Source organism: Poeciliopsis prolifica, unplaced genomic scaffold (genome assembly GCF_027474105.1).
Source record: "Poeciliopsis prolifica strain line A6 unplaced genomic scaffold, Auburn_PproV2 SCAFFOLD007, whole genome shotgun sequence".
In the NCBI taxonomy this organism is placed as follows: Eukaryota; Metazoa; Chordata; class Actinopteri; order Cyprinodontiformes; family Poeciliidae; genus Poeciliopsis; species Poeciliopsis prolifica.
In genome coordinates this window covers 2,178,021-2,311,321 of record NW_026562382.1, presented here as the reverse complement: position 1 = coordinate 2,311,321, position 133,301 = coordinate 2,178,021, and the positions used below count along the sequence as shown (strand labels likewise).

At 41.0% G+C, this 133,301-nt stretch overlaps 6 protein-coding genes and 1 long non-coding RNA gene across 7 annotated transcripts; 4 read left to right on the top strand and 3 right to left on the bottom strand.

The window, feature by feature from the left end:
* Nucleotides 1-753: 753 nt before the first annotated feature.
* Nucleotides 754-9,311, top strand: LOC129361487 (uncharacterized). Its single transcript, XR_008606149.1, has 3 exons — nucleotides 754-939; nucleotides 3,084-4,681; nucleotides 4,997-9,311. It is a non-coding gene; the product is annotated as an uncharacterized LOC129361487 (long non-coding RNA).
* Nucleotides 9,312-9,420: 109 nt separating this feature from the next.
* arl5a (ADP-ribosylation factor-like 5A) lies at nucleotides 9,421-17,569 on the top strand. Its single transcript, XM_055032362.1, has 6 exons — nucleotides 9,421-9,772; nucleotides 13,492-13,552; nucleotides 13,689-13,836; nucleotides 15,422-15,505; nucleotides 16,680-16,831; nucleotides 16,913-17,569. The coding sequence occupies exons 1-6, from the start codon at nucleotides 9,727-9,729 to the stop codon at nucleotides 16,959-16,961; spliced, it is 540 nt and encodes a 179-aa protein (XP_054888337.1). The 5' UTR covers nucleotides 9,421-9,726; the 3' UTR covers nucleotides 16,962-17,569.
* A 4,890-nt stretch (nucleotides 17,570-22,459) lies between these two features.
* Nucleotides 22,460-86,638, top strand: LOC129361096 (nebulin-like). Its single transcript, XM_055031755.1, is given in 140 exon segments — nucleotides 22,460-22,548; nucleotides 23,272-23,320; nucleotides 23,567-23,652; nucleotides 26,159-26,209; nucleotides 27,669-27,776; nucleotides 27,884-27,991; nucleotides 28,076-28,180; nucleotides 28,269-28,373; nucleotides 28,474-28,578; nucleotides 29,204-29,308; nucleotides 29,990-30,094; nucleotides 30,178-30,285; nucleotides 31,400-31,516; nucleotides 31,798-31,899; nucleotides 31,981-32,088; nucleotides 32,163-32,267; nucleotides 32,359-32,457; nucleotides 33,599-33,703; nucleotides 33,782-33,889; nucleotides 33,990-34,103; nucleotides 34,200-34,397; nucleotides 34,499-34,606; nucleotides 34,710-34,808; nucleotides 34,905-35,009; nucleotides 35,970-36,077; nucleotides 36,183-36,494; nucleotides 36,597-36,803; nucleotides 36,902-37,006; nucleotides 37,095-37,202; nucleotides 37,289-37,600; nucleotides 37,701-37,907; nucleotides 37,995-38,099; nucleotides 38,237-38,344; nucleotides 38,439-38,750; nucleotides 38,841-39,047; nucleotides 39,149-39,253; nucleotides 39,344-39,451; nucleotides 39,544-39,855; nucleotides 39,974-40,180; nucleotides 40,299-40,403; nucleotides 40,498-40,605; nucleotides 40,705-41,016; nucleotides 41,098-41,304; nucleotides 41,400-41,504; nucleotides 41,602-41,709; nucleotides 41,803-42,114; nucleotides 42,208-42,411; nucleotides 42,770-42,874; nucleotides 42,985-43,092; nucleotides 43,215-43,292; nucleotides 43,294-43,527; nucleotides 43,604-43,807; nucleotides 43,921-44,025; nucleotides 44,157-44,264; nucleotides 44,350-44,661; nucleotides 44,775-44,978; nucleotides 45,101-45,205; nucleotides 45,298-45,405; nucleotides 45,540-45,851; nucleotides 45,935-46,138; nucleotides 46,228-46,332; nucleotides 46,936-47,043; nucleotides 47,145-47,456; nucleotides 47,541-47,744; nucleotides 47,837-47,941; nucleotides 48,016-48,123; nucleotides 48,217-48,528; nucleotides 48,978-49,181; nucleotides 49,307-49,411; nucleotides 49,543-49,650; nucleotides 49,745-50,056; nucleotides 50,149-50,352; nucleotides 50,449-50,553; nucleotides 50,665-50,772; nucleotides 50,858-51,169; nucleotides 51,254-51,358; nucleotides 51,468-51,566; nucleotides 51,691-51,792; nucleotides 51,888-51,995; nucleotides 52,844-53,155; nucleotides 53,241-53,345; nucleotides 53,438-53,542; nucleotides 53,644-53,748; nucleotides 53,845-53,952; nucleotides 54,044-54,154; nucleotides 54,496-54,693; nucleotides 54,858-54,962; nucleotides 55,063-55,167; nucleotides 55,267-55,371; nucleotides 55,471-55,578; nucleotides 55,674-55,787; nucleotides 55,918-56,115; nucleotides 56,234-56,338; nucleotides 56,439-56,543; nucleotides 57,107-57,214; nucleotides 57,293-57,400; nucleotides 57,495-57,602; nucleotides 57,689-57,793; nucleotides 57,886-57,990; nucleotides 58,080-58,178; nucleotides 58,287-58,391; nucleotides 58,693-58,797; nucleotides 58,892-58,996; nucleotides 59,106-59,210; nucleotides 59,315-59,419; nucleotides 59,508-59,612; nucleotides 59,699-59,803; nucleotides 59,900-60,004; nucleotides 60,605-60,706; nucleotides 62,611-62,712; nucleotides 62,804-62,911; nucleotides 63,606-63,710; nucleotides 63,802-63,906; nucleotides 64,000-64,104; nucleotides 64,192-64,296; nucleotides 64,416-64,526; nucleotides 64,614-64,724; nucleotides 64,831-64,932; nucleotides 65,721-65,825; nucleotides 67,790-67,903; nucleotides 68,730-68,834; nucleotides 69,874-69,978; nucleotides 71,266-71,370; nucleotides 72,927-73,037; nucleotides 74,231-74,341; nucleotides 74,936-75,049; nucleotides 76,209-76,313; nucleotides 76,398-76,502; nucleotides 76,735-76,839; nucleotides 77,284-77,376; nucleotides 78,510-78,602; nucleotides 78,909-79,001; nucleotides 79,665-79,757; nucleotides 80,903-80,995; nucleotides 81,394-81,501; nucleotides 82,244-82,430; nucleotides 83,921-84,013; nucleotides 84,968-85,108; nucleotides 85,204-85,307; nucleotides 85,816-86,638. Coding segments are annotated over 138 exon segments (18,906 nt in total). The 5' UTR covers nucleotides 22,460-22,548; nucleotides 23,272-23,320; nucleotides 23,567-23,586; the 3' UTR covers nucleotides 85,990-86,638.
* A 2,335-nt stretch (nucleotides 86,639-88,973) lies between these two features.
* LOC129361097 (TBC1 domain family member 8) lies at nucleotides 88,974-110,117 on the bottom strand. The gene is made up of 20 exons (XM_055031757.1): nucleotides 109,755-110,117; nucleotides 103,256-103,366; nucleotides 103,047-103,165; nucleotides 102,742-102,970; nucleotides 102,004-102,244; nucleotides 100,109-100,316; nucleotides 97,584-97,781; nucleotides 95,325-95,474; nucleotides 95,065-95,215; nucleotides 93,766-93,980; nucleotides 93,505-93,622; nucleotides 92,582-92,867; nucleotides 92,323-92,464; nucleotides 91,621-91,719; nucleotides 91,462-91,530; nucleotides 91,107-91,377; nucleotides 90,959-91,024; nucleotides 90,793-90,879; nucleotides 90,586-90,701; nucleotides 88,974-89,687 (listed from the first exon to the last, which is right to left on the bottom strand). The coding sequence occupies exons 1-20, from the start codon at nucleotides 109,879-109,881 to the stop codon at nucleotides 89,340-89,342; spliced, it is 3,351 nt and encodes a 1,116-aa protein (XP_054887732.1). The 5' UTR covers nucleotides 109,882-110,117; the 3' UTR covers nucleotides 88,974-89,339.
* Nucleotides 110,118-112,906: 2,789 nt separating this feature from the next.
* Nucleotides 112,907-116,070, top strand: pdcl3 (phosducin-like 3). Its single transcript, XM_055031759.1, has 6 exons — nucleotides 112,907-113,012; nucleotides 113,410-113,527; nucleotides 113,676-113,766; nucleotides 113,938-114,081; nucleotides 115,018-115,226; nucleotides 115,579-116,070. The coding sequence occupies exons 1-6, from the start codon at nucleotides 113,007-113,009 to the stop codon at nucleotides 115,725-115,727; spliced, it is 717 nt and encodes a 238-aa protein (XP_054887734.1). The 5' UTR covers nucleotides 112,907-113,006; the 3' UTR covers nucleotides 115,728-116,070.
* A 117-nt stretch (nucleotides 116,071-116,187) lies between these two features.
* Nucleotides 116,188-122,744, bottom strand: nms (neuromedin S). Its single transcript, XM_055031760.1, has 7 exons — nucleotides 122,586-122,744; nucleotides 120,587-120,633; nucleotides 120,307-120,363; nucleotides 117,691-117,717; nucleotides 117,554-117,607; nucleotides 117,088-117,160; nucleotides 116,188-116,380 (listed from the first exon to the last, which is right to left on the bottom strand). The coding sequence occupies exons 1-7, from the start codon at nucleotides 122,656-122,658 to the stop codon at nucleotides 116,301-116,303; spliced, it is 411 nt and encodes a 136-aa protein (XP_054887735.1). The 5' UTR covers nucleotides 122,659-122,744; the 3' UTR covers nucleotides 116,188-116,300.
* Nucleotides 122,745-123,608: 864 nt separating this feature from the next.
* LOC129361098 (cytosolic sulfotransferase 1-like) lies at nucleotides 123,609-132,352 on the bottom strand. Its single transcript, XM_055031758.1, has 8 exons — nucleotides 132,213-132,352; nucleotides 127,483-127,618; nucleotides 127,264-127,392; nucleotides 127,079-127,179; nucleotides 126,575-126,701; nucleotides 126,383-126,480; nucleotides 126,122-126,296; nucleotides 123,609-126,038 (listed from the first exon to the last, which is right to left on the bottom strand). The coding sequence occupies exons 1-8, from the start codon at nucleotides 132,303-132,305 to the stop codon at nucleotides 125,926-125,928; spliced, it is 972 nt and encodes a 323-aa protein (XP_054887733.1). The 5' UTR covers nucleotides 132,306-132,352; the 3' UTR covers nucleotides 123,609-125,925.
* Between the last annotated feature and the right edge of the window lie 949 nt (nucleotides 132,353-133,301).

Here is a 133,301-nt window from a genome sequence, read left to right as displayed (position 1 = left end):
ACGTGTTTAAAATAACAAACCTGACACCAACCATAAACACATGAGGATTTAAGTCCTTCAGGAAACCACTTATTTCTTGGTTTATAAAAGGAAATGGGAAACTTGAGTGGAAAAGTGTTGCAGCCGAATGCTGCAATGTTTCTGGACTAACTAGAAATGTTTAATTTGCTGCCTTTATTGATGACGAATAAATATTTGGCTCTTTGAAACCGATAAGATCAATATGGTCTTTTACTGTGAGTGAATATTGGCTGCTGCAAATTCTGAATTATTGGTAATATTTTTACCATTAACATGTCATTCACTTTCACTCAAACAGTACTTCAGGAAAGACACCTTCAAAAAATACTCTAGTTTGTAAATTGTTTTGCTGTGAAAAATGAAAAAAAAATAAGGACATTAAAATATTCTGTCAAGTACAGAGTATGCAGTACAACTGAACACATCATATATCAGTAGAATTTTTTAAAAAAAGAAGCAAAATCAATTAAGCAATTCATCAATAAAGTTTTACAAATAAAAAGGGTTGTGTTTTAGTGTACAGCACTACAGTATTTGTACCAAAAAAAAGCATTTAAAATGTTTTCAAGATTCAAAACATTTGTTTTACTGAAACAAAACTTTGCCACTGGTGGGACTCGAACTCGCGACTCCGGGATCGACCTCCATGTTTTCTCCCCCCCAGCAGATTGTTGTTCCCCAGCTGCGGCGCCGCCAGCAGCCAGCGCATGCGCATTGCCTCTTTGTTGTGGCGTGGACTCAGCGCTGTCTACCTTCATGTGGAGAAAGAAGCTGCTGCTGCTGCGCTCTTCGACTCCCCTCTCCTCCTCATCCGTCCTCTCCGGATCGGGTCTTTCGTGCTAGGGATTCGCTTTCCTGGAGTCTCGGTCCTCCATGTACGATAACCTCTACCGTCATGGCTTCGAAGACTCGGAGGCGGTAAGTGGACTGGGTGTCAGGGGGGACGATCTGCTGCACAGAAGCCGAAACATAAAGCTCTCATGTTGTCGCTGAGTGGTTTGGACCTGGCAGAAACAGGAGGATGAGACTGAAAGGGGAACAGAGGCTGCATCTTTCTTTGGGAATGGGAGGCAGCAGGGTGTGTTTATCTGTGCCAGTTTTCCCACTTTGTGCTTTCAACCGAATGACAGCTTCTCCTCCCATCTGTGTTTTCAAGTCAACGCTGAAATTTCTAACATTTGGTAAATTTGGTTTGACTCTAGCATTCCTTTTGATCCAAAGACAGAAGCATAGCTATCGATTTTTAAAAGTACAAAAAGGCAAATGTGGGATATGGGTTACACTTATGTCTGAGAGTGGCAGGAAGAAGCTTCCAAAGGAAAGGATGAGGGAATCCCGCCGAGGCTCAGACTCCTTCTGTAATCCCACCTGCAGAGGGAGCGTGGCCCATTCTCACCCAGTACATACTGTACCTGTTCCTTAGAGACATTTTATATACAGCCACACTTCTCATTTACTTTGGACTGTATTTGATGTCATGTTTAAGCCAAAAATCAAAAGGTACCAAGATTTCTGGAGCTGCCAACCCCAACGTGTTGGTTGCAGTGATGTGGAGGTAATTATTGAAGTATGCTTAAGGTGCTGCCTTATATATTCCAGTCCAGGAGGCTAAAGGCAGGATTTGGTGCTGTTAAGTACATTTCTTGGGAAATAAAACTTTTCTTGTGCCTCTGCGAGGAGGCAGGGAAGCAACAACAGCTAACGAACAGGAAAAGAGGGGAAGAATCCAGAGTTCCTAGTGAAGAGTTCATGTTGGACTTTACGACTTACAGCCACAAACCTTAATGCATTTTAGAACCTCATCCTCATGGCTTGTTTAAGGTTGTTTTTGCTTTTCTCTGGTCACCCTCTCTGTCCTCAAATGGATTGATGCGTCTCTTACATGAGTCTCGGAAACAGGACTAATACAAAACAATACTAAACATCTAACACTCAACTAGAACTCTGGTTCTAGTTGATCTGAGAAGAAGCTTAAAGTGTAAAATTTATGTATTTATTTCGTTAGCTTTCTATGATGTTACAATGTGACTCTCTCATCAGAAACATACCTGAAGTGTTGCTTTGATTCTTTCATGCATGTTGGAGAAATCCTTGAGTTTGGTTTGTTAGTGTTTCTGGTGCCTGAAGTCTTTCTCTCACAAAGCAGCGCCTGCTTCCCAAAGCTCCTCCTCGGAGCTGCAGTCCCTTACAAATCCCTCACTCTGCTCCTTCAGACTAGCGGCAGCAGCAATTAGCAAACACCTTCTGAAACGCCACACCTGCTCAGCTTAAGCACTGCTTCTCAGTTCAGCGCTCCTAAAAAAACGGCATAATGGAGGAGCATTGTTGTGATGACATGTTGACGGCAGAGTGTCAGAAAGAACGTGAGCTTCTTGAAGAGACACAAGCCAGTTTTTGTAAGCGGTCAAATTGCAAAGTAAAATGTCTTTTATGTAGTGTTTGATATGTTCGGCATTTTCATAATAACTGAAGGTAACATAAGTACCTTATTGTGGTATAAAATGGTGCTATGTGCTGGAAATTACATGATACCGCCCCTTTAAGAAGGTGAATCTGAGAACGTCTGTCCAGTGATGGTCTCTGCGTAATTGGAGCGCACACAGAAGTAACTTTTAAAAATCTATTTATACCCTCACAGTTGTTCTATAAAGGAAGAAATTTTTTCCCTTGATGGATCTGATTTCATGTTCTGGGGGAAAAACTTTCTGAATCTTTCAGTCCAGACGATTTATCATCTACTATCCGTCTTCTTTAGATCCCACAGGACAAATAACACAAACCAGTCATGAAAAACATCAGCAGTCCAAACACATTCACACTCCCACTCACTGCTCTGTCTCTGCGCTCATTTCATTAACTGGTTCTTGTCGGGTCAGGCGTCTATTTGCAGTCGAACGCTTTTGATTCAGTCACAGCTGCAAAATACTTACCTTCTCTAGGCTGATCTATATCACTCCCATAGCGCTACTACGCTGGTTTTCTATTGAGATTATTATTATTTTTTGCCTTTCACTGCTTCCAGTTACAGGTGGGTGTCCTTTCTTTCCCTGCTTGCTCTGCAGGGCTCGGCTGATTCCTACAGCATGTTCCAAATTATTATGCAAATTGGATTAAAGTTTGGCAAAGATTATTATTTTTTTCTTTCTCAATTAAACTCATGGATGATATTGTGTCTCAGGGCTCTTTGGATCACTGAAATCAATCTCAGATCAATCCGAGACAACTAGTTTGTCTGGTGAGCTCAATTCAAGGAGAACTACTTAAGGCTGTTCCACATTATTCAGCAGGCCACAGGTTTCAAGCAACATGGGCAAGAGAAAGGATCTCTCTGCTGCCGAAAAGCGTCAGATAGTGCAATGCCTCGGGCAAGGTATGAAAACACTGGACGTGTCGCGAAGACTTAAGCGCGATCATCGCACCGTGAAGAGGTTTGTGGCCGACTCGGAGCACAGACGGGCTCGCGCAGACAAAGGCAGGATGAGGAAGGTCTCTGCCAGGCAAGTTCGCCGGATTAAGAAAGCAGCTGCCAGAATGCCCTCGCAAAGCAGCAAGCAGTTATTTGAAGCTGCTGGTGCCTCCGGAGTCCCGCGGACCTCGAGGTGTCGGATCCTCGAAAGGCTCGCGGTGGTGCGTAAGCCTGCGATTCGTCCCCTGACCAGCGCTCACAAGCAAGGGCGTAAATCCCGTCTCGTTATCGGGGCGGACCGCAAACAGGAAGGTCCCTTAAGACCAATTTTGGGGGCGTCGGCAAAGTCAGAGTGAAATGTGACGCAAAACGTGGTTCAGAAGGTTTTGAAATCACATTGAAGTTGCAGGACTAAAAATGACTAGTAATGCACATCAAATGTGTTTTTCTGAGTAACGCAACCTGTTGAGAAGTAAAGCTAAAATTCAAATGTTGCTTCAATACGAGTTTTGTTCAGTCTGACTGATCTAATCTCTTCTGCACCTTCAGAAAACTTTTAAGGTTCGAAATTAAAATGCTTAGAGAAACTGCTCTGAATAAAATTCCTCATAAACATTGATGTATTGTAATGGCTCCCAATACAAGTTATGGGCTATTTAAATTACATTAAATATCTGGGGAATATCATAACTTAAATGTAACATTTAAAGCACCAGGTTTTATATAGGAAAATATTCCGATTTTATTTTGTGGTTTTAAAGGCTCTACAATGAAGACGGTGAGAAATAAAGGCAGAACTTTTAGTTTTTTCTATCTGTTCTCGGCTCCCACGCACAGAGCCGGGTCCACTTCCTCAGCCCCTCCCTCCGGTTTCAAACTCTTCCAATTAACTAAAAGTCAAAGAGCTAATCATGAATGAGACATATGCTGCCTTTCACAAAAAAGCTTAATTTAGTAGATAAACAGTGGATTTTGAGTTTTTTTATTTTTGTTTTTGAAGGATATACTGTTATCATTGGGAGGTTTGTCCAGTAAAATTCAATTTATACTCGTAACAGGAGATGACTTTTATTACACGGGCTGGTTTGCATCGACCATTTAGGAAAATCAGGGGAAAACATCATTTGCATAATAATTTGGAACATGGTGCACACAAGCCGACCGTCTGACTCAGATGTGTCCCTGGAGGAGGAGAAGGAGGGCGGCCGGCAGGAGAGGGAGCAGCAGGCCACCGTTCAGCTCGAGAGGGCAAAGGTCAGTTTCACTGGGGATTTTTACAGACTTTTGCAGTTTCAGAAGAAGAGATGGAGAACGTGTCCCCTCTATGCCTTCAGTTTATGTAAAATTCTAATTTAAAATGTTTTGGATGAATTCAATTATTTTCAGTCCTATTTTAATTCAATAAAAAAATAAATGTGTTCCTGCCAAATCGGTTTCAGTCAAACCAAACAAGTCCAAACAATAGCGGTTATTACAAACTGATTTATTTCTGTGTTAAATGAGCTTCCTGGCTTTGGAATGAGAACAAAATTGGACGATAATTAACTTTTATTTCCTTTCACGTCACAGAGTAAAGCAGTGACATTTGCGGTGAGAACCAACGTCGGCTACTGCGGAGCGCTGGAAGAGGACGTTCCTGTCCCGGGCACCGCCGATGGAGGAGGACGACCAAGACCTCTACCAAGACTCTTACAAGCCTCACCACAATCGCGGATCCCCCAGAGGCTACAGCCAGGACTCTTCCAGGCAGAGGCTGTGAGCCGATACTTAGGCGTGTCGCGATAAACGATAAATCAATTAATCGCACGATAAATTAAAACTATCGACCTCATTTCAATTATCGGCTATATAATTTCTTCCTGCCTTTTTCTCTTACTGTGATGATCAAAGAACACCTGAGGTTATGAATGCTTGTGCTTCAGAACACCAGTTCATATCCAACCAACTCTTCAAAACTCAGCACTGTTTCAGCACACGAATTTTCACGATGGCGGAAATGCTAGTCGGCTTGTGTCTTCCTCTTGGTTTTGGAATCGGTTATGTTGTTACAACCGGAATGAGGAAATTGTGTGATCAACTATTTCATGGAAGAGAAGATGAAAAAGGTACCTCTCAGGAAAAGAACACTCCATCTGGGTACGATGTTTTTTGACGATTTTTTCTTCAACCCATCCTCGACTGTGAAGCAAGTTGAGGATGTGACCTTGCTTCACAGGTTATGATGATTTTGATTCTTTTCTTTTTGATCCTTCTTAGCTAACGACTTTTTTTATTCATTTTTTTTCTGATCTGTCCTCGACAGAGAAGCAAACCTCCCCACCTGGGGAGGTTTGCAGTAGTGATGAATTTGATCCTCTTCGTTTCGATCCTTCCCCGTCTGGGGAAGTTTGCTCGTCTGGAAACATTGTCATCGATTCTCTTTCTTTCAATCCTTCCCCTGCTGGGGAAGTTTTCCCTGAAGCATCGACTGTCAAGACAGAAGATGCAAGCTTGGTTCTACAGAAGACGACATCTGGTGACAGTATCGATGAAGAAAATACAATTTCATCACAAAATCTTTCTACAACAACGGATATCTTTCTTGAGGAAAGAGAAAATGTATTTTTTGTCCTAAAACGCAACATATGGGAGCCATTGGTGTCAATATTATTTTATTTATGTTTATTTGGCATTCCCTATCTTATTGTCTATCATGGTGGTTTTTTCTTTGGTCTTTTTCTTTTTATTTGTTGTGTCCTTTGTTTTTATGTCAAGGTCTTTGTGAATGAAGGTGTTACATTTTCTAATTATACACAAAATGTTTTTTATATTCTTAAACACTACATATGGAAGCCATTGTTTTTAATATTATTTTATTTGGGTATATTTGGCACTCCCTGACTTATTGTATACTATGATGTTTTTTCTTTTGTCTTTTTCTTTTTTCTGTCCTTTGTTATAATATGTTTCTTTGTGGATGAATTAATTACATTTTCTAAATTAACAGAAAATAAGTTTTATCACCAAAAAGCTATATTTGGGAACCACTGTTGTTAATATTACTTTGTTTGCGCTCATATAGCACTCTTTGGGCTATTTTGTACTATGGTGTTGTTTTCTTTTTTGCTACTTTTTTTTAGTTTTATCTCAAGAAAGTATCACTTACATAGTCCTAGGCATCTACATCACAAAATCAACTCCAACATTTGGAAGAAGGTGCACAAGTAGACCATTGCCTTATAACAGTCAAATCAAAAATGCAACTACATTCCTTGAGAAAGATTATAAGGTAAGGAGTAAAGGAGAGTGTAAGAGAAGAAGTAGAGAAAACAAAACAAAAAAAACCTAATAAAGTTAGAAATGTAAACTGTCTGTATACTAGATTGCCCTTCAGTAATCATCAGAGAAGATGGGCACATAGACTGCCTGATGCATTAGTTTACACTACACCACTTTTTGCCCCCAACGTCAATCTTAGAACATCCAACGTTCTAAGATTGTCGCTTGTGATGTGTGTTACAGTGGATCATCGTTGCCACTCCCATCTAAATCAGAGGTCTTCCCCAACTGGGAGCATTAACACAGCCTGTGGATTGTGACCGGTAGCCAATCAGAAAGCACGGATTCCCCTCCTTGCTTTCTGAGGGGAAACACGGAGGAGAATCCCAAACAGCTGACACGGCGCCAGCTGACATCGGAGATGATTATTGGAAACAACATGAATGTTCATTCAACATTTTGTGCAAAGAAAATATAAATAGAAACAAGGGGAGGAGTTGGAGTGAAATTTCTACCGCCGTTGATAAACCCAGTAACTTTTCAGCTGTTCTCTGTTAACGTGACCTAAATAGGTTACAATGATTTTCTTCAGTCAGGACTGATACTCGTCTGAACACAACCGCTGAGGCGTCATGATGAATCAGTCATGTGAACTGGAACTATCTCTTATGTATGTGTAGAGCCTCATGTCCCCTTTTGACCTTGGTTGTCGTTGCCAAATGGACATCTATAAGCTAATATAAATATAAAACTACTGCCTTTGCTATGACGTGAATACGAGGGTGGACCTGTAGCACAAGAACTATGTTTTAAACGAAGGGTGGAAGTGTAGCGTTTTGTTGTCTTACCCGTCTGGATAATTTTGGGTGTATTACTTCATATACAGTGCCTTTCAAGAGTATTCACATGGTGGTGGCGGTATATACCTGTGGTGATACAGGACTGGGGGAAAAAGAGAACTATTGCAGTATGCAGAAGGTGTGCTAGGTGTCTAGTGTTAAAATGGTCCTGTCAAAGTCTGCGTCTAAATCCAGCTGAGATTTTTTCCATGTAATCTCACTGAGCTTCAACAGCCAAAAATGTCAGCCTCCTGATCTTGTACATTCATCTTACACATTATAAGCTGCAATCAAAACTGAAATGTAAACACATGTATCATTCTGCTTTCCTTTCCAATGATCTGGTACTTTATGTTGGGTTTCCACACAGCATCTACTTGTAAAGCTTTAAAGAGTGAGACGGTAACATGAATGCTTTTGTAAGGCACTGTAGCTGTCGTGGAATGATGTGCATTTAGTTTGTTTTATTTTGTGTCTGAGCTTAGTAAGGCATGATTATGAAAATACAAGAGTGGATTTTTAGTTTGTGACACACTGAGGGCTTCCATGTGTAAATATTGTCAAAAATGACAGGAGGGAAACCTAAAACTCAACTTTTTGTAAATCTGATGACATTCCATTGGTTTGATTCAAGGGACTGCATATAACTCAGATCAAGATTTCTTTTTTTAAAGGTTTTATAATAATTGTAAAATGTTCACCGGGCAGAAGCTGATCCTGACCGTCTTCTTTGTTTTCAGGTGAAACTTTTTACATTATTTTAACTTCCATTAGAAATTCTTGGATAAAAATGGAAAACTAAAGAATAAAGGAAGGACTTTTCTAGACCCATTAGACTCTAATGGTGCTCGATACAGATCGCGATCTACCGGTCACAGCCGCTGGAGTTTCTGAACGTTCAATAAACGACAGACTTGGACTAATTACCTCGTTCGTTTGCAGTAAACGTCACAACAAACGTCATATAGGACACATATATTTGATTAAATTTTAACAAACAAATGGCTTCTACCACAATAATTGTGTCAAATTACATTAATTATATCCCAAGTTCAGAAGATTTGCCTTTACCTCTGCAGAGCTCTTTTCTTCCTCCTGTCAGTCTGCAGTTTCGCATAGTGACGTCATCAAACCAAATTTCAGATAATACCATAACTGACTGACACCTGCTGGCCTCAGGTTTGCAACCAGCTTCTGACTGAGAAACCAGTAACCTGCTCCCAGTGAGGAAGAAACTGCATTAGGTTTTCTATCATTTCTGATATAACTGATGTACAGTATATTTGCATAGAAAATTAGTCAATAGGGTTTAATTTATAATTTGTATGTCTTCATGCCATGAGGTAGATCTCAGACGGCTGGTGAGAGAAAAAGTAGATCTTGGTCTCAAAAAGTTTGAGCGACCCTGCATTAGAGCTTTTGCTGGCCAGTGCTAACAGTTACATGTAACTATCTTTATTATTAATTTCACTTCTGTTCGATTGCTGCTTTTTGCTAAATGTTGTGGGTTTTCTGGCATTTATTTATTTAAATGTGCACCTCCAATAAACATGGAAAAAACTGAGCATAATCTTACAGTGATACACTCTTCTACCCTGTACTATGACATGCAACAGTTATTTTAATTCAATGGGTCATAAATGAGTGTTGTTTTTATTGTTGTTATTTCCAGACAACAAAATCTTTAGCACCAACATAAAAATATGAAAACTAGTGAGAGAGATTAGAATGTATGTGCGAATTGTCATTTTACAACTGTATTGAAATAAACTGCACTGTTGTATGGATGGTAGTTTTTTTTAAATTATATTATATTATATTAATCTTATATTATATTATATCAGTATTTTATATTACTGGGAGTGATAGTGCGCATGCGCCAACTTGACAGCTCAGCGCACTTTACAACACAACAGCCAGCTGATATCAACCACTTAGCCACACTGGTTGCCACTTTTGTCTCGGTTCTCTCGTTCCTAGCCGTCATATTTCCATATCATGTCTTCTGGAAAGGAACTTCTGAAGTAATATCAGGCGATGCCAGCATGGAGGTTGTAGTTGAACGCTTTTGCAGCTGTTTTGTCGGCGTAGTTACCAGGCTGGCTAGCTAAGTCAAGTTGATAGCAATACATATCAATGCTAGCTAGCTAAGCGGCAGCCGATATTTCCAAAGCTGGCACCGAGCAAACTTCACCGTTAGCCATGGGGATACTCTTCACGAAGCTGTGGAGGCTTTTCAATCACCAAGGTAAGAGACCCCGGTGGGGAGAGGATGTGAAGCCGTGGAAGCTAATTGGCCTCTGTGGTAGTGGAAGGCCCACTGGTCCGATCCCACACAGCAACCAGGGAGCCAGCTCTGCGTGCGTGACAGTGTGGAAATGTTTCTGTCGTGACCATAAAAGTGTCCGTGTGCGGGAAAATCACCCTCATTTAGAGCCGCTGCTTTGCTTTTATTTGTTGAGTAGCAGCGTTCCCCACTAGCTCAGTGTTTATTAGCTGGTCGCTGGATTATTTATGCCCGCAGCCTTTGGAAGCGGAGGGAAGTGAAACCAAGTCTTCAGAGCTCGGATCGGTAAACAGGTCTTTAAGACAGACCCGGTAACGTGAGCCGATGGCACAGGCGCTATGAGGGCAGAAACAGAGCAGTCCACAGTGGACACCAGTAATCACCTGGTCCACAGTGGACACCAGTAATCACCTGGTCCACAGTGGACACCACCTGGTCCACAGTGGACACCAGTAATCACCTGGTCCACAGTGGACACCAGTAATCACCTGGTCCACAGTGGACACCAGTAATCACCTGGTCCACAGTGGACACCAGTAATCACCTGGTCCACAGTGGACACCAGTAATCACCTGGTGCAGATCAATGGGTGAATCACATTGACTTTACTCTGCCACTGTTCGCTCATCACCTTATCACTATGATGTTATTAACGCAGATTACTATTTATCTACTGTTTTTGACCCTCTCTGTCCTGCCATTCTCAGAACACGTTAGTTAGAAGCTAACTCTGTTGAATGCATTAGTTTATGTCAACTAAAATGCCGTTGCTTTATAATCTCTTAGCTTTTCTGTATTTTGTGCAGATCAGGGTCTATTTAAATCTTTCATTGCTGAATTTGTGTTGCCTGCAGCCCTTAAATGTTTGCTCTACAATGACTGCCCCTGCCTTAGTACCAGATATCATCGTATCTGGTTTAAAGGGACTGAAATTAATTTCGACTAAGCTTAATAAAAACATCCTGGCGAAAATGTGTCTTTACATTGTATTAACAGTGTTTATGAAGTTTGCCATGTGGTATTTGGTTAGTTCGAACAATTAAAGATTTGAGTCAGTAAAAAAACAACAGGAAGGGGAGTGTTTTTTGAAATTAAAATATCTTTTCAAGTCTGTGTGAGTACGGAAAAGGAGTTTGAAAATGTTATAGCTTCATCATTTCTACAGTTAACTTCACATCCTCCCCATGTAGCCCACATATAAAGATATCGACAGTTTCTTTGCACAAACGGTTTGCAAGCAGCTGAATTTCACACCTGCGTGACCTTTCTTACTCTTTGCTGTCTCTGTTTCAGTTGCACTTTTGCTGGCACTTTTGCAGTGAGCTGCACGCACAACCTCGTCTGAGCCAAACGCCTTTTGTTGATCAAAGTTACAGGTTTTCTGAAATAAGCTTCCCCATAGAGTTGTTTTTCAAGCCTCTGTAGCTTCATTTTTCTGAGTGACTGTAAAGGGGGCGTAAATGGGTCTTTGTATTAACCCTCTCCAGGCAGATGTTGCAGATTTGCAACAGCTAAATGCTACTTAGCTAGTCTTTGCAAGTAATTTGAGCCTGAGAGGGTTAAAACATCCAGTGCTGATTTACTTGAACTGAAATTATATTCGGCAACCTGTATTAATTACATTGGCAGCAAATGAGATGCTGTTAGCTTGACAAGTGATGCTTCGTTTCTTTTACAAAGAGATGTAAAAAGGCATGAGGATCGCATTTGAACAAGGAGGCTGAACAAATCAGATTTAGTGAAATTTAGCTCATTTTTACTGTGGCAAGTAGAGTTTGCATCTTGATATGACTGCATCAAATGGAAACTTAAGATGACAAGTGAGTCGTTTTAATTTTGTGAGTTCACGAAACAGATTTATGTCGTAGTTTTTAGACTTTTTCATACCTGAATTAGTAAAAGCAGTAGAGGTAAAACTTTTTGAATCGGTATTAGTTCGCTTAGAAAACAATATCAGGGCTAATCCCAGTGTATTACAAGCCTGGTGGCCCACCAGGCTATAATTGTCTCCCCACCAGGCTAAGTTTATTTTAAATAGGTTTTTAATATATATATACACCGCAGTGACAAACTGCTTAAGCTAGGCTTATAATTGATGCATTGAACTGTGCCAACGCTGCTCCTGCCTATTTCCAAATTATGATGCCTGCTCATACACCTTCATATTTTTGTAACTTAAGTTTTTCATTCTAGTTGAAACCCTGAATGTCATCCTGCATAAACTTTCCACTCATACAAACAGTTTAAACATGTCTTTATATTCTGCTTGTAAAGACTTAGGTCCCTGCAAAACTTCCATTGCGTCCGATAGCAAACATTTAGCTGCAGGTCCTTTAAGTTAGTGAGTCTTAGTGAATCAGGTAGTTTGTCCAGGACGTCCAACAGAAGTTCGACTGTAGTGTGTTCTTTAAAAATCTTCTAAATCATAAAAAAAGATCAGTCATACAATCTGTTGAGACAGCTGTCAAAGTAACATCTGAATGAATGAGAGAACCATTGTAGCGCCATTGAACATTGCCTAAACATTATAATTTCATTTTGACTTGCTCACAAAGGTTGTGTTCAGCAGAGTAAATCTGTCAATCTTCATGGAGCCAATTTGATTGAATCAGGGTCTCTTAAAGGTTAAAAACAAACAGACATTTTAGAAACGCACAGAAAAATGACCAAATCAAGAAAAAGGACAGATAGAACAAAAAATTATTGCAAATGCAAGAAAGCTGAAAGTGTGAATTTAACCACCTAAGTTGGTGAGCTGTGGAAACACCGTTGAGTAGATCAGCAAGGAAATGTGTAGATATTACTTGGAATGGAAATTCAATCAAATTACCTATAATCCACTGTAGTAAAATGCTCCTGAAAATGTACTTTTTTTTTTTTACAGGTTTCACTGTTGCCTTTTTAAGTTCAATTCTGTGTTGATGTACTAAAAATACCCAAATATCAAGAGAAGATCACAGAAATCTATACCACCTGCTTTTGAATGTGACTTAATCAGCCTAATAGTTCAGAGATATCACTGCACACTTTCTTCAGAAAGTGAAGAAAGTGAACATCATAGTTTAATGGGGACTTTTATCTTTTCTGGTCACGTTCCAGTTTCTCCTCAATTGACAGTCAAGAACAAAACCGACTGGTTTTTGTTCCTCTTTCTTTGTCTTGTCACAGGATCTAAATGTAGGAACTTTTTTTATCATTATTGTTATTTATGCCATAAGAGATGTTACTTAATCGACGGAGACATCTTTCCGTTTCCAATTCTTGTTTCTCTTTTTGTTTTTTAGCTAGAAACTTGTTCTTTGGACCTTTCACCATAATTGCACCTGTGTGTGTGGGTGTGTGTGTGTGTGTGTGTGTGTGTGTGTGTGTGTGTGTGTGTGTGTGTGTGTGTGTGTGTGTGTGTGTGTGTGTGTGTGTGTGTGTGTGTGAGCAGTTTTGCTCTGATTGATCTGACTTTGAAAAGAGTTTGCAGTTTTCAAAACCTCAGCCTCCCGGTGACAAAACTAGTTATTCCTAAAACCTCATGCAGGAAACGGAAGTATGCTTCCACGTCAGAAAACACAGCGTGCATTCGCTGAGTTTATGTAAGAGACACGCGGCCAATGCCAAGCCACTAAACCCACATTATGAATTCATGGTTGTTTGCACATTCTTTGATATGTTGCCTTTCTGCTTTTCAGAGCACAAAGTCATTATTGTTGGCCTGGACAATGCAGGCAAGACTACCATTCTTTACCAGTTGTAAGTAGCCCCATAAACTACAATGAAAGTCACTAAATATGCATGCTTTTTCTCAGTAAACACAAAGCTTATTTGTTGAAATGTGACAGTTTGGTATTCGTGTTCAATAACTGTTATTCTTTCGGTCATACTGCAGCTCTATGAACGAGGTGGTGCACACTTCTCCTACAATTGGAAGCAACGTGGAGGAAATTGTGGTCAACAACACCCATTTTCTGATGTGGGACATCGGAGGCCAGGAATCTCTGAGGTCGTCCTGGAATACATACTACACCAACACGGAGGTGGTTGTTGTTCCCAGCTGCTTTCATCTCACTGCTATTACATAATTTTAATATGACATTAATGTGAAGTTTTTGTTTATTACCTTTCAGATAATAAACAAAAAGATCTGGAAACTGCATTTTGTATCTCCTTAACTTTTCTAAACTCCACCTGAACTCTGTATGTGCACTGCAATTATACAAATCTTACCAAGTAATTTTCATCTAGTTTCTAGTGCAAATATCTTAGTACACTTGAAATAAGACTAACTAAAAAGTAAGTTTTCAGTATTAATATTGATAAAAAAGTAATAGTTCCAAATTTTATTATTACAAGTGAAATAATCTGCCAATAACACAAGTACTTTTAAGTAATTATGTATTTTAAATAAGCCTCTATATCTTGCTGGAAAATTACTTGTGATAACAGTTTCTGACATCAGGTGAATAATGTAAATGCATGTCAAGTCAGCTGAGAGAAAATATGTCCTGAAAGATCAATACTGCCCAGATTCCACACACCTGAATCACGTGAATGTTTCTTCCGCTGTGATCTGCAGAGCTATGCAGCAAGTAAACTTTCTAGGGATGCAATCGGCTGTGTCAAAGCGAGGAGACATGCAAGTACCGAATTTGGTTCTCAATGTGTCCTTCAGTACAACGACAACCCGCCGCTTCTTTTTGCACAAACAAAATTTAAAAGTAATCCATAAATCTAGATTTCCACTGCAAGTTGAGAAAAAGCTTTCCCGAAGAAATACTTCCACAAATTAATGGAAAACAATAATCTAAAAAAATCTGTGTATTTACATTTTCTGCATTAAGTTTCTGCGGCAGAAACTTAAATTGCTAACAATTCTTCTTTCTGTCTGACATCTTTATATCTGTGCTTTAATCTGGACTTGCAGCAGTTAAACTAGAAAACCTTACCTTTTTCTTTCTTTCTTTCTTTTTTTTTTACAAACAAAATGTATGAAAAATTTCTAAAGTAACCTGTCTGTGCTGTAGATTAGTACAGATTTAGTGTGCTCTCCAAGACAGGAACATCAAAAAAGTAGCTCTCGGTCAGACGGGAGAGTTAGACCCTAACATGTATATCCTGTTGTAAACATCATGTATTCAAATGTGGAAAACGTCATGAAGAGTGCTGGAAATTTCATTTTGAAAACACCATCTGGACTTTAAAGGCAGCTTTTTATGTAATATTGTAGAAACCATGATTACGAGGTATTATTTGGATTCTCCAACGTCCAAATTAAAATTTATCTTATGCATAAACATTAACAAGATGACACATTTTATTTTTAGACTATTTTTGAGACACCCAGATTATGTACTGTGAACTCGACTGAGCAGGACAGAACATACCCTGCGTTTACAAAATCTACAATTAAAAAAAAAATAGTTGAAATAACAGTGAGAATACTTTTTATTTGTGGAAAGGATGCGTGTGTGGGTTTCTCACACCAACTTCTAAATAACTGCGAATGTCTGTGGTTGATAAGTATAGTGAGAGTGTGACTGATTATGTGGCGTCTCTGTTCTTGACAATGTAAGCTGGTGAGTTGTGTTATTAACAGACTGTTTGTCTCTCCTTTATGTCCAGTTTGTCATTGTTGTGGTTGACAGCACAGACAGAGAGAGAATCTCTGTGACCAAAGAAGAGCTCTACAGGATGCTAGCACACGAAGTGAGTAATATTCATGTACGTTTATAAATCAGTAGGCTTAGATGTGTTTCCACTGAAGATGCTTCATGCACACACACACGTGGGTGTGTGAAATCAATGATTTCATTGTTAACGCCTTATATGATTCCATCACCTTTGTTATTGTGAGCTTATGTTACGTGATGCAGCCACCGTGGGTGGGAAAAACATTCACCGATGTATTTATTTTTTTGTTCCTAATCTTTGATTGAAGCTTTTGTAGCAGTTCCAGTTTTCTTTATAATTTGAGCCAACTCACTGTTGGTGATTCACACACAGCAGATCTGATCTGGTTGCAGAGTGAGAACCGTCTCATCAGCTCAAGTCTTTGCAGTCTGTTATTGTACTTCATAAAGCACCAAAGATGATGTTCTTCTGTGTTACTTTTATATGTTGTCATGTTTTTGTTTTTGTTTAAATTTTTTGCTGACTCTTTTTAGTTATTTTCTTACTTTAATTTCTGAATATCTTGTTTAGAAGGGCATAAAATGCTTGCCTTAGGAACATAAGTTTAGTTGTTTGAAAGCTTGAAGAAATACTTTCTTGCAACGTTTTCGGGCTTTTACTGCCTACAACTGAGGTACAGTTGAAAGTATCGGTGTCGGCCCGATAACGAAAACTGGACCAATTATTTATTTCCATCTTGTTCCCGATTGAATAATGTAATGTAGGGAGTGAAGGCACTTTTACAGTGTTCACAAAGTATAGGGAAATGCATATGGCATTGGTAAATATCAATTATCGGCCATAATAGCTGTATTAATATCTGACATCAGTCCAAATTTTCATCTTGTGGAGTTTGAGCTCCTGTGTTCAAATTGAAATGTTTAAGTCTTTAATTTATGTTTTATGTATGTGCATGCACCTTGTGATTAGTTTTAATTTAGCTTTATTTGTGCTTATAAATACAAATTTGGTTAAAAAGCTTCTTACACGTCTTGTGTTTGGTATTGGAACTAAATAGCGAAACACAAAGTAAGGAAGTTACTTTGTGGTTTCAACATCTGAAAGTTGTTTAATTTGTGCTTTGCTAGAAAGACAACATAAGAACACGATTCCTTTCTACTAGTTTTGAATTATTGAGGCATGTTTGTTCTTTAGCTTTTGGGTGATTTAAAGAAAAAAAGAGTGAGACATCATTCCTTTACTTTCACAGGATCTACGAAAAGCAGGTCTGTTGATATTTGCGAACAAGCAAGACGTGAAAGGCTGCATGACTGTGGCTGAAATCTCCCAGAGCCTCCAACTTACCTCCGTCAAAGACCACCAGTGGCACATCCAGGCCTGTTGCGCCCTCACAGGGGAGGGGTGAGAACAACATCATCTGCACTCTGTAAAAATATCTGTTGCTGTGCTTCCAAGGTTATCCTAACACTTGTTTGTCTCCAGGTTGTGTCAAGGTCTTGAGTGGATGATGTCGCGGCTCCGTGTGAGATGATGACGACCCTGGTGAATTTGTTGACTAGTGTGCCCGTTCTATTATTTTTATTTTTTTCTGCCTCCAGACTAAAGGATGCGGCGAGGTCGGTCGGTGGGACGGCCTTCTCCTCAAACTCATTTGCTTTGAAGCTGACATGGACAGACAGCTGGCGGGATCTTGTACTTTTTCCTGTAATAATTTATTTGCCTAAAGACATTCAACTCGGATCAAGGAAAGAAACTTTTTTTTTTTTTTTTTCCAGAGGGACACAGAGAAACAGAATATTTAAGGTGAAATTTCTGCACGGTTTTTCTTCTCAGAAACAAACAAAAAAGTCAACAAAGTGTTTGACTTGCAGCTGTTCGTGGACTTCTTCTTCTTTTTCGGCTGTGTGTGAGTCTAGCCCACAGTGGCCTTGCAGTATTTCCAAACTGGCTGTGGTGGTTTTCATTGCCCCCCCTGTGTGTTACAGTCCAGTATTCTCCTTTAACTTGGTGCCTGCAGCAAACTGTTCAAGTGATGATGGTCAACGGTGACTGAAATATGCTTGATTGAGGGTAAAACTATATGCCCTCTTACCTTCAGTCCCTATAAAAATTCACTAAAATAAAGTGTTTTTATCTCTTTGGGTGAACTTTTTTTTGTTTTTGTTTTTTTTAGGCCAAACTGTTTCTTAAGACTTAAGATTTTTTCACATCTAATCTTGCTGTATTAATTGCGGGTTTATGCTTTTCTTTTAAAGTCCTTTAAGGGGCAGACTGTGTCGCCTGAGCTCATGTTTCCTGACTCTTTTTAGGGAGTGATGAGGAACCAGAGAAGTAGAGTGGAGTGAGCCGTGCATGAGGAGGAGAAGGAGAGATCAGGTCAGAATGAGAACACACAACAAGGGATGAAGAGATTAGCATTAGCTTTGAAATGCACTAATAAACTACCGGACATGAAAAACGTATCGATTGGACAGTACCTCTGGTCAAGACATCGAAGAAATTCAACTTTTATTTCATTAAAATCTCATTAAGATTTAAAAAAAAATTTCAACCTGTGATTTGTTTCCTTTTTTTTAACCATATAATTGGTAACATATTGTTGCACAATTATTAGACTTATTTTTAGGCTAAATCTGACTGTATAAACTTCTACTACTAATTGGATGTGAGGTGTGTTTGTGTGGATCACTATCCTAAATTGAGGTGTGAAAAATTATCAGACAATTTGTCAGCTGTAGGTTTAAAGACGAGGGAAAAATGTGAAACCGCTTAGCATTTGCCAAAATATTAGTGTATTAGCATAAGGTTTGGTTACAAATAGTCACCAGTGTTGAGAAAAATCAAATGAGAACATAATGTCATATATCAGAACTTCAACCTGCCTGGACTGAACAGAAGTACAAGATATTCAGCACTTGGAGACATAGCCAGGGTAAGGATGACTGAAAACACCAAGATTAGTTTCAAGAAAGCCTGAAAATTGATGTTTTAATCATCAATTTAAAAGCAACAGAATCAAGTTGCTCATCTCTTGGTTCTGTCAAGAGAGAGGATGGGTTGGACCTGTAGCTCAAGCTGAAGCAGGTAAAAAAAAGCACAACCTTCCTAATAACTGTGCACACCGTCTAATGCACATGTGTCAAACTCAAGGAACAAGGGCCAAATCTGGCCCGCCGTAGCTTTTCATGTGGCCATCCAGACAGTACAGCGATAAGTTCCTCTGGTTTTTCACAGATCCTCAAAATTTGCACAAAATCAACAAATCCCCACCTTTTTTCTGATTTTACTGCAAATATTTCACAAAATTGGTTAAAAACAGACTTGAAGTGACTGCTGCCTCAGCCTTACTTGATGTCAAGTTGTAAAAAGTCACATGTAACATTATGCATTAGCTCAAATATATAAATTCCTAAATTAGCATTAGATCGTCCGAAGCCCCCTCCCCCACCAAAAACCAATCACAAACTCTTGGAGGAACAGCTATTCATTTATATTTTAACAGTTTAATGGCTACCGTGCGTTGTGAACGGAAAGCTAAGGTTAAAATGAAGTTTGAGACTCACCTGGATGAGTTTGTTACGAGCCAAACTCGTAACAAACACATCCAGGTGAGTTTGGCTTGTAAGAAAGAGTAATGTCCACTGGTAAGTGCGATGGTAGATCTGATACTGAGGATCTGTTTCTCTTCCAAAGGTCCTGGAATGATGTTGAACTGCTAACTTCATGACTTCTTTCAGCATCATGATGATCCGAAACACTTAGCAAAATGAACATAGAAATAGTTCAAAAGTCACCAAGTCAACATCTTTCCTGGTCATCTCAAGCCTCAGATGTGATTCTAAGAAAAAGCCTGTTAGATGATTTAAAAAGAAGATAGAATAAGAGAAGCTGTTGTTTTTAACAATAAACAGTTTTTGTTATTCAAAACAGTCATTCCAGCGTTACAAAGTTGCAAACCAACCAGAGGATTTAATTTAAGACACCTTACCTCATGTTGATGGGCTGAGATTGGCTGCTGGCAGCATCTCTGTTGTTGCTGCAGCTGTTGTGTCCTGGTATCACTGGTCATCAGTCATTTTTTCCAGTGACTAAGCATCATGCATCTCCCTCCTGGGCGGCTGTTTGTTTTATTGCAACTGTCACTGACCGACTCCGATGCTCTTTAGCGTTTAAAATCTGTGTACAGTTTATGCCACCAGAAAAAAACATGTATTTTTTTTGTAAGAAAAAAACAACAGCTTAAAAAATGTTGCTAAAATAAGAATGATCAAGCAAATAGATTTTAATGACACCAAGCTTCGACTAAAGGAAAACTGTGCAAGTTGCATGTTTAGTTTTCTTTTTGAAACTTCCCAGCTTTCTTTCTAAGTTAATGAGAATTTGGTTAAAACGTGAGGAACCAATAATTGAACCTCATAAGTTAAATTAAAACAATTTGCTGAATCTACAGTCTAAAATAATTGCCCAGCGTTTCAGCGGAGCAGTGAGTGACTGTCTAGAGAATTACACTAATAATGGTGAAAACGAATACAGAAAAATAAAGTTTGAAACAATCAACAATCAGCATTTGATAATGAATTTTGTTGGGAGTAAACCCTGGTAGTCATATATTTTTGTTTTCAGTTTGTTCTTCCATGTCTTATTTTGCTCTGGATCACATCGTAGTAAAAAAACTGGACACGTCAGAAAATATTTGCTCAAGAAATCATAAATTCTTATTTGGCTAACTCAGCCTTTAGAAAACTCTTATTTTTAAAAATGAGATCAGAACTTCTGGGTTATTTTTATTTATTTATTTTTTGTATTAAAGCCGCAGGCCTGTGGAGATGCTTGACTCTTTTCAAAACTGAGAGAAAAAAAAACTTACAGCTGCTACTGTCAAGAGTGAGTATATAGACATGCCAGGAATAAGAAGCACATTATTTTTAAATACAATTTTGGTTAAAAAAAAGAAAAGAAAAAGAAAAAGAAACTTTCTTTCTATGATTCTTTATCATAGAATCATGTCGATTCTATGATAAAGACCAGACAATTTCTACTTTAAATCTAGTTTCTTACATTATTTAAATCCCAAAACAATAGGAGTCATTACTATTTACCCTCTATTGAGTCAATTTGCCTTCAGTTCTACTGAATAAATTCATCCAGATCTGCTAAGTCTATATGGCTCTTACATAGACTATATACATATATATATATATATATATATTTTTTTTTTTTTTTTTCCGCCCGACATAAAAAATAAAATAATACCTGTGCTCGAAAAATTCTTTGTTTTTTAGGTTGAACAGAGAAAACATTTGTTTTGCTCATCAGGTTCCTTAATGAGGAAAAAATAAACATTTTATTATACCAGGGAAAATTGATGGAAATTCTTACATTTTATATTCAACTGAAATGAAAATAAAAAAACACATTGATTTGTGATCTAATAAAAAAAAATGTGAGCAACATATTTTCTTTCACAGCTGTTTTGTCAGTTCTGTACAGATATTTAATTAGAACCAGGGTCTCAAACGCTGCATAGTAGTTTGACTCTTTTCATCATGTACGATAAAAGCAAAAGTAAATGTCCAATTATGACGCATGCTCTACAAACGGCAACCTCCACAGTTATTAAACGTGTGTGTAAATAATCGTGGACACTCCGACCTCAAGATGACTCTCTTTGCTGCAGACTCTTCCAGCAGGTTCTGGAGATTTATTTTTTTTTTTTTTTTACCGTCCTCATCTTTGGTGGCAAGATAAACGTAGGTATGTAGTCAGATCCGTTTGTTATGAACGTCACACTTATTGGTCTACAGACTACAGATTTAGGTGACTACTTCCTTGTAACCATTCTGTCATTTCGAATCACTGGGCGACTTGGTGAGTCGGAGTCCGTGGAAACCGGACACCGACTCGCTCTGACACAGTCAGACCTAGAAACACCCAGAAAAGCCCTGGCTGAGATTTACACTTTCTAGAAATTTCCCATAGTTTAAATCTAAACTCGTTTCAGTGGTTGATTTGTGCCTTTCCACAATAAAGCCACGCAAAAAGGAACAAATTGTTCCTGTTGTTCAAAGTGTTGATGGACTTTCCCACTTCTTGTCATGTTGCAACCACAAATCTAAGAGTGCGGCCACACTCTTAGATTCATTCATGAATCTTTTATGAATCCTTTCAATCTCCCACGGCAACCATTCAGCTGTGCAAAACCCCTGGGTAGACCTGGCGCTGCCTTCGAGGCGTAGCTCCTCTTCAGAGCTGCGGTTTCCACGCTTTTGAGCTTCCATCTTTCAGAGCGGCCCTCCTCTCTGCTCCTTCAGACTAGCCAGCAGCGATTAGCACACTGAGCATCAGATGACTATTCCTCAGAGCAACGCTGGTAAAAACGTGGTTGAAGGGTTAATAGAGGAGTGATATTGTGAAGGCCAGGTTTTAGAAACAGTGTGAGTTTTCAAAGAGACGAGCCCGATTTTAAGGTGTTAAATTTCCTTTGCCATAAAAAGACATTAAGTGCCTGGGAAATGCATAATTGTACCCCAGTAAGAGGAAGGAAAATTCTATCGAGAGGAAATATTTTTATAAGGTTATGTACTTGTGCAGTAGATTAGCTTTAAAATATGCATAACTTTATAAAACTTGAAAATTGTTTGCCAATTCTGACTTTGTTGACCTGATTATTGACAGGATGCAGCCGGCTCTGGGTCAGCTGATGGGCGACCTCATCAGATAACAGCCTGGCCCCTGATGTTCATCCTCACTACTCAGAGACATTCATTTACCCAAGTTTGTTGAACTGTTCAAAGAAAATAACAAAAGTGGAAATGACCCAAAAACATTCACACTGGGACCCTATTGTGTTTTTGAGACTTGACAATTCATGCTTCCTTTAGCCTCCCTCGTCATCTGTACCACTGATGCGTTCGTCTCGACAGGTGCTCCTTTCTGAAATGATCGCTTAGGTATATTTAGATTTTGAAACCTGAGAGGTCAGGCCTCTGATTGGCTGCGTCAGCCACATGATAACCTGGGTAGAAAGTGCAGCTGTGTGCTGTCGCCCAGCGTTTCTCTGGAGGGAGGCTGGGAAGGCTTTGGCGGCTTTGGGAGACCAATAAACTTAAACATAACTGGTAAGCAAAGGAAAGGATAAATCTACAAAATCCCAGGTTTTTATACCACCTGCATGGCTTTCCTTCAGCTTGGATCATCTCCATATTCCCACTGGCCTTTGGAACCCCAAAGGAATTGACCATGGACTAAGAAGCAAGAACGCTTTCGTACATTTTGGAAGAATAACCTAACAAGCAAGAACTTGAGGAAGTGAAGGAACATTGGGCCAGAGGCAGCTTTGGATTTACCTCAAATCCCAGCAGCCTTCACCACTTTAACCTCTTTTAAAACCAAGCTGATGCCTCTTTTTCCTTTTTTCCTCTTCTACGCTGGTTTGGTTCACATGGTACCTTGTTTTGCAGATAAGATTTAAGTTAATTCTTGAGATCTGGCAATCAGACGCTAAAAAAGGTAGTTAATATGCCGCCCTATATTTAACCTGCAGCCTCAGAAGGCATTGCATCTCCATTTGCTAAACACAGTCAGCCAATCAGGCTCTGGCATTAGCTTACATGTCAAATAGCAGAAGCACCGTCGGGCAGCTGTCGCCGACCTTCAGCCAGGAGGCACCGTTCCCTCAGCTGTGTTGTGGCATGTCAAGGGGCAGCAGGGTGGGGGGGCTCTTTTCACATACTGGGGGGTCCAAAAACACGGAGTTAGCTTCTGAACCTTCCTGTCCTGATGCGTATGCACTGATAAACATTATTGTTGAGATGTTTCACACATTTTGTCATTTCATTTAGGTGTGTGGCTAATCACAGAGTTGGAATCAGACTGAGCCCCTTGTGAATGGCAAGTGAAGCTTCCTTACTATGGAAATACTGTAGAAATTTACTGCTAGCATTTTTCTTTTTTTCCTGTTTTCCCCCACAAACTAAGCTGAGAGAGGGATGTTTGAGAGCTTTGCATGAATAATTTTTTTGTAGTTATTTTTCTTAATGTCAATGGGGGACATGCAGAGTGTTGTATGCTCCAGAACAACGGGCTGATTCTGTTAAAACCTTAAATGCCTGAACGTGTCGTCTCTGTTCTGTTCAGAGCTTTTAAAACTTGCCAACATGGCGGACACTGGAGACGAATATGATGAGTTTGGAGATGAGGAAGATGAAGAAATCATGGGGGTGGTAAGTGGATGTCTTCTCAATTCTCAGCAAGAAAAAAAAATCAATCAATAAATAACAGACATGCAAGACTGATTTCTGTGTTGCCAATTCTTTTTCACCCTTTTACCTAATTAAAGCACAAGGATCATTTGCTGGATCTGTAGATTCAACCAAGACTTTTAGATTAGTTAGACTGTAATATGTAGAGACGTGTATCATGTGTCTATACCTGCTGCCATGCAGTTTCTTTTTTAAACAGGCATCAGTTTTGGAGCATTAAGAAGTAACTTAGTTCCTCATTAAATTGTGGATATTTTGGTTGCACCACATGAGCAACAACCAGCAACAGCCATAGATTTTAAATGCATGTATACTTATGTATTTGAATCTGTAAATAAGGAAAGGTACTTTTCTTTTTTTCACCCCCAAATTACTTGTTTAAGTGTGAATTAGTGTGCTTTCTCCAGCTTACGTGAATGAGGCATGCACCTACAAACAGTTCAGTGCATCCATCAGTGCATCATTTAGTGCTGTTTGTCGTCTCCGTGACAGTGGTTGATGGAAGAGTGAAAGCAGAAGGCTAACAATTAATCCTGAATTTCCAATGGAAACGGGGTTACAGTTAGCCTTGTATTCCACATTCACAGTACTGCTGGTATCTTATAGGGGAGCCCAAACGACCGCGCTAAAACTCATCTGAGTGTTCGTTCAGTCATGCGTTTGACTCCCATATAACATATCAACAAACGGATTTGCCATCTTTCACTGCAAAGATGCAAATCACTTGGGAGGTGGGACACATGGATGGGTGCAAAGTCAATACGCTCTGATTTCACTAGTACTTTCATCTAAACTGTGGAGAAAAGTTTCATTGTTTCGGCTGTTGTCTAATCTACAGAATGGGGAGAAACATAGTGCTATTTAGAAACTGCAGAGTAACGTTTTATTTTATTTGTATTTTTTCAAATAAATTGCCTGGGTTATCGTGAACTCTTTTTTTCTTTCTTTTTTTGGCATATTAAGTACCAATATTCAATTTATGTCTTAGTTTTCTCTGTCATTTGTTGTTTGTTTTTTAAATTCTATTTTCTTTACGACTTAAAAGTGTCATTAAATTGCTTTGACCTGGAAAAAAATATGGAGCGCAGAGATCTCTGAGTGGCATTTAGACGGATTTAGAAGTCGAAGAGACGGAGACGTAAAGGGACAGAGAGCGAGGGCAGGAAAACGAGCCGAGCTGTAAATCATGCTCCTGTACACGTCTTCATCATGTTAACGTTACTGTTGTGACAGATTGCTTAGCAGGGATGGACGCACTAAGTTCATCCATGCCTATGGTTCTCCCCTGTCTGATAGATTTGGACATTTAAGCCTCTTATAAAATGTTGATTAAAATGATTGAGATGTTATTTCTCTCAGCTCTGGTTGTCCGATCCAACTTGTGGTAAATTTGAGGGATTTCGCTGAAGATAAAATCATAAGCGCAGTCATAAAACAGGAAAATAAAACCTTGATCCGTAAGTTAAATCATATTAATTTGTGCTAAGTTTAGGGTTAAGAGGCTCCAAAAATGTGCTTCACATTCATAACACAATGTCTTTCTTGAACGTAGCCGGCGTCTGAGGAGGAAAGTTGTGTGAGGATTTTCTTTATTTCTAATATATTTTACAATTTGCCTAAATTCAGATGAAGAACATCATTTATACAGATGATTGTTTTAACAGGAAACACTCTGGAGTTTCTAGATAACTAAAATCATCATTTAAAAACAAAAAGAAAAAAAAAGATTCCCAGAGTTTCAAAGGCCTTGTTCCGCCTTCAGCTTAAGTTGTTTTATTGTTGCCATATTTACCATCGAAAGCAACAATTTGTTGCATCAAACCGACTTCGTGCAGCTAAGCTAACGTCATTGAAAACGAGTTATTCATTGTTTTAAAAGCACTCAAATGAACTGTGGTATGAGCTCACATGTAAATGTGTGGAAAAGTAAATACATTCATTGCCCTGTCATTTGGATCAAGCAGGCTGCCGCTGCTGTAGCAACTGGCCAACAAAGGCAACAAGGAGCGAAATAAATAGAAATAGAAATATTCTCCTGGGATGTTTCTAAATTTATTTCAGGGATCAAAGACTGGGAGCAGTGGAGCTTAAAAGGCACAGACAATATTAACGCATTTAATCGTCTGCTTAATAGAGGATTCGACTGCTGTCACAGTGACATCATAGTTTATTTGCAGCCTGGTGGCGGTGGGGGGCCGGGGGTGAGGGGGATCTTACTCGTCTGTAGCATTTCCAGGATGTATCTGCTATTCCCCTGCAGAAACATCCTCCAGGGCATTCACGAAAAACAAAAACAACCAAACAACAATAAAAAAAGCACGCATGGCAGTCGCTGTTTTAACACCAGAGCTGTGGGAAAAATCAACCTCAGTCCATACGAAGCGATCTGCTGTTTCTCCCATGATTTGTTTCGGTGAAGCTCCTTTGAATCCAAAAGTTTGTCCTTCATTTGTAATATGTTGAGCAGATTACAACAACAACAACGACGTACTCTGAGCAGCACACTCAGTCCTCTCAGGTAAAACACCTCCTCCTAAGGTGCAACAGCTCAAGCAGGGCAGGAGAAGCTTGTCTGCATGCCTGAATGGAAAAACAAGGTCAAATTTTGTCAAGCATGTGTTTCTCAAACCTTGCTGGGTTTGCTGCTAGTAAAAACGACATGTATCATTAGATGCTACTTTTATTTTTTTATTTATTTTATCGTTTATGGGTTTTGGTCACTTTTTAGATAAATGCAGAAAATGTGCACACACAGGACGCTCTTTAATTTGTCGGCATCTCCTGTAAAACCTCAGAAATCAATTCAGTGTTTAATGCTTTGGCACAACCACAAACATTAATTGCTTACAAATCCGGCCTTGAAATTTACTTCATTCATTCACTAGTGTTGTTTACTGTAGAAAATCAAACGTTGCCTCAGTTGCTCATAATCCCCACCGCTTCCTTTAAATTGATTTACACTGAAGCATTTCTCACGTAAATGTGACTTCTTTTTTTTTTTTCTTCTTTTTAATGTTGATCAGGAGGCATCCGGTTATGATTTCCTCTACAAAACAGGAAAGACAAACAAACAGCAATCGAATCAGACATTTGTGTCGATCTGTTTACGTCAGAAAATGGCTACTTACCTGATTTTGGCCTTTTCGTTTTAACGACTAACAATATGAGTAACCAGGCTTGGACTCACATCTCCACTTCCCAACAACATAGAGGGCGGCTTACGTCGTTTTGCTTCACACTACAGCCAGCAGAATAGGGAACTCCCACAGAACTAATGATGCTGTGCATTATGAGTACTTTACACTGAAATGCACTGCTGAGCCGCCGCAGGCAAAGATGGACGAAAAGAGCGAAAGGAAAAGATTCACAAATATGAAAAAAAAGATCTGATTTTTTTTTCCAAACTCATAGAAATGAATATTTTTAATCAAACTGTTATTCTTTTGTGATTACGACCTGCTTCTTGTCTCCATTTTAAGCCAAACTATTAACAGACAACACATAACGGACACTAGTAGAGAGTTTATTTTTGAGAATTACTGCGTTTTGGATAAATAAAGATGTCTCTATGGCCTCTCGTTGCTCATACTCACCGGCTAAAGAAATGTTTTGTGTTGTCTTAACATTCGTCACATCTTCAACCTGCATGATTCTCTTCCACATCCATTAAAGTAACGCGAACTGGCATCCAGGTTGAAATAGCTGATTCTAAAGAAAGTCTTTGTGAGAATTTTTCTTCTTTCAGTGAAGGTAAGTAAATAGGGAAATGGCTGAACTAACAAGCTGGGGCAGCTTGTTAGCTTGGAAGGATGCTGGCCTCACCATGCCCATCGGTTTATTTCCACCTTTTTGCTTCATTTGCTTTGAAAGAGCTCTTTCATTTCCTGGCAGCTCTGTTTGCGACCATAAACAAACCTGTGCCCACCTGCATGGTGAACAAATGGAAACATAAGTGTTTTCGCTCTTTCCGTATACAGTCTGGCTTGCCCACCAGGAAAGTCAGAAGGAAGGCCAAGGTCGATACTTCCAAGTTTATGACTCCATACCTGGCCCACAGCCAGAAGATGCTGGATCAATACAGCCACGTAAGGAGCTCATGACTTTCACCTACTTGTTTGTGATGTATTTGTATTGGTATTTTGTTTTTTTTTTGTTCTTCAAACTGGACAATTTCATCCTGTATCCTCGGCAGAATAAATACCGCCAAGCTTATGACCTGTCCAGAGGGGAGCCTCCCGCTTTCACCCCCGACACCCCTGAACTGATCCGTATCAGGAAGGCCCAGGAGCAGCTGAGCGAGGTATCGCAAAAAAACTGGATTGCTGTTGGAACAAAAAGATTGCTGTCTTGGATTTCTAAAAGAAAATGTAAATATTGCTGACAGGTGAAGTACCGCATGGAGGGAAACAAGGCTCGAACAACCAGCTTGTACGGCGGTGACGCCAGAGAGGTGGTCCACGTCAAGCACGTGTCAGATCTGATCAGCAAGGTGAGCAACCGCAACCTCATGTCGGCATTTTGAAACAGATTTGCAGGATATCAGATGTTGGTACTGACCACTGATAGTGTTGCTTTAGGTTCTGTACAGACAGAAGTGGGATGAGACGAAGGACAAGTACCTGCTACCTCCCGACGCTCCTGAGTTGGTTCTGGCTGTGAAGAACGCCGGTAACTATAGCAAGGTAAATTCAACCAGGAATTCAAGAGGAACAGTTTGTTTGTATGTTTATATATTTAGATTTGCTATTTCTGAAATGTAAAAAAATGACTTTTTGTTTCCAGAAATTGTACACAGAAGCCTGGGACGAGGAGAAGACCATGTACTACCCTTACAGCGACAGCCCTGAGTTGCGCAGGGTAGCTAAGGCTCAGGAGGTCCTCAGTGATGTAAGCCGAATTAAGTTGAATAATCAAACCTCAGGGAATAAATTAAGTACAAAAAAATACAAAAGCTGCACATCAAAAATAATTACAATATCAATTTGACGTCGTCTTACCCCAACGTTCCCAGCCATTGTCCGTGGGGAAGCGACTGAACCCCGACTTGTGTCTGATTGTTGAGGGATTGTGCGTCAGAATGATTGGGTGAATGTACACAGTGCTGTACAATAGGTTTCTGTTTTATATCTCTAACTTTAAGAAGTTAGAATGGAGCACAGCATGGATATAACATGATGTGAAATTTTACATGCAGATTCCTGACTAATATCAGTGGAAGTTTTTAATGTTTTAACATAAACATTTACAACATGAAATTTATTGTACCGAAATTCCTCAAACACAAAAATTTAAAATTTCATCAACATAGCATGTGTATTGTTCTTTTTTCTTTTGCTTAGTATTTATCTACAAATGAGAAGGATTACAAATACACATTTTTCTTCCACCACGACTCAAATTAATCATCATTCTGTATCATTTTCCTTTGTTTCCACAGACTTGCAAATTGAAAAACTCTGAACTTGAGTCATTCCTTTAAATGAAACCCCTCTTGATGAATTTCCTCCCACAGATCAAATATAAAAAGGGACACGATGAGCGCAAAGCCAAGTACACGTCCTTGCCTGATCCTCCAGAGGTGGAACTGGCCAAGAGAGTCGCCCATCAGCGCAGTGATGTAAGCAGAACTCCATCCAATCACGTTCTCTGATTAAGGAAATGATAATAAAGGCAGGAGTGTTGATTAATTAATCCCTTCCTTCATCTCATGTTTAGCTGTGCCTGTGCATGCATATACCAGACAGAAATATTATATTTACATTGTATGAATAACAAACGTAAAGAGACAGCATAAGGCTTTTTGTACAATATGCAATGACTGTTTTATTACCACGTACCATGAGTTCACACATTAAGAAAAGTTACATTTACCATTCTCGATGTGGGAAAAAAAATCTCTATTTGTGTCGACGTTGATATGTGTGAGATTAATTGATACCTGCTACCTAAATCAGCGCTAATTACTGGTGAAATTATTATTTTTCTTTCAATTTGGCATCATGCGCAAGACTTGCAAAACTTGATAAAATTGTCTGTAGTTATGTGCCGTTATGGAAACACGGTCCGCAGACATCCTCCAACCCCGAGCTGCTGCCAGGAATAACCGGCCACCTGCTCTGTAGCGTTACTGTCCTCACTGATCTGGACGGAACGGGCTAACAATAGCGTCAGACATTCTTCTGATTCCGCCTGTGTTTTTATTAAACGCATGAACGGGTCGTGACACCATTGTAGATCTATTATTGTTACTCTAGAGCAACAATCTCCATTAACTCTCATTCTTTGTCCCCTCCAACAGCTGAAATACAAGGAAGACTACAATAAAAACGTTAGGGGTCAGTGGTGTGAGACGCCTTACTTTGACATCGCCATCGCCAGGATGGCAATGGATAATCTCAGCGACGTGAGTGCTGTGATGAATATTATTATCCTGTGTGTGTGCTTTTGTTCCCCTGTATCTCATTGTTGTGTGACCTCATTTTCCAGAGAAAATACACTCAAGAGTTTGAGAATATCAAAGACCAAATCTACTTCATGCAAACAGACACACCTGTGTACGACGCATGCAAGAAGGCTCGCATTGCTGCTAGTGAGGTAAGCTCGGAGGAGGGCGTCCGGTTGATTTTCTGTCATTTTCGGAAGAGTTGACAGCGAGTTGAGCTCTCTGTCGGAGGGCCGCGTGAGTCAACCGAGTCCAGTCTGACACAGAAACTCTCACAAGCCGATTTGCTGCAGTTACAGCCTGGCAGAGGGCCGACACCGGAATTGTTTTCAGCTTTTGAGAGCTGAATAAGCAGCTCTCTGCATGTCGTCGCCTTCCTAAAATAACAGCCGGAGTTATTTTTTGCCAAAAGACTAATTAAAACAAAAAAAATGTGTTCACTGTTTTAGAAAGGTGGGGATAATTAAAATGTAATTAAAGGAATGGCCCCGGGTAAAAATATTGTAGCTTCACTATGACAGAATATTTACACAAATTTTAAAACCAGATTTAACTAGATTTTATTTCAAACAGAAAAGCAGCATTGATCTTTATTGTTAGTAACTAATAAAACACATTACTTAATCGTTACAGTCATGGTATCTCATAATTTTCTGTTATTTTTTAAATCTTGGACATTGACCTGATCAAAAAAAAAGGGAAAAAAAACCCAGTAGATTTCGTAGAACAGTATTAGATTGTTTGCTGTGCTGTTTTTAATGCAGTGTCTGGATATTCCAATCCAGACAGTAATATGATTTTATCTGATTAGTTATGCTATCTGCTCTGGTAGGGTTTGCAGTTGGCTGCTTGACAGCGACAGAGCTGTAGGTTTTAAGCAGTGATAATTGGCTCCATTTTGGTTTCCACTCTGTGACTGTGAACATGTTTTCAGGGAGCTGAACTCATCTTTCTTTTAAACGAGGTGAAAGTGTTTCGCTTCCAATCCAGACGGTCGGCAGTGCAGAGCAACATGTGGGGGAGGGCCTAGGGCTCTGTTCGATGCCGACCAGAGAAAACTCAAATCCCTCTGCCACTTCTCATTAGAACAACTTTACCCTGACAGAATGGAAAGGCGGATATTTTAAATGCTTTTTAAAACTTTTCTGTGCCTTAGCTACTTTCAGCAGGCGGCTGTTTTACTGGTCAACATTATCAGCAGCGTTGAGTGACCCTCATTAGCGTGTTGGTCTGTTTTATCTCACATGTGTCTGCTCCTACTTTTAGGTCCAATACAAGAAAGAGTTTGAAAAGACAAAAGCCCAGTGTGACTACAATACACTCCCCGCTACAGAGAACCCGCTCCTGAGACAGCTTAGATACGCTGGCACCATCCTTAGTGATGTGGGTCCTGTTTGGTTTTTTTATTTGTTTGTTGTAAATATAGACCAATGTTTGTTTTCTGTGGTGTTTAAAATGCAAACATGTCGCAAAATTACGACATTCGCTGTTATTTTCTCTTATTAGTTACCAAAACAACCAGCTTGTTTATTTTCTCACCAGTTTCTGAATCACATTAACTTATCATTTAATTATTTATGTTGCCATTTCATACATATATATTTAGTTTTTTTTGTTCAGTATTTAATGCTGCTTTTCTCTTCTTTTTCTTGTTTCTTTAACAGAAAGTATATAAGGCCAGCTATGAGAAATCCAGGGGTTTCAGCATCAACTACTGTGACACACCAAAGTTTCAGATGGACTCAGTGCTCAAAAAGTTCTCTGATGTAAGAACCTGGTGGTTTATGAAACGCACATTCCTCTTTTTCTCTTTCATACACAAATTTCACTACTCTTTAATATTTCAGATACATTACAAAGAGAAGTATGACCGGGAGGTAAAGGGACATTATATCGGCAGCTATGAAGACCTCTACATGCTTCACTGCCAGAAAGTTGAGGAATTTAAAAATGAGGTACGTGTGTGAAACTTTTTTTTTTGTTTCATTCAAAGCAACAATTTCTAATTGCATATTCCCCCCGCCCCCAGCAATTATATAAAGCGGAATATGAAGACATAAAAACGAGATGCTTCTTCCCTCAAACTGTTACTCCTGAGTATGAGGCTACGAAGAAGCTTCAGCAGTGCAGTGACGTAAGTAGTTTTCTCCCGTAGAGCAACATCCAAGCTCTCATTAACGTTCCTTCCCGTCTATATCTACGTTTTCTTCTTCGGTGGTTTCCAGAAAACTTACCGGCAACATCCCGACAAAGTGAAGTTTACACAAGTGGTGGATTCCCCAGTCCTCGTCCAAGCCAGCATCAACGCCAAGCAGCTAAGTGACGTATGTGACATTTGAAACCATTTCGGCTTAACTTGTATCAAAACAGAGACAGTTTCTAATGAGGCATTTGTACAACATAACATTTTCAGTAATTTTTTAAAATCCACATATATCATGAACCGTCATGATATATTTTCTCTTTTAAAAAACAGGTTAAAATTGATGAATAAAGGTTCAAATATTTCCGTACAACCCGATTAATATTTGGTTGAAAGTTCTTGTGGTTATTAACAAGCTTCTTCCCTTAATAACCAGATGTGTGACCCTATTTTGACTGGTTGGCTTCTAGCATCGCCCCCTCCATGAAGCGTAGTCCAAGTTTTAACCATCTAGTTATTGACTTGAAGTGAAGCTGCAGAATTTCCATCTTTTGATCTACCCACCAATAGAAACCCTCAGCTTGATGCCACAGCCACCATTATCTTTTTCATTCAAAGTGATTGTTTACTTCAGACATATTTCTTTAGATTGCAACCAAATATTTGCATCATTGTTTGATTCAGCCACAAAAGGTTCCCACACAGTGTTGTGATCTCTTCAAAAGCATCTCAATAAATTTGAATGTTATTTGAAAGTTCACCTATTTATGTCACTCAATGTACCAAGTGAAACACATTATTTAAATGACATTAATGTTTAGAATGCTACATTAGGTAAAGAAAAAAATTACAGAAATTTGGCTTTAATCAAAGGTATGTTTATTAGCTGTCCACAGGTTATTTTCAAAATGTAAAATTAATCTGAGCCTTATCGAGATGGATATTCTAATTGTCTGAGATGTACCTGCAAGGTAGTTTAAAAACATTTACTTACTGTTGAACTAATGACCAAATGATTTCAAGTCATCTGCTGGGGCCTCAGATCGAAGCGGATCGCCGTTAACTGTGTCCAATCATCCGTGTCGCCCAGATGTCTTTCTATGGCTTCCATGGAAACTGGAGAGCCACTTCTCTGCCGTATAAATAGAAACAAGCATTCACTTGGCCCAGAGTAAAATCTGCTATTGGATAGGGCCTTGGCAAGGAGGAAAAAGTCGGAGAAGCCATAGTCAGCGTACTGCTACCCCCTGCTGACAGGAAACCGTACCACACTTTGTCGAAGCAGAACAGAGGGTTTTAATTGAATGCTTTTTCTCTCGCAGTTGAACTACAAGGAAAAGTTTGAGAAAACAAAGTTCAAGTACAGCCTGCCCCCGGACTACCCGTTCTTCATCCAGTCCAGAGTTAACGCCTACAACCTGAGCGAAGTGAGTAAAATTCAAGTCGATCTCTAAAGTCAAATCACTTTTTAAACCGATTGAGTGTTTGGATTCATGTCGTTGCAGAGCTGCTACAAGTACGACTGGGAGAAAACCAAAGCAAAGAAGTTTGAAATCAAGGGTGACGCCATCCCAATCCTAGCTGCCCGGGCTCACACGAACATTGCCAGCGACGTAAGTGCCTGCCCTCATAAATGTCTGCTTTGTTGTTTTTGGTTATTTTTTTTTTCTTTAATTGGCATTTTATTGCCGACCTTCTGCTTTATCCCTGCAGGTTAAGTACAAAAAGGAGTACGAAAAGAACCGGGGACACATGGTTGGAGCCCTCAGCATTAATGACGACCCCAAGATCTTGCACTCCGTTCATGTTGCCAAAATCCAAAGCGACGTGAGTCGATAGGGTCAAATCAACAAAAATAGAGTTTATTATTGGTGAGGAATGGAAAACAAATACTCAAACCAAATCTCACTGATTTATCCGCAGCGGGAATATAAGAAGAACTATGAAAAAATCAAGACCAAGTACCATACACCACTTGATATGATATCAGTCACCCTGGCCAAGAAGTCTCAGACAATCGCCAGCATGTCGGGCTACAGGAAGATCAACCCCAACTACTTCCTGCCGTACGACAGCGTGCTGCTGGACCTGGCCAAGAAGGCCAACATCATCCAGAGTGATGTAAGCAGACAAGAGTTTGCAAGATGGTTCATATTTTGTTTATGTTCCAAAGTGAAGATATTTCTTTCTACTGACATCTTTATGATTATTTTTGATCAAAGAATGAGTATAAAGCTGAGTACAACAACTATGTCAGAGGAACCCCATGGATCCCATACGGCTCCTTGGATGTAGAAAAGGCAAAGAAAGCTGCTGAGATTCTCAACGAGGTACGTGTGAGAAGCATTGTTCCTGCTAAAACAATCAAATCTGATATCTTTAGATTTAATTAGATTTAGTTTCTTTATTCTACACCTCCTTTTCTCCTTTCAGAGAAAGTACAGACAGGCCCCAGACACGATTCCATTCACATCTATAGACGACCATCCCATAATGCTGCAGGCAAAAGTCAACCAGCTTCAGAGGAGTGATGTGAGTCCACCGCCCAGAAAACTCTGAAATATTTTGTCTCTTTTCAGTATATTTCTTTATGTTAATGTGTGATCCTATGGCCTTTTATCCACACAGCTGTTCTACAAGAGAGGTCTTGAGGAAATCCATCAAAAGTACTCTTTGCCTCCTGATGCTCCAGAGTTCCTCCAAGCCAAGTGTAATGCCTACAACATCAGCAAGGTGGCGCAATACATCCATCCATCTATACATGTCTATACTGGCTTGGCACAGTAGGGCTGCTGGGGGAGGTGAAGCCTTTCTCCAGCGGTCATTGTGTGAAGGCACACGGTGCCAGACGTTTCCAAAAGCTATACTCTCCTCCCACAGTCCAAAAACTTGTGGAAGGAAGCCGCAAAGAATTGACACATACTCAGCAGAGAACATGCAAACGCCATGCAGTGAGATTTAAACTCAAGACCTTTTTGCTGCAAGGCAACAGAGTCAAGAACTGCTCCACTATCCAGGCTGCATACAAAACTCTTGTACTTTAAAGGCTTTAAAATTAAAATTAAGTAACCAAATATTTAATTGTTAATCTTTTTCAGACTGAGCTGTAAACATTACCCATGGAATAAGTTTCAGAGTATATTGTAAAATCAATCACATTCCTTTGAGATATTGTCTGACATATATAAATCATATGGACAATTTTTCTATTTTCTTGTGCTAAATCTTTGTTATAGCTGTAGTAGTATCTTTTATTAACTTTTATTTAAAAAGTTTTACATATTTGTTAAAATTGTCATGACAGATAATCTATAAAAAAAATATAAAAAATTAAGCTAGTCACCCTCCTGCCTGTGGTCCTACTGCCATTTGCAGAAATACACAACTCCTGGTCAGAAACAACCAATCAGAGTCATGTGGAAGGTCTTAGCGCTGTCAATCAAGGTTATGTACGCTCATAGTGAGAGTTTTAACACATGTGAAAAATATACATATTTTTGTTGTCTATCATCTTATCTTGTTGTCTTTTAGTTCAGCTTCACCATCCAGAGCAGTGTTTGTCATAGTTTGGGTAGCCAGTAGAGTTAAAATACATGTATCCTAATACACAACTCAAAAAAAAAAACAATTATTTATTTGTGTAACAGTGTATAATTGCTTTTGTCATTATTACTTTGAATGTTATCATTTCAGAATTACTACAAGTATGACTGGGAAGCGCTGATCGCCAAAGGTTATGACCTGAAGCCCGATGCGATCCCGGTTGTTGCTGCTAAAGCAGCCAGACACGCTGTCAGCAACGTAAGTCTTCTAAAGTGGGATTTCATACACCCTTCACTTAATGGGCTGACTTTTTGTGCTACATCACACAACTTCCCACAATCCAGCTTATGCTTGTACACCCAGGTCCAGTACAAAAAGGCCTACGAGAAGGCCAGAGGCCACCATGTTGGCTTCCGCAGCCTCCAGGACGATCCGCTCCTGGTTCACTACATGCAAGTGGCAAAGATACAGAGTGACAAGCTTTACAAGCAGGACTACAACAAGGCCAAGCTGAAGTACCACACTCCAGTGGACATGCTGAGCCTGGTCCATGCTAAGCACGCCTCAGCCGTGCAGACATTTGCCGGCTACAAGCAGCACCACCACAATTACTTCCTTCTGCCTGATGCAATGAATCTTCAGCTCGCTCGCACCATGAACTATAACGTCAGTGATGTAAGTTCCAGTTGTTTCTTTTGGGAGTATTTGCAGTACAGCTTCTAATAAAATGGTACTCTTTACCACTCTGACAATTCTCTGCTTTGTCATATTTGGCAGAACTACTATAAAATGGATTATGAGACTTCGGTGAAAGGAATTGGCTGGGTTCCTATTGGTTCGCTGGATGTAGAGAAGGCAAAGGCGGCAGCAATGGCTTTAGATGAGAAAAAGTACAGGCAGCACCCTTCCACAATCAAATTCACCAGTGTTACAGACTCCATGAACATGGAGCTGGCCAAAGCAAATGCCAAGATCATGAATGTGGTGAGGAGCGGGAAATTGTAACTCTTTGTTTTACTATGTGACTCCTTTTGTTTTTGGAAGATGAGCGTAAACCAAACTTTTCATTCACGACAATGCAGAAAGATTATAAAGCCAGTGGAGAGAAGTTCATGCACACTTACCATCTCCCAGCTGATACCCCTGAACTGATGCAAGCCAGGTGCAATGCTGTTAACATCAGCCAGGTCAGTGTCACCACTTTTCAATCAGCACAACGCACAGAAATGAAAGTGTTGCTATGTCTGTAATGTTCTGAGTTGTGCTTTTGTGTAGAACTATTACACTTACGCACATCGTCAAGATATCCTCAAGGGACATCACGTGAAGGAAGATGCTATTCCCGTTTTAGCTGCCAAATCTTCAAGAGACATTGCCAGTAATGTAAGTTTCTCATTGTGCTCAAGTTTCACTGCTGAGGCGTTCAGTGTTAGGGAGATGTTACAAATAAACACTGTGCTTTTCTGCAGTACAAATATAAGCTGGCTTACGAGAAGGCCAGAGGCCACCATGTTGGCTTCCGCAGCCTCCAGGACGACCCTCTGCTGGTGCATTACATGCAAGTGGCAAAGATGCAGAGCGAGAAGAACTACAAGAAGGACTACCACAAGGCCAAGCTGAAGTACCACACCCCGGTGGACATGCTGAGCGTGGTCCAAGCCAAGCAGGCCTCTACCGTCCAGACCATGACTGGATACAGGAAAGTCCCACACAGCTTCCTCCTGCTGCCTGACAACATGCACCTGCAGCTGTGCCGCAACATGATGGAGATCCAGAGTGATGTATGTTTTCATCATACAGGGATTATAGCATTAAATGTCACATATTATTCTGCTATGTGCTATGTTTTTATTTCTTTTCTTATTGTTTTTTAATCCACAGAATGTCTATAAATCAGAATACAACAACTACTTCAGAGGTATCGGCTGGGTACCAATCGGTTCTTTGGATGTTGAGAAAGCCAAGGCAGCCAAAGCTGCACTGGATGACAGAGGTTACCGCCAGCATCCCAGCTCCTTCAAGCACACCAGCAAGACCGATGACATGAACATGTCTCTAGCTTTGGCCAACTCGAAGCAAATGGACAAAGTGGGAACCATTTGTTGATCATTCCAGTTCATGAACAAAATAATGTTTTTTTCTTTTGACAAAATATAGAATTTTTTCTCCATGTAGATTGCATACAAAGCATCTGGTGAAAAATTCATGCACACCTACCACCTGCCAGCTGACAGCCCAGAGTTCCTCCAGGCTAAATTCAACGCCCAAACCGTCAGCGAGGTTAGAGCAAAAGATTTTATTTAAGGGTTCCTACGTCCTGTTGAAAAGGGATTTGTTTTATTTTTTTTCCTAATTGGAAAATAAAAAAATAATTCATTCATCCATCCATTCATTATGGTAACTGTTGATTTCCACAGAGTCTCTACAAGCAACAATGGGTGCAAGATATTGCCAAGGGATACGACATGAAGCCTGATGCTATTCCCATCCTCCATGCCAAGCATGGCAGACATATTGCCAGCAATGTGCGTATTTTCTGTAGTAAGACATCATATGACAACAACAATCGGGTTCTATTAAAATGCATTCACAACACTTTGCATTCTTCATTTTTTTTAGGTCCAGTACAAGAAAGAGTACGAGAAGGCCAGAGGCCACCATGTTGGCTTCCGCAGCATCCAGGATGACCCCCTCCTGGTTCACTACATGGAGGTTGCTAGGATGCAGAGCGAGAAGAACTACAAGAAGGACTACCACAAGGCCAAGCTGAAGTACCACACCCCGGTGGACATGCTGAGTGTGGTCCAAGCCAAGCAGGCCTCTGCCGTCCAGACCATGACTGGATACAGAAAGATTCCTCACAGCCACCTGCTTCTGCCCGACAACATGCAATTGCAGCTGTGCAGACATATGAATGTCCTGTCCAGTGATGTTAGTATCGTTTTTTTCCCTTTTTTTGTGAGATGTACAATTTTAAATTTCACAACAGATGAGTGGTGTGAGTTGTTTTGCTGTTTTTAGGTTAATTACAAATCTGAATGGAACGAATTCATCAGAGGCATCGGATGGGTACCGATTGGGTCCCTTGGGGTTGAAACTGCTAAAGTTGGGGGTGAGATCCAGAGCGACAGGAAGTATAGGCAGCATCCGTCTAACTTTAAATTCAGCAAGCTGATGGACTCCATGGACTTGGCCCTGGCTACTGCCAACAATCAAATCATGAACAAGGTACAGCGTAGCTAAAATTTGTGCGGCAAAGTGTGAACGGTGAGCTTTTTCCACGATGTTTCATTTATTACTGTGTTTTTTACTTTTTTTTTAATCTTCAGAAAGCGTACACCTCTGCTTGGGATAAAGACAAATTGACCATCCACGTCATGCCAGATTCTCCTGAAATTGTCCTGGCCAAGGCAAACGCTCAGACAATGAGCAATGTAAGTCGTTCATTTACACAACAAATCATTATGTGCTAGAAGAGCGATTGCTTTTTGTGAACAACTTTATGTTAATGTCTTTTTCTCTAGAAACTGTACAAAGCCGGCGTTGTGGAGATGGCCAATAAGGGTTACAATCTCAAAGCTGATGCAATTCCAATTGTGGCTGCCAAGTCTGGTACCACTATTGCCAGCAATGTAAGATGGACACAAACCAGTGAACCAACTCAGAAATTTGGTTTTCTAGAAATGTTTATATGTTATGAACAAATCTCTATCCAATCTTACAGTACAAGTACAAGTTGGCCTACGAGAAGGCCAAAGGTCACCATGTTGGCTTCCGCAGCCTCCAGGACGATCCGCTCCTGGTTCACTACATGCAAGTGGCAAAGATACAGAGTGACAAGCTTTACAAGCAGGACTACAACAAGGCCAAGCTGAAGTACCACACTCCTGTGGACATGTGGAGTGTGGTTCAGGCCAAGCAGGCCTCTGCTGCTCAGACTTTGATCGGGTACAGACAGATCCAGCACACCAACGCTCTCCTTCCCGACGCCATGGGCCTGGAGCTCGCTCGCAACATGAACTTCAATTCAAGCGATGTGAGTTTTCAATCCAAACATGCTTACCCTATTTGGTTTTAAATGTGTTTATTGAAGAAAATAGCATAAGAAATAGGATTTAAGCCCCTGTTTCTTGACAAGTTGTGTCTGTTTGCAGTGGAACTACAAGGCTGAATGGAACAACTACTTTAGAGGTATCGGATGGGTCCCCATCGGTTCACTTTCAGTGGAAACGGCCAAAGTTGGCGGCGAGATCCTAAGCGAGAAGAAGTACAGACAGCATCCGTCCAACTTCAAGTTTAAGAAATTAATGGATTCCATGGACGTGGCTCTGGCTACGGCCAACAACCAGATCATGAATAAGGTGTCACTTCTTTTTTTTTTTACCTCTACTTTGACGTCCAAGCCAGAAAAAAAATATTTGTATCAAACTTTTCTCAATAACGATTATTTCTGAGTGTTTTTTATGTCTTTGTTTGCAGAAAGCATACACTGAAGCATGGGAAAAAGACAAACTGAAAATTCATGTCATGCCAGATTCTCCAGAAATTGTCCTGGCAAAGGCTAACGCCCTCAACATGAGCAATGTAGGGGAACTCACTATTTGACAATAACAACGCATTTTTTATGTATTTTACCTGAACACATTGTTTCTCTACACGTTGAATTGTATATTTACAGAAATTGTACAAAGCCGGAGTGGTGGAGATGGCAAATAAAGGCTACAACCTCAAACCTGATGCCATTGCCATATTGGCTGCCAAGTCTGGTACCACCATTGCCAGTAATGTAAGCTATCAAAATATTCCTCTATAACACCAAAATGCATATATGTATATACCTCTGTGGGAGCAGTGTGAATAAAAAAGTGTGTTTTCACCATCACAGTACAAGTACAAGTTGGCCTACGAGAAGGCCAAAGGTCACCATGTTGGCTTGCGCAACCTCCAGGACGATCCGCTCCTGGTTCACTACATGCAAGTGGCAAAGATACAGAGTGACAAGCTTTACAAGCAGGACTACAACAAGGCCAAGCTGAAGTACCACACTCCTGTGGACATGTGGAGTGTGGTTCAGGCCAAGCAGGCCTCTGCTGCTCAGACTTTGATCGGGTACAGACAGATCCAGCACACCAACGCTCTCCTTCCCGACGCCATGGGCCTGGAGCTCGCTCGCAACATGCAGTTTATTGCCAGTGATGTACGTAGAAAGTTATTCATAATCAGTTGTGTTTTATGTTCTGGTTGTAAAACTGATTCTTCTGTGTTTGTTTAACTCTAGAATGAGTACAAGAAGGAGTATGAGAGCTACTTTAAGGGAATAGGATGGGTTCCTATCGGGTCACTTGATGTTGAGAAAGCCAAAACAGCGGGGCAGGTTTTCAGTGAAAAGCAATACAGGAAGCATCCCAGCAACTTTAAATTCACTAAAGACATGCACTCTATGGACCTGGTTCTGGCCACTGCCAACAACCAAATCATAGATAAGGTATTTTGTAAAACTTTCCATAAATTCAACAATCTTACAAATTTCTATGACAGCAAATTCATTTTTCTAAAATGAATTTCTCCCCCCCGTTTTAGAAATCCTACACAAGCGCTTGGGATAAAGACAAAACTACCATCCATATCATGCCGGATGCAATGGATGTTGTTCTTGCCAGGGAGAACAAGAAAAACTACAGTGAGGTATGAACCTAATTTAATACACTTCTTATCCTATTTTTTGTTATAAGCAATGGATGCAATCTGACCAAAAATACAATTGTTCATTCTCGGTTTGCAGAAACTGTACAAACTGGACAACGAGCTGGCCAAGAAGAAGGGCTACAACCTTCGTGCTGATGCCATTGCGATCCAGGCTGCCAAAGCCTCCACTGTTATTGCAAGTGATGTAAGTGTTTGTGTTTTGATGTTTACGTCTTGTGTTGTTCCGCCACTAGAGTGTAGAAACTAAAACGAGAATCTCCATCTGTTCCCGACGCAGTACAAGTACAAGACTGGATACCGTAAGCAGGTCGGTCACCACATCGGTGCCCGCTGCATCCAGGACGACCCTCTGCTCATGCTGGCTCTGAACTCGGCCAAGATCGCCAGCGACGCTCTGTACAAGAAGGACTTCAACAAGTCCAAGACCAAGTTCAACCTGCCTGTGGACATGCTGGCCTTTGAGCTGGCCAAGAAGAACCAGATTCAGGTCAACCATGCCAATTATATCACACGTCTGCACAACTGGACTTGCCTGCCAGATGCAAACGATGTGGTCCAGGCCAGGCATGCATATGACATACAGAGCGATGTGAGTATGAATACTTAAATTTTCTTTTCTTTTTTTCTTTTGACACAACTGATGACACTGCACTGTAACATAACTTTTTTTTTTCCTTCACAGAATGTCTACAAGGAGGATTTGAGGATGTTGCAGGGTGTCGGCTGGGTGCCAATAGGTTCACTGGATGTTGAGAAGGCTAAAGTTGCTGCTCAGATCCTGAGTGAAAAGAAATATCGCCAGCACCCGAGCAACTTCAAATTCAAGTGCACTACTGAAGACATGCCAATGATGCTGGCTAAGGCTAATGCTCAGAACATTAACAAGGTATGAAGTAACATATTTTGCCTGCACTATTTTGAACCACCATAGGGGAGATGCATTTTAATGTGATCAGTGTAATGACTTCATCTCCCTCAGAAGACAATTTCTTCAACTTAAAATAATGCATGTGTCATCTGCGAAAAAGCAAATGTCTTGACGGATTATTTCAAGTCTCGTCAAATAAAAGAGTTTTTTATTTATTTATTTTACTTTTGCGTGAGCAACAACTGAATTGAGGTTAGCTCAGTTAGCCTGAGCTAAACTACAGTGCTATTCTGCAGCTTTTTAACCTAAGTATGAAGTCAGTTCTTTTTCGAAATGCAGCTTTTGTTCGTTTTCAATAAATCTAAAAACTTTACAGAAAGCTTATACTGAAGCCTGGGACAAAGACAAGACCACCAACCATGTCATGCCTGATGCCATGGACATTCTTCTGGCCAAAGCAAACAAAGTCATCTACAGCGAGGTGAATTTTCTTATATGCAATAAGAACATTATGCTCTATATTTTGAAGTACTTGCTTTTTATATTTAAAAAAAAAAAACCTAAAGATATCTTTGTTACTTTTTTATGCAGAAATCATACAAGCAGGCAAACGAAGAGGCAAAGAAGAAGGGCTATGACCTCCGAAATGATGCCATCTCCATTATTGCTGCAAAAGCCTCCAGGGATATTGCAAGCGATGTAAGATCATTTAATTATCATTCATTGCAACCTTGTTGATACCGGTTGGAACGACATTCCACAAGCCTCTCAATATTAGACTTTTTTTTTCCAATCTGCAATGTTTTGTTCTCCAATTGCAGTACAAGTACAAAACCGGATACCGTAAGCAGGTCGGTCACCACATCGGTGCCCGCAGCGTCCAGGACGACCCTCTGCTCAATGCTAGCTCTGACTCGGCCCAAGATCGCCAGCGACGCTCTGTACAAGAAGGACTTCAACAAGTCCAAGACCAAGTTCAACCTGCCTGTGGACATGCTGAATCTAGAACTGGCCAAGAAATGCCAGATCCAGGTCAACGACTTCAACTACAGGACTCGCCTGCACCAGTGGACCTGCCTGCCCGACTCCAACGACGTGGTGCAGGCCAGGCATGCATATGACCTACAGAGTGATGTGAGTACTACTTCTACTTAATTTACATAGACAGACGAAGTGAAATATTTAAACACTGCTTCTTTTTATTGTCCAGGCCGTCTACAAGGAGGATTTGAGGATGTTGCAGGGTGTCGGCTGGGTGCCAATAGGTTCACTGGATGTTGAGAAGGCTAAAGTTGCTGCTCAGATCCTGAGTGAAAAGAAATATCGCCAGCACCCGAGCAACTTCAAATTCAAGTGCACTACTGAAGACATGCCAATGGCACTGGCTAAGGCTAATGCTCAGATCATGAACAAGGTGAGTTGTCACCAAGTTTTTGAGACAAGACAAACAGGTCATCATTTCATCAAAGTGTCTGTTCTCTGTTATTGCAATATAACTTCCCCTCTCATATTTCCTCAAACCTGCAGAAAGCATACAGTGAAGCCTGGGACAATGAGAAGACAAAGATCCACATCATGCCAGATGCCATGGACGTCCTTCTTGCTAAAGCAAACAGTTATTATTACAGCTTGGTTAGTATGATTCAATTACTGAATGAACTTCAATCCAGTGGTCAAATGGCTCTTATTTAAAATGTATACAAATTTGATTAATAAATGTTGGTAGAATTAATTTCAATTAAATATGTTTGGACTATTTTTAGAAAAATTACAAACAAGCTAATGAAGATGCTAAGAAGAAGGGCTACAATTTGCGTGCCGATGCCATATCCATCATTGCAGCCAAGACAACCAGGGACATTGCCAGTGATGTAAGCTGCCATAATTATTCACGATATACTGCTCCGAATGCGTCATCTTCTATGTTGGTAATTGTTTTCTTCCACTTTCCACCAGTACAAGTACAAGACTGGATACAGGAAGCAGGTCGGTCACCACATCGGTGCCCGCTGTGTCCAGGACGACCCTCTGCTCATGCTGGCTCTGAACTCGGCCAAGATTGCCAGCGACGCTCTGTACAAGAAGGACTTCAACAAGTCCAAGACCAAGTTCAACCTGCCTGTGGACATGCTGACCCTTGAGCTGGCCAAGAAATGCCAGGTCCAGGTCAACGACTTCAACTACAGGACTCGCCTGCACCAGTGGACTTGTCTTCCAGACTCTAACGACGTGGTGCAGGCCAGGCATGCATACGACCTTCAGAGTGATGTAAGAGTCTCTATTTCTTCTGTAGTGGAAAAATGTTTTCTTTAAATTCATGCCTGTTTATTATAAGAGTGACTGCTCAATAGCTGATTTCCGTTTGTTTGTTTTTTGTTCAGGCTGTGTATAAAGAGGATCTAAGATTGATGCAGGGTATTGGATGGGTGCCAATAGGTTCCCTGGATGTTGAGAAGGCGAAGAAAGCTAATGAGATTCTAAGTGAAAGGAGCTATCGTCAACACCCAAGCACATTCAGATTCAAGAGCACTACTGAGGATATGCCCCTGGCACTAGCAAAAGCCAATGCTCAAGTTATGAACAAGGTAAGAAACAAAACTATTCTCTTCAGCTGTTGATGAAAACAAATCACCTGAAAATGCTTCCGTGTTATGCAAAATTCACTTGTTTGTTGATCTCTCATGATTGTCGGTTTCTGTGATCACAGAAAGCTTACATCGAAGCCTGGGAGAATGAAAAGACAAAGATCCATGTCATGCCTGATGCTATGGACGTTCTTTTGGCCAAAGCAAACAATGTCATCTATAGTGTGGTATGTTCAAACTAAATAGACGGTGTGAACAAGTTCTAGCTTTACGTTTACGTTGTAAAAACATCATCTTCCTTTTCTGGATATGTTCACAGAAAAAATACAAACAGGCAAATGAAGATTCCAAAAAGAAAGGCTATGACCTGCGTGGTGACGCCATTTCCATTCTTGCAGCCAAAGCATCCAGAGACATTGCCAGCGATGTAAGTTATAAATGACAAATATTTGGAAAGTAGATCATTTTTTTAAAATCAAAACTTCTTGTTAAAGATTATACTGCTTTACCCCGGTTACTGGGTTTGATTGGTAACTATGACGCTATGTCTCTTTTGTCTAGTACAAGTACAAAACCGGATACAGGAAGCAGGTCGGTCACCACATCGGTGCCCGCTGCGTCCAGGACGACCCTCTGCTCATGCTGGCTCTGAACTCAGCCAAGATCGCCAGTGATGCTCTGTACAAGAAGGACTTCAACAAGTCCAAGACCAAGTTCAACCTGCCTGTGGACATGCTGAATCTAGAACTGGCCAAGAAATGCCAGATCCAGGTCAACGACTTCAACTACAGGACTCGCCTGCACCAGTGGACTTGTCTTCCAGACTCCAATGACGTGGTGCAGGCCAGACTTGCATACGACCTGCAGAGTGACGTATGTGGTACTTGTAATTTTCTTGTTCATGTATCTTGTTTGGTTTCGCAAACTCTGCAAACTCTGCCTGCTGTGCTTTCCAGGCCGTCTACAAAGCCGACCTGAAGTGGCTCCAGGGTCTGGGCTGGGTCCCCATTGGTTCGCTGGATGTGGAGAAAGCCAAGAAAGCTGCAGAGGTTTTGAGTGACAGGAAGTACCGTCAGCACCCCAGCACTGTAAAATTCACCAGTCCCATCGATGCCATGAACATTGTGCTGGCAAAGAGTAACGCAATGACAATGAACAAGGTAAACCTGACCTTCATGTGGATTTGTATGGCCATTTATGGCCTCACTGTTGCTCACAAAGATGGTAATGTTGTGTGCTATGTTGCTAGCGCCTCTACACTGAGGCATGGGAGAATGAAAAGACCAAGCTGCACATCAAGCCTGACACTCCTGAGATTGTGCTCTCTCAACAAAATGCCATCAACATGAGCAAGGTTAGTATAATCTCTTTTACAAATAATAAAAAAAACTGCAGATCTTACATTGAATTCTATAAATATTTGCAAAACTGTTTCTTTCTTGCTGCTTTGATAATCAATTATATCTGTGCCATAATTTCTAATCGTCTAATTCAGTTTACGTCATCTTGAAATGCTAAATAAATAATATAGCATGAAGTATTGTGACATGAGTTAAAGGAGTATCAATATTTATAGATATATATGTAATAAAACTCATACAAAACCACATATGAGTGCCAATATGGTAAATAAAATAAACAAAAGGGGTGTGTTAATGTCATATTAAATTATTTATTAACAAATTTCTTTATTAGTGTTCCCCTTACTGCTCACATATTACTTTTAACTGCTGCCAAACACTGTTAAGCTGGATCTTATATTACGTTTCTGCACTCAAAGCAAACAGATCCAACTAAATCAGAGTCATTTAGTCATCCTATCCTGTTAGCTTAGAGAAAGAGTGTGGTGAGTCTGGTTGCCTTATTATGTAAGACTATATTTGATCAATAAGTGGTAGTCATTGAATTTAGTTTTTAAAATCACTTGAAATGTCAATTTTTGACTGTTTTTCTGCAGAAACTGTACAAACAAGGCTTTGAGGAAACCATCAGTAAAGGCTACTTCCTTCCTCCGGATGCAGTTTCTGTCAAGGCTGCTAAGACCTCCAGGGATATCATCAGTGATGTGAGTCCCACCCACTGTAGCGTCCGTTTCGTCCACTAATTCTCACAGAAAATGTAAGCAACGGTTGTAAGATAAACATTTTTTCATCCACTTTCCACCAGTACAAGTACAAGACTGGATACAGGAAGCAGGTCGGTCACCACATCGGTGCCCGCTGCGTCCAGGACGACCCTCTGCTCATGCTAGCTCTGAACTCGGCCAAGATCGCCAGCGACGCTCTGTACAAGAAGGACTTCAACAAGTCCAAGACCAAGTTCAACCTGCCTGTGGACATGCTGAATCTAGAACTGGCCAAGAAATGCCAGATCCAGGTCAACGACTTCAACTACAGGACTCGCCTGCACCAGTGGACCTGCCTGCCCGACTCCAACGACGTGGTGCAGGCCAGGAAGGCCTACGACCTCAAGAGTGACGTGAGCACCCATGTCACATGTTCAGCTTCTTATGTGGTGCATCTGTTTGTATGTACTTTCTAAGACTCAAACTGTCTTGTTCAGGCTGTGTACAAAGCCGACATGGATGAAGTGATCGGTGTAGGATGGGTGCCCATCGGTTCTCTGGAAGTGGTGAAAGCCAAGAACGCTGCAAAGATTCTGAGCGACCGTCTCTACAGGCAGAAACCGGACACATTCAAATACAAAACCGATATGACTGCCATGCCCCTGGTCTTAGCCAAAACAAATGCAGAGACCATCAATAAGGTAAAGATGCTCATATTTGGTATTTTGGTTATTCTGATGATGTTCTTGGGGGCATCTTGACTTAATTATCTGTGTTTATTTTTCCCACACAGAAAAACTACATTGCTGCATGGGAAGCAGACAAATTAAAGACCCATATGATCCCAGACCTTCCTGAAATCCTGCTTTCCAGAGCTAACGCCTACAACATCAGCAATGTAAGTCTGACCTATGTATACCTAACGCAGCTTTGCTTAGTCCTGTTGCAATTCACATTTTCTTTCTTTTTCAGAAAAATTACAGAGAAGCGGTCGAGAAAATGTTCAGAAAGGGCTACAACATGATGCCTGACGCTGTTTCTGTTGTTGCCGCTAAACACGGAAGAGAAATCATCAGCGATGTACGTCACATATTATTCTTTCATTTCTCCTCAACATGTGGTTTTGCTTAAAATAACTTTTGATTTCATTTATTCATTTTTGTCTCTTTAAAGTATAAATACAAGACCGGATACAGGAAGCAGGTTGGTCACCACATCGGAGCACTCAGCTGTCAGGACGACCCTCTCATCGTGCTGGCTCTGAACTCGGCCAAGATCGCCAGCGATGTTTTGTACAAGAAGGACTTCAACAAGTCCAAGACAAAGTTCCACCTCCCAGTGGACATGTTGAACCTTGAACTGGCCAAGAAATGCCAGGTCCAGGTCAACGACTTCAACTACAGGACTCGCCTGCACAACTGGACTTGTCTGCCGGACTCCAACGACGTGGTGCAGGCCAGGAAGGCTTATGACTTACAGAGCGACGTGAGTTCAAAACCCACTTGTGGTCAAAATAACTACGTCTTGCAGAATATGGTTATTTTGATACTTTGTCACGTTTCAACAAATTTAAATGTATGCTTGATCATTTCACCTAATGTGCAACCACCTTTAAAATTTAATTGTAAATGCATTTATATTGAGTTAGTAATCTGCATTATTAACTTAGAAAATGTTATTTGACAGGGTGCGCATAAGACTGACATGACACCATCTTAAACATGAAGGGGTCTTCATGAATGTTTATGACTGTTGCCATGAAGCATCTATATTTATTCTATTGTCATTAAAAGTCCATTAAAAGTGTAAACGTTGCATTATTTTTTAAAAAATGACACTTTTAATGGTCTTTCAATGCAACTTTTAGAGCAACTTTCCATTAGAAGTGTCATTATTTACCGAATGACTCAGATCGTTGCTCCCCACTCACACAGGCTGTGTACAAGGCTGACATGGAATGGGTCAAGGGGATGGGATGGGTGCCAATTGGGTCGCTGGAAGTGGAGAAAGCCAAGAAAGCAGCAGAGATCCTGAGCGACAGAAAGTACCGGCAGCATCCCAGCCAATTCAAGTTCACTGCCAAGACATCAGATATGCCATATGCTCTCGCGCAAGCTAATGCCCAGAATATGAACAAGGTACAAAAAGCTAAACTTAACCATTTCTTTTTATAGAAAGTTTTGGTGAGTTTTATTCTCATATGAAAGCTACTTAATAAGAAAATTTTGGTTTTTGATGCACAATTATGCAATACATTTTTCAGAAAGCGTACACTGAGGCCTGGGAGAAGGACAAGCTCAACCTCCACATCTTACCTGACACTCCAGAAATCCTGCTGGCACAGCAGAATAAACTCAACACCAGTCTGGTAATGCAACATTTTTTTTTTTTACATAAATAAATAATTTTCTCCAAAGATCATTACTGAATGTGTAGATGTTTGGTTTTTAGTACAAACTGAACAGCATGCAACATCATTTCTTTTTGTTCCTTTCACAGAAATATTACCGCGAAGGTTTTGTTGATGCCATCAACAAGGGCTACTTCCTTCCCAAAGATGCCATTTCTGTCCTAGCAGCCAAAACGTCCCGCGACATCATCAGCGACGTAAGTTTGAGTCACAGACATTTTTGCACTTCGCATCGTATGTAAACGGTTTCACCTCACGGAACTCACGGAGATATTTTTCTTTTGGTTTTAGTACAAATACAAGGCTGGTTTCCGCAAGCAGTGCGGCCACCACATCGGTGCTCTGAGCGTTAAGGATGACCCGCTGATCATGCTGGCCGCCCATGTGGCCAAGATCTCCAGCGACAACATCTACAAGAAGGATTTCAACATGACCAAGACCAAGTACAACCTGCCAGTGGACATGCTGACGATCGAACTGGCCAAGAAATGCCAGGTCCAGGTCAACGACTTCAACTACAGGACTTACCTGCACCAGTGGACCTGCCTGCCCGACTCCAACGACGTGGTGCAGGCCAGGAAGGCCTACGACCTGAAGAGTGATGTGAGCACATGAGCCATGGCGTCTAATTAAGCCAATTTATGAATTAAAAGAAAATCACCCATAAAGCCAATATTTTTTTGTTTTTTTTTAAGGCTGTTTACAAAGCAGATATGGAGTGGATAAAAGGCTGCGGCTGGTCTCCCCATGAGTGCGTGGATGTGATCAAAGTTAAAAACGCCCAGGCTGTTCTGAACGACAGACTCTACCGCCAGCACCCAAGCACCGTCAAGTTCACCAGCGTTGTGGACCTCCCCGCTATCGTCCTGTCCAAGCAAAACGCTGAAAACCTCAGCAATGTGCGTCGGAAAGCGGATCAAAGCTGAGAATTTGTACAAATATTTGTGCAAATGAGAACAAAACAAAGTATTTTTTTCTCTCTCTCTCTTTGACAGAGGAAATATACAGAAGTTTGGGACAAAGATAAGCTCACCATTCACATCCCACCTGACATTCCTCCTTACGAGCTTGCCAAGGCCAACGCCATCACTATCAGCAATGTGCGTTTGTACCGACCTTGCTTTGAAAATAACACACCAGTTCTGATCTTATTGAGACTGCCTCCTGGTTTGACAGTGATACCTTATAATTACCCGTTGTGCTCTCTGCAGAAACTGTACACACAAGCATGGGACGAGCAGAAGGCCAAAGCCTGCCACGTCAAGGAGGACGCCATATCTGTGCTGAAAGCTAAAGCTTCCAGGGACATCATTAGTGATGTAAGAGAGAAGAAAATCACGCTGCATCTGTAATGTGGGCTTTTTTAAAAAAAATTTACTTCCTTATTTTTTTTCTTGCTTTTAGTTCAAGTATAAAGAGGGATACCGTAAGCAGGTCGGTCACCACATCGGTGCCCGCTGCGTCCAGGACGATCCGCTCATCATGCTGGCTCTGAACTCGGCCAAGATCGCCAGCGACGCTCTGTACAAGAAGGACTTCAACAAGTCCAAGACCAAGTTCAACCTGCCTGTGGACATGCTGACCCTTGAGCTGGCCAAGAAATGCCAGGTCCAGGTCAACGACTTCAACTACAGAACTTACCTGCACCAGTGGACCTGCCTGCCCGACTCCAACGACGTGGTGCAGGCCAGGAAGGCCTACGACCTCCAGAGTGACGTGAGTTACTGGAGATTTTTTTACAAAGTGTCCCTTTGGTATTTTATGATTACCTGCATTAATTAAATGAACGTTTCCCTCCAGGCTGTGTACAAAGCTGACATGGAGTGGATAAAGGGCTGTGGGTGGATTCCACACGAGTGTGTTGATGTTGTAAAGGTGAAGAATGCACAGAAGATTCTCGCTGATGTAAGTTTCACACACGACCATCCTCAAACCATATTCCATATGTTATATTTAAGTTAGAAGGTACTTCGAGGTTGATATGATTTTGATGTAATCTTGCTTTTGTTCACAGAGAGGCTACCGGGTCAAGCTGGATGAACAGAAGTTCACAGTTCCCACTGACAGAGTTGACTTGGCCTGCGCCAAGAATGCTGCTGATGTCTTAAACGAGGTAACAGCTTTTCTCCTTTTGCAGATGTTTTATGAATTTGTTTTGATGCTTTGTTTAAAATTCCATTGCAGAGATGTTGCAGCATCACATATGTCATTTTGTTTTGTCTTTTTGTTCTTCTCAGGCCAAATACCGCGAAGCTTGGCACCAGGATAAGACCAAGTACTCTTTGGTGGACACTCCTGGTCTTGCTACGGCCAGAGAAGTCGCTAAAAATATTCACCCGGTAAGGTTTGTCACACGTTTCAGTTCGAGCGCACTTTAATTTTCTACCGTTTCTGGATTTATTTAATATTTTTTTTCTGTCTTGCCTTCATGCAGAAACTGTACACTGAAGCATGGGACAAGGTGAAAGCCACTGGATACTTCATGCCTGGAGATGCCGTACCAATTAAACAGTGCATCGATACAACTAAAGTGCAGAGCAAGGTGAGCAGAGGGAGTTTATTTCACACAGTAAGAATTTGTACAGGGATTGCATGTGTTGGTATTGAGAAATGAAGCACGCATCTGAATTTATAACTTATTGTTTGTAGTTCCAGTTTAACATTTTAGTTACATCATGTAGACATAAAAAAACACATCTCGTCCATGTTACTGACAAACAAAATAACCCAACAAAATCTGATTACTTTGTTTATTCAAAGTTTATTCTGAAAGATAGAAAAGTAATTCACATTTTTGGGACTCTTGACGTAACGATTATGGCCCATGTGGCAACATGATTGGATTTCACAAATTTAGGGATTTAAAGAAAAAGTTTGAATTTTGAGATTTTAACTTAATGTTAATTTTTAAGTCATTCATATATAGTTTTTCAAAAACTCCTTCAATCAAACTGGTGCTTGTGACCACGAGGTTACAAAGTAATATAAATAAAACGGAGAATGACAAAATAAACTATATGCAACTTTAAATATTGACAAATTATAATAGTCTCATTACATGTGTTTTCTTATGCAGCTCTGTTTGTTATTTTGAAATTTGTACATTTACTCACATTGATTTGAATCTGCATTTACCTTCAACTTTCTGCTGATGCACATAATAAATATTCCTATTGTATTGAATTGTATTCCATTCTTCCAAAGATTAGTTGAATTTTTATTTTTTATTTTTTTACGTTTATCATGCAATGTGATGTGTGCAATAGATTCCAACTATCGATGTAGTTGTGCTAAATTGATCAGTTGACAGCAGGTATTACAGTTACCTAATGTTTACTGACAACAAAATGTGAATAACAATGTTTTTTTTTTTTTTTTTTTATCTTGTAGCATAAGTACCTCGAGTCGTACCGCAAGCAGGTCGGTCACCACATCGGAGCCCTGAGCGTCAACGACGATCCGCTCATCGTGCTGGCCATAAACTCGGCCAAGATCGCCAGCGACGCTCTGTACAAGAAGGACTTCAACAAGTCCAAGACCAAGTACAACCTCCCAGCAGACATGCTGACCCTTGAGCTGGCCAAGAAATGCCAGGTCCAGGTCAACGACTTCAACTACAGGACTTACCTGCACAACTGGACCTGCCTGCCGGACTCCAACGACGTGGTGCAGGCCAGGAAGATTTACGACCTGCAGAGTGACGTGAGTAACTGGAGATGAACTTTTGTCTGACTTCAATAAAAGGTCAAAACGTTTATCCCTTACTCGCTGTGGTTTCCGTCTGCAGAACGTCTACAGGGCTGATCTGGAGTGGATCAGGGGCTGCGGCTGGGTGGCAGCTGACTCTGTCGATCACGTCAAAGTCAAGAAAGCCCAGGAAATACTCAATGATGTAGGTTTTGTCGTCGCATCCAGAGTCTGCTATTTGCTTGAGTTGTTGCCACGTCGTGGTTCATCTTGGTTTGGTTTGTTTTTCATCTGCAGAGGCTTTACAAGCAGAACGCCAAAGAATGCTTTGGAAAATTCAGCCTGATTGTGGATCGCCCTGAGATCGTTTTGGCAAAAATAAACGCCGCCAACCTCAGCGACGTATGTAATCGAGCGCTTAATGTCATAAATAAAAAAAAGAAAGAGAAAATTAACCAGTTAATAAATATTCATTACGCTTATTTTTTTTCTTTTTCCAACAGCTAAAATACAAAGAGAGTTTCAATGCAGAAAAAGGTCATTACATCGGCTCGGAGGACACTCCTCAGCTGGCACACAGCAGAGAAATGGCCAAGACCACCAGTGAGGTAATGTGAATCTGCAGACCGAGTCGCTTCTTTCTCCACCTTGACTTTGACTTCAAGGTTTCATTTGTAACATTTTAACTCTTTTTCTCATTTTAGAAACTTTACAAATCGCAATGGGACAACTCTAAAGCTACGAGCTACAGCCTGAACCATGAATACATCCCATTACTGAGTGGCAAGAAGGGCAGGGAGATTGCCAGTGACGTAAGTTTGAAAGATAAAAATACAGAAAGTGATTGTATGTTTTTCTCTGGCTACATTTAAATAAAATGAATACTGTCATTGTTCTTGTTAGGTGAAGTACAAGGATTCTCATGAAAAAGCCAAGGGCCACTACATGGCCGGGACCCTGGTCGACTTCCCCGAGGTGATGCGCTGCGGCCAGCAGGAGAAAAACAAGGGACTGGTAAGATGTCAGCTAAATTCAACTTTATCTATTTCCAGCAAACCTAAAAAGCTTGAGGACAAGTCTGTATAACATTGAAAAAAAGAGTTTTTTTGTCATTTTCTAGTGGAAGGAAAGCACAGTTCTTGTACAAATTTGTGTAGAAAAGAGCCAAGGCACAAAATAGGAAGGTTGGTCAATTCATACTTTGTCGTTTGTAAGTTGCTGATTAAGTATACTTTCTACTTTCGCGAAGAAAGTGAAACAGATAAAGGTGTTTTCTTTCAGTAAAATTTTGTGGCTGTAATTGGAGCTTGACTCCTCCTCGGTTTTTTTTTTTTATTATTAATGTGTCTTCACAGAGGGTCTACCAGAAGGACTACCACCAAACCAAGACCAAAATCCACCTCCCATCTGACATCATCGCCAACCAGGTGGCCAAGCGGTGCCAGGACATGTTGAGCGATGTCCTGTACCGCACCCACCTGCACCAGTGGACGTGCCACCCAGAGCAGGAGGACGCCATCCGGGCCCGGAAGACCAATGAGATTCTCAGCGATGTAGGTCGTCCTTCTGCGTCCCGATCCAGTTGTCGTACAAATGTGTCGCGTGAGCTTTCTGAAATTACAAATGGAAAAACATTCCTCTTCTAATCACTGAGAACGTAAAATCTAATTCGTGTCTCTGTCGAGAAGCAACATGTAACTCTTGCATGTTTTACCAGGTTTTCTACAAGGACGACCTGAACTGGATGAAGGGCATCGGTTGCTATGTCTGGGACACGCCAGAGATTATTCGCGCTAAGAAGTCCTACGAGCTGCAGAGTGAAGTCAGTATTTTTATATTAAATGGTTCGTCAAAGCCAATTTCAGAGAGAGAGAAAAAATATATGTGATTAACTCCAATATTTTGTCTTTGTCACATTCCAGCGTCAATACAGAGCTGACGCTAAGAAAGAGTTCAACAACTACTCCATTGTGACCGACACGCCTGAGTATGTGACCGCCGTCCTGGGCCACACCTGGGCCAGCGACGTAAGTGGGCGTGATTTCAAAAATCGCCGTAAATGGTGTTCTGGAAAGAAAAAAACAAAAACCTTTGCATGTATCTTTAATCTTAAACTATTTTTCTAGCTGAACTACAGGGAGGCATATCACAAGGAGAAGCACATGTACACCACGGTTCTGGATACGCACGATTATGCCAGATGCCACGACTTCAAATTGTTCTTCAGCAATGTGAGTGAAAATTATAATACAAAAAAAATGTTTCACGTGTAAAAAGTTTTTAAGAGGCACTGGAACATTTTGACAATGTTTTCAATTTTCTATCCGAAGAAAAACTACACAGCCGCCTGGGATAAGATTAAGGCAAAGGGCTACAAGATCCCAGTTGATTCCAACGCCTTACAACATGCCAAACAACAGAAGATCGTTCTCAGCCACGTAAGTTGAAGCTCAGCTCTTACAGTGTCGTAACCAAGAGGTGGTTCTCTTTAAAACTTCTTTGTGGGACTATGTGGATCTTCTTTCTTCTTTAGGTAAAGTACAAGGAGGATTATGAAAAATTCAAGTCCCTTTACAGTCTGCCAAAGTCACTCGAAGACGATCCTGCTACTGCTCGCTGCGTCAAGGCCGGAAAGTTGGTTCTAGATGTAAGTCGCTTTCCAATTTTGAATCATCTGATCACCAAAAGTTAAATTGCCTTTGTTAAGAATGACTCACGGTCGTGACAAGCTGGAAATATTTCTAGTAACATGAGTGTCTGTCGCCTGTACCGTTCAGCGTCTGTACAAGGAGAACTACGAGAAGAGTAAGGCCAAGAACCACATCCCGCCGGACATGCTGGAGATCCTGTCCGCTCGCAACACCCAGGCCACCGTCAGCGGTATCCACTACCGCAAGTACCTGCACCAGTGGATGTGCATGCCTGACATGCAGATGTACGTCCAAGCACGCAAAGTCAACGAGCAACTCAGCGACGTGAGTCACCATCCTACAGCCAGAGAACTACAAATATCTGGGTTTCTAGCATCTCTGATTATAAAGAGGTAAAGAGGAGATTAAATCAAAGTGCTAAATAGAAGTTATCCTTGCACAGATCTTCTACAAGGACGACTTGAACTGGCTGAAGGGCATCGGGTGTTACGCCTGGGACACTCCAGAGATCCTCCGTGTGAAGCATGCTGGTGTCCTGCAGAGTGAGGTAAATGGCCTGTAATGTTTTCACCTTTTATTTAATTTTACATCCTGGCTTATTGCTGGTCTTTTACGCTCATTTTTATTTTTTATTTTCTTCATTCCAGGCCAAGTACAGAGCCAAAGGTATTGAGGCGTTCAAGGAGTATAGCGTGGTGACGGACACTCCGGTGTATGAAACAGCCAAGCAGAACGCTCAGAACCTCAGTGATGTAATAATCATTGTATTATTATTATTATTATTTTATTATGTTATGAAGTCATTGATTTTCTTGATTCACTTTCTGAATTATTGCTGCCCAGGGTTTCCGCTATGTGTAATTCATCGTGGCGCACCGCCATGTCAAAATAAAAACCATCACACTTTTTATATATATGTTAAGAGAATATAAGATATATCATTACATGCAGCTCTGGAAAAAAAGAAGAGTCTATTGAAAACCTCCTTGTTATAATTATATAACCAGGAGAAATATTGATTTCTGAACTTTTCCTGAGTTCAGACATCACTGTTGTTGTTCCTCAATGAATGTGAACTTGTTTTCTTTGCATTTACTGCATCTTATTTGTGACTTTGGCCATTTCTCGTTTTCTGCAAATAACTACTAAATATTTTCCTTGACATGTTGTCAACAGTTCATAGAATAAAATAAAATGTTCATTTTACTCAAACAAAATCAGAGGAACTGTTCGTTTAAAATGCTCTCTTCATTTTTTCCATCATGAACACAATCGGCATCGTCGGTCAAATCTGTTTTCCCTTTCTTTCGTCCAGCTTCACTACCGTTACGATTACAACGCCAACGTCAAGGGCAAGCACACCTGCCCTGCTGTCACCATGGAAACAGAAAGAGCCCGCCTGGCCAATCACATCCAGAGTGACGTAAGTTAACAGTCAACATATTTTTCTTACATTGGTATGTATCGCGAAATAATTTTCTCGTTTGGCGTCTTGTGCTAGAACTGGTACAAAGAGGCCAACAAGATCTTCATGCCCACCGGTTACTCTCTGCCCAGCGACACGCCGCTCATCAAGCAGGCCAAGATGAACAGCGTCGTCACCAGCAACGTGAGTGTGTGAACTCTCGACAACAGTAGAGGAACGTGTCTTCAGGTTGTTGCGATTTAACCTAAATGACACACGTTGTTTCTCAACTGTTCAGGCGAAATACAAGGCGGCCTTTGAGATGGTGAAGGCTAAAGCTTACACTCTTCACCCGGAAGGTGTCAACTTTGTCACCTCGAGAAAGGCTCACAAGATCATCAATGACGTAAGTGAAGAAGCGTGCGAAGAGGCCCACAGCCCTTTCCGATCATTTCACTCAGCGAAGCGACTCCCGTCTGTTCTCGTCCTCAGCGTCTGTATCGTGAGGCTTACCACAAGCAGAAGGACAAGATCCACACAACCTACGACACTCCGGACTTCAAACAGTTCAAGATGAACCAACAACACCTCAGCGACGTACGCCACCATTATCGACGCTGTTCACTTTTCTGGTTTGACCGAGTTGAGAGGACTTGCCTTTTTACGCCCGTTTCTTTGCTCCCCACTAGCTGTGCTACAAGGAGAAATACTACAACAGCCGAGGCCAGCTGATATCCATGCCTATCACGCCCGAACTCATGCACTGTCATCACGTCAATGAGATCACCAGCGAGGTACCGTACAAGAAAAACAGACATGATGGTCTCCCACTTCTTCACAAAATGTGTTCTACAGCCAACCTTGTTGAACTTTGTCGTTTTAGCTGAGGTACAAAGAGGATCTGATGTGGCTGAGAGGCGTCGGCTGCTTCCTGTACAACACCCCGGAGATGGTCCACGTCCGAAACATCAACAAACTCAGGGTGCGTTGGAAGAAATGCTCCTGTCGTGTTTCCAGTGTTTATTTTCGGGGGTTTTTCTTCTTTTCTCCAGTGGCGCTTCGCTCACATGAGCTGTTTTTCCATTTACAGACGGGCTACCAAGTGGATGCTAAGAAGAACCTGTCAAACTACACCGTGGTCCTGGATACGCCAGAGTACAACCGCGTGACTGAGCTGAAGACTCACTTCAGTGATGTGAGCTGTTTTCTCCCATTTTTGGAAAAGTTTTTCTTTTTTTTTTCTTTTGCATTATTATTTTGTTTAATTTTATGTAGTTGACCAACACAATTACATAACAACACCAAACACAGGGCAACTATTTGTTGCAAAATTCACACAACGTCCTGTTGGGTTCAGTACGTTTTTATACTCTGCTAAGTCAGATCTCTGACTATCTTTATTTCATGTGCAGTATCCTTCAAAGGCTTTCAAAACTTGCATGTTTTTCATGTACTTTGGAGTGGGGTTAAGTTTTCTGTTTCTTTTTTGTCTTCAGCGCATATACAGAGCCCAGAGCAAGAAGGACATGATGAAAGTTTCCTCCATCGCAGATTCTTTGGACATAAAGAGAGTCAAGTGGGCCCAGCAGCTGACAAACAAGGCAAGCTGAAACATGTCTCTGGTCTTTATTTATTATTTTCTCTACTGTAATATATGCTGATTGTTCATTTATATTTATTTTTTGGTTTCTGCAGTACCAGTACACAAGTCTGGCATCAAAAGAGAGAGCTCATTTCACTCCAGAAATGAACACTCCAACTAATCAACACGCGAGGAAAATGAAAGTGGTTTTCAGTGAGGTAAGCGCTCCAGCGTCCTTTAATGTGCTTGATAAATAAGGTTACCTGAACTGATTGAAGTTTTCTAAAACAAACATCTAATATGCTGCGTATTTTGTTCTCCACTCAGAATAAATACAAAGAGCAATATGAAAAGATGAAGCACAGGTACACCGCTATTGCTGACACGCCCATCCTGATCCGGTCCAAGAAAGCCTACCTCCAGTCTAGCAATGTAAGACTTTGTTAGAAAATGCCACGTTTTCTGATTCAGAGCTTAAATAGGCTAATAATAATAATTAAAAAATGACCTTTTCCCACATTTTCTTCTTCCTTCAGCTGCGTTACAAGGAAACCTTTGAGCTTTCCAAGGGCCACTATCACACCAACAAGGACGCCCTGGACATCGTGTGCCACCGCAAGTTCACTGACGACATCAGCGAGGTCAGCAGTCCAAATGAACTCCTCTGAAATGACCGGTTCTCCATCGAAAGGGGGACGACTTGCGACTTGTTCCGTTTCTACTCCACAGGTGAAATACAGAGAGAAGTACATCAGCTCTCTGGGCACGTGGAAGTCCATCCCCGACCGCCCCGAGTTCTTCTTCAGCAAGATGGCCAACGATAACATCAGCAACGTAAGTACGCAAAGCTGCACCTGACAGGAGGACTAACATGCGGGGCAATATCTGTGAGAAACTCTTGGTTTTGTTTGTGTTTCTAGGTGAAGTACAAGGAGGACTTGGAGTGGATAAAGGGCATCGGGTGCTTCGTTTGGGACACTCCTGAGTTGGTGATGGCTGACAGGAACAAGGCTCTGTACAGCGAGGTGAGGGAAAAAATAGTTTCCTATATTCATGTTTAAAACAAGAATACATTCTGTTTCAACCATCCATTTATTTGTTAATGTTTCTTTCTTTTACAGAGACTTTACAAAGCCTCATTTGAGAAGAACAGAGGAAACTTCAAATACACATGCGACACGCCGTTCTTCGAGGCTGCAAGGAACGCCTCGACTCTCATCAACGACGTGAGTCCTTCCCTTCTGTTGCCTCAAATGATCTCGTTATCGTTTGCTCTGAAATGATCAACTGTGTTTATCTGTCTCTTTGCTTCTCTCTTGGACTCTCTACGTGGAGGTAAAATAATGTGATCTTTTTATTTTATTAGATTTGTTGCTTAGATCACTGATTCTCGACATTGGGGGAGCTAACAGCTCGGGTGGTGGTGAGGCGGTTATCGGCCGTTACAACAATATTTGAGTTGGATATTGATATCAGCTCTTATGATCATGCCGGCTCTCTGCGTAGTAAATGCACCACATTGTTACAAATGTTATGTATTAATGTTGGTTGCTTGGATATCAATGGGATTAATTGATAACATATATTCCATCCCAGGACAGTGTTTTTGGGTTTTGTTAAAGCAACAAAAAAAAAAAAAAAGAAAAGGATTTCTGGGGAAAAATATTTGGAAACCACCGTCAGCTGTTTTTCAGGTGTATCGATGTGTATTTCACATTTTTGTCCATTTTTACAGCAACATGTTCCTTAAAGTTTGCTGACATTCCAGAGACGCCATTTTTCCCCCCTGACATTTGTTTTTAACAACCTTCTGAAATTCTGAGCAGAGGATCTACAGAGCTAATTATGAGAAGACCAGGGATAAGTTCACCATAACCACAGACGATCCCAGGTACCAGCTGGCCAGGGAGAACAGGAAGATGAGCCAGGTAACCGTCCCGGATGTGATGGACGACCGGGCGGCTTCGCCCGCACGCCGCCGGTCCTCTGGGCCGCTCGCACCCGGCGCATGAGGCCTTCCACAGACCTGCCGGTGGGGCTGGTAGCCGCATGACTGTGCTGGGGTCCTCTGTATCATTGTCTCTCTTCCTATTTGTCCCTCACAGGCCCCTGTAATCCATGCCACTCAAACAGCAGCCGCTATCTTGAGTGAGCATGACCTTTCTGCATCTGTTCCGTGAGAGAGACAGCTTCACTTCACAGATTATCCAAATCGTTTATTTATTTTACAAACCTGGCTCTAGTGAATGTGATCACTTCTGTCTCTCTCTCTGGGGACAGATGAGTGGACTCGAGTGTCTTCCTGGGATCTCCAGAGCGTTCCTCCAGTCCCTCCCAGTGTTGTTTCTGTCTCCCAGTTTGTTCTAAACTGTGGCATGCTTTGTGTGTATGTTCGTTATTGTGGGTGTGTGTGGACAGAAAATGTATAAATCCCGAGCAATGGATCTACTAAAGAGTGGCTGCAATGAGTTTCTCCGCCCTGACATCCTCACAGCCCTTTGCCAGTCCGTTATGGGCAGCAAGGTAAACCGTCAGAGACCAGTGAGCTGCTGTAACAGAGACCCGTCCACAAACACACAGGAACCTTCAACTGGACAATGCTAAGCTATTAGACGGTTATGAGATTGTGACATTTTTCATTTCAGTTTTACTTTAGCTTCACAAACTAGCGTTTTATGTAGCCAGCGTGTACTGTGGTAGGATTAGGATCATCTTAGACTTTTTACATTGAAATATGTTTTTGGATTCAGATGCAGTTTACAGGTTAAGGCCTGCACAAGTTGACAAAAAGATTTATTTATTTAGGTCATTTTTTAATGACCTAAATGAAATCTGAGAAGGTTAATTAATTAATCATTTTTGACCCAAGTTTTTTCTAAGAAGAGCTATAGTTTTACATGAAAATTTGATCTACTCATTTGAAAGTCAAAATAATGCGCTTTTGATATTTTTGCCTTATCACTTGGTGTTCAAGTTTCATGACGTTTTTTTAGAGATTGTTTCTCTCTCCCTGGTGTTTGTGGACATTGTTTTTATTTTTTCTTCATCCATTTCATCCTCCTAAAAGTGGTTCTAGATCCATGTATTCCTCCTCCTTCATTTCCTAATCCCTCCATCGCTTCCCTTTCATCGTCAGTGAAGCTTTAACTCTTTCTAAAACACAATATCGTTGCACAGAATCATAAAATGTGTTAGTCACCTTCTACACCACGTCTACATTTTTATTGTTATATTAGAAGCTGATTACAGATTCTTTTTCTACATTTTTATTGTGGTAATTTTTACTATGTAGTATTTTACCAAAGCAACTTTGCATTGCATTGTAAGAAGGATGTGAGCGCTGCAGACTTTCATCACCAAATAGTTGTAATTTGTGTTTTAATTGTCATCTTTGTGTCTGTGTGTCTCACAAAGCATGTTTTTGGTGAATATTATGCATACTAATCCTCCATTTAGTTCTTTTTGATAGAAGTTGATATGATGTTTCTGACTTTTCTTTAACTGGAGTCAGACAACTATCCAAAAAACTGAAAATAGAACAATAGTAATAACCTAACTTGTTATTACTAGAATTTATTATTGTAATAAATTGCTATTGATTGCAATTCTTCCCTGTAATAAATTATAAGTTTATTATACGACTATTTTAATTTAATCCAAAATGTGAGATGTTTTTAATTCACTTTGGCAGAAAAGATATTTCAAATAACTTTGTTCTTTTTGGATAGTTTCTCTTTGCATTCACAAGTTAAAACCATGCCAGATTTGAATGTTAAACATTTAAAGCACCTCCTTTTTACGAGCTACACTAACTTTACTCGTCCATCCTCAGTGGAAGTACAGGGAGCAGTACGAGCGCGCCAAAGATAAGTTCACATCTGTTTTGGAGACTCCTGAGTACGAGACTCACAAACGCAGCAAGAAGATCACTGATGTGAGTTTTAGTGGAGTTTCCTTATCATTTACTGCCATTTTTCTCTTTATTTGTCATTTCTGTTGCTGAAATGTTCCTCGTCTCTCCTTAGGTCATCTACAAGATGGAGTACAACAAGACCAAAGCTAAGGGATACACCTTGCCTTATGACACTCCACACCAGCAGCACATGAAGAAGGTCAAAGAGATCACTAGCAACGTAAGTTTCACTCTTGTGACACATTTCTACATATGTTTTCATCTACAAATTTGTAACCTGATCTAATTCCTTGCATCTACAAAAAGAAACACAGCACTTATTACTGTGTCACAGAACATAAGCTGTAGTAGCCTGCATAGGTTTTATTTCAACAGAGCCATAAGGAGGGTCTTAGCATTCTCAGTCAAGCTTGTGTATGCGCTGCAGCTGTGCTCTGATTGGCTGCTTCTGACTGAAACAGCCAATTGATTATTTTTTTCACAGCTCCTGTTATACTGAACCGAAATGTAACAAACTGAAATATTACGGGTAGGATAAAGAATCTTTTATTTATTTAATTTCAGCAGAAATACTAATTTTATAGTTGTAGTAGTTTCTATGAGAATGTGCTTCACTGTCCAAAATGCTGTGAGAACAATAAAGCCAATATTAGCTGGCTAATTAGTCAGGTTGTCTGCTCAGTTAGCCAGCCTTCAGTTGTCTGCTGAACAAACATGCAGCTCTCAACTTTCCATCGACACTTTTAAAACGCCTGTCAGTGTATCACGCTAAGCTTCATACAGATGAAGGAAGCCATTCACTCCTTTCTTCATGCTTTATGGCATCTCTTTTAAACATTTGGTAAAACTTCAGGACGATTGGCCATAACCAGTCTATTCTTTATTGTAATTATTTATCTTGATTCCTCTTTCAGCTGAAATACAAAGAGGTGTACGAGAAGAGCAAAGCCCAGATCAACATGGACCCAGAGGCTCATGACATCCGTGCTGCCAAGGAGGCCTACAAGAACATCAGCAATGTAAACATCCATAAGAAAATGACAATGCTTGTTGGAAACACAAAACACTCTAGCAACAATTATAAAGTGTTTCTTATGTTTCTGTTATTAGCTTGACTACAAGAAGAAGTACGAGGCAACTAAGAACAAGTGGATCTGGACAGCAGACAGACCAGATTTTATAAATGCTGCCAAAAACACTCTGCAGCAGAGTGATGTGAGTCCATTGTTTTGTTTGTTTGTAAGTGTAATTTATTTCTATATCTTTGTGCATTTGTCAGTATTGATCTGAACATAATTTCACTCACAGGTTGAGTACAAGTATGACAAAGAGATGATGAAGGGCTGTGTGATACCTATAGCGGATGACAAGTACACGCTCCTGTACAAGCAAAATGCTGAAATGGCCAGTGACGTAAGTGGTTCTTGTGACAGTGATCCGTGAAAGAATGGACCAGGTCACATCAACAAATCAAACACCTCTTTTGCCCACCTTCTGCAGGTGAAGTACAAAGAGAAGTATGAGAAGGGAAAGGGCCACTACATACCTGTTCTGGATACCCCTCAGATCCTCCATGCCAAAGCCGTGCGCACGCTGGTATCAGAGGTAAGGGCCAATAAATAAACGGGTACACCATTATTTGCACATCTTTACCAAACTTTCTGTTGGGAGTAAAGCGTATCAACATCAGATGAGAGTCTTGACATTTCCACATCCATTCTCAGAGCAAATACAAGCAGGAAAGCAAGAAGATCATGCAGTCCGGCTCATTCACCAAGCTGGCTGAGACCCGCGATACCGCCCACAGCAGGGAGGTCAAGAAGCTGGTCAGCGAGGTACGACGTTTTTTTTATGTTGTACCCAAATCAGCCCACGACTTGGAACTGCGTCTGTGAAACTTTCTTGTTCTCCCAAACGTACAGAAACAATACAAACAGAAGTTTGAGAAGGAGAGAGGCAAGTCGGTGTACAACCAAATGATCGTGCCACCTGATGTTCAGCACGCCATGGACGTGGCGAAGAGTCAGAGCAATGTGAGAGTATTTCTACACGAACGTTTGTCTTTTGAGGTGCTGCTCGGTCTCTACACTGTACTTTCTCTCTCTCTCTCTCTTTCTCTCTCTCTGTGTCGTGCCATAGGTCGCCTACAAAAAGGACGCCAAAGCCAACCTGCACTACACCACTGTAGTGGACCGTCCTGACATCAGGAAAGCCACCCAGACTGCGAAGCTCGTCAGTGATGTAAGCATCAAATACACGTAGAAATCTTTTGGGAGAAAAAGGTGATTTGATTTGACTAAGTGAAAGTTCAGATATTGTCCATGGGCTTGTTTATATTTTGAATATGAAGAAAAAAAACACTTTGAACATCAACCAAAATGTCAAAATGTTTGTTTTACCTGGTCAAGAGGGTGAGGTGGAAGTATAAACCTATCAGTGTTCCTACCCCTTATCCACCATTACATGCATAATCCTACATTTATTATATGTGTAATTCATACATATAACAAATAAACCAGTACTTAATAGTTAGCAAATCAATACGTTATCCATTTAATTTAATTACAGCGGATGAACAATAATTATACCTTCTAATTAATGAAGAAATATTATTTAGAACAATGTTATTTCTTCTAATATAATGTTCCTTCTAAAATACAATGCTAGTGTATTTTATGCTGGCATTGAAGCTAGATTTAAAAATGCTAGTTTTAATGTTGAATACTAGCATTAATAACAAAAACACCAACAATAATTGAATATTAATAATAATATAGTACATGCAGCAATAACCGTTTGTTTTTGGTTGATTTAAATAATTCAAATTACTTAGGCACTTTGAGATATTACTGCACAAATTAAAATATTGTGAATAAAAGTCTTCTTTAGCTTTTTGTGTGTGTTTTCACGAGCGCCTTTAACCGTAGCACATCGTTAATCTGCCAATCTGAAACCAAAACAAGCCCACAGCTGCATCGGTTGAGTTTGTTTCTGGTGCTCTGACTCTCGTCTCCGCCTCCGTCCGTCAGATCGGTTACCGCGAAAAGGCGCGCGAAGAGGCCAGTCGTGGAGGCTCCCTGATCCACCGGCCAGACATCGCTTTGGCGACCCATGTGTCCCAGCTGACCAGTCAGGTACAACAAGAGAGATAAATCGTTTTGTCTCCCTACATCTCAGGATACAGACACACCTCACCCCTTCTGCTAACATTTCTTTTAAGTTCTTTTTTTGTACCTCATTGGTTTAGTTTTCAGACTACCTCGCTGTGGTAGATGTGATGCTTTTAGCAGCACTCCTCTTGGCACAACGACTGAACTAGCAGCTCTTTGATAGTGCTTACTTTTCACCTTTGTATTAAAATCCATCTTTTAATCTGTCACTGTGACTTCATAATATATATTCATGTTTAACATGTCTAACTCCATCCTTAAACCTGACCTCATGTGTCTCTCTTCTTTCTCCGCTCCTCTTCTCTCTCGCTAGTCGTTCTAATCTCTTTCCTCTCATCTCTGTTCCCATAATGTCTTTGTCTCCTCATTCCACAACCTCGCTGGGCTTTGTAGGTGGAGGGCCAGGCCTCCCTCCATGGAGCAGCTTCCTATGATACCCCACTGATGCGGCACATTAAGAAAATGAGTGCGGTGACTAGTGATGTAAGGAGTCGCATGTCCTAAAACTGAGGGATACTGATATCTGTCTGTCTCTTAAAGTGAATTGTATTTTATTTTTTAAAGTATTTTGAGCTACCAGGGTCTGAAAACATCTTCTTTTTTTTATCCAGTGTATGAAACTATTTTGTGCTTTGATTTGCCTTGCTGTTTGTTTGCACCCTTCGGTTATGTGTGCATCCCTTGTTTTCCTCAGTCGGACGAGCTGTGACTCAGTGCTAAGCCTAGAAAATGCACTAGCTGCACTGGTATTCAGACTGTATTCCTTTGGATTTTTTAAAAACAGTTTCAGGTTACCCTTCCTTGTGTTTCTGACAGCTCACAGTCTGAAACCGAAGCTTTTGCTGCCGTATTTTTATGTAGCCTTTGTTTCGGCTCGGAGAACTTTTCCGGGATTTATTTATGATTTGAACACTAGAGGGCAGCATAGCCTTGTAGACTTCAGCTAAGCTAACAGCTTTGGGGATGCTAATTGTTCATTTCTGAAATGTTTATCGTATTCGCTTGTTATTTATGCTCTTAAAATATTCTTTATACACAACTAGTTCAGTGGAACATAATAGAGAACGTTTTTTCATACGTATTATTATGCATGAATTGAATAAGTGGGTCAAAAAACGAAACTATCACCTCTACATCAGTTTGTTCAGATTAAAAGCATCAGAAATAGGTTTAAAAATGTACTTTATTTTTTACAAATCAACAATGCTTTATGTTTAATAGCTAAGAGACAAATATCAGCTTGAACTTTTAAGATTGTTTTTACATGCTCAGATGTTGATTATTCCTGTCATTTATAAGCCTTTGATTGGGGTCAAATATTAAATGTATACCTGGATTAATAAAAATAATATACTTGCATGCACATCTAAGAACATTTAAAGTACCAGCTACATTTATTGTCATCCCTGATTAAAAGAAAAAGTGCATTATTTTTTAAGACAAATTCATCTTGTGTTCTAGGATCATAGTCTCAAGCTGAATAGGTTTCAAAAACGTTTAATTTTACTACATGCATTCCTGTGTTAATTAACTATTTTAAGCAAAATTTTAGAGGGTACAGTTGTTATTTTTACTACATGTATTCCTGTGTTAATTAACTATTTTAAGCAAAATTTTGAGTAAAAAGGTTGGATTGATGAAGAGTGATATTATGCTGCTGTGAATAAAAAGAGGAACGAATGGTTTTCATCATACAGATTCAACCAGGGGGTCACAATAAATGTGGACTGGAACAATCCATAGATGCCAAATGTTACACAGCATGTCCAAGGCAAAGAAACTGCCTGCAAGAAATCTGAGTCACTAATCCTTTCGGTCACACTTGCGTACCGTGTCTTTGTGTCACTTCGAGTCTGTAAATCCACTTGCTTGTCCCGACTCAGGGCTCATGCTGATTTCCAGTGTGTGTCGCCTTTCTGCCTGACCAGGTGAAGTACAAGGAGAAGTTTGACAAGGAGATGAAAGGGAAGAAACCTCAATTTGACCTGAAGGAGAGCAAGATTTACAAAACCCTGAAGGATGCCAATGACCTGGCTAGTGAGGTAGGCAATCCCAGAACCAGCTTCATGCCAGCTTCTGTGTAAAAACGTGGAGGTGGTCGTCGAAGTTTGAAGGATTGTAACAAGTGTAGCAGAGCACAGTTCTTCAAGGATCAAATCACTTTAGGGGAATAAGTTAAATTAATTTTACCATTCAATTTATCAACTTGAAATGCTTAAGAGTTTGCCGTCTGAATTATATGGCCTCATTGGTTAATTGTGATATTTATCACAATGAGTCTTGAAATTAGCTAAATTGACCAAATACCAAGTATGTTTTGTTAAAAAAAAGATTATTTGTGATAAAAAGAGCTCTCTGGTTTGATTGCTTATCAATCAATCAAGTAAATCAGATTAAATTTTTATAGCACATTTCAGCAACAAGGCATTTCTAAGTGCTTTAGATCATAAAAACACAAAGTCATGCAACATAGAATCTAATAGTCAAAACGTTACATTAAATCAAGTGCCATCATTTAAATTCTTTATCTATTATGTTTCAAAAGCTACACCAAACAGGTGGGTTTTTAGTCTGGACTTACAGGAAGTCATTGTTTCAGCAGTTTTGCAGTTTTCTGGAACCGTGTTCCAGATTTGTGGTGCATAGAAGCTGAACGCTGCTTCTGAGGAGGTCTGGAAGGTTATCCTTTACAATTATCAAAAGTCCTCAAAAAGCAATGAAATAAAGCAATGAAATCTTGAATAAGCTAAAGTTAATTAAGCCAAGTCCTCCTAAATGTATGTAACAACACCTGATCTCTGATGTCGCATCGGCTGACAAAGATTCGGTGCTCACTGCGTTGAAACTTCGTCTCTTGACGCCACCCAGGTGAAGTACAAAGGTGACCTGAAGAAGATCCACAAACCTGTGACTGACATGGCCGAGTCTCTGTCCATGCAGCACAGTCTGAGCACCAGCAAGCTCTCAAGTGACGTAAGATACCATCACCACCACCGCCGTCATCATCATCACGATTTAACCCTTTCCTTCTCCCACCCCAGCTGCCTTCTTTCAGTTCACCCTCAGTAGTTTATCGAAACAGTAACAGAACCATTCACCATCGCATATAGTCTGAAACTCTAGGATCCTTCATCTAAACACTCATAATCTTACAGACCTCATCTGGTAGTGACCCCGACCCTCCTCACCTTTAACATCTAATGCTTCACTTTTAATCCTGTAGGTCAAAATCACACTTTGATTGAGGATCGCCTAACATAAAATCCAACGTCTATCGAGCATTTTATCCTCTAATTTATAACATCTTTGCATTAATGATTGAAGTCAGCGTGTCCTGCTGTTTATGATATCTGCAGTGCCTTGCAAAAGTATTCCTAGCCCTTCGCCCCCTTTTTACATTTTGTCAAGTTGGAATCACAAGCTTCACAGGATTTTACGTGATAGACCAATGAAATGTAGTGATTCATTCATGAGTTGAAGGATAGTTTTCAAATGTAACTCTGAAAATTGTGGCATGCATGTGCATTTGGTCTCCTTTACTTTAAAAAATCCTTTTTAAAGTTCGCCACAAGCCACGCAGGGGACATGACACAAATAATGAAGAAGAGAAAGAAGGTGTCAAAAATACTGAGGCCACAAAAGAATTGAGAAGATTCATCTTCCGGCGGGACAAATACCCAAACATGCTCTCAGAGCTACAATAAAATGGCTTGGCTCTGAGAGCATCTTCATGTATTAGAGTGGTCTAGCCAAAGTTCAGACTTAAATGTAGCTAAGAATATGTGACACAGCCTGAAACTGTACACCCCAGAATTCGCTCTGCTTTGCATCGGTCTATCACACAAAACCCCTAAAGCTTTCCTGTGATAAAATGTGAAAAGTTGTAGGCGTGTGAATACTCCTGCAAGGTCCGGCCTGAGCCCTTCATTTGAAATGGAGTAGGCTCTCGCCAAACACCCTGAAAGTCATTTACTGTACTGAGCTGCCTGACTCTACTGGGAATCCCCTGTAGTACCGCTACAAGAAGAAATTTGAGGAGAGTAAGGGTCACTACCACATGATTCCTGACACACCAGAGCAACTTCATCTCAAGGAGGCCTCTGAGCTTCAGAGCAACGTAAGTGGTACAAACTGTGGGACCAACAAACACCCTGAAAGTATCTTCCAGTTTGTCTGAACTTCCACTCGATACTAGGAATGTCCCGATCTGTATTTATTCTTTTTTGGGGGGTAATTTAAAAGTATAGATATTCCCCGTTTGATAGTGTTACTCCTCTATCCTGCTTACAATGTTTCTACTCTGAAAAGCTAGGCTGAAGTTAGCAACGCTAACACACAATTTGAATACGACTGATTTTTTTTTTAAAATTTTTACTGTTGGTCATGTCTAGACAAAGCGCACAGGAAATGTTTTCCTGCTTCACAAACTTAGTGCTTTTTCATTGAACATAGTAGAATTTAATGACTGGGTGTTTCAGCTGCTCTCTGCGCTGCGCTCAGTTACAGACAGCCATCTGGGTCACTCGAAACAGACTGAGATGAATCTGCAATGTCACTCTAAAGAGGAAAAATGCATGGTCATTGTTCCGGAAGAACCTAGATCCTGTTGAGCACGTCAAACTCAAGGCCCGGGGGCCAAATCTGGCCCGCTGCAGCTTTTTATGTGGCCCTCTAGACTCCAATGTGACACATAAATAGAACAGTCAAGATAACAGCCTGTTTAAATATCAGCCAAATCAAAGCAGTTTTTATCTATTTATTGCCTCCTGCTTCTTGTGAATTCACACAAAACCAACAAATTCCTTTTTCGCGCTGATACATAATTGTGAGTTTGTTGCCATATTTGGATATAAGTGATTGTTTACTCCCACCCGCAGGTGGCGATATTTCTTACTTCTACCAAACAGCTGCTTAAGATTTTCTTGATGTCAAGTTGTAATCCTAAATGATACGGCGAGTCGTAAAAAGCACAAACACTTTGATTTATATTGGGGGGGATCATAAAAACAATCACCAAATCCTTTAGGGATTGAATATTATTTAATTTTAAGATTTTTTAAAAATATTTTAACAGTTTTGTTTAAATAACATTCATGGTTTTGATTTGGCCCAAAAAGAAAATGAGCTTAACATCCCGACTTTAGAGCAATAAAGTAAGGAGCAGTTTGGCTAGGGAGATTGTGCTTACATTATGCTAATAGGGCAGAACAATAACATTCAAAAAGATAAAAAAGGTTTTACATTAGACCCCAATCTAACACTTGGGATTGGATTGGGACAATCCCTACCTCATACATTGGTTTAAATGTGAAACATACACATGCAGATTTGAATGTCCAAGCTTTTAGATGGCAACATTTAAATCAAGCTTATTTTACACTGCGCTCTGTTTGGGCCGTTTCAGGTTAAATACAAGGAGAAGTACGAGAAGGAGAAGGGCAAACCCATGCTGGACTTTGAGACTCCAACTTATGTGACCGCTAAGGAGGCCCAGCACATGCAGAGCCAGGTAAAGACTCTCCTCACCCTCGTGCTGAAAGCAGCTGCCGGCTTCGCTTCAATGACTCCTTCGAGTCTCAATAGATCCAAAATGTAGAGCTCCTTGTTGGCAGCTTAAGCTTTTCGGCTGGTTGTCAACCACAACCTTACAGGAGTTGTTGGGAGTTTTGAAGAATGATTTAGTCACTCCGTTTTGATTTGTAATTACCTTTGTGACACCTAAAAACAATCATTTTTGCATTCATTGTGCTTTCTTTCATAGCTAGCTGAGCTCAGAATATAATTCAGCCAAAAAGTGTTTAAATTTGATGTGCATCTCCAATTGACTTCAGTTATGATGTCAGGAAGTCAACGGTAAAACGGATCTATGGCTTTCCTATGAAGCCTGATGTAAAGACGGACAGCCGGCCCTGACAATACACTATTTAAGCTCAGGTTTCCACTCACCTCCTGGAGTTTCCTTTGAAACTGTCAGTCAAGTTTACAGATGTATAGCTTGAATCATATGTAGTCTTCCTGCAAGTTCTCAGTACTTATTCATTTATGAACATGAAAAGCCATGGCTACGATCTCAAAAAGGTTATTTAATACATGCATAATTTATCCAAAGTGCTATCAATAGATACATTTTGTTATAAAATGCTTGAGGAGTCAAAAAATGTAATATTTTCAGTTGTGGTGTGACGTTTGACAATATTTATCTCACCAGTTTTCAGTCCCAACTACTTCTATTTTACATGTTCATGTTTTTATTTACTCATTACTTTCTATATTGATGATTGACTTTTAATTTTTTTTTAATCGTTAATTGAAACTTGGATGTTATTTTGTGCAACACACAGTTCACATACAGTCAACTATTTGTGAACAGGGAGGATTTGGCCTGCGTATTAGTTGAGCTTCAGTGATTAATTATCGTATTTTTCAGACTATAAGCCGCAACTTTTTTCCCACACTTTGAACCATGCAGCTTTTAGGCCAGTGCGGCTTTTCTGTTGATTTTTCTTCAACCCGCTTTAGCAGGAAGTGAATCATTGGAAGTGAAATTGGAAATCATAGAAGAAAGTGCTAATTTTAATTCAGAACAAGCTCATGCTAGCAGCAGGCATGACGGAGAAATTTCTTCAAACTCATATTATGCCGCTTTTAAGTTAAAGGATATTGATCTGGCAGTACAGGAGGGAATTAGAGCCGCTGTACGTAAACATGTACAAAACCATGGAGGGCAGCGTCCTCACAAATCCAGCAGATTTCTGAGGACGCTGCCCTCTGCTGCCCTCTGTTGGGTCCTTTCAAAACCAAGAGCGGCGGCGATACCAGCGGCTTATAGCCCGGTACGGCTTATAGATGTACGTTTCAAGTTTTTTACAATTATTTTTATTGTAAGTGCGGCTTATAGTACAGCGTGGTATATATGAACTTATGTGTTTAGATTTCTGTCAAGCGTTGGACCAGAAAGGCTAAAAAATCTCTGTTTTGGCGACGGTGCTGTCACTGCACTTCAGCCCTGCTCTGCCTGCATGTGTTTGAGCTCTGTCTGTCTGTCTGTGTCTTTATGGCCAATAGAAAGACTATAAGAAGGACTATGAGGAGTTCATGAGGGGAAAGAACCTCTCAGGCTTGGAGGTCACCCCTGCCATGATTCATGTCAGACACGCCACCAAAATAGCCAGCGAGGTAACAGAAGGATGGTTTATCCCGTTAATTTGCCCCCTTCTTCCTCATCATTACTAAGACTGTATCACAACCGAAGTCCCTCTCTACTTTCACACCTTTCACCCTCTGAGTTTTCCTTTTCAGGGGTTTTATTGCTTTCATTTTTTTTAAAGATGCTTGCTCGTTTGACCCAACATCTCCCCACCCCGCTGCATGCTTTACAGAGAAGTTAGTGCTGCATCCACTGACGTCTAAAGCTCCTCTTTATGCAGCAGCAGCATCCTGTATGAGTGCATGTCACAGTTTTATTAAAGAGGTGATGTTTTCTGTGAAATGCTGTTTTCAAACTATGTTACGTGTTTTATTAGGGCTGGGCGATATGGCTTCAAAATAAAAGATCTGATGTGTCTGATATATATTTACATATATATATATATATATATATATATATATATATATATATATATATATATATATATATATATATATATATATATATATATATATACCAGATCTCATTTTAAGTTTTTTTTCTCTTGGAAAAAAATATTTTTCAATCTTTTATTTCAATCATCATTTCTGAGCAAGAGGGCCAGGCTATGATATATATATATATTTTAATTGCAACAATGTAGTCTTAATATTAACAGAATAAAGATTTTATTAGGAAAATGTCTTAAAATTATGTGGAAAAAAATTTAATAATAAAAAAACTTGTTTTCCTACAACCATATTATTTTCATGTTATGGCTTTATTATTGTAATACAAATCATTAAGGACATCTTACCCTGACTGCTACATTTGGTCATGGAGTGGACTCAAATTCAAAGTCCAAACTAAAATATAAGTTGCAGACAAGATGATGATATCACTTTGAACTTTTTTTTGTTTTAAATTAGTGGGGAAAAAAGAATGAAATCCAGGTTTTTCCCAGAAATTAAAACTTCAAAAATGAATTTTTTAGATGAATTTATCTCCCAGCCCTATGTTTTATCCTGTAAAATTTGTTTCATCTTGTCTATCTCCAGGATTCTTGCCAAAGTCAACAACATCTCCACTGAAAATGTTTCTCTCTGTAATAATATAAGTGTCTTATTTTTTTAGTTGTTGTTGAGATATTGGTGACTTTGAGCCTTGATTGTCCGTATGCTTCGGCCTTGCCTGCCTGTGCGGCCGTCTCTGCAGTCTCTCTTGTCTTTCTTCCATGGTGTAGAAAGAGTACAGGAAGGATCTAGAGGAGGGAGTGAAGGGTAAAGGGCTAACTGTACTGGAGGAAACTCCGGAGCTTTTGAGGGCAAAGAATGCCACTCAGATCCTGTGTGAGGTACGACTGACCGAGAGGTGATGGCGGTGGCGTCACGCTCTCCTCTGACTTCCCCTAACACTCCCCCCATCCTGCTCTCACCTCAGCTGCATCGCCTCACTTCCTGCTTTTTGACAAGACTAATGTTCCACTGCTCCTTAGTTTGGAAGAATTTTCCTCAAATCTTGTCTCCCCCCGCAATTTTACATCTTATTTTATGTCACTTTGTATAAAAAAACTTGACTGTTTAAAAAAAAAAAAAAAAAGGTCACATCTGAGCTAACTTTCTTTAAGAAAATAAACATGTTCGTTTTGGTGTAGTTAAACTCAAATTTGTAGAAATTTGTTTGGTTGTATTTGAAATTATCTCAACAAAGAACTAATTGTGATGCAACATCCTCTTGACTATCTTAACTCTTTTTTTCATTTAGCATCTTTATTGGAGCGCCACACCTTCCTCTCTCCCATGTTTCCCCTAAATCCTGTCGCTAATTCCTGCTAACCTCCTCTGTTCCCGTCCCCCTAGGGGTTTTGCGGCCTTCCTCAGTATGAAAGCGCAATTAGTTTTCAGTGCGTCTGTTTGGTGAGTAACAAAGCTGCCGCTTGCATTTACAGAGAGAGTACAAGAAGGCACTGGAGCAGGAGATCAAGGGCAAAGGAATGCTGGCTTTGGCGACCGACACTCCGGACTTTATGCGAGCCAGGAACGCCACCGAAATCCTCAGCCAGGTCTGTTCTGAGTAACATCTGCTGAATGCGTTCAAAAATATAAATACCTTTCCCGATTGTGTCACTGTAATGTGACACAATCAGTGTATTTGATTGAGAGTTTGTCTTTAAAAATAAATAACACAAAGTAATGCATAATTGTGAGATGGAAGGATTTGAGCTTCTTTTCCAAATATAAACCTGAAAGGATTTGGAGTGTGTGTGTTTACAGCCTTGTTTGCGCTCATATTTGCACATTAAAACAAGTGAAACCAGTCATCTGTGTTTATTAACCAGGTTATTATAATTTATTAATTAAATATGCAAACATTCTTCAGAATTAGAATTCATAATTAATGATAAATATCAACTATAAACTAGTATTTCTAGTTTATTTACTAAATAAATTGTAATATTTTTGAAAAAATATTTATTTTAATCAAGTCAACACATTGTATACATCATTTCACATAGACGGATGTCTTCAAGTCTTTGTTGTTAATTCTGATGATTTTTCTGCTTGCTCACTTCACCCCTACCTTGACACATGGTAGTGGCAGCAGAAGGCTGTGGGTTCACCGCGCTTTAGCAAAGACAGGGAGGATGGTCAGAGTTGTTAAGACAGACTGAGCTAAAATGTTAAATTATGACGATTGATTGTCTCTTAATTGTTGAACAATTAAAAGACTTGAGACTGAGGCGGATGTCCACCTTCCAGTGTGTCCACACAGTCCGACCTCAAGCCGAGTAAATTTGTTGAAGGAGATTTAAGTTGCTACAATAACCTGAGCAAAGTCCACACTTTAATCTAGTTGGGAGTCTGAGGCAAAACGCCGTCCCATCGGATTGAGCTCGAGCTATTTCGCAAAGAAGAACGGGTAAAAATACAAATTCCCCGTTTAATCCCTTCCAATTATTGTTCAAAACCCTTTTCATTTTGCTTTCACTTCACAGTTATGCCCTTCTGAAATTTGTTTGGTCATATTTGAAATCATCTCTGCCCTTTTGATGCAACTTCTGTTGGTCTGATTGAAAGAAAATATATTACAGGTTAGAGTGTTACTGTGACAAAATCTGTTATCGTTCAACAGACACCGATACTTTTGTAAAACGCTTGATCCAAGACATGCACACCGAAATCTGGTGTTTTCAGTCCTCCTTAAAAGTTTCTGTTCTGCAGACTAAGTACAAGCAGATCGCCGAGATGGACCGAGCCAGCTACACTACCGTCATCGACACGCCGGACATCATCCACGCTCAACAGATGAGGAACATCGTCAGCCAGGTACGCTGCCGCCGAAACGAGTCTGTTTTAAACCCCTCCTTCCTCCCTGGCATGCCTTTCATTCTGCTCGTGTTGTCGAAACAGAAAAAATACAAAGAGGAAGCTGAGAAGACGATGTCTCACTACGTGCCGGTCCTGGACACTCCAGAGATGCAGAGAGTCCGTGAGAACCAGAGGAACTTCAGCACTGTAAGTTGCAGAAGACGCCCTCCGTCCGCTCAGTCACTCTTACATCCAGTGATTCCGCATCGGGTTTGTAAAGAGATGTGAAGATATTTTAGATCCTTTTATGCTTTTTTGTTTCTCAAAGTCCTCTTGCGTGTTGTTCGCTTTGTTAATCGGTCCCATAGAAACAGTGTTATTTTCTACTGTTTTCTGCTGTGAAACGTTTTAACCTCACCGTTTTCCCTTCTTCTTATAGCTTCAATACCAGATTGACCTAAAAAACACAAAGGGCAAAGTGTTTACTGTTAAGGACACTCCAGAAATGCTCCGTGTTAAAGAAAATACAAAGAATTTCAGCTTGGTATTTATTCCGTGATAGTTGCTTTTTTCTTTCTTTTCTTTTTACCATTTTTGATAACCCACTTTTACATCTTTAATCTTTTTTGGGTTTGTCTTTCCTCATTTTAACAAACTCTGACATGAAACTCCCATCTCTTCATGGAACGAGTAATTAAGCCACTCTTTGTAAAAATACAGCAACTAAAATGCTCCTGTAGACTAACGCTTGAAGCCGCTAGTGCCGAGCCTGTGTGTCTCCATTTGGGATATTTGTGTTTTGTTGTGTGCTTTGAATTCGCTTTTCCGTTTTTTGTTGGGGGGTTTTTTTTGTTGTTTTTTTTGTATGTCGGCGTGTGCTGTCAATGTTTTTGCTTTTTCTCTTTGCTTAAATCAGAGATAATTTAGAGTCAGATGGAAGATCAGGCTAACCCCTCGTTCATGCTTCTCGTCCCACATCCTCACAAAGATTCATTACAAAGAAGACGTGGGCGGAGGGACGGCTCTGCCTGAGACCCCTGAGATGGAGAGAGTAAAACGCAACCAGCGCAACATTAGCACGGTATTCCCAACGAGTGGCCCTGCCCCCCCTCCGTCTCCTCAGTTCTCCATCCATGCTCCCTCATTGTCGAGCAACTGGGAATAAGACTTGAACTGACTTCATCTTTAATATCTTCCCATGAGCATTTCCAGTTCAGCTTTTCATTTGAAGCTAATTTCTAGCGGTTCTTTTTGGAGATTTGTTGGCTTCGTCCTAATCGGAGGATGAAGCTAATGAGATAATCTGGCAAAAAGTCAAGCACAGCAGTTTTCTGGCCATAAGTTTGAATACTCAGGAACTGGATAAATTGCTTTGAATTTATGTCGGGTTCCTTATTTACTTTAACAAGGACGTGCAGCACCTGCCACATTTACTGGTACCCTGATTAAAAAAAGGATTTCAGTTTTATTTTATTGCTGCAGCACTTTAATCTCTCAACAAAAAAAGTTTAATCTAACTTTCATTTACAGTTTATTTATACTGTGTGAAAAATATATTCAGAAAAGGTTTGTTTTTACCTAAAATGTCGGCGGCAGAGATATCGGGGTACATTTAATAATATCTTTTGACATAAATGTAACTGGAGCATGTTTTTATTCTATAGTTTTTAATTTAATTTGATCAAGGTATAAATCCGTAAACGTAGAGCTCTGGAACAAATTAAGAGAGCACTTAAAATGGTCAGTTTCTCTGATCTTACTCTTTATAGGTCTATGTTTGAGTAAAATTAATTTGGTTCTTTTGTTCTGTGAACTACTGACAACACGTCTCTGAAATTCCAGGCAAATATTTTGTATGTATTTGCAAAAAATGTGAAACGGTGAAAATAACGATGAAGATGCAGAGCTTTTAGACCTCAAACAACGCAAAAGATACAAGCTCATTTAGAAACAGCACATTTTTACCAGAAGTGCCGATAAGTGTCACGATTTGCAGGGACTCAACTATCACATAATTTCTACCCATGAATTAACATTTTCATCACCTGCAGGAACTTTGGTGGCGTTGCTACTAAATTTCATTAACGTCAGGTGGAAAGTCAGTGATTTAACCGTTTTTCGTTATCCATAGTTCTTGTGTTTGAATAAGAATGAACGTGGACGGTCGCAGGATGCTATCTCACGCTGTACCTTTGTGACGTTTGCAATGGGCAGATACAATACAAGGAGTCTGTGGGTCAAGGCACAACCATACCAGACCTGCCCGAGGTGAAGCGGGTCCGAGAAACCCAGAAGAATATCAGTCTGGTAGAGGAAAACCACTGCAGTGACCCTCCTCCTGATTATCATCCCTCACAAAAAAAATCAAAAATCACTTTTGCTTTCTAGAGTTGATTTTTCCTCCTCCATCTTAACTATGTTCCATATATCATTCCTTCTTTTCCTACCAGAAATGATTTCAAACTTAATTTAAAAAAAAACAACATTGTTCCCCCCCCCGTTATTTTCCCGTCTGGTTTTTGATGTTCTTCCTCTCCTCCCGATCTGAACACTAACCTCCCGCCGGGTCGCGCCGCCGCCGTGTGTGACTGTTCCTGTGCTGTGTCGTTCAAGCATCGTTACAAAGAAGGAGTGGGACAGGGCACGTCCGTGCCGGAGACGCCGGAGATGGAGCGAGTCAAACGCAATCAGCAGAACATTAGCACGGTACCTTACAGAACCCGACCCGCTAGGTTCCCTTCATCCGCCTGCCCACCTGCCTCACTCTTCACCCCCCTCACCCCCGAACACCTTTCTCTCTCCTGTTCCTTTGTATCTCCACCTGAATCTCCTCTAGTCATCCAGACGTCGAGAACTGACTCATCAAACCCTCTGATACCCGCAAGTTTACATGAACTAATCATGGATGTCATGTGACTGCTGCAGTTTAAATCCTGCATTTGAGTCTTTTGAACAGATTCAGATGATTGTCCGATCTACGTCTTCAGTGATTGTGGTTTAAAAAAACCAATAAATTCCTCAATTTTGCCTTAAGTCAACTTGAGGTTAAATTTGACCAGACTCAAATTTAATTTCAAATTAGAGCCTGGTCAAATTTAACCTTGGACTTCAAACTTGGACACAAGAGTGTTTCCAAGGTGAGACTAAAATTCCCCTACACTTAAAATCAAAGACTGCGCTGGGATGCTAGATACAATTTTTCTCGACATTCTCCTTTTTAATTTCTTTAATTTTTTGCTGTGTCTGTTTGTCTCTGCTTCATTGTTTTGTTGTTGGTCTTCTGTATCTGTGTGTGTGTGTGTTTTTCTTTCATAGTTATTCTTTTTTTCTTCTGTCCCTGCATACAACCCTTCAATATTTGTCTGCCAGATAAAATACAAGGACTCTCTGGGTCGAGGCACGGCCATACCGGACCTGCCCGAGGTGAAGCGGGTCAGAGAAACCCAGAGGCACATCAGCTCGGTAGTGGACCGAAGCCGACCCCCCCGTGTGCTCCTAACCTTTTGAGCGTAGATAGTAGTTTCCATCATGACTCTCCTCCACCTCATTGCATCCATCTTTATTTAAGGCTCAGTCTGCAGATTCTTGAGCTCCTGAATGACCTCATTTTGCTGTAATTTCCATCTTTCTCTCTCCTGTTCCTTTGTATCACGTGTGTCAAACTCGAGGCGCATGGGCCAAATCTGGCCCGCCACAGCTTTTTTTATGTGGCCCTCTAGATTCTGGACTCAATACAAAGTGTGTGTAAATATGATGTTATCAGTCAAATCAGTGCAGTTTTTATCTGTTTACTGCCAAATTACGTAAAACAATCCCTCCAGTTATTTGAGAATGTTGTGGAAATTCACACAAAATCAACAAATACCAGCACTTTTTTAAAAATTAAAATTGGGAATTTATTCTAGCTTTTTCTTAAACATTGTCAAAAACTTCCTTACTTGTACTAAGCAGCTCTCTCTGCCTTATTTGATGTCAGATTATAATCCATGATCCATATTATAGACGCATCATGATCCATACAGTGAGAAGAAGTCATGTTTACCATCTTATAAATAAGAGCAAATATCACAAATATTTCCATATCAGTGCCATAAACACTTTGATTTTTATTCTAAAAAGTCAGAAAAATCCTGCAGGGACTGAAAAGATGTTCAATAATATTATTTAATTTTAAGAATTCATTGACATTTTAACAGTGTGTGATCAGATTGTATCAATACATTCTGTCACAACCGGCCCTTTAAGAGCACTCATGATCTTGATTTGGCCCCAAACCAAAATGAGTTTGACACCGCTGCTTTTTATCCTTTAATCTTCTTCATCATTCCTGCCTCTTTGGCCTTTATTAATACAATATTTCCTAACCTGCAGCTAAGCTTTTTTTCCCTCCATGATCGACTTTTAACATTCCAGCAAAATGAGAATCTAAATTCTTATTGATTGTATGGTTTTTTTTTCGTTATTATTATTCCCACAGCCGACATCCTCCTGAGAAGCATTCTGGTTTTCTCTCTCGTTTGTAACGAGTTCGAGCTCGAAGAGACCACGGTGTCTGTGAGCTCCAGCGGGTGTGTTAAGAGTTTTCTGATGTGCTTCTTGTCCTGTAGGTGTTGTATAAGGACAGTTCTGCCAAGGGAACGCCCGTGGTCTTTACTCCTGAGATGGAGCGGGTCAAAAGGAACCAGGAAAACATTAGCTCGGTACCTTCCAGAACCCCCTCTCTGAGAAAACCTTTTAACCTTTTCCTAACCGAGCCCACTTCACCTTCACCCTTTTTTGCTTTAGTTAATCTCATTAATTTTCCCCACTGCACTTTTCTCCGAATACGTTTAATCCATAACCTCTTTTGTCCTCCAGACTGCTCCGTTTCATCTTTTTTTATGTGCCCGCAAAAAAAATTGAAGCATAACGCTGTTTTTCTTCCTAACTCTTCATCTCCTAATAATAATAATAATAGTAGTAAAAGAAAAGAGAAATCTCTCTTGCTAATTCATTTGTCTGATTTCCCAGTAATCCTCTGACCTTTGTGCGTCCGCTCTCGATGCGTTCGCGGAGCTGGGATTCCTGACCTTGGCCCGCTGTGCTCCTCCTCTTCCAGGTGCTGTACTCGGACAGCTTCCGCCGGCAGGTGCAGGGCAAGGCCGCCTTCGTTCTGGACACGCCCGAGATGAGGCGCGTCAGAGAGACGCAGCGCATCATCTCCGGAGTAAGATCTTCTTCCTATTTTCTATTAAGTGGAGTTAGAGTGGAACCAGCTGTTCGGTGATGGAGCCAACGAACCGAGTCGTCGCAGATATTTACTTTATTCTCATGAATAAATGCACACAGATTATCAGTGCTAACAGGAAACCAGACCCTGAACAGGAAGTAAGATCTGAACGTATAAACATCGTTTATTGCACTCATCCAGTCCAATGCTTTTTTTTTTTACATTTATTTTTTGGTATTTTCATTGGTGTTACATTTGAATAAAAAAACACAACTAGATTAGATTAGAGTTAAAAGTAAGTTATTCTGAACATTTCTTTATCTTCTTACACAAGCTCCTTCAGACTGGATGGGAAATCAGAATCAGTGTTCTAGTTTTGCTAGTTTCCAGTTTGGTCTTTGGTCGTTTTCACCAAATGAATCCAGTATTAGCTGGGCCTTTACAGCATGACGCTGCCGCCACCATCTCTGACCTTGTGGGCGTGGTGTGTTCAAGGTAATGCGCAGTTTTAGTTTTCCCACCACACAAAGAGCTTTGCATGCATGTCAAAGCGTTTAACACTGGTCTCATCTGGACTGACCTTACAGGATTTTATTTGTCAATAAAGTGAATCTTTTTCCTTCTATTTTTTAGTTAAAAAAACATTTTTAAAAAATCATAGAATAAATTTAGGTTTGAAGAGCTAGGATCATAAAACAAAACGCTTAACTCGCAAATAAGTTTGATTTGACTCCTGCAGGTAAAATACCACGAGGACTTTGAGAAGAGCAAAGGCAGCTTCACCCCCACGACCTCTGACCCCGTGACAGAGCGCGTCAAGAAGAATACGCAGGACTTCAGCGACATCAGCTACCGTGGCATCCAGCGGCGCGTGGTGGAGATGGAGAGGAGACGCGCCATGGAGCACGACCAGGAGACCATCACCGGTACGGAGAGCTCAACGCCAGGATGGAAATGATTTCAATATTTAAAGCTCATAAGCTAACGTAAATGTTTGGATTGTCTCTAGCTCCCTAGGTTTACTGAGCAGTGTCTATTTGTTTTTTGAAAATAGACTAACTTCTGTTCTTAGTGTCAAATACGCAGGTTTCTTTTTTTTATTACCCTCTCTGTGACAAACAGAGAGGGTTTGTCAGTTCTGTGTTGGCTCTAATGTCGAGCTGTGTGTGTTTGTGTGCTTGTATGCAACCTGTAGACCATTTTCATCAACAAATGGAGCTCTTTTGTGAAACATGAGGACATTTTCCTGATCTTCACGTTTTTCCAAGTGGAATGTAATCAAATAAGAAGGATTGTTTGTCTATTAACACAGGGGCGGGTCTTTAAATTATATGAGAAATCCGATGGTAGGTGGTGATGAGAAGCTGTTGAGTGGCTGAACCAGAGCGGGGAACCGGTGGGAAGGCAATGCGATGGACGGCGGTGGTGAAACGGGGAGACGATGAACCATGAGCTGGGAGGGAACAGCGACAGAGATCAGTGCGGCGAGAGTGTGGCGGGCCAATGCTGGGGCCCGAGGCGAAGAAATGTTGACAGGGGGATTAAGAAAACAACCAACAATTCCAGAACAACCAGTAACTGAAGAACAACCGGTTAGAGCAAGGCACCAGTTTTAGCAGACCAATCAGAGGAATTAGAAGGTCCATGATGTTCCCTTGTGGTACGTCATCTTTAAAACGATACCTACCCTCTTACTGAGTTTTCCCAGTACTGATTGTGGTTCCTGGTTGTCCTCCTGTTCTTTTTGAGCCAGCCTTTCTCTAAGCAGGACATTTTCAATCACCAAATGTCCTGGATTGCTTGAAAAGGTCGTCCCTCTATCCAGACTGGGTGTCCATCTTCATCTCTGCCCTTTTCAGGTCTATCAGAAGCTCCTGGATTTTTAGCCTGAGACACTGATGACCGACTGATAAAAAATGCATTTCATTTTTCTCGTCCTTGTATTTGCGCTCTGTCTCAAGAAGCTCCTCCCAAACCGACACGAGCTGGTCACGGAGCGCATTGCTTTGTCTTTCCAATATATCATATCACTTGCGCGAGACTCTGAGCGCTTGATCTTAGATCAGACAGAGGAAATGCTGTTTTTGATTTTGGGGTAAAGTTTCGGTGTGAATTGAGTTTTGGTTTGGGTTCTGCTGTAGAAATGATTTGAAGTCAATGGAAAGTCTCTGCAAAGACAGCGAGACAAACGTGTTTGCGTGTGTGTGTGTGTGTGTATGTGTGCGTGTATGTGTGTATGTGTGTGTGTGTGTGTATGTGTGTATGCGTGTGTGTGTGTGCGTGCGTGTGTGTGTGTGTGTGTGTGTGTGTGTGTGTGTGTGTGTGTGTGTGTGTGTGTGTGTGTGTGTGTGTGTGTGTGTGTGTGTGTGTGTATGTGTGTGTGTGTGTATGTGTGTGTGTGTGTGTGTGTGTGTAGATCTGCGGGTGTGGCGCACCAACCCCGGCTCCGTGTTCGACTACGACCCAGCAGAGGACAACATCCAGTCCAGGAGTTTGCACATGATGTCAGGTGAGATTCTCATCCAGAGAGGAAAACTTTCTAAACTGGTTCATCGAAAAAAGACGGAGGTTTGGATTTATAAAACAAGAAAAAAAAACTTAACCTGGAAAGTAAAAAATTGATTAGTATTGGTGATTTTCCAGATATGCAAAAAGAAGAAATTATGTTTTTATTTCTTCCTTTCTTTCTTTCTTGTGTACTTTATTGTTTCTGTCTTTCTGCTCTCATACCTTCCTTCATTTCTACTTTTTCTTGCTTTGTGCCCTCGTTTACTTTCACTTCATCCTTGTCTTACCTTTTCTGTTTTTTCTTCCTCTCCATCATTCTTTCCTCCCTCCTCACCATTTTTTCTTCCCTGTGTCCTTTCTTTCTTTCTTTTCTTGATTTATTTCCTGGTATTTGTCCTTTTTATTTCTCTCCTTGTGTCTGTAATACCTGCTATTCTGTGTCCTTTAAATTTTCTTCTTTATGTCTTTCCTTTGATCACTTTTTACGATTCATTCGTTCCTCTTTTATCTTTGCTTTTTTTTGTTCTCTCCTTCCTTCTTTGTGTCCTTCCTTTCCTTTTTTGTTGATTGATTTGTTCTTTGGTCTGTTTTCTATTTTCACTGCTCCATAAACTCTTTAATTTTAGAAACATCAAATATATGGTGAACGTTTTGATTTTATATTTCTTAATTGAATACACACACACAAAAAATCACCTTTAAATAGCTAAGTTGAGAAAAGTGGAAAAGTAAAACTTATAAAAATAGGAACCGTAAAATATATCTCATGAAAAATACGGTAATCTAAAGTGTCTCTTACTAAATATACCTGAAGTCGGTCTTTCCTTGTAAAGCAAACATAAATACAAAAGAATGTAAAAGTTCATTTGTGAATAGCTTGCTGTTGGTCTAAATGTCTGTTTCAAATGTCCTGTTCGTTTCGCCCGTTCTGACCTGGTTTCCTCCGACCCGACAGTACAAGCACAGCGCCGCAGCAAGGAGCACTCGCGCTCCACCAGCGCCCTGAGCGGCATGGCCGACGAGAAGTCTGAGGTGTCGCAGGACGTCGACCACCACCTGTCTCTCTACAGCAACGGCTTCATGGCCAGCTCAACGGGTCACAATCAAACGAGACACTTTAGCCGTTTTCGGTTTTGAGCTTTATTTGTGCTGCGAATGTCCCTTACCCGGCCGTTTGTCGGATGTCTGCAGGCTACCAGCAGACCAGGACTGTGGAGGTGCAGCAGAGGTCATCGTCCGTGGCCACCCAGCAGACCACCGTCTCCTCCGTCCCATCACATCCGTCCACCACTGGGGTCAGTAGGACACAGTCATCTCATGTCATTTAAGTGATTTTTAAAGAATAAGAATTAAATATATGTTGAAATTATTCTAGGCATTAACCCATCGTCTATTCTGACAATAAATCTGATCAAAATTTGTTTACTAACATCAACATCTATATTTGACTTATCAATAGAGTGTTTGGGTGATCTGTTGACTATAATTTGGATTAACTAAGAAGAGCAAAAAATGCTTAATAGGTTTTTATTTTTATTTTTTGACAGTAATTTGAACCGTGTGAATTTAGTCCAGTTGAGTTTTGGGTTGAACAAACAACTATTTTTTTTCATTTTAATTGCTAAATGTAGATATTTTTGTACAGTTTCTACTTAATTCTTGCTGAGTCTTGTTCTTTCAACAAGAGACATTTTTGAATCTGCATATGATTAATCGATTACTAAATTAGTTTGCAATTATTTCAAAAATCGTCTTCCTACATCAGACTCTTCTCAAACCCCTCCGTCTCTTTGCTCCCTTCAGAAAACCGTGCGCGCCATGTACGACTACGTGGCGGCAGACAGCGACGAGGTGTCGTTCAAAGACGGCGACGTCATCGTCAACGTGCAGTCCATCGACGAGGGCTGGATGTACGGCACCGTGCAGCGCACCGGCAAGACCGGCATGCTGCCCGCCAACTACGTGGAAGCCATCTGAGAGACAAAGCCCGCCCATCGTCCCTCCAGAGTGGGCGAGACCCATCCACAGGGCAAGCTGACCGGTCTTCCTGCCTTCCCAACCGTAGCGTAGTGCACTCTGTAGCTTTTCACCGTCTTGTTGCTCTTCAACAGTATTTGAATTGTGCTGTGCTTCTCGTTAAGTCTGTTGCCGTGCTTCCTGTGGATGTGACATAAGCTTCATGACGTGACGTTCAACACCGGTTTCACACAACACGCCTACTATAGATGACAGACTGTTTCAGATCGTTCCAAGACCCCGCTGCGGGGAAACAACGACTCGCTAGCAGACAACCTGACCCCCACTGTTTTGTACATTTTAACGATTTGATACCGTAATTTAATGTCCCGTTTTTGTCCAAGCCGCCGTTTAACTTCTGAGAACTCTGGACTGAACCCAGTAATGACTAAGATCTGAATGAGTTTAATGAATCAGAGTTAGTTGTGCCACTCACATCCTCCACGATCAAACCACTCCAAAAGAGTTGTATGAATTAAGCCTTCTTTTAAAATGAAGGCTGGCTGTTAGCATTTTATGTGTGTTTTGTTTCTTCCGATTATTTGGGTCCTGACTGAAGGCCGACCTCTACGTTTAATCAGTAGTTAATAAAACACACAACCTCCTGCAACATTCTGCCTCCTTTTCTTTTGTATCCATCACTTTTGTTTATTTACATGCAAACATTTGGTGACTAGATATTGATAGCTGACAAAAAAAAACCCTATCGTGGTTTTACCGACTTTAGAAATACTTGAATATACAGCACTGAAATGTAAAAAAAACCCCACAAATTTATCTGGATTTATGTATAAATCAAGGCTTTTATTGCCGTATTATTCAGTGTGGACAATTCCAATGTTAAGATTCAATAGTTTCCATCAATCAACACAAGTATTGATGCCCAACCTGTTCATGATTTGTACATACAAATTTTGCCAGTAGGTTTACGCCCTAATTCGGTGGTGCCCAAAGTCGGTGGTGCCCAAAGTCGGTCCTATAGGTGATGAAGAAAATATCCAAGGTGACAGGGTTTTTTAAAACTCATATTGGACATGGAACAGAATCATCGTCTCTCCCCGCTTCTCAAGACCTTAGCCTGGCTAACAGGGTTCTATGGTCCACCAGAACCTGGATCTCTGACTGATCCGGTGCCCAAGGAGTCAGAGGTGGCGGAAGGACAATGATGACCACGGATAATCCGTACAGTACTGATCCTGCTCTTTGGGTAAAAACTGATGACTTTGTGTGAGCTTACTGGGCTGAGCAAGAAGCAGGGAATATGGATGTTAATTTTAAAGCATCAGAACGACGAACGATCGAAGGAGGGGGTGAAACCGTTAGTCCGGGGTGGGAGAGGCTCAAGATTGGCCAGAAAACTGTAATTGGCGCACTCCAAGTGTACATTTTATTATATTTGTCAGAATTCATCCAAATTACTCAATGTTGTTTGTCAAAGAGGTATTTGCAACTGGTGAGACGCTGATGAGAAAGGTGATGTGCTGCTGTAAGGTAATTTAGAAGTGTTTTGTGAAAAGCACATTTATAACATGAAACTGTTTCTGTGTTAAACTCGAGTATCATTTTGTTTAGAGTTTTTCTGGGTTTAAACCCTAAAGGAGGTCGACTGAAATGGCGCAGCGCCAGGAGGTCAAGAACAACCAGCAATTGAAGAACAAACAGTTAACCAGAACAACTAGTAACTAAAGCACAACAAGCATTTCAAGAACTACCAGCTAGAACAAGAGTAACTCAAGAGCAACGAATAATTCAAGAATCACCAAAAACCAGTAATTCCAAGAACAACCAGTTAACCAGAACAACCAGCAATTACAGAACAACCTGTAAACCCCAACAACCAGCAATTCGAGAACAGCCGGTTAGAGGAAGGAACCAGTTTTACCAGACCAACCTGAGGAATTCAAGCTCTATGAGGGAACACATTATCTTAGTGTTCCCTTGTGGTACATCGTCTTTAAAACGGTACCTACACTTCCAAATTTTCCCAGCCTGATTGTGGTTTCTGGTTGTCCTCATTCCTTTTTGAGCAGCCTTTCTCTAAGCAGGTCCTTTTCAAACATCAAATCCATGTTCTCCCTGCTTATGTTCTGGATTTCTTGACAAGCTCTCTCATATTTGGAAGTAAGAAGGTTATTTCCTCCCAAAGGTCGTCCCTCTCCATACTGGGTGTCCATCCTCCTCTCTGGCCTTCTCAGGTCTATCTTGAGGTGGATTTTTAGCTTGAGACGTTAATTCCAAAAAAAATGCATTTCATTTCTCTCGTCCTTGCATTTTGAGCTCTCCCTCATCAAGCTCCTCACGAATCGACATTAGCTGGGCACAGAGTGCATTGTTTCGTGTTTCCAGTGTGTCATATTGTGCTTGTATGTCTGGTTTCCTTTAAGCACTTGCACAAGACTTGGAGCACTTGATCTTAGATCTGAGACATTCCACAATCTGTTTCAGTCCTCAATTTTCCTTCTCCAGTGTCCGTCCTCTTTTCAAAAGTTCGAGGATTGTCAAACTTGTCCATCACAGGTGTGTTGGTCCTTTCTTCAGCCATTTTTGCTGTACAGTCAAGATTGTTGGTATGTAAAATCCAATATTGTTCTTCTGACATGGAACACAAATGAGTTGCTCTGTGGAAGTAGGGATTGAAGGGAAATGGATCACAGTCATCAGTGATGTCGTAGAGCAGTGGTTCCCAACACGCGTAGCGATACCGGTCCGTGAACCAATTGGTACCGGGCCGCGCAAGAAATTATTAAATATTTCCGTTTCACGTATTATTTGAGTCTGGTGGATATTTTATTTTGAAAATCCTTTAAGCAGATACTCATGGTTATATCTTGCACGTCAACATTGAGCCACAAGCAGCAAAATGAGTAAGAAACAGATCAGATTAGATACCTTGGTGAACCAATGACCTAATAAACTGTCTCAACTTCAAAGAAAAGAACTGAAAATTATTGAAAAAATGTCTTTAATTAAAATGTGAGCATCTGAGAACATTTCCTATGACAGAAACAGAAGCACTAAATGAATACAAAAACCTTTTTTAGCTTGTAAACTCTGTCCCATCAGTGCATAAGGTGGACTGGTAAAATGTTCTGATAAGGCAGGTGGGTTGGTGAAATCAAGGACGTGTAATAATTAATGCTGTAATTAGTAAGAGTGTGTAAACGTAGAGAGCGGCTGATTAGAGCGTGGTGACGGGATAGTCCTGAACGTTTCCCCGCCGGATGTCGTCATGAAGGAGTTAGAGGGCATTCAGGTCACAGGCGAGGCCTCCGTCTTGATCAAATATCAGACAATTCATCGTTGTCACACAGTCAGCTGGTCCCTCGCTGCAGCGTGAGCAAACCCGCCCGTTGCTGGTACTGGTTCCGTTTAGCCTGTGCGATTCTTTCTGTCAGGTCGGCCGGCTTCTCGAAGAAGTTGACCAGCGCCTGCTCGGTGAGCAGCGAGGCCAGGATCTGAGCGTAGCTCACCGTCCACTCGTCGTCGGCCGCCAGAGCCCCGTCGGACGCCGCCGTGGGTTTGGTCTGTTCGCGGTGACCGGCCTCACCGATCTGCAGCACGAGGCTGGTTACCGTAGCGATAGCCTGGAAGAGGTCATTCTCCTCCGGGTCGCCGTGGAACATGCTGTAGAGCGTCTTGCAGAACTGGATGAACTCTCGCTGGGAAACGAGAGCAGAGGTTAGATTTTAATACAGGGTAACATGTTGTTAGTATGTAGTAATTACTTAGATTTACTAAAGTTTTTATTGGCTTCGTAGTAAAACTTTCAGCTTTATATTGGAATAAATGGAGTTTGAAAAACAATTTATTTTTGCCTGATTTTGTTACTTTGTAATTTTGTTATTCATGTGAATTTTCATTTTGGTTTTTAAATACCAAAATTTCCAAAAATTTTATATTTTCCATATTATGATGCAATATTAAATGATTTATGTTTTGATTAGTCTGATCAAAGATACTTTCGTAATTTTACAAACATAGTTGAAAAAAGTTTTTTAGCTCTTTTTTTAACAATGACCTTTTTGCTCTTACTTAAGTCATTTCTCAGACAAATGCTTTTTATTTTAACTTGAGTGAATTTCTGTAAGCAAGTAGCTTCCACATTAGCAAAGGAACAGAACTAAGTTCAGGCTGTGCACGTCCTTAAAAAGTCTTAGATTTGCATGTCCTAATTTCATTTGAAAAATATAAGTGGACCCGGGGAAGACCCAGGACACGCTGGAGCGACTATGTCTCTCAGTTTGCCTGGGAACGCCTTGAGGAAGAGCTGGAAGAAGTGGCTGGGGAGAGGGAAGTCTGGGCCTCCCTTCTGAAGCTGCTACCCCCGCGACCCGACCCCGGATAAGCAGAAGATGGGTGGATGGATGGAAGTTGACCTTTAATGCATTAGTCACAGGTCTTAAATTTCACATTGCTTTTTTCTGTTATGCAAAAGTTTTGAGTTGCACAGAAACATCCTCGCTGCTTTCTGTGACTCGAGGCCATGGCTAGCGGTGGCATGGTGGACAGAAGTCTAAAATGATAACAGATGCTGTTAGCAGCTCTGGTTTTCAGCACCTGATTCATCAGTGGCAGAGGCTTGTCTGCGTCTTTCTCCTTCTCCTTGACCAGATCCTGTAGCATCTGCTTCAGCTGCTCCTGGTAGTCTTTCACTACTTCTTCACTTTCTGAAACTTCCAGAGCAGATGTAATCAGATCAGGATTATAAAAGAATGCATACTGTATTTTAAAGAGACTTCGAGGGACATGTGTGTTTCAGTGAACCTGGAGTCTCTTTGTTCACGTAGAGGGGCCTGCTGGTGGACAGCAGGGGGCTCTTGAGGGACGGTTCATCCTCGCTCTCTGTCAGAGCTGCAGGCATGCAAACAGCCAAGAGCATCACTCACAGTCCTGACAGCAACTCTCATTGTTTCACTGCGTTAATAATCACCTGGAGGAATGTGGAGGCGGTAGAGGAACCTTATTTTCTCATTCAGCTCCTCACAGTACAGTGTGTCTGGAACAAAAGGAAAACGTCAGCAAGGCGGTTTTGTCTTGCAGGAATCAGCCGTAGAGCCGATGCGCTCGCTGCCGCCCACCCAGCCAGCTGGCGAACTCCTTGAAGGTGACCAGGTTGTCCCGGTCCAGGGCCAGCAGGGTGAAGGTGCGGTTGGAGAGCGTGTCCGTGTGCTGGCTGGACCCGGACGGCCACGGCGCCAGCAGCCCGTAGAGGCTTTTGAACTGCGGCCGGTCCAGCCGATACTGCCGCTCCACGAAAGAGTGACCGGAGTCGCCTTGCTGCCAGGCCGCGGCTTCTGCCGCCGCGGCGGAGCTGCTGTCGCCCCAGTACAGAGTGATAAAGTGCTCCGTCTGCAGGGCGGAGGAGAGGAGATGACTCTTTTTATTCAGAAAAGATCCAAAGACATTTTAACCCGAGGAGGAACGAGAGAGCACCTTAAAGAGGTCGTACAGGTCGGACAGATTCTCAGGAGAGATGGAGACGTCCGGAGACACCAGGCGCAGCTGCACGGCGACACACACGGCACAACGGATGTTGCAGACGGATACGAAGATGTGTTTATGTTCACTCAAAAGAAAAGAACGTCAGCTCACAGTGTTTTCCTTGATGGTGTCCTCGTGGGCCTGCAGAACCCGGACTCTGTGCAGACAGCGAAGACGCTCGATGTGCCGCACCGTCAGGTCTCTGAATTTCTGTCACGAGAGAAGAAGAGTTCATGATGAACAAAGCAACTTTTACACCAAACAAATGTTTGATGTTTCATATTTACACGTCATGCTGCCATAAAATATGATAAAATTATTTAATGCAGGGGTAAAATTGAGTAATAGAAAAACCAGAAACTTTCTAATAGAAAATGTACAAACAAAGAATAGAACATAGAGGTGATTTATTGGTGCTCACCAACAAGAGAAATTCATTTTCCCTTAGTTTGTCGTTACATTTAACTTTTCAGACAAAACAAAAAATTGTGTTGGCCAAGATTGGATTTGGGACGTAAGGATTTTTAAAGATCAGTGCACCTTAATAAAATACCACAAAAGTCAGCAAACACAAAGCCCTGAAAGAAAATATACAAACAAGAAAGTATGGAATGAAGAAGTGCAACAATAAACCTGCCCAGATTTTCTCAGTGTTGGGCGATAAATGAAAAACAGAACTTCTTCTTCCTTTAGCAACGTTGACAAAATGGTGTCGTCCGGAATCAGGCGTCCGGTTTCTTGAAGCTCGGTGATCGGCCTCCATCAGCCCTTTAACGACATGATGCGTTTGTACAATATTCTTCCTGCGCTCACCGCCAAGGCCTCGCTGATGAGGTCGGTGATGTTTGTGTGTCTCGCGACGGGAATGTTGGTGTCGCCGCAGCTGTTTTCCTCTGCGGCGGGCGGTGGCGGGGAAACACAAGGCGACTCTTCACTCCCGACCTGATCCAGAAAACTGCACAGGAAACGATGGAGGAGGGAGTTCACACTCAACAGCTTCAATCAAACATAAAACCCTTTTTTTTCCCCTTGACTTGTCATTTCGACTGAGTCAGGTTTACAGCTAACCCACCTGGTGAGGATCATGAGCGCCTGCCCGTCGTCGGTGCAGGCGGACAGCTGCGCGGCGTTGGCGTCCAGCACGGCCAGGCCCAGCTGGAAGATGGATTTGATCCCCTGGAAGAAGAAGCAGTCCACCACGCAGACGGCGCTTTGGAAAGGTAGGACGCTGAGGAAGAGGGTGAGGAACCAGGACAGGGAGACGGAGGACAGCGCGGACAGGTCCGGGACCTGCTCCGCCAGCTCCGGCAGGCGCTCTCTGATCAGCTCCTCAAACACAGACTGGTCCACCTGGGCTCCTGTAGAGCACAGAGTCAAGACGTCTTATGGCGTTTAAAAAATATATATATTTCTGATGAATGGATTTTTGAATGACCACCAAAAATAAAGCCACAGAAATTTTAGCTAAATAAAAAAAAAGTTCCTAGTTTCACAATATTTTTTATTTTCGGATTCTGGCCACTAGATGGCAGCACCAGCGTCATCTTAGACGGTCCAGCACCAGATTCTGTTTTACCCCCTTTAGCTCCACAGTTTAGAGACACTTTATGAATTACACAGGCAGCTCATCACTTAGATGAACTTGTTGTTGTTTTTCCCCTCTTACATTTTTAACCAACAGGATAAAAATGACCCCCGCTTATTATTTTCCGTCCAACCTGCGCCACACAGCCGGATTCTCGGAAAGCAATCATTGCTTCTTTAAAGATGAAAGAAGCCTGTGGACATTAAAAGGAAGTGGAAAATTGCTTCAAAAGCACCTGGCAGGTCAAAAACAAACAGCCTGTGAAACACAGGAAATAAGCCTCTACGTTTAGAGGCTAAAAATAAGCTTCTCTGGATGTTTTGGGCGTCTTCGAAAATAAAACCACAGCACAATAAACACCTTCTGGTGTCAGGCTTTAGGAGCTCAAGGCAGAATGGGTGATGGTTTACCGATGACCCTGCGGTTAAAGTAGTCGGGCAGCATCCTCTCACAAACGGCCACCAGCAGCCAGAAAGCTTCTTCTTCTTTGGCGTACAGCAGCAGGACGGACGCCAAGATGTTCATAGACTACGTAGGAGGAGGAGAGCAACGAGGGAAGAAGAAGAAGTTACTCAAAACTCACAAGCTGGAGGAGTGAATCAGCAGCTAGTTAACAGTGGATACCACTTGAGCACCGAACGCTCAAGAACTGTTCAGACTCCATGTTTTACCTGACAGTATCCGATCTTCGGGTTGCGGTGAGCGTAGGCGGTGAGGACTCGCCGGAGCGCGGCGATGCCGGTGGGGTTTTGGAAAGCCGGGTGGTCCGGCAGCGAACGGTGCAGGTCGCGCTCGATCTCATCCGTAGCCAGGTTGCTGTGGCCCATCGACTTCTGCACCAGGCCGGCGTAGTAGCCCTGGTGGGAGTCCAGCTCGGAGCACGCATCTGCACAAAGAAATGGACGGGGAGACGAGAAAACAACGCTCACTGCTCCGAGGTCACGTCAAGCTTCGCTGCACCACTGAAAGGAAGTGAGCGATAAATACGGTGCGGTTTCTGACACCCCGTTTTGTTTTTCTACTCAATTTCAGGTCGTTTTTTTTTTTTTTTTTTTTTAAACCAGCTGGTCACTGCTGGCGGTTTCAATACGAGGAAGTGTGACTGAACACAGGAATTAACCACAGACCAAAACGGACCAGCGGACTTCAGATCTAGTTGGAAAAGTGCCACCAGCTCTGAATCTGAAGGAAAGAAGAGGATGTGAAGGTAGGAAAGCATCTCCATCTGCACGTCTCTCTGTAAGCAGACCCACTCATCATAAATCATATTCATTATATTGAAGAGCTCAAACTCTGCAGTGTCCTCAAAATCTTCCTCACACCACAGATTCATCTGTTGATGTGCTTAAAAGATTCTTGCAATAAGTTCAGCTTCTTTCTTTCTTTCTTTTTTTTGACCGTTGTACTGAAAGTTTTGCAATTTGGGACGGTTTAATCCATGAGTTATTGTTTCAGTTTCATCTAGGAACCTTAAAGCTGCAGTACATCGTTTCCCAGGTGTATAAATGAGCTGTGACACAGCATGTGCAAAGTGTCAGTCTTTAAAATGCAAGAAGATTTCAAATAAAAACTACTGGACTCCACAAAAAGACTGAAAGTAAGTCATCACTGAATTTTTGAGCAAAAATAATCATCCGAAACATCATAGAAACAAGTTTGGACATGTTTGGAAAATTAATAAATGTATTAAATGTTTTAGTACTTTTCCAAAATGTTTCAATGTCAGCTGATGCCACTAGGGCTGAAGAAATGGTGATATAATTACTTATTTAGTTTAGTTTATTTAGTTAAATAAAAAATCTGCAGAAATTTAAACATATTAAGGGCATGAATAATCGTGAGAATAACTGATTGCTAAAATAATTGTTCGTCGGCGCTCGAGATGTAAAAGCCTTTGGATTTCTCCGCATCAACATTAAACCTTGAAAGTTCACCTCCTTCCCTCCGGCTCTTCTCCGGCCTCCTCTTACCAGAAAACGTCATCCATAGCTCCCCTCGCAGCGACTCCGGGATCCCCATCGCAACCAGCTTCTGGATCTTCTCAGTGCGAAACATGTGAACGCCGCGGCCAAACTCCGTGAAGTGGTCCTCCCACAGCCGCTCCTTCACCGGCTCCATGCTCTGACAGGAACAGAACAACACTCTGATGAACAAAAGGAGATTTTAAGAGACGCTGATTTAAGGGATGGGAGAAGAGGGATCACAGAGGGAAGCGTTTTTCTCCTTCCACCTTGTTGCCGTTGCCTCCTGGCTGGCTCTGGTGGAAGGCCGTCATGAGGGCTTCGCTGTTGACGGTGTTACGGAGGACCTGCTCCTCCACCTCCTCCTCGTCTGAGAGGCCAGCGTCGTAGTAGAAGGTGTAGTAGGGCGTGGGGGAGGCCTGAGGGGCACATGAGTTTGAGTCATGTCAGCGCCTTTGAATTTTTCGAGTTCGTTTCAGAGAAGTTCGCAATTTTTTTAAATCAACAGAGGTAAATGAAAGCAAACCGAGCTGAAGAAATCCCAATCATAAAGAGCAAACCAGCTGCCTCACAGTCAGACAGGAAGTGTTGATGTGAAACGGAGAAGAACTGCTTCAAAAGCAGAACCCGGCGTTCTAAATGCTCCAAATTACATCTCCATAAAACAGTTTGCTTCCTCGTATCAGTGTCTAAACAGAAGCTTCACCGCAAGGAAATGGTCATAGAAAATCAAAGTGGTTCTTCATCAGGCCGAGTTCAGTCAGACCCGGACAGTGAGCCAGCCAATCGCATGGTAGCACCTCTATGGCAGGCCATCTTAACGTAAAATCGACTTCACCACGATCTCTGAAATTACTTTATGACTAGACATACCGCTTCGGTACAATATAATAATATTTAATAATTCCATCTCATTTTAAGATGGGAAATGAAATTTGACTTAAATTGCAAATGTCTTGAAAGTAAAAACTAGGCAAAACTAAAATGATGTCTCGAACATATTTTTCACAGCTTTTCTTTCTCTGATTTCTTGAATTAACATTCTGATTAATTTGTCCAAGAGTAAAATATAGAAGAGACATTTAGAGCTCAACAAGCTGCCTGTATCTGAATCAAAAACAATTTTCTGTGCGTGCTCACAAAACTATCTTAGTATTTGACATTTTAAAGAAATTTTCAATGTAGTCTCTGGTACCGTGAGACGTTACAATACGAAAATTGCCAAAGCAACGTCTGTCTGGTTCATGTTCGTGTATTTGGCCGCTGGATGTCGTCAGCGTATCCATGCTATGAGAAGACGTGATCAGACGATGTGGTCAAGTGACATGATGTAGAGTTTATGTGAAAGAGAAGAGGTCCGAGTTCTCAACCGTGTGGCACTCCTGTGGGATTTTTTTTTTTTTTTTTTTACCTGGACTGAATTATTCTACACTGCTTGCAGATCATTTGACATTTGTCAAATCTTTGATTAAAAAAAAAAAGGATGTAATTTTCACTTTGCCTAAAAAATATTTCTGAAATCTGGTTGCAGTCTGCAGTCCTGCTTCAGCCGCACAATTCATCTCAACACTGATGCTGATTCATCCAACACTTTCACATCCTGCGAAACACCCGGCTGAACTTTCACGTCTGCTTCTTATGTGGAATCTTTAGTTAAAGTTAAAGAAAAGGCAGGGTTACACATAAAAGGACTTTCACTTTGAAAAATCGTTCAGATATTGTACTCCTATGTCTTCCATGTGTAGACGGGCCGTGCTGTCTCTCAGAACTGTTTCTGTGCTCAGATTGAATCCCTCTTGCAGAAATAGCTTCTGCTGATATTCAAATCCTGCTCTTCTTGCTGCTCGGACCTCAAAAAAAACAAAACAAGCTCCGTTCTCGCCGCATGAGAATCTCTCCATGAACGTAACACAAATGCCCTGAAGTTGGGAGCGAAGCTAAAGCCACACACTTTATTTTCTGCAACTATTGATTTACAACTTCACAAGAGGGAGCGGGGATGTGAAATCTCAGACTTTATGCCCGCTAAGAAAATTACAGCATTTATACAATCTGAGCACAGGAATAAACTTTTGAGAGAGAGCAGAGCATATCTAGATTAAAGAAAAAGACTGATTTTTGATTGTGAATGTACATATTTGAGTCAGAGAAGCACAATTTACAGCGATAAATCAAAAACTAAGAATCCCACTTCACATGCTTCTCTTCCAAACGTCAACTGTGTTTGCTGCAGACGTCAGAGTGGCTTTGTTGGCCTGTTTAATGCAGTCCATAATGAGGGCCTCTTCCTCTCAGCAGGTTTTAACTACTGCTGCTGCGTTCCTATTAAAATCCCAGGTCAGAAAGCTACATTAAATACATCTATATGCTCTCAAAGTATTGCTGATATGTGCACTTTTAGATAAACTATCCCGGAAGCAGAAAAGCAGCGACGATGAGATGCAGATGTCTAGCTTGGAACGCTTTCCGAAATAATTAGAGGAAAAGTAAATCACAGAATGGCGAAACGCTTTTGCAGACATTCTCACCACACTCCTCCTGCTGCCCTTCCTGCTGCGAAACACGGAGTGTTTCCACTGCAGCGTGCGCAGCCGGGAGTTCATGCTCTCCACCAGGTCGTCGCGGTCCTGCAGGTCGATCAGCTGGAAGGCCTTCTTGGTCCGCATGCTCACGATGACCGGGTTGGGAAGGGCGCTGGTGCTCTCTGCTTTTTCTATGGACAGAACCTGGTTGGGGGGGGAAATGAAGGAAAACGGGATCAATTTCTCCACATAAAGTAGCAGACTTCTTCCTACCTCTACATGCGGAACGGAAAGACAGGGAACCAACCAGAGTTAAACAAGTGTCTCAAATAAATTTTGCTGGATGATAAATTGTGCCTAAATTTATTGCAACAAACAATAATGTTGTTGTTTTGAGACCATATTCAAGTAATGTAACACTAATGGCATAAAAATGCAAGAACAGATTTACAAAGATCAATCAATTTTTAATTCTAATTAACATTTAACACTGGACCTGGAAGACATTTTAAAAATCCAAAATAATAAACAAAACAACAAATAAAACTAGTAAATTTCCAAAAAAATTTAAGCGGGTCCCGCCAAAGACACTGCCCGTCGATTGGAGAGCAACGTTCTGATGCTAAAACTTAGCATCAATGCTAAAGTAAGCGTATGTACTCGATAGCATGTGGAGAGTCACAAGCATGTTGATTAACATGGACTTACTCCATTCAGTATGTTAAAATGAGTGTAGAAGCTAAAATGAGCCTAAATGCTAATGTCAGCCTAAATGCTAATGTTAGCCTACATGCTAATGTTAGCCTGCATGCTGTCAGTGGGATGTGGGGGAAACTAGCATGTTGTCTTACATTGACTTCCTCCATTCAGTGTGCTAAACATGGCTAATAAATTCACAAAATAGCTAAAAAGCTTATTTCAATGAAAAGGCTGCTGCTAATGTTGATGCACTTTAACATTAGCATTAGATTTTTACTTTTGCAAAAGTAAATAGATATTTTCTACATGGCACTTGGTTACCAGAAAACGCACTCTTAGCAACAGATTAATAACAAATATTGTTGTTGTTCAAAAATCATAAGAGTTCTTCTGCTCTTTTGAAATACTACACCAGCTCACACTATTTTTATGGTGCTGAATACATTATAAAACGCTTGTCTCGTAGCAAGTCTTCCACCATGGTGGCGTCTCAGTCGCTCTAACAGGAAGCTCTGCCCTCCCCTGTTGGAACCGAGTTTTCTGCCATCTTTGTAGTTCTCTACACATCTGCCCTCCTCAGTGTTCTGTTACGAGGGTAACACTTTCCACTGGAAAACATGGAAAAACAGTCATGTGTGAGCCAGACGCAGAGGGGGAGACAGAACGCTCTCACTGTTCGAGTCTGACACAAAACTGTGTTGGGTTGAGTTTGTTTTGATTTGAATTTGGCTCGTTTTTCACTGGTTACTCGAAATGCCCACAGAAGTAATAGAGCCCATGCCGAGCCGTATCTATATATTTCTATTTATTTTATCCCGATTAATTGATTTATGGGTTATTGTCACAGGCCTAAGGTTTATGATTAATTAAACCACATAGATGGGAGAAAAGAAAGCAGGACGATATAAAAAGACAGTGAACAGTTGCGTTTTGCAAGGCAGGATTGGGACTTATTGGTTTGGATTTGTTTGAAACAAAACGAAAACCCTATTTGGAAGCTACAAGGCTGATGGGAAATGTTTAACTGGAAGATTTGCTTACACTAAATCCACTGACACCGTAACAAACCAAGCATAAATTTAATCATTACCGATGTAAAATAAAGATACGGGATTTACCAGCGTCCAGTTTAAAAGTGGATGAGCGTTTAGATTTCACTGCTTGTACGTTTCCTTTTAGATGATTTACATCATAAACTTTACCTTCTGTGAAATAGTGGAAAGCGTGAGTTGGCAATCATTATCAACAGCATGTAGGATCTGCGCGTTACTCTTTAACCAGAACCCGGCAAAGTAAACACAAAGTCTTCTGAAAATAAACTGCTCACATAAATAAGATTTTGTTTAGATGAAAATCTCTGCCCACAGAGGTGCAGCTGGTGGGAAGAGATGAGCTCAAACAAAGGAAATCCTGCAAAACCAGAAAAAAAATTCCTCAATACTGATTCAGTTCAGTCGTGACCCAACAGTCACATGAAGGCGTTTGCATTGTAAAGCCTCAACTTGCGGGTGAACAGGTGATGACCGGAAACGGCCCATCTATCACCTGGAAACTCAAAAGTCTGGTTTTCTGATGATCCGCAAACACCACTGAAGCTAACTGGTCCAGCTAACATCAACACTGCATATTAACTCGACCTACGAATGGCACAGCAGGTTCAGGAGATAGAAAAAAGTAACACAAGAACAAACTTGTTTGCATAAATAATCGTTCACTTTTACATGCAATAATGTGGAAAAAAATGCAGACACCTTTGTACAGATGTCTTTTTTTCAGGGGAAGTGTTGATACATTGATGTTAGAAATAGAAGAAACAAGTTAGTGTCCTGTACCTCAGAGAGGGGGATGAGCAAAGTGCAGCTGCCCTCCTCTCTGCTGGAGAAACACAGATAGGCGTCGGTGGTGTAGAGCGTCCCGGCCGTATGGGAGCGGCTGTGCGGCGTCCACGCCGAGCACGACGCCACCTCGTACAGCTTCTCTGAGCGCGGGAGCCGGAACAAGGCAAGGACGTACTCTCTGATGGCCTGTTCCTCCAAGATCCTGGAGGGGAAGAAGGTCACAGAGAGGTGAACCTGAGAATCAGCTTAGATTTAAAGTTTTGGGATGTTAGAAACGGTCTTGAAGATAAAAGGAATAAACCTTTTTAAGATCACTATGAATTAAATTTAAGACACTTCTGAAAAAGACAGTGAACAGTTGCACTTCTGTTCACTGTCTTTATACTTCTGTTATGTCACAATAGAAGTGTGCAAAAGAACATTTCAAATTCATATTGTCATATTGTTTGGCAACAATGGCTAACATCATTCAGACAGCTGGCAATAATTTCATTACCAAATTTAGACACCAAAGGTTAACTAGCAAGTGTTTATTTGAAGCAAGTTAGCGGTAGCCTCGATCGCTTCCATTTAAAGAACAAAAACTTTTGAGTCCGATTGAAGCTTTTATCTAACAGAAAAGTACCTCGAGAAAAATGAATTACGGCATTCCTGCAGCAAAACTGAATGTGATTAAAGTATTTAGGGGAATGTGGATGGAGCTCCAGACTATATAATCCTGGAAGAAAACATGTCAGAAGCTGTAAAAGATTTCAGACGGTGGCCCAGTCAAAGTTCAAGCCGAAATCTTACTGAGAATCTGTAAACGTCAACATAAGCTCCCCCTTCTGTCAGACGGAGCTTGAGCTTTTTTATTGTCGCAATTAAATTTGTGGTTTATTATTGGTATGCTTGCCAGGCAGAACGTCAGCACCTTTTGCTTTTTACCTTAAAAGTTTTAGCGACATTTTTCACACATAAACATTCTTTTTATCGGGTTTTATCCACTGCAGCAGACGTCTCAAACAATCCTGAAAAAAGTTTACGTCAACTGTGTCAGAAGTGTCTCAACTACTTTTAGATTATGAAACTTCCTGAAAGCATCACAATCTTATCAAACCGATATGTTATGATCTTTGACTATCTCACATTTTTAATCTTGGAAGCAGGGCATTTTCATGTTTTGGGTTAAATTTTCTTGTCTTTGAGTTTAGGGAACAGAAGAAAACGTATTTGTGCATTAAAAAGTCACGTTTTGAAAGATTGAGATTACTCTTGTGCAAGAAAAAGAAAAAATGCAGTCAAAAAAATAGGAAGAAATACACCTTTAGTTATTTTTTATAATTTTATGAAAAAAAATAGATTGATTGCAGTTTGAAATAATAAAATATTACAATTTCTAACTACGTGTAAGTGCTATGTGTAGCCACCTCACTGTTATCTTTAACATTTTTGCAGCATGTTAAGTTCCTGCTTCCTCTTTTCTTCCAGTTTGGTGTCTTTGTGGTCACTGTGTGCAATCCGTTTTCTTTTTCTTCCTTCTTTCAGTTTTGATCTTATGCTGAAACAGAAATAATTAAACCCTAATAACAATTTGCACTTTGCACTTGCTTCAAAAGTCATTTGTTCACTTTAACCTGATGGGGTGTGATTTGATTCTGTGCAAGTTTTAGTTGATATTTTGAAGGCATAACTGATGCAAATAAATAATTTTAAACCAATAAAAGGAAAAAATTTTGATTTTTTTTGTGAAAAAAAAAGGGATAATACAATTCTTCCCTCTAAAAAGTCAGGCAGAAAGTTTTGAAAAGCCAAAAACACGAAACCCGCCATTAAACTTCTAAATCTGTTTTATTTTGCGTCAGTCGTTCCAGGAGCTTTTTAAGCGGAGGTCCTTCAGCAGCTCTGACCTCTTGGTGATGCGTGCCGTCTGCTGCAGCACTCGGTCCAGCTCCAGGCCCACGCTGTCCAGCAGCCGCCTGAGGGTGATGTCAGCCAGCTGACCCATGACCCCGAAGGCCTCGTCCAGGTTGAGGAACATGGAGAACTCCCTCTGCCGCTTTCGGGTGGTGACCCGGATGGCTTCGGTCATCAGAGCGGTGGAGACCCGCTCCAGCCGCGTCACCTCCGCCCAGGGAATCACAAGCTTCACTGGGGAAGGCAGACGAGCACGAGGTCAAGCAGCGCCGTTAGCATTTAGAATATTTATAGTTTTTTTGCAGTCAATAATTCGGTAAATAAAATTGCAATTTGTCATGTTTTCAGCTTTGTGTGGTTCACTGTCACCCAGTACTGAGTCAAACAAACAAAACCTTCTGAAAACGTTGTTCCCCTCCACGCCTGTGGTGGCACTGCTCCAAGAACCTTTGAAGAAGGCAGTGAGAATAACTTTCTTCTTTGTGAAATATGAGCAAAAACGGAGCAGCATCAGATTTTAGCAGTGGCAGGATTTCTATTTTGTTGTTGGTAAAAGACCACAAATCATTTCTCCCGCTAGTCCTAGACTTTGCAGGTGTACCAGAGTTCACTTTTACAGTCGATTGAAAAAGTGCTGCAGTCTTTCTAGGTCATCGAACTAAAGTTTGATTAAAGAAGACTAAACAGGGTTGGTGTGAATGCATTGGTGTGAATCCATTTGGTGTTCAGACCTTCTTTTCCCAGCAGAAACGAGTAAAAGGCCATGTGGTTGACGCTGAGGTAGAGGAAGCCCTGCCGAGGCACCCGGCCCTTCCAGCAGCAGCAGGAGTAGTAGGTCACCAGCTTCTCTGACGAAGGGAGGCCGAAGTGCAGCTCAAACTTCAGAAGCGCCTCTCTGAACTTTTCTGGATCCTCCTCCTGGGCGGCCTGACGCCCCCGAACCTCCTCTGCGATGAGGCCCTGCACCGGACATCACCTGTGCTCATTACCCGAAGCTTACGCTTGGAGTGGTTTCTAATACAAACACGGTTCAAACCTTGACTTTTCCTTTGACGAAGCTGGCAGCATCCTCTTTGTTCTCAAACACAGACAGAGACTGGAGCAGGTTGTGGACCAGCCAGTCCCAGTGCTTGTTCACCTCCTCTATGGTGGCTCCTGTTGAATGAAGCGGCACAAAGAATTGTCAAATGTTTCCGCGTGGTGACGACAGACAGGAAACGGTGGGAAACTTGTGGTTCTACTCGCCGCTGGCGATGACCCAGCTGATTTGGGAGCCGGGAACCTGCAGCAGGATGCGGAACGGCGTGACCCTGGCATTGGAGTCCAGCACCGTGTCCAGCGCCCCAACCAGGAGACCTGCCGACGTCGGAAAAAGAAGAATTAGCTTTGTGGACTGGAAGGTTTCAGGAGGCTGAGATGTTCATATGAAAAACTCATTCTGGGATTGTAACAGACGACCCATAAGAAGTAAACACCAAAAAAAATGTCTTTCATTGAGAAAACATCAAAATAATGAATTTAAGCCCTTGTTTTTCTATTTAGGAGCCAAATCAGGCAACAAGATTAATAAAGTTGTGGTTTTGAACCTGCTAAACTTTTCTCACAGTCGATGAGTCAGCAGAAAGAGCCGGACGAACCAGAATTTTCTCCAGGTGTTAGAAGCGAAAAGTAATACAGGACTGCCCCTCCCACATCTGTTGCTACACACAACCAGTTTCACTTTTTCCTCTTGAAGAAAAGAATTTAAAACAATTGAGCTTTTGGGAATATTTCGCGTCACAAAAATGAAGGTGTGGAAACTAAATAGTGCCACCCATGATGGGTGAGCCAATTGTGGCATGTTAAGCCACTGGTAGTGAGGTCACTACATGAGCAGATAGCCCAACTAATCTAGTTATACTTCCTGCTTCACGTTGCTGCTCTGTGAAGAACAGAGCAGCAAAAATGATTATCATTGTACCAAATCTAATCATGCAAGAATATTTATCCACAAACTTGTGCAAAATGCATGACTCAACCTGTTGTTAAAAGCCAAACAGCAAAAAAAAAAAAATTAAATTAAATAAAATGCAGGTGCTGTAAGGGTCTGCTCATGAACCTGATCAACAAAAATTCAGTAGAAGAAACAATTTCACAGCAGGAAACCACTACAGAGATTCAGCTTTGCTGTTGGGACGGACATGCGAAAAAAGTCTCTAATCTGGTGCAGAGATCAGATTCATACAGTCACCAGAAACATCACGTTTCATGTCTGTTTCCCACACCGGATATTAACTAATGCAAGAAAATAGAGAATCTGATTGCCTGACTAAATAACAGTACAAACGCATGCTGATGGAAATGTTGCACGTGTTTAGTCTCAGCCTCACAATGCAGCTTAATTTCAGGTTTGTGTTTGATTTGATGATTTTCATAGCTTGTTATGGATAAAAAAAATAAAAAATGAGTAAAAGATGAGCTATTTATGTTTGTCATGGATTTGTAAATTAAATACATTTGCTAAATGAAGACCGAACCCATGTTGGTTACCAGGTTCCAATTGTTTAGTAGCATCTCCAAATAAAAGTTGTAAAAAAAATCTTCACATCATCAACAGATGGTCAAAAGATTAAACTAAAGAGCCTCTTTAGTACCTCGAAAGGCCACTATCGTTAACGCATCAACGCAGTGCAGCAGTTAATCGACAAATGGTTCGAAACCATTTGTCGATTGATTGCTCTCGACTGATTGCTCCCTCTTCCAGCGGAGGGATTCGCTCTGCACTGCAGGTTTACTGGCGACTCTGAAAACAGGATGAGAGGCAGGTTGTTCGGTTTCAGGCTCCTCTCCTGCAAAACCAGCCCTCAGTTTGTCCATGAGCCAGACATCCTGTCCACCTATGAGACGCAGGATATTGACACACGAGAATATGAAACTTACATTGATTTTTTTTTTTTTTATCACATCAGTCACTGAAATTGTCATCTTAAATAACGCTGACTGAAATGGATTCTGTAAAGTAGGTCTTTATTTTTAGCCTTTTGAAATTGCGTCTGTTTTAAAACGGATGCAAACCAAAGGTGTCCAAAGTGCGGCCCCTGAGCCATTTTTGGCCCTGGGAATGATTTTTTTTTTTTTTTTTTTTTTTTTTTTTGCAGTACGTTTGCAAATAGTTGACACAGAAAGAAACTGTTAAACATCTTAGGGTGAAATTTTCAAGCATTATCAAACAAGATGATGCATGAAATTTGCCAAACATATTACGCACAGTTCAGAACAGAACACTTTGTTTTTTCATAGTAGGGACAACAACAAAGATTTGGCAACATTAACGCAAAAACAGACGAGGCATGCACACTCATTAATCCTGGCTACACACAATGAGTTTTCTGAAAAAATAAATAAAGTGACTCACATACAGTTATTGTTGCTAGATCTGCTGAAAATAGTTTCTAGACAAGAATAGAAAACCATTCACCCAACAATTCAGGATATTATTTTCTATGTTTACTTATCCTTTTATTTTGTCACAAAAAGCCAGACTGTTCTGTTCGTGCCACTAAACTCTTGCACGTTTAGTTTATTGCTAAGCATGTTAAGAAAACAAGTAGCATGTGTTATTCTCCTGCGAGAGCAGAGAACCTGGTCAGAGTTGATAAAAAGATGGATGGGGACGAATACGATCAGCCTATTGATCAGCCTGTTCAGAGATCAACAGGCTGATCTCTGAAGGACGATACTGGTGAACATGGCATCAAAATGTTTAGGTTTTAGAACCGCTCAGACCCAACTCTGATTGAGAATCTGTGAGCTTCATGTTCACAGATCCTCTCCGTCCAGTCTAACTGGGCTACTTTGAAAAATGAATAAAATAAAATAAACAAAAGGTAAAATGCTTTCCTCTAGCCGTACAAAGCTGGCAGAGACGCATGCTGAAAGGCTTGCAGACAAACATGCGTCTTAGTTTTGACTCAGAAGGGGGTGAATGTAAATGCATGCCGTACTTTTTAGATTTGCATTTGCAAAAAAAAAAAAAGGGAAAAAAAAGGAAAAACATGCAAATTCAGTAACATTTCCCTCCACTTTGTAATTACATGTGACGCAGGTGTCTCTCTTACATAAAACCCAAATAAAATGGACAAATGTCAAACAAAAACAATCAGAAATAAATAAAAAAAACTCAAGTGCTACTTGATGTCACAACATTGTTAGTCTCAGATGTAAACTGTCGGCTTCTTCAGTGTGTGTCTTCACTGCAGGCCTCTTCTTGCACCATGGTGACACTTCAGCCAGCAGTGAAGTGTCACAATGATTTAAACCAACAAACTGCTGCATACGAGGCCGTCTCTGTGCGAGGGTTTGCTTAGCGATCTCTGAAACAAACCACAGTGCTACGTTTTAAGCCCCGGTCCAGCTCGACTTTAATCTACGAGCATCTTGAGGCGGCACTGCTGTACCCAGAGCTGCAGCAGCTGCATTTCAAAGCTCTGACGACGGCACACAATGAAGGTGAACAGATCTCCATCTTTGCTTTAACCATTAAACAAAAAAACAAAAAAAAAACACCTCATTGGAACAGAAACAGATTGGACAACTTTAATCGAGTACCATGGCTGCAGACGTCTTTGCCAGTAGAAACTTAAGGCTCTCAGGCAAATTTAAACCCCATCTTTAGTTTCTGAAGCTGCAGAAACCAACACGAAACCATGTTTGCCACCACAACCCCAGAAAAGCTTTTACTCTGCTGAAACAAAAAAAAAAAAGGAAACCCATTGACCCTGATGCTTCCCTGCATGCACCAACGCCGCCTGAAAGCGCTGCTGTGACAACTGAAACCAGAACGTTGACTATCGCACCTCTAAGAAGCTAAATATAAGCTTTTACTTGTCTCATATCTGAGAATTAGACCAGATGGAGTAACCTTGACTTTAAGGGGGGAGGAAAACAGGGGTTGTTTGAGATCAACAGGCTGAAAAGCTGCAGATGTTTCGTTTCCCAGCTCTTCTCAGCAGCTCTGCTGGGTGTGTGTGATGCAGTGGCACCAAGTTTGATTTCACAGCTTTGAGAGAGAAGCGCCTCAATTTCAGCATTCGTGCCCCTTCAACCAGCGTCGCAGATCTAGAAAACAAAATTCTTCTCCAATCTTCTCTGTAAAACAGATCAAACGTGTTTTACAGAAAACACCAGGAAACATTCAAGTTTTTCAGGTTTCGTCAAAAATGTAAATTTATTTCCCGATAATAATCTAACCCGTTCTATTGCCGTTTGTTTGCTGCAACGGAGGGCCACACACATAAAAAATTATTAAATTACAAAGATAAAGTTGTATTAGCAGAAGAAAGTCATCAAATTATGACTTTATTTTGGTAATATTACAGCAGATATTACCAGTGTTTTATAAGCCTGGCAGGCCACCAGGCTTTACTTGCAGGCTAAGCATTGCTTACTTATTTAAGTTTTTTTAAAATGTTTGCATTTTTCGAGACTTTATAGTTGGTGTTCAGGTATTAAGCTTCCAAACCTTCAATAATACATAATTATCAAGTGATGTTTTCAAATTTCCTGTCAACTTTGAAAATTTTTCTTACCCAAAAACACGACGCGCCGCTGGACGAATGACTGCCCCGGCACCCAACCGCCAGGCTTAGTCAGTTTTCTGTGGAAACTTTGAGAGCGTCGCCCCGACAACAAGCTTTCCTGACTTTGGATGTCGTTTTATCATCCAACTCTGGGTTTAGCTTCACTAATGCTCTCTAAGAAACCTCAGAGGCCTTCACAGAGAAACTGGATTTATACTGAGATCAGACAACACAAAGGTGGGTTGTTTAAAAAACAAAAACAGGAAAAAAGTGATCTATAAAAAAATTGGTTGCACTGTAATTCAATCAAAGGAAGAGTAAAAAGCAGCTAAGCACACACAGTCCACACTTTTCAGATATTTTTTTTCCCCAAACTTTAAAACTGTGTAGGATGTTCCTTCCTCTTGTCAATAACGCATTATTTTGTATTTGTCAAATAAAATCCTCTGAAACGTGTGATTTTAATGCAAGAATGAGTGTAAAACTAAAAGTCGTTTTTTTAAAAGTAAGCTCATTTTTACACCCTGTACCGTAGGTTTCCTTGCTACTGGAACGGAAAAACCAAACCGGAGGACATTGAAACAGCTCATCCTGCTCATCACTACAAGACAGCAGCGCTTGACCTTTCACCCCTTTTGCCATGAGAACAGCAGGAACAAACATATTTAGTGAAGCCCGACCAGGAAGTTCCCACTATTCTGTTTTATGAGAGAGAGAGAGAAAGAAAGAGAGAAACTCTGAATGGCATTCTGCACAAGGAGGAAGACGGCGCATAAAGACGGTAGTGTGTGTGAAGTGTGTGTGCCCCTCATGTGACTGTAGGGACCAACTTCCAGCGGGTCAAGTTCAGCCCGATGCACAGAAACCAATTACAGAAAGGAAACCAGTCAGAGGAAACGGCGAACAGGCCGCATTGTGACGCGCAGCCGGACAGGCTGCGTCTGTAACCAACACCTGGTTTAAGGAAAGCAGCGTTTTCACCGCCGTACGGCCAAGTGCCATAAAAATTCCCAAACCCTGTTGTCTGATCGTAAATCGCAGCTGGAAGTCACTTTCCACGGGCGGATTTTTCACCGAGACCGCAAAGAAGTTCCGGTAAAGACAGTGTGTCTGGACGTTATTGTGAATTCATAGTTTGCGCTTGCCTTGCACACGCCTTCAACTTTTCATATCCACGCTTTAATGTGTTTCATTACGATTTTATCTGACAGAGCGGGGGGGGGGGGAAAGCAGCACATACTTTTGAAATAAAAGGAAAATTCGACATGATTTTATACATTTTTTAACAGCAAAAAAATAAGTAAATAAAAATCTGAAAACTCCCTTGTGCATTTGGGGATTTCAGGAAGAGAACAGGGCCGAAACCTACAGAGAGAAATGCAATGAAATGGTTGAAAGGCTCCAGTCAAAGGCCGGAATTGATCCAACTGAGCAAAATAAAGCACAAAGAAAAAAAACAAACTTTGTGGCAGAATTAGAAATATTGGTGTCCACCAGCGCTCTTCACCCATTCTTACTGAGCTGGACGTACCCTGATAGGAAGAGTGAGCAAAAAAAGTCTCTGGTTGCGCAAAGCTGGCCGAGACATCATAACTCAAGGAATGTGAGGATCACTCCTTCCTCAAGGAACGCAAAAGATAAAAAATTAATCAGAGGCACAGCTGACATGCTGATGCTTATCTAGATGATGATGTAAACAGGCAGCAGTAGACAAACCCGTTTGAAAAGCAGGTGCTTCAGGGACTTCTGCTTTTGGTGTTGCAACTTTGACACAAATAAGGACGCGTTTGTGGGTCCTCGATGGTGCGTTTTGACCTGACTAATTGTTTGTTTTTGTTTGTTTTTGGCGTGGGGGCATTTCAACAGAGTAGGAGAGAAGTACACGTCTGGTTACAAACCTCGTCTTTGTCAGGTTGTGCGTTAAGCTGATGTCAAAAGGTCAGCTCTGATAATCCTCAGAGCTTTGCTGAACTTTGATTTTAATAATCGCTGTAAACTGTGTAGCGCGTGAGCCTCTAGTCTACCTGGAAGCCTTCCTTCCTTCTTTCCTTCCACTTGTATTGTTTCCCACCTGCGTCCCTCCGGCCTCCACCCCCTCTGTTCCCACCCTACAGCACCAGCCTGCTCCCCTCTGTTGCTTCTCCTCGGTTTTTTTTTTTCCCTTTTCTGTGCGTTTGTCTGTTTACCTGTTATCTTATTTGCGTGCTCTCCGTGGCCTCTCCTCTTCTGCAGCAGGAAGAAGTCGTTGCTCCTGGCCGTCACCCAGAGCTTCAGAGCGTTTTTCAGCAGAACTTCCTCCGGGTTCAGCCACATTTCTCCCAGCGGGGAGGGACCGGGGGAAGCCCTCCGCTGTGTCCGTCGGTGCCGCGGAGGAGCGTGAAGGTTTCCGCCCGTCCTCCGGCTCCGGCAGCGACCCTTCCTGGCGCTAGAGCGGCGGGTTTCGGGGTCCGTCCATGGCTATCCCCGCTCGCCTGGCTACGGCGGGGTTTTCGGACTTCCTCGCCTGAGACGCGTCCGCTCTGCTATGGAGCCTCACCCCCACGACTTGCAGCAGCTGTACACACGGTCCGAAGATCGTCTCTGTGACGCAACCACGTACCCGGCTACTATGTCAAGTGAGGTTTTTCTGTTGTTTCTCAGCAGAGCCTCTGTGAATAATACCAAAAGAGCCCGGTGTTTTTCCTGAATGTTAATATTTTCAAAATCAATGCAACGATTTTTTTTAACGATTTTTTATTATTATTTGATAAAACTCCAATATGGCCGCCTTGCATTTTAAACATCTTTCTCTCAGCTTCATTCCACGAACATGTCACTGTAATGTTTTTGTAATAATTTTAAGCACAATCGTGTCCTACAGAAGCTCAGTTTGACAGGTTTCAAGTTCAATAAATGGTTTTTTTTTACTCAACTTAAAAAAAACACTATATTTCTGCTTTGCGCGCAAAAGCCGATGGCAGAAAAAAGATTTCTGATTTTTATTTTAAAACGCCTCTACAACAGGCGATTGAAATAAAACACTATTATCATCAGAGCAGTTTGTCTAACAATCCATGATTATGAATGTCATAGTTAATTGTATTTGGGGTTGGGATAGTTTTAAAACGAACGAGAGCAAACAGTCCAATAGCACAGGCAAAAGAAGAGGGGAATGCAGAAAATAATAATGATAATATTAAAAATCTTAATTTGATAAATGAAAACCAATGCTATCTTTGAAAAGTTGGAAATGCCAATTTTTTTGTAGGTTGATTCATGTTTGGCTTCTGAAAAACAGTCAGAGTGACAGGTCTTCATCCTCTTGTCCTATCGTTTTAATTCCACCGACTTTCCCTTTCGCCAGTTCCGCTGCAGATTCATCTTCTGTCACTGGATTTTCACTAGTTTATTTTGCTCGCTGTCACACAAACGTCACTGTACAATTTAAGCTCAACAACGCACCTGAAAAATATTTGGATAGTTAGAAGCAGATCAGCCCTAAAGCGCAGCTGACAATGTAGCGTTTTGTGAGTTGCTGCATAATATAGACGAAAATAAAACCAGAAACTATAATAACCACAGGAGGTAGAAATGTTTCAGTCTGGAAACGTATTCTAAGAACGGTGAAACGTGTGTTAAGCCACGACATCCTGTTAGGATTTTCTGAACTCTGATTGTAATCACATTAATAAGACTTTCACATTGATTATAAAGCACTGCAGGAAAACCCAAAGGTCGTCTGTTGAGCTAATTAAAATCATCAATTTAGTTACTGATTTGTGCATGGACATTTTTAATTCTATGTAGCAGTAAGTTGGTAAATAAAAACAAAAAATACTGATTGTATCTTAAGTCATGAACGTTCCACCTATCATTTTCAAAATAAAAAGGTCAATTAAAAAAAAAAATTTATTCCACAATCTCTGTGACATGATCTGAACGCTCACTTAGCCTTGCAGTCCCTGCAGATTTGATGTGAATTGATTGATTGATTGATTTTTTTTAAACCCATCCTTCATTGGACATTTATGCTAGCAAGTGGTGCTAACCTTCCACATATAACTCTTATGATTTTGTCTTTGACCTTAATTATTATTATTTAGGTTTACGTTATAAGAAATTCAATCACTTATTCAACTTGTCCTATTCCCCCCCCCCCCCAAATAACATCAATATATATATATATATATATATATATATATATATATATATATATATATATATATATATACATTTTGTATACATGTCCAAAAACGATTGCTTCTTTGAGGAAAAAAACATTACTTGCAAAAACAAATAATACCACTTTTTTAAAATGTAAAAGCGACAAACTAGTGGGTTATTTTTAGTCTTTAAAACTCATTGCATCTTTGTGTGGCTTTAATGTTCAAATATCCAATTATTTACTTGAGTTTTTTTTTTTTAATTAAAACTTATACATTTTCTAGTATAAGGGTACCTTTTTGTGTGGCTAACACTGTTGCCTTGCAGGGAAAAGGTTCAAAATATCTTTTTTCTGAGTGGAGTTAGGGTGTTCTCCTTGTCCATCTTTGGGTTCTCTCCTGTTACTCCATCTTCCTCCCACAGTCCAAAAACATTCAAGTTGTGTTGATTAGTCTCTTAAGTTGACCTTAAGTATGAGTGTGTGTTGTGCGTGTTGCTGTGCAGGACTGCACCACACCATCCAAGCTTGACATCTACCTATAGAAATCATCCAGGTGTCGTAAGCCACGCCCATTTTATTCCACAATCTCTGTGACATGATCTGAACGCTCACTTAGCCTTGCAGTCCCTGCAGATTTGATGTGAATTGATTGATTGATTGATTTTTTTTAAACCCATCCTTCATTGGACATTTAAGCTAGCAAGTGGCGCTAACCTTCCACATATAACTCTTATGATTTTGTCTTTGACCTTAATTATTATTTAGGTTTACGTTATAAGAAATTATAAGAAATTCAATCACTTATTCAACTTGTCCCCCAAATAACATCAAACTAATACAATGTTTAATCTTCCTCAGTTGTGCACAGAGTGACTGAACCAGACGAGCCATTAAAAAGCGAGTCGGTTTGTCAGAGTGGGTAACACCTGTTTGGTGTCGCTGTCAGCGCACGTCACATGGAACGTTGCGCTCGCACACCTTATTTGGTCATATTGAGCTCCGAAGGAAGTCGGTGTCACCTTTATTTTTGTCGTACCATCAAAGTAACAGTTCCAGGTACGGTCGACTGAAAAACACAGAACTGCCCAGCGGTTGAAAAAAATAACCAAACGTACTACGGAAATGGTTATAGAAATTAGCCGAACTTTAGGATTGAAAAGCACACGTGGCGTTAATTGGAGAAGTTTTCGGTTTTGTGGTTTCTTCCGGAGTCACCCGCCGTGAGCTCCTTCTGTTTCCGCTCCAGGGAGAAGAGCGGCGGTGTGATTTCAAGAGTCTCTCTTTCCCCGGCGAAATGCAGGTCAGCGCAACGTTTTATGGCTCCATAATGAATCCGACCGACTTGTTGTGAAAACGCGGCGATTCGCTGCGACTAGCTGTCGTGGCTCTGGGTCTGAAATTTACGACATTTCAGATCGAAGCGGTGACACCCAGCTAGCATAGCGGCTACTCAGCTTTAGGAACTTTTAAGAACGAGCAGATTATGAATGATTAATTAACTGAAATGACAGTTATCTCCTTGAATCTTATTCACAGCTAAACAAATAATATGCATGAACAATAATGTGTGTGTTTTTCAGCTAGTATGGAACGAAAAGTTCCATACTCAGCTCAAAATAAGGTGAATTTCAGCTTATTTTGTCAAAAAAATAACTAACAATCAAAATAAATTGATGCGCCTTTTTTTCTACCTGAAGGACCCGAACGAAGACACGGAGTGGAATGACATCCTGAGGAAGAAAGGCATCCTTCCTCCTAAAGAGATCCCTAAAGATGATGAAGAGGAGGAAGTGGCCCTTCAGCAGCAGTCTGTTGGTATGAGTGTCATTAGTTATTGTTCAGTATCATACACACATTTGCCACCATGAGTTCATCAGACATCTTAAGCGATCAAAGCTTTGTAATTTGACTTATCTTCAACTCATAAGTCAGATGGTGTAAGGCTCGCTGTTTTCCTCCGCAGTGAAAACCTACGAGAGCATGACGCTGGAAGAGCTGGAGGAGAACGAGGACGAGTTTGGAGAAGACGACGAGGCCGCCATCGAGATGTACAAGTGAGTAAAAATGAGTTTCGCCTTCTCGCGTTGCGTGAGGAGACCCGGAAAACTGGAGACGTTTGAAAAATGTCGACTTTCATCGCATTTGGTCCGGATGCTGGTTTATCCAGTCGTGTTTACTTGTTGGCGTGAGGGATTTCTCCGCTGACGTACCGGATCTCCTTCCAGACAGAAACGTCTTGCCGAGTGGAAGGCGGCCCAGATGAAGAACGTGTTCGGAGAGTTGGGTGAAATCTCCGGGCAGGATTACGTGAAGGAGGTCAACAAGGCCGGAGAGGGCATCTGGGTGGTGCTGCACCTCTACAAGCAGGGGTAGGTCAACCTGCCGATAAATCTGCCCCGATTTCTTGAATTTTTGGGTGATCGGATCTTCTGATACCTGCATGACAAACCGTTCCTATCCGCTGATATTATTTACCTCTGCAAAGGTCTGAAAATCAGCCTCTGTCTCCGTCTTCTCTCCCTTAAGAGAGGACTGACAGACCAAGCCGCTGAAGGTGGGGATTGTTGTATCGTTTATTGTGAAAAATTCCTCATCGTGATAAGAATTTTGATTTATCGTTGTCACAATAAATTTCAGTTAGTTAAAAGACAAAGGCTAGACTAAAATGTTATTTTTTTCAACCATTTTCTCCTGTTTTTTGCCACCAGAGCATCAATAAATGAGTAACATTTGTTTTTTTATTTTATTCACCTGTCATTATTATTATTTTGTATTATTTTTTTCCTCTCTTTTTATCAACTTATTCTAGTGTTGTCACTTTTGTACAGTAATTTAGTGCAGAATTAAACCCGTTTTTAGAAGTGCTATATAAATAAATTTGACATCAGTAAATTCAGGAAATCTGATTTTGGATTTTTAAAGACCGGTGATCAGCTAAAAATAATTTAAACACCTCGTCTCCCTATTTTTGATCCATGTTGGAACATTTTATTTTGTAAGTCTCTGAATTCAGCCTATATCAAAATATTTAGGTTGACAATGTCTTTAAAATGTAATCATAGACATTACCGGAGAAGCTTTTTTACGATGACTTTAATTATTAGGAAAAGACTAGAAAACAAACCTAAAACCAAAGTTTTATAGATGATAAGATGAGCTTAAAACAAGTCGATGTTCTTACGGTAGCTAAAGTTAACCCGACTTCTTTTTGTTTACTGCTTCTTCAGACTGTCCTAACACGAATCGTTTCCTTACAAAGTTCATAGTTCAGAGCTGACCTCTCTGTCTGTTTGGTCTCGGCCCAGCATCCCTCTGTGCACCCTCATCAACCAGCACCTGAGCGGCCTGGCCAGGAAATTTCCTCAGACCAAGTTCCTCCGCTCCATCTCCACCACCTGCATCCCCAACTACCCCGACCGCAACCTGCCGACCATCTTCGTCTACTTCGAGGGAGAGATGAAGGCCCAGTTCATCGGCCCACTCGTCTTCGGGGGCATGAACCTCAAGGTCGAAGGTGAGGCGACGTTTTAGTTTTTTCTATTTTGGTTGTAGCCGAGGTCGGAAGTATGCATAAATTTGCGCATAAACTTCCGACTCCATCAAGACTTTCTAAGGGTTGTTAGGGAACAGAAGCACAATATTTTGACTCTGCTCACTGTAACTGCACCCGATGCTCTCCTGTGAATTATTGTATCTGAAGTGGAAATAAACTCCTGACTTTGGGAATCTTGTGCAGTTTTGAAAATTTCACTCCCCTTGTTTTGTATTAAATTTTTTTGTTTTAGAAACTTTGTGAAATTTTTCCTCTGTATTTTTTTCATTGTTTGCGTGTTTCTGTTTGTTGTTTTTTTTTCCTAATTGTGCAGAGCTGGAATGGAGGTTATCGGAAACCGGTGCAGTGAAGACTGACCTGGAAGAAAACCCCAGGAAACAAATCGAAGACAAGCTGATGTCGTCGATCAGAAGTTCGCTTCCGACGCGGAAGGACAGCGGCTCTGAGGACGAGGACGATTAAAGAAACACCAAAACAAAAAACACTCCCAACAGAGGAAAACGCCTTTGGAGACAGAACATTAAAGAACCGAGCAGGACCTCTTTGATCATATATTATAATCTTTTTTTATTTCTACAGAGCTCCGTCCTGCTTAAAGGCACGTGGGCAGGCCACTCTTCTGGAACAACACACCTTTGGTTTTTTTGTAACCTTACACACAAATTTGAATTGTTTTTTTATTATTACATGGTAATTTTGTCACAAAATGTACATATACATTTCATCCTCCTTTAGTTAGACGTTTCCTCTTTGCCGCATTTAGTTTCCAAAGTTCTCTTTTGAAATTAAAAAAAGTCACTGCTAATGATTTTTGAAGTGTTTATATCTTTTAGAGAGAAACTCTGTAACATTTGGAAGCGTCGAGACGCCGATGCGTCATCTCAAAACGCTTGTTTGTTTTTTTCATCTTTAAAAGTAATTTTCTTTTCAGGAAAAAAAAAAAAAGCAGTTTCCGTCCGGAGCAAGAGACGCTGCTCGCTGCCCGTTATCGGTAGATTCTCCATCCAGGCCGGAGCTTCCAGCTGCTCCTCTTCCTCATTGCGTGTCATTTCCTTCCCTGACTTTCTCAAATTCCTCCTCCTTTACAACGTTCCCTCTGGCAGGTCTCGGAGTTTCTGTTCAATTAGCAGCAAGTAATGAGAGGCAGAGAAATGTCAGTGAGAGCAGGTAATGAACAAGAACAGTGATGAAGTCGATGGCATTTGTTCGGGCTCCGTCCTAATCACTTCTTCTTCTTCTCTGCCTGAAAGGATAAGTCTTTAAAAGCAGAGGAGAAATAATGGAATGACTCCTTTTCTCTGACGGCGTCTGGACTTTAACATCCACTGGCCTGCAGAGTGATAAATTATTGCAGACGATGTTTTTTCTCTTTGTTTTTTGTTCATATTGAAGGAACAACTCAGAATTTTAATAAAATGACTTCATATGAGCAGAAATGTGGCTTCTGAGTTGAGTTAAAAAGATGTGCTGCTCCATTCTCTGATTTTACTCTTCACAGTTATACGTTTAAGTGAGATGAACATTGTTCTTTTATTCTATGACCTACTAACATGTCTCTAAAATCACAAGCAAAAAATGTATTTATTGGCGGAAGATGAGAAATGGTCAAAATAACGAGCAAAAAAAGACGCAGCGCTTCCAGACCTCAAACGATGCAAAGAAAACAAGTTGATATCGATTTAGAAGCAGCAGCATTATGTTTGAACTCAGGAAGAGTTCAGAGATCAGTATGTGGTGGAATAAGCAGGAGGTTTTCAATGAGGTTCAGTGCAGTGGGCTTTGAGTTTTTTTCCAGAGCTGCATGAGTGAAAACGTTTCTTACCAGCAGAAAGCACCTTCTTCTTTCTCTCGGTTAGTTTAGGCACAAGTCGCAGCAAAGGGTGAACTGCGTGGGACTAAACGAGAAACAGAAAATTAGATTATTCATCGTGGTTAGACGGAATAAAAGGGCTAAATTATTGCCGACTATTGTTTTTGTAGAATAAAACAATTTAATTTGCATTAGTCAGCGATTTGTGTGACCAGGATTTGTGCTTGGATTCCAGTTTTCTTTACATTTTTAAATGATTAAGTGAACATCTAGAAGGAAATTTACATCAGAATATGATATATAATGAACATATGCTTCATGTGTGATGGGACTTGATTTCACAAACTGTGCCGCCCTCACATCTTCACGTTTGGACCCAAGTGAGAGACGCTTTACTGGACAATGCACGCGGTGGGATGAGAAACGGCGCATCGACAGCTAAAGAGTCAAAGACATTTCCGGACATCGTCTTGCTCACCGTTTTTTGAACAGCTCCGACAGAGTTGCGTGCTTTGGAGTAATGAAACAGGAACTGTGGGGTAGAAAGAAAAGAAAAAGTTGTTTACCATTCAAATTATAAGTTAAATATGATAAAATTTACAAAGAAAATCTCACCCTTTTGAAAATATTCTGGACTTGCTCCTGTGGAAGAAAATAAACATAAACATCAAAAATACACATTAAAAAATGTGTTATAATACAACCTGTCATAACTCTAGAAAACAAATATACAAGAGGAACAGAGAGGAATTCAGAGGTGTTATCTGCTTATCCACGTTGTACTTCTGCATGTTCCATCTCTATAGTTTTCTGTGTTTTATGACACCTTCCAGCAATTGTTCTGCATATTTTACCAGCTTTATGTGTTTTACCTCTGCACTGTGCCATCTGTGAAGCCTGTCTTTGATTATCTGCCAATTATTTTTTGTTGTTTATTTTCTTTTACCACAAATGTTGAATGCATTTGTACGCATCAGACACAAGGAAGCATCCTTGTTACGGCCTATTGTCTCTCCACCTACCACCGTATGCCAGCAAGAGATGGCAGCAACATAAACTTTCAGAGTGGATGGAGACCGACCCACTGGCCATGACACCTGGCATTAGCTCTCAACGCCTCATCTGGCGCCACAGTGAGTGATGCTATGGCAGGCTCGACAGAAGGTATATGGCCCAAGCCGAACTTGGGCGCATCTTGCATGGCCGCCAGGGCCCTGCCATCAGAGGTCGGCTGTGAGAAGGCGTTAGTGTCTGCCCAACATGCATGGACCTCCTTCACATATCCAGCAGATGGGAGAACCATAAAGGTTGACCTAGTAGTAGGACATCAAAAGAAAGCACTGGAAGCAGCAATTTGGTTCTGTGCAGCATCCAGCTGCAACCGAGCAAGAACAGTTCCCCAAGTGCCCAGTATCAAACTATCCTCTTCCGACCAACTGGTCGGATACGCAAACTGGTTGCCGACAGATGTGAGCCAGAGTCAAACTGATCTTGATGATCAGTGCCAGATGCTGCCAGGGCAAAAGCAGAGAGTCTTGAATCCATGCTCTGCCCTGGGTCAGGGTCCCCAGTCAGACCAGTGCCTCAGCCTCAGGATCCATATGCTTCACAGGCTGGCTGGCATCTTGAAAGTCAGCCAAGCAAGCAGTACGCAGGGACAAGGGCAGGACAGAACAATTAGGGCAGACAGCATCAGAGATCCGGCCCCAAACAAGAGGGACAAAGATCATGCCCACCACCCAACCGGAAAGTGGCCAAACAAGCTCTGCAGCATGCATCTCACGCTCATAGTACTAGGTCAGGTCGAGCTGAAATCGCCACTCTTGTTCCTGCTGAGGAACCCTGGTTTTCTGGTCAAGCAGAAAACCAGGGGTTCCTCAGCAGCAGAAAAAGCTGCAAGGAGCACTATGAGCACTATAGTGGTCGTAGTGAAAAAGTACAAAGTCAGCACGGGTGAAACACTCAATGAGGTAAGCTGAACATGGGTGCACAATGTAACAAAAAGCAAGCCCAAAATGGCCACTATGTAACAAAAAAATAGGCAAGCCGAACACAGATGCACAATGTAACAAAAGCAAACCCGAAGTGGCTACACTAATCAAATAAAGACAAACCAGATATAGCTTTGACCCTGAAAAAGCCCAGGATTATAACATTTCTTTTACTTTTTTTGAACCTAGCAAACTAAAGATAAAAAATTCAGATAATTGCTACTTTATGTCAAAGCTGGTTGAGTCCACTTCATTTGATTTGGAAATAAAAGCTGTTTAATTTTAACACGATTACTTGAGTTAGTGGGGGAGGAGAGCTGAATTACTGGTAGAAATAGCGCTTATGCTTAAAATGAATTTAGCTGGGTTCAGAAAATCAGCACAAAAGGTGAAACAAGAGAAGTGGTAGTTAAGAAAAGAAGAAAAAAAAAGAAGTTGTTTTCACCAGGAATTAAACTGCAGATTATCTGCAAAAAACGACAGCATCCAATCCCTCTAAACTAGCTTACAGCAAACTAGTTATTTTCTACTCTGTCATGGTAGCGATGTTTGGTGTTGGAGATGCAGCTCACCGCCCAAGGTGCGATTGTGTCAAAAAAAATAAAAAATAAAAAGTTTATTTGTCAGTTTGATCACAAAAGCATTTCTATTACTTATCCCTGTTTCTGGTCAAGAGATATTGGGAACTGTTATAGCTAAAGCCTAAAATAGCTACGCTGATCAAGTCTTGAGTTGAAGACTATGCTCATCAGATTCACTAAAACTCAGGTTGAGTTTTGACCATTTCTGTTCCTTAAAGCCTTTATTCTGTTTGTAAAGTCACAAAAGAGCATCCTCTCGAAACTCGTCTGGCATCCTTAAACTGAAAGAAACCCAAAACCGACGATGCATTTACGAGACGCTTCTTTGTCTTCCTTCGGTTTCTTTTTCTGAGAATAAAATCTGCACCACATTTTTTTTTTTTAAATGAAGGACGCCCTTGTGAAACCCACACTAATTGAAACGCCTCAGCTGATCCCGGCAAGCATTTGCAGAAAATGTCCTCTGAGTTTGGTGAACAATGGCATCATCGACACACATTATCTCTGAGAGGAAAACGCATCATTGCTCTTTCGGGAACTGAGGCTGACGGGAAATGCGGTGCTCAATCTTTTCTTCTTCTCTTTAATCTTAAATGTTTAATGTTATCATGGCAGCCCAGTCGCTCAGGGAGTCCAAAGCGATTGTGATGTCGACTCACCTCATCTTGGTCTCTCCACAACACATTACTCATATCGTCGCTCTGGACGCCTCGCACCTTCGGACAAACAACAAAGGTTTTAGGATTTAATAACGTATTACAATAATACAATATAGTATTCAAAATAACTGTTTGCTTTTGGAGACATAGAGCAAAATCCATAGGTTTGATTACAGCTCAGCATCATTACTGCTTCTTCTGGGTCTGGCTGCTGCACATCAGTGTGACCTATTGTATTTAATTGGTCTTTTAATTTGTGATAATTAAACGAGATTGCTACCTTTGTTAATACGGTGTCATCCCGCCATTGTCCAAAAAGACTGGCATCTGGACAAACAGGACACAGAACGTTAGCATTCTCTAATCATGTTGTGTGAGAAACAAAACTATCACTGCATCTCCAGCCCTTTGGAGCGCACTGTTAATCCATCCCGTAGCAATTAGCTCCAAAGCTTTAATTTGAGTCATTTTTAAATGAGATTTGCACACTTTCCTGGAGAATCAAAGACTGGGTAATTGTGTGCGGCTTCAGGCGAAATGAGGGGACTTTTAAGCAGCGGTTTCAAATCCAATCCAACTAAAAAATCCACAGGATCATTAGGACTCTTACGGAGAATCTAATCATTAGTGACTAACAGAACATCAGCTAAAAATTGGCTCCAGCTGACCCCCAGTGGCTAAACGGCTTAATGTCACAATAACGCTGACTTGTTGCTCCAGCAAAGTTCGCCCCTTACTATGAGGGGAGCTGTGAGAGGGAAGGAGGAGAACAAAACGTGGTGCAGAGTCTGTGATTAGCTGTAGTGCTCTCTATTAGACGTCTGTAAGATTTGAACACAAATTCATTCAAGCTATATTTAAATTAAGAATTAAACAAGCACATGTAAAATGCTAAAACTGCGACCCTGGACATCGTGGACATCATTTTTTTTATTATTATTTAGCATCTGTCTAACCTCATTGAGATCAATCATATACTTTATAGCCTGGTCTGGAGTGTCCAACATTTTAATTATTTTTTTTAAATAAAAAGTGTTACTTATGCAGTTGGTTAAGTTTCACCAAATTTCTCACGGCATGAAATGTGCAGTTCTGTTTTTAAACATGTTTGATTCGTATTATAAATGCACTAAAAAGGCACACCAAGTTGGAAAGATAATCACATTTTATAGACAATCAAATATCATTTGACATTCCTTCACCACCTGTATTAAATATTTTGCCTGTCAATATAACTTTTTATACTCCTTACTTCTGCCCCTGTCATAGATTTGCACCTTTACTTTTGTTAAACACACATTTACCTCTGGGTGTTTTTTTTTTTTTTTTTTTTTTACGTCAAACAACTTTTGAATAGTTTGGAGATGTCTGCATGCTGCACAGCTTTGAATTATACACTGTAGAATCTTAATGAATACACTTTAGTTAGTATCAAGTTTTACTTTTAATATAAACCATGTGTATTGCTTACAGCTTTCTTATGTAACCTCAATGCTAGTTCAGCCATAATCAGTCAATACATGCATTCGGATGAGGCTTGCTTGTCAGATTAAAAGCACCTTTAGAAAACAACAACCTTGAAGTGGGCATTGCATAAGGTTCTCATTAATCCCACTTTTTCGGTCTGGTTTAATATTTTAATATCAGTATATTATATATACACAAATTGGGAAAAATATTTATATATAAATATATATATATATATATAATATATATATACATACATACATACATACATACATACATACATACATATATATATATATATATACATATATATATATATATATATATATATATATATATATATATATATATATATATATATATATATATATACATTTGTATATATACATTTGTATATAACATGTTGTGTTGCTGAATATTTTTATTTTTGGAAAATACTGCCTCAAGTCGCAGTCCAGGTGTGTTATTTAAAACATTTAGAGAGAAAAAAACAAAACAAAATATTAAACCCCTGTTAAGCTAGCAGAGCCCTGCTAATATTAGCAATATTTTCCTCCCTCGTTGATGAATAAACATATTTACAGAGCTGGAAAACAGAAATTTATTATCACTATTATGATTTGCTTTCATTCATTCCTTAGTATTGTTATGTATGGCCTTCATAAAAGCGCATTGTTATCCATTTGCCCCCACCAACTACCAGGTTACTGTAATTAAACAGTTTTACACCTCGGGCAGGTTTTGACACTGCACACAAATTGCAATTGAATTAAAAATCACCACTTTCTAAAACCCAGTCGCTCTGAACTCACCTGTTGCGCTCAAACATCCAAAAATCCCCAACAAACACAGCAGGAAAAGTTGTCGCACCGTCGGTAGAGTCATCTCTCTCGTTTCCTCGCGCTTCTTCTTCTTCTCCTCTCTATTTGTGGTTCCGTTTATGATTCTCTGACCCGCTTGGCTCGGCTCGGTTCGTGCCGGCTGTGACCACTTCGTGCTCTCGTGCAGCTACTTTAAACTCTTTGCACGCTCTCGGGCAACCTCGCCGTGGACCAATCACAGGCCGATCCGATAATCGGCCGCGTGCGCAGCTCTCCACAGTCACACCTCCGCGCGCGCATCAGCAGTGCACTCACTGGGATTTCTGGGCTGATGTCAACCTGTGCTTGCTTACGTCACGGCAGGGATGCGATTGCTGTTCGGCTTGAGGATGGTCGCAGTTTTTAAAAGATCAATTAATCCAAATATTAGACCAAAGTTGAGCTGGAATAAGTGGAAAATAGGAGGAAGGTGGGCCACAGGTGCATCACCATAGTTTTTGTCACGACAACTACTTCTCTTTCTCTGATTGAGAAATTTTCCCCAAGAACCAAGAGTTTATTTGTTTGCATCATTTCTAGATACCCAGGTGTATTTGCTATGCACTAACATTTTGAGAAACAATGAATTTGCGCTTCGTTAGTCATGAACACGCACAAAAAGCAACTTTTTTCTGCCATGTGTAATTTAAGTTAACAATACTAATGCGTAGTGTCAAGTGATTTCAGGTTTGCTTTAAAGTTGCTCCTTCTAAAAATTGCAAAGGAATGTTTAACAAGCACTTTCTGGTGGAGGTGTGCAATACTGCATTATTTTGGTATTGATTTGTTGCAAAGTATAAGTATCAGTATCACCGATACTGATACTTTGTATCTAAGTTTGATATGTCGCAAACTTCTGACAATTAAGTGTTTTTGTGGGGGGGGGGTTTCTTTGTGTAAATTCTGTTCTGGGTTTGAACAAAAATAACTCAAAGTTTATACATGTCTATAAAATACTTTAATAAGACATGGAAGTATTTTTGTGTTTTGTATTTTGTATTTTGCGAGCATTTTTCCTAAATAAAATGTCCCCCCTCCCCCAAATGGATAATTTGAGAGCAAATCAATATAAAATATTTTTAGAGGTGCGATTGAGAAATTACGGCACAAAAATAAACAAACATTTCAAGCGGGAATCTGAAACTAGAGTATCGATCTTGACGTCCCAGTTCCAAACCAATACCGATACCACATTGACATCGATATCATGTATACTTTGGATCAATCCGCACACCTCTCAGTGAAACTGGGCTCACAGAGTCGAACATGGGAGGGAGCTTGCTGATCAGAACCAGATGGATTGATAATTTGAGCTTTTTCAGCAGCAAACACTGTTATTTATGTGAATAACAGGATGGATACTTGGAAGAGCAGCTGAAGCGACACAGCATCATACAGTTTTAAATGCAAAGACAGCGACCTTGTCTTGGACTCTGTAAGTAAATGGAAAGTGGGTTATTGTTGGGTCTTGATCTAACGACCATCTTAAAAGAAAACTTGTGGAGCGAGACGGAGAGAAAAGAGCTTTAAAGATGACTCATGACCCGCTGTAGACTAAAGACAATGCATCTGTACCAGGAGTGCCAATAAACGTGGAAGGAGTCCAAGAACATTCCCAAAAAACGTTTTCTCCGACATTGTGAGCAGACGATTACATCACAACCAGTCATTTTAATGACAGGTGTTTCAAATGAATTCAGTAAAATTACACTTTCACAGTTGTATTCCACGTCGGAAATGATAAACCAGGGCTATTCGTCTCAATGAATCCGTTTGAAACAGAAGAAATAAGAGTCGGAGACGCGACAAGGGATCAAAATATGCTGTTGCATGTCACGCTACAACTGCCTGTTTTTATTGGGATCCACTCAACATATGCTGTCTGTGGAGAGTAGAGTCCTGTGGCTAAAAACTAATTATCTGCAGACGATTCAGACGAACCCATATTGTCTTCATTTGACGCAAACGGTTCACACCAGGGTCTGGTTTCAGCTCGTGGCACCACCCGACAAGAAGAACCAGAAAAGATCATTTCAGGCACTAGACTGTTGTTTTCTTATCATGCTCTTTGAGTGTTGTTGTACGGGAAACACGTTTTGATTTTGTAACACGAGGAGATAACTTGCAATCATTGCCATAATTGTCTCAGATAGCCAGCAAATTGCAGCGCAATCTCCGGTGAGCTGTTTTTTCTTCCTCCTCAGAAAACCGAGGTCTGGACATGAATACGTGTCCGTTCGAGACGGTGGTCGTCTGGAACTGTGCCACAGTGAAACCCGCCTCTTATTATTTGTGGCATTTCGAAAATAGAAATGATTTGGGTGGTCCGAGCCGACCTGAAACCGGAGATGCTTGTCTGGTTTAGCCTGAGACAGTGGGAAATAAAACTTCTGGTTCATTAAAAAAGAAGAGTCTTTCATGATGCTGAAACACCGCTGGGATATTTAAGTGTATTTAAAAGTGAAAGTTAGCACAATCAAACTTAAAATGATACGTCTGGTTGTTTTTCAACTTTCAACCTAAAACTTGGGTCACCACATGATCTCTTCACACGGAGGACGCATTTAATTTTATGGAGGCCTGCGTGTATATATTTTTTTACGTTTATGCTAAGCTCTATTTCCGCAGCCATCTCTTACACTGGTAACTATATATTTTTTCATCTCTGCAGATTGAAGTTCTGGCACCAGAAACCATCTTTGCTTGTCTTTCCAGGCAAAGCGCAAACGTTCTCCAAATCCTGATTCAAATGGCATCAACAAAAGATGCACTGACTCAGGATTATCATTCACCTTCCAAAACATACAATTGAGACTGATTAATATGCGAACAGCCTTTGCGTTTTCTTTATGTAACCCGTGATGTTTTTGTTGTGGCAGGTCAAAAACGGCTCGCTCTCCTGCTGCATGTGAATTTGACCGGCTGGCCTGAGCATGTTCTTGTTTTTATTTATCTGATCAGATGGCAGGCCTTCTGCCAGGTGTTGCTCGGTTGTGGACGCCGTTCGGCATGTTTTCATGCGTGGGGATTAACTGCTCCGATCGGGCAGAACCTGGAGGCGGCCTTTTCCGATCCTGACCCCTGATTTCACAGCACAAACTCTCCAAGGGGTCACATGCTCTCACAATATTTGTTTTTGCGTTGGGCAATTTGGGCGGTTGCCCAGAGTGGTGTTAAAAAGGGGCAACAAAAAGTTAAAATCACTCTGCTGCTTTTACATTTCAGATTCCATTGCTTTGAATTTCAAAACATCCCCTTCATCATAAGAGACCTACAATACACCAGGCCCAGTTTAAATTTCGGTGCGAAACCGGAGTGTCAGATCCTTCATCTTGCTCTCGTAGTCCTTGTCGAACGCTTCATTCTGGGCAACAGTGAAGTGGGTCTTCCAGTCACCAACTTTTCCTGGAAAAGCCACAGACACATCATTCATGTCTTCCTCCCAAATGCTAGCTGCCACTTTTTCCACTTCATTAAGTAGCGTTTACCTTTCCTCAAGAAGGGAGAAATTGAGAAATCAAAGAACGGGCGTTTGGAACAGTTGGTCATCTCATTGTTCTTCATATTGTCAAAGTGCACCAGTTCAATGATGGTCTTCTTATCTTCAGCTGACGGAGATAACCCGAGGAAGGAGCAAAGTTTGTCTATTTCCCTCTCAGTGTCCTGGAAACACAAGGTCAGATGTCGACTTTGTGGTAAAAACTGTCAGAAAAGCAGCCAGAACGTAAAGATTCAACCAAATAAATTACCTCTGCTATATCTTCATAGAACATATAATGAAGTTTGGGATAGGTCTTTGTCTTATTCCACCAGTTTCCCACATGGTCATACCACGACCCATACAACACTGAGGCCACAGGACAACACGGAAAAGTAAGAAGCCTGTGCCAAAATAGAAAAAGCACCAAACCAAAACATTTTGAGACATAATCTGTCCTCACTCTGTCCATCCAGGAACCTCTGGAAGTAGTTGCTCCATTCTCCCGGCTCCGGTTGCAACTGATTCATGCGATCAAAGTGGTAAAATGATACCATGTTGTCCTTTGCGTTGCGCGCCACATACACCACCTAAAACGAACATCAACCATTACGGTGGAATGAACATATGACCAAACAGCTTAAAACTAAATTCTTGGTTTGCAGTCCTTGGTAGCAAAACAACAGTAAACAACTGCACAATCGTAACTATTATGGTCCAAGCTTCTTCTGAAAGTACTTGTTGGTGCTTATAGCACCAACAAGGATTTTATTAAAATCCTCTATAGCATCGGAGTTACAAGAAAACTTTGTTGGAAAGAACCAACATGTATTTTTTGAACAATCAAGTCAGAAGTGTGGTCAAGAAACTAGCCCTATTCTTGTTTTGGAGCACTTTTGGAGCTGTGACAAATAATCTTGCAACTTTATTTTGAAAGCATGTGCAAACCAAGCTCTTTAAACTTTACCCGACAATTGTGCTCCCAAAACGACTGAGGCACCAACTGAACCGGGAGGTGAGTCTTAATGAGCCGAGGGGAGGTGGGCAGCTTGTCTGCCAGCTCTGTTCCTGTGGACGGACAGACAGAAGCATCGAACGATGAGGTGTGATTTTTAGGAATAGTTGGCAGAATAGTAAAGTTTGATTGTCAACCTGAAACCACAGAAGAGACCGCTATCTCCAAAAAAGGAACTCGTTCAAAGACGGGGATGGACGTCTGACGTTCTGGAGGTAGGTGCCCAAAATACAGCAGGTCAAGGATGTAGGAGACCCACGTAGTTCCTAGGAAGCAAGAGGGAGGAAAATGAAACTCTTTGTTTCCTCAAAGCGCTACAAACTGTAAGATCTGTTTGCACTTGCTATTCGACTGACCTGCTTTCGGGTATGTCGCAACGAGTATGTCGTCTGGTCTGGCCTGAAAGTTTTTCACCTTCTCCCAGTTGTCGGTGACACAGTGAGTCATCGCGACTCCGTGGAAATTGTAGAGCTGCGGTCGAGAACTCATCGTCTGGAAAAGTTCAAAATCACTTCTTGATGCACAAGTCTGGCTACAACAACTCAAGATCTTTGAGAGACAGCCTGCATTTCCTCGATCAAACGATTTCAGACTGAAAATCACTTCAGCGACAAAGACTCCGGATACCACTGCTGGAAAATAAGTGTTCCTTTCTCGTGACGTTCCCCAACTGGTTTGGGCTCTGTCTGTCTCTGTCAGCTACCTTTGTCAGTGTTCATAGTTAATATTTAACACTCCATACTTTGGTCTTACAAGCACATTTTTTGCCTCTGTACATTGGTACAACACAGTACTGATTTCAGAATTCAAGAGGTAATCTCAACGTACAACCCACACATTCTGGACAAGCTATTCTGTGAAATGTAGATATTTACAAAAAATATCACAGGCACTTTTCAGTGGTTGTAGTGTTTTCAAACATGTAAATAAGTCAAAGAAAAACATCTATGACGTGACATATGATAAAACAGGTCTTTTCTGTACCGTGTAAGCCAAAGGGATGGACGAGATGTGGTTTGTTTTCCTGAAGTTCTAACAGCGCTGTTGATAAGTAACTATCGTTTGTGATTGCGCTACACCACCTCTCCCCTCCTCTCTCTCTCCTGTCTCACTCTCTACTTCCCTTTCTGAGAGGGGTGGTGTGCAACCAGCTCGCCGTCTCACGGGTGAATTGAGTTTCCTAAATCTGCTGGGATTCACCCTGTCCAGAACTGAGGTGAACTCCGTTTCAGCTGGTGTTGAGAGATGGTGAGATCTGGTTTCTGACAGCCACCATCCCGATATCCCACCCTTCTTCCCGCTGTAAATTAGCCAGACTGTGCAGCCTGCAGCCAACTAGTGTCACAGGGCACACAAATGCAAGTCTTTCTCTTTATCACAACTTGCATTTGTTACCGAACCAGGTTGGTTTTAGTGTCTCCCCAGAATCAAACATCATATCTATTTTATGACCATCAAATAACTTTGAGGTGACTCGTTAATTGAATGTCCACAACATCTATTAGGTTTTCTTTATGCTAAGTATTTTATTGGTAAGGCATTTTTTCAAGGGTCAGTACAGCTTAATTCAGTAGCAGAAATAATCAAATAAGTAAAATCAATCATCTTGTCTATCTGTCCCTAACACTGACACTGAGAACTAAATAGAGACCCTTTGAGAGAGACGGATGGAGTAGCCGTTTCGATGATGAAGGCCAGTTGAGACCTGATGATGAAGAAGGTGTTGTAGCAGGAGCAGCACTGTTGCTGTGCTCGTTTCATTGTCTGTCTGCTTGGACAGATGGTCTCTTATCCATCACTGACTTAGGGACGTTATGTCCTGATGTCTGTGCTAATGTCTCAGGATTGCTCAACTGTCCTCCTACGTCTGTTGCCTGCACAACCTTTTGTTTGCAATGTTTAAGTTGTTCAACAATCTGTTTCCAAATAAGGCATTGATCATCTCTGCCCTCCTGTTAGTTCCTCTTTCACCCCTAACCTTTCACCTACTATCTACCTCCAACACATCATCAGTGATCTTTAATTGCAGTTACATGATTTACACCAATTCAAGTTCAATGTCAAAATCACATCTATAACCCTTTTGGTTTCTTTGATGTAGGATGCATTTATAATATTATGATAAGCATAACTTATTACTCTTATTATAATCGTAATGTGAGTTATTACAGATGTTCTGAAAAGAAACCAAGAATAATCTATCATTGTAATTATTTTCGTAATTATAGTTACTTGTTTTACTTGTAAGTATTCTTGCAAGTAAACCAATATTAATATAAGTACTTTACTTTAAACGTTTTCAAATTACTCAGAATGTTTAGTTTTCTTATTTTTTTTTGTGTAACTTTTATGCTTTGAAATAAGAAATCTCAACTATTTTTATAAACCTGCAAGCTGGAAACTTACTTCCTCTTTTTCCAGAAAACCTGCTCTTCCTGTCTGACTATGATTTCTTACGATTAGATAGAAAAAAGAAGTATAATTAAAGCAAAGTTTGCAGGAGACGAAAACAACACTTCAAACAACAGTTTTCACTTCATTTAATACAAACTCTGAACAAAATAATCAGCTCCGGTTTTGCCGTAACACCTATGATTATTATGATGACATAAGATGTCTTACTTTTACAGTTAGATCCCTTGGAACCGAGGAAACCTGTTTACTGGAAACCTGTTTACTGGAAACGAATGTTAACGGATGACCGGTAATGTGGAACACCTTTTTTCCCCCCCCCAGGAAGTCAAAAATGTCTTGGGGAATTTCCATCTTATTGAAAATTGATCCATATATTTATTTCCTGAGTTGCATAAGCGTCCTCAGGGCCTAACAAACTGTTTTTCTTTTCTTCCTCAGCAAACAAACGTCTTCCTGGTTGATGGAAAATTACAAATGCAGTCGTTTTTATATACTGTAAAAGTTTTTTTTACTAAAAGAACGACAATTTGATCCCTAATAACATTATTTAAATCTCAACATGCCATTGCAAAACTCGCTTGACCCTGGTGACCCTTAACGCAACCGTGATAAATCTTTGCCCATCATAAATTACCGACATGCAGAGTCATTGTGAGTCGGTTGTTTTAGAGAGATTTTTTTTTTTGTAGCTGAAATGATTTGTTCTTGTTGGATCTGAAAGAGAAAACTCTAATAAAGTTTTAATAAGAGTATAATAGAAATACAGTAAAACTGGAATGAAATTAAAATCACAGTAATTCTACTGTAAAAAAAAAATTACAGTAGAATTACTGTAATTTTAACTGCAGCTCTTAAAAATCTCCACTGGCTCCCCATTCAACAAAAATATTCCTCGCCACCTGGAAAGCCCTCAATAACCTCAGCCCCTCGTTTCTCACTGACTTCCTTCACTGTGACTCTCACCACCTTCGTTACTCATTATCAATAGTCTGATAATGAGTAACGACCCCCGTCAGAACCAGACCCTGTGGGATCGGACCTTCTCTGCCCAACCCCTCTGGAAAACATCAAGATATCGGACTCTGCACCCGAATGTTGACCTGGCCTATACACCTCTTCTTAATTCTCAGCCACTTGTTTTACGTTGTGTGTATTTCTGTATTTCCTTGTGAAGTGTCTTTTAGTGTCCAAAAGTAAATAAATAAAAAATTCACTGTATAAGTTTGATGTATTATTATCATCAACTCAGTAGTAGAAAGTCGCCCATCTGCCTGGCAAAGGAAAGAAAGAGCAAACAGTCTGTAAGAGCAAATAATTTACATTGCATAATGTGTGTAAGGGGGAAACGGTGCATTTGATATAGATGCAGGAACACGGTTTAGTCTTCAGCTGCACCTTCAGTGCTTGGAGCCTCTTTACACCTCCAAATCCACAGGACAGATGCCTGTTTCCTATAAATCTGATGGCATCTGGGACACTCGTGCTGTCGTCGGCGTCTCCAGACAATATGGAGCACAATGCAATCCACCACAAATATTGCCCATTAAGTTTCCCAGCCACTCCTGCTGCATGCCCCTGTGGGTCCCATCGCCTGACAAACGCGCTCCGCCCGCACAGCTGCTCGGGATAGACTCGTCAGCGATGCGCTGCGTTGGGGGAAGCGTCCTGCAGTTTGGTGGTTTTCAGCGCAATCACCTTTTAGAGTGATTGGTTGGCTGCTGCAGCTGCCTCATCTCCGCAAGTGTGCTGGAGTGTTCAGACGCATGGATGGTCCTCGACTGCTGACTCCCACTTGTGGTTTGGAGCCGTAGGTGTTGGAAGAGCACAATGTTTCTTTTCCCTGGGACTTTGAGATGAGCACTACTTGTCGTTTCAGTTTCTCTTTGTTACGTCTGTTTACGTCTGTAAAATCATCTGAACTGGCCGAACTTTGTCGCTACTTGAAGCCTTTTGAAGAGGTTACGCAATCATTTCTCAAAATGTTGAATTGTCATGCAGTGTCATTTTACACCAATGTCACTTTAAAAAAAAAAATTCAATCTTTATTCTGCAGATTAATTTTGAACTTCCGGTACTAACTTAACTTAGGGGTTTTATTAAATCACTTCTGTTTTGAAAAGGTTAATCAGATATAAATGGCGCAGGAAGTTTAAGCGTGACATCAGCACCATTGGGTAAAATGTACTTGATGGTGATAAAAATACGGGGGCATCTCAAAAAAAAAAAAAAAAAAAACACTGAAAAGTCGACTTTTTCAAATACAATGATCATAGTTTGCATCTACAAGAGGAGTAGACCCCCAAAAGGTCAATACTAACGTATTTATCAAGTGGGATTTGCTTTGGATGGTGGGTCCTAATTTCTGAACTCTTCAAAACTTAATTAAAAACAGTGAAATGTTGAAAGTGGGGGGTTTCAGAAGAACAGATTGAGATTGGATTGAAAGATTTCCAGGCAAACACTGAGAAAACGTTTCATCCGACCTAACAAGAAACACGACGATCGCAGTGTTTCATTTGTTTGGCTTCATTTGTTTGGCTCCACTTGTTTGGCCGTTTATCACACCCCCTGCGTTAATGAACGGCTCCGACATCGCTTGTCGCAGAGACACATCGATGTTCCTTCCCTTATTAGCCCCATAACTCAGCTTTTCCCTGCGAGCTGACCTTACCTTTAAAATGGGCCGCCGTGGAACATCCGACCCGGTCGATGCGGCCCGAGGGCTGCTCAGGGAACACAAGACCGCTTTCGGCTCCGACGACATTGCTCAGCACCGCGATCGAATTACTTTTACGTGACGGGAGAGAGGTCGCACCTCCGGAGTCCACTGGAGGATGTTCATCCTCACGTCCTCAGCCGGTCCTGTCGGGTTTGAACGGATTGGAATCAAAGTGTCAAACTTTGATCGCTTTCCCCGTCAAGGACTGGCTATACCGCTTTCATGGTCCAAAATGTTCAAATCAAAGCGTCGACGAAAATACACACATGTTGTTTTCACAGTGAGTTATTTTGCTGTGGATCGTGGGATGAAAAATTGAAAAAAATAAACATATTTTACAAAGACAAAAAAAAAAAAAAATCACATGGATCTATGCAGATTGAGTACACACAAATGTATACTTGAAAGCTTTACATTAAGTGAAGACGTGACTTTTAAAATTAGTCTCGCACCAGACAATAAAAAAAAATATTTTTAACACAAAAATGTTAACGATAAAAAGCGTGCTCAGCGGTTTGTTTAAATGTTATCGTTTTTTTTCAAACAATACTTTCAATCTGTGGAGCGAAACTCATCGTGACGGATATTCAAGTTCACCGAATCTGACACAAAGTGGCGCGTCATTGTGAAGTGGACGGGAAATGACGTCCGCAGTTTTTGTCGTCGTTCGCACACAAAAAGCTGGAGGTGTGCGTTTGTATTCGGGACACTTTAGGAACATTTCATTTCAGTGTTCATGTCGTTCACCCAACAATAAACACAACTAACAAAAACAAATGAAAAGGCGCAAAAGCATGTATATGCTTATAATATGTGCTTTGTTAATAAATAAACAATGTCACCAGTTGACATTTTTAACAATTTCTCCGAGCGAGACGTGCGGCTCGCTCAGTCAGAGCAGAGAGTCTCTCAACCTCAGTTTTTGAGCATCGACAGAGATTCTCAACTCGGTTTTTTGTCCAATACTTTTCCCGTTTTTCCAAACCTCTTCACAGGGTCTCCTACCCTGTATTTAGAGACATCTATCTTCCACAGTAACCG

Excerpts from the sequence above, each read along its gene's own strand:
- arl5a (XM_055032362.1), top strand. The coding sequence starts at position 9,727 with ATGGGGATACTCTTCACGAAGCTGTGGAGGCTTTTCAATCACCAAG. Across the intron at positions 13,553-13,688 it reads ACTACCATTCTTTACCAGTT|CTCTATGAACGAGGTGGTGC; the intron begins GTAAGTAGCCCC and ends GTCATACTGCAG. Across the intron at positions 16,832-16,912 it reads TGCGCCCTCACAGGGGAGGG|GTTGTGTCAAGGTCTTGAGT; the intron begins GTGAGAACAACA and ends GTTTGTCTCCAG.
- LOC129361097 (XM_055031757.1), bottom strand. The coding sequence starts at position 109,881 with ATGTGGCTGAACCCGGAGGAAGTTCTGCTGAAAAACGCTCTGAAGCTC. Across the intron at positions 103,367-109,754 it reads GCACGCAAATAAGATAACAG|GTCTCCTGGTTGGGGCGCTG; the intron begins GTAAACAGACAA and ends CGACGTCGGCAG. Across the intron at positions 100,317-102,003 it reads ACGGCACGCATCACCAAGAG|GATCTTGGAGGAACAGGCCA; the intron begins GTCAGAGCTGCT and ends CTTCCCCTCCAG.
- pdcl3 (XM_055031759.1), top strand. Across the intron at positions 114,082-115,017 it reads CTGCACCTCTACAAGCAGGG|CATCCCTCTGTGCACCCTCA; the intron begins GTAGGTCAACCT and ends GTCTCGGCCCAG. Across the intron at positions 115,227-115,578 it reads CATGAACCTCAAGGTCGAAG|AGCTGGAATGGAGGTTATCG; the intron begins GTGAGGCGACGT and ends CTAATTGTGCAG.
- nms (XM_055031760.1), bottom strand. The coding sequence starts at position 122,658 with ATGACTCTACCGACGGTGCGACAACTTTTCCTGCTGTGTTTGTTGGGG. Across the intron at positions 117,718-120,306 it reads TGTGGAGAGACCAAGATGAG|GAGCAAGTCCAGAATATTTT; the intron begins GTGAGTCGACAT and ends TTTCTTCCACAG. Across the intron at positions 116,381-117,087 it reads GAAGAAGGTGCTTTCTGCTG|AAACTCCGAGACCTGCCAGA; the intron begins GTAAGAAACGTT and ends CTAATTGAACAG.
- LOC129361098 (XM_055031758.1), bottom strand. The coding sequence starts at position 132,305 with ATGTCGTCGGAGCCGAAAGCGGTCTTGTGTTCCCTGAGCAGCCCTCGG. Across the intron at positions 127,619-132,212 it reads CACGGCGGCCCATTTTAAAG|ACGATGAGTTCTCGACCGCA; the intron begins GTAAGGTCAGCT and ends GAACTTTTCCAG. Across the intron at positions 126,039-126,121 it reads TTCTCCCTTCTTGAGGAAAG|GAAAAGTTGGTGACTGGAAG; the intron begins GTAAACGCTACT and ends TGGCTTTTCCAG.